This window comes from Panthera tigris, chromosome A3, assembly GCF_018350195.1.
Source record: "Panthera tigris isolate Pti1 chromosome A3, P.tigris_Pti1_mat1.1, whole genome shotgun sequence".
NCBI lineage: Eukaryota > Metazoa > Chordata > Mammalia > Carnivora > Felidae > Panthera > Panthera tigris.
Window position 1 is genome coordinate 305,737 of NC_056662.1, and position 138,106 is coordinate 443,842.

Genomic DNA, 138,106 nt, shown 5'->3' on the forward strand with positions numbered 1-138,106 from the left:
GACAGAACAGCTGTCTCAGGCAGAACCACAGCCTGTCCCCCCTCCCTGGCCTGGGCGGCTCCAGCCCTGGGTCAGGTTTCCCACCGTTCCCCCTCCTGGCTCCACCTACCTGCTTCCCCGAGGGTCAGAAAAGGGAAGTCCCCACCCCCAGCTCCCGCTGAGTCAGGCTGGCCAGGAACAGACCCTGGTGGCCTAGCTCCTGGCGGGAAGTTCTAGCAGCCCTGCCTGGCACAAGCCACAGCTCCCACGCCCAGGACTCAGCTGGGCCCTGGAGGGACCTGGGCCGGGGTGTTGAACCTTCCCCGGCAAGCAGCCCAGGGGAGGAGGGTCAGGGAGGGTGGGGCTGGGGGCAGGTTAGGGGCACCCTCTCCCTCTCAGGTCATCCCCTGGACACCCTTGGGAACACAACACACACACACACACACACACACACACAACTAGACAACTAGTCACATAGCCTACCAAGAGATACATCGGGGCCAAGGCTCTGCTCACTCATATGCCCGATCCCAACGAGGCCATGCTGGGCAGGCAAGGATGGACCTAAGTCACCCTCCACTTGGCCGGACAAACGCTCTCAACGACCCAAGGGTGTCAGCCCACATTCTACCAAACCTGCATAGGTTTTCTGGCAGCTAAGTCAGTGGTTTTAGTACATTCCCAGGACTGGGCGGCCACCACGCCTCTCATTTCAGTGTTTTCCCGCCTCTTCAAAAAGAAACCCTCACTTGTTAGCAGTGACTCCCCAGCCCCCAGGGAAACATCACCTACTTTCCGTGTCTGTGGGTCTGCCTGTTCTGGACATTTCACATAAATGGGATCGCACAAGAAGTGGGTTTGAGGCTGGCTTTGTTCACTGAGCATCAGCTTTCCCGGGTTCTCCCGTGTTGCCGCGTGTGAACCTCATTCCTTTGTAAGGCGGAGTACTACTCCACCGTCTGACCCGACCACGTTGTATCTGTTCACCCACCGGTGGACACTTAGATTGTTTCCACCCGCTGCGATTGCGAATAATGCCGCAGTGAACGCTGGTGTACCAAGGTTTTGCGTGGCGTGCATTTTCATTAAAATTACACAGGTTTATATCTCAAATGACCATCCGAGCAAGTAGGTTCAGCATGTTAGAGCCACGTATCCCAAGGCTCAGCCCTCCACCCAGCCACCCCCACTCCTGCCCCAGGCTGCGGAGGGGCCCCAGGGACCAGGTGTGTGGGAACTCCTGGCCCCGGACCTGGAGAGACGGAGAGACGGCGGTGTGAACGCCGAGGCTCCTCCTCCTCTCGGGCTCCCTCCTCACCTCCAGCCTCACGCGGAAGCCAGGCAGGGTGCAATGGGGCGGGCTCAGCACCGTAGGGGCTCCCCGTCCACCACCATGTTTCCTACGACCCCACGACCCCACTTGGCCCCCACGACCCAGTCCTGTCTCCGCGATCCTGCCTCCTGCCCGGCGACCCTGTCCCCGACCCTCATTCCCCAACCTGTGCCCCACGACCCAACCCTGTGCGCCGTGGCCCCGCCCCATGCCCCATGCCCCCGCCCCGTATCCCACGCTCCTGCCAGCCTGCGCACCCGAGAAAACAGGAAGGGGCGCGCAGCGGCGGCGCAGGGAGGAAATGCAGGAAGCGGCCGCCGGGTGCGGCGCTTATCTTGGGCCACAGCCGGGACCCCTGGCCTCACGCCCCGGCACAGGCCCGGCAGGGGACGCAGGGCGCGACCGGAGGACAGGGCCCGCTCACCTGGCGGGGAGCCCCGGCCACCTCACCCCCAAGATACGAAGGTCACAACTGGGCTGTGGAGGGAGGCAACGAGGCCAGTGACAGGATTTGACTGAGCCAGGCTGTGGCCATCCACAGATGTGAGCAGAAGTCCCGTTAAGACACAGCCCACGGGCACCTGCGTGGCCCAGTGGAAAGAGCATGCGTCTCTTAATCCCAAGGCTGTGAGTTTGAGCCCCATGTTTGGGTGCAGAGATTACTAAAAAAATAAATGTAAACACACACACCGCACAGAGGTGACCCAGGGGCCAGTATCCAACCCCAGGATGGCCCTCCACCACAATACATGCCCCTCAAGGTCCTGACCTCCCCCCCCCCCACCGCAAAAAAAGGGCTCACTTCCCCTAGCAAGTGTGGGATCCCTGCCGGTTCTTCAGGAGGGAGGCTGTGGACGTGGGGGTTAGTTGGGGTTGGGGGGATGGTGGTTGTTGTTTGCTCCTGTGTTTACGAAGCTGGGTCTTTTCCTAGGGAGGAGACAGGATGGGGACTGTCCCTGAGAGCCCCCCAGGGTCCTGCAGGCCCCTGGCAGGGACAATGGGCTGCAGCACCTGGCACCGCCCCCCCACCCCCCGGAGTATGTGCTTTGCTTCCTGGACTGGGGGCCCTTGTTTGTTTCCACACCAACCACAGATGGATCAGGCAGCCTCCTTGCACACCTGCAGGTTGGGGGACCCCACACTCAGGCTCACATGCAAAGGCCAAGTGCCAGGCGGGGCCAGCGCACCCCTCAGGTCTGGGTGCAGGTGTTTCCTCCCAGGCTGAGTGTGGCCCCATGCCTTCTCAGCACCCAGCGCCAGATGCAGGGGCTGGCTAACTCACATCCTGTCCCACAGCCGTGGCTCCATGAGCACCGGAGCTGCATCTGTCCAGGGTCCGGGCATGGCAGGCACACGTCTTTCCCACTACCTCCCTTTGCTCAATCAGGCCGCACCGGTAAGGGAGGGGTCATGGAGGGCGGTGCTGGGCAGGGCACAGGCGATCCGTAGTAGCCCTCGGAAGGATCAGCACACTGGGCTGGTATGGCCCCGCCCCCGCCTGCAAAGCAGCAGAGGTGGGAAGAGGGGGTGGGGAGAGAGGAGTGTGTGTGTGTGTGGGGGGGGGGGGTGGGAAACACACAAGTGGCAAAGTCGGGATTAACTTTTTGGTTTTCAAATCCAGAGACCAGTTTGCCAGTCGCCCATGTTCCAGATGTTCTTTCAAAGGCTCCCAGTCTGGGAAGGCCGTGGGACACAGGCTACCCTTCAAAGTCAGCCTGCCCCCCCTTCTTCTGGTGCTGCACATGGGGGGTCTGGCTCCCTGGTTTCAGGAAGTTACACAACCCTGGCCAGTGCCCTGCGGCCCCATCTACCACCCTGGCACAGCCCCTCCTTCTGGGACCCAGCCCCCACCTCCCTGGAAGCAGTTGAGAAGGCTCGTGTATGGGACAGGACACCACTGGGTACAGGACCCAACCCAACCATGCATGTGCCCCAGAAACAACGTTTTCTGCAGGGGAAGAACCAGGCTCAGGCGACACGCCCCAGACCTCGGCAAGGAGGGCAGTGCCTCATGCAGGACAGGCCAAAGGCTCTGTCCCTGCTTGAGCACCCCATCTTCACTGGTTCTGGTCCGTTCCAGCCAGCAGTTCCTGCGCAAGCCACAGAAGAGGTCCTGGTGCTGAACACAAAAGCGAACATCTTGGGTTCCGAGCAGCGGATCCCTAGCTCTCCCTCTGGTCTGTCTTGGCTGGTCACTGTGGCTGTACACCTGTCCCCAGACCAGGTCTGGTTGGGCTATCCCCATGCTGGACAAGTGAACTTCGTCCCAGAAGCCAGAAGCCCCACTTGCTGCCATCCTATGTGAGGAAAGACTCGACAGTGTGTTGAATGGTGGCCCCAAGAACGAGATGCCCACCTCCCAGAACCCGGGAGTGGGATTCTTATTTAGAAAAAGGGTCTTGGCAGATAGGACTGAGGATCTTGAGATGAGATCAGCCTGGCTTATCCAGGGGCCCTAAGCCCAGGGCAAAGATCCTTGTAAAAAAGAGAAAGCCACGTGAAGCAGCAGCAGGCTGGAGCAACGTGGCCCCAGAGCACCTGGAGCCTCCGGACGCTGCAAGCAGCCAGGATGGGTTTGTCCTGGAGGGAGGTCAGCCCTACAACACCTTGATTTCAAGCCCGTGATCATGATCTTGGACTTCTGATCTCCAGAACCGTGGGGAAAGAAACTTCTATTGTGTTAAGCCGCATGGCTTGTGATCATTTGTTACAGCAGTCGTAGGAAACCCATACAGATGGTGTCTGAGATATGGGGACGAGGGCCCAGGTCCCTGTGCCCAGAATGCTGGCCTGCCATCAGCGTGTTGGCAGAGGCAGGACCCGGAAAGATGTGCAGGGCCTCCGCCCAGCGTGGAAGCCACTCATTCTGTCTGAGGTCTGAAGAGAAGGGGCAGCGGGCAGACAGGGTGCAGTGGGGTCTCATACCAAAGAGCAACTTCGGTTCTGCTGGCCCAGGCCACAGGCCTCCTCCAGTCCCTGACTCAACGTGCTGAATTTGCCAGGAAGGACCAGAGTGAGACTCCAGGAGGGCCACCCGCAAGTGGGGAGCTCTTCCAGGCAGGGGGAGGGCAAGACACACATGCACAGACACACCCCCCCGCACGCACAGGAGCGTACACGCACAGCTGTGTGCACATTCTCACGGGCAACCCCTCAGCACACCTGCGCGCGTGCTCACACACACGTACACACTACCAGATGGGCTCTGACAGGAGCGTCCAGGGAGGAAGAATGGGGTCAGAGTACAAGAGCACCTTGCCCATTCGCGTGGTCATGGGCCAGGACTCAGGGATTGTGTCCCTAGGACGCTGAGGCCTGTGCTCCCCCTCCTACCTGCCCCCTCCACCCAGGACAGCCTGACTGCTCTCCACTGCAGGAAGGGGGTGCTGACAGATGGGTGGAATGGCCCACCACACTGCAGGCGGTCCCCGCATCGCCACAACAGGGCCCCCAGGGCAGCTGCGCACTGTGGCCCACGCACAGGGCACACACGGGGTGTAGCCACGCTCAAGGCCTGGGTCTCACCCCAGCCCTCACGCTTCCTGGCCGTGCCTCAGTCTCATCTACAAAACAGGGACAACAGGCCCTGCTGCACACGTACAGCGGGGTGCTGGGCCAGGGTCTGGTTCTCATTCTGTGCTAATGCTCACTGCCCCACCATGAAGGCCTTTCTGTATCCCCTCCCTGTCTGTTCCGCCAGGGTACCCCAGAGGCGAGGCCTGCTCTGGGGTCTCCTTGGTCCATCCACCTGTCAGAAAGGAGTACGTGAGGTGGAGCCCAACAGGCATCCTTGTTGGCCAGGCTCTCTGCGGACTGTACTTCCACTCCTCCACAGACTAGGATTGGGGAGGGGGGGGTCACAGACACCTGGCTATCTCTGCAGCTGTGGGCAGGGGAGTTCAGGATCAGGACCCTCTCCCTGCCAAGCAAACATACGGTCCCAGAGCACAAGACAGCGGATCCCTGACCAGCCTGTCCAGGCCCACAGAGGGGGCCGTGGCCACCCCTCCCAGGGCCGCAGGAAATGGCCTGGCCCCACTTGCAGCCAGGGCCAGCGACTCTGGCTTCCCTTCAGGCCCGTTTCCTTTATCCGGTTGTTTTGCTCTGAGTTCACAAAGCTCAGCCTTCCCTTCCCCTCCATTTCCACCCCTTCCCCCATTCCAGAGAGGAGCAGGACGGAAACCGGACATTTCAGGGCCCGATAGAGCCCCTCCCCATCCACCCCCCAAGCCTAGGGGAGTCCCATCCAGCGTCCCCACTCGCCCCCTGCTGCCTGAGGCTGGGAGCGCAGCTGGAAGGGGGAGGGGTGGGGTGGGGGCCGGCCTCGTCCAGGTGTGGCGGGTAGTCCTGGTTCCCCTACCAAGCGGCCTGTTGCCCCCAGCGCCCGCTCCTGGCCCAGGCCCAGATCCAGCGGTGGTGGGCCCCACCCCAGCAGGCGAAGAGACCAGACCGCAGCCCCAGCAGTTTATTGAGTCCTGGCTAGGTGCCTGGAGCATGTCCAGGGCCATGACAAGGAGGGGCCTGGGCCCAGCAGTAAGCCAACAAGAGGGAGAGGAGGCACCAAATGAAGCTCGTTCCCAGGCCCCTCGGCCCCGATGGCTCTTCTCTGGCCTGCGCAGGGCGCGCTAGGAGTCCTCGGAGGCTGCTGCACGCAGCGCGAAGAGCTTCTCCCAGCAGGTGGCGACGGCGTCCAGGACTCGCAGGAGGAGCCGCCTGCGGCTGCGGCTGCGGCTGCGGCTGCGGCTGCGGCTGCGGCTGCGGCGACTCCGAGGAGGGTGCCTCTTGGGCCACCGGCTCCTCCTCCGCTGTCAGGGGCAGAAAGGTCAGCGAGTGACCACGGTCTCTGCGCCCTCCCCTCCCCCTCCCAGATGGGGACACCGCGGGACGGTGGGAGGCTCAGGGGACCTGTGGAAGGGGAGGGACCCGGGTCTGGCCCCACACACCTGGCGCATCATCCAGCAGTGGCGCCGCATCACTGCTTCGGTGCGCAGGGCTACAGTCCACGCGGCTTTCTCCAGTGCCCCGCGGCGGTGGCCCCGGGCCACCACCCTGCGCAGGGTCCGACCCAGGGACGCAATGGACAGCAGGATATCGTGCTCCTGGGGAAGGAAGGGAGGAAACTGGGGGCTGGGGAGAGAGCTCAGCGGGGAGGCCCCGGAGGGGAACAGAGTGAGTCTCCCCCCATACCTTCTGGGCGCCGCAGGAAGCTCCCACCCGTTCCCGATCCCGCCATCCGAGGACTGCAGCTCCAGTCAGGTTTTTCTGGATGAAATGGAGGTGTCGGGAGCCTGGCCCGACCTGCCTCACAGCAGCCTGCAGGTCCTCAAAGATGACCACGCGGTAGTGGCGGAGCACGTCAGGGATGCTGCAGGTGCGGAGCCCTGCCTGACCCGGTGCGAGCCCCAGCAGAGCCAGCAGGAGCGCCCAGAGTGCAGGCTTGGGAGGCACCTGGAAGGGACACGGGGTCAGGGTGGGGTGCCCGGGCCCGCAGAGGAGACCTTCCCTACAGCAACCCCTCAGGCGGTTTGCTTTGGACGGCCCCCTACCACAGCCACCAGGGACTCTCTGAACTACAGTAGAAAATGAAAGGTCACTGCGCCATTCAGCACCCAAGCATGGGTCTAGCAGGACAAATCCCTTCCTGTTTCAAGTCTGAGGGAAGGACAGTAGGCCTGCGAACCAGACAGCTCAATGCTTGATGCATAGATTGGCGGGCTGGAGGATGGCCAGGGGTGAGGGTGAGGGTGGGGGGGAGGTGGGCTGGGAAGGCAGGCCCACTGAGCCCTGAGGGGCCAAGAGGGAGACAGAGGGCTCCAGAGCAGGAACACCTGGTGCTCTGTGTGCATGGGAACTAGGGGCTCACAAGACTGGAGGGCAGGGCTGACCCCTAGGTCCAGGGGTCCAGCGGGAAACACTACCTGCCGGTATGGCTACACCCCTGGCTATCCCCTAACTCAGCCCCACACCTCCCAGACATCAGTCCCCACCAGACAGCCAGGCTCTCTCCTCCTGATGAGCACCCCCTGATCCCCAGAACGTTGCTCACCTCTGGGTCCCCGGAGCAGGGGCAGAACTGACCCACCCCCACAGCCATGGGAAGTGGGGTGCCCTTGCACCTCCAGCCCAACCAGGACAGGGGTGAGGGCTCAGAGCTCAAGGCCACACCCCTCTGAGGAGGGGGGGAAGTCTTGGGGAATCCCCCAGAGGCAAGGGAGAAAGGGGCCACATTGTGCCCCACCAGGCATCCCTTTCACGAGCCTCCCCCTCCAGAAGGGGCTGGCTTGGGGAGAAACCCACCACCACCCTCCCCCTAGAAGCCCAAACATCAAAGAGAAAGACCGGCTAGTTCCCAAACAGCGACTGGAAAATTAATCATGTGAACCCAGCGAGACGCAGGACTCGACTCGGCTTCCCAGCCCTGGGAGGGGAGCCTGACCAAGCTGGAGACCTGGGGTGCAGCGCTGGCAGGAGGAGTGGGTGCCTTTAGCTGTGGCCCCTCCTCAAATCTGCCCCCAGGCATGCTGGGGGTGGGGTCAGAGGTCACAGCAAGAACAAGAGCTGTGGCTGTGGAGAGCCGTCCACACGGGGGAGATTGGCTGCCCAGCTCTAGGAAGGCCTGCCTGTCCCCCACCCCAGCCAGTGAGAACCGAGCAGCCCTGGCACCGCCAGGCAGACCCCCTCCCTTCTCCCCCCCACCCTACCCCCCCACCCCCACTGCCGGAAGAACAGGCAAGAGCACCCAGGGCCAGGCCTGCCAGGCCCTCCAGGCCAAGGTGACGGGAACCAAGGGAGGTTTCCCAGTAGGGGACAGACGCTCAAGCAGCCTCCCCTGCACTACGCTCGGTCCCAAACCCTCGGCCAGAGTGAGCCCCCTCCCCAGTGGCCCCACGCTGCTCACCATGGGCCTCTGAGGGTGAGGCCCTCCCTCACTCCTGCCAGTGGGCCTTGCACATGATCCCGGGTCCTCAGGTAGGGAGTGTGGCTGCCACTCCAAGTCCTGCTCCAAGCCTGGCCAACAGGGCTTCCCAGGACAGGACACAGCAGGGAAGGCTGGCGGCAGGCAGACAAGGCTTTTGAAGTTGGCTCCTCTGAGCAGAGGAGGGAGGGAGTGGGAGGGAGGCCCCACAACCCCAGCCCTACCCCCTCCCTCTCCCCACCTCCTATCCAATTGCTTCTTCAATTAACCTGACCCTGGAGCCCGGCAGCTGCGGGCTCTCTTCCCATCCAGCGGGTCTTGGATCGAGCCATTGGCCCAAGAAGGTCTGTACTGTCGAGGGGGGGGTGGGGTGTCCAGCGAGCACTGCTGGGCCCGCTGGGGTAGGGGAGCCAGAAGAGGCCAGGGGCCTGTCTGCACCCTCCACTGGGGCCTTCCTCAGCGGTCAGCAGGTGCTGCCTCTCCCAGGAACCCGGCTGCCAGCAGAACCAGGTGAGTTGGACCTAACTCGCCACAGCCACCAGCCCCCACACCCTGATGTCCTGGGGGGGGGGGGGGTCCTGCCCCAGCTGGTCCTGGCGAGGGGCTTCCCAGGCTTCTCCTACTGCTCATCCCTCCTGGGCCGAGGGGGTCTTTCGCTGGGGGAGGTCACGGCCACTCGCCCAAACAGGCTCTCAACCCTGCAAGCACCGCCTCAGAACAAGGGCAGTGTGCAGAACCCGACTTGCCTTGAGCTGGAGCTCAAGAAATCCCAGCTGGAGACAAGCTGAGGTACATCTGTCCCAGGGAGAAAAGCCGTTTAACCACCTCAAAGCAAACAACCCCCACGCAAAGGAGGAGATATCCACACTGGATGATCCAGGTGCTCTGGAACATTCCAAGGGCTCTGCAGAAGGCCGCACCCGACACCGAGTTCAGAAATGTGTCCAGGAGAAGCCACATCCAACTCAGAGCACAGAAGGCTGCCAGCAGCCCCTGTGACTACAGCCAAGTCACCGTTGCTCCCTGGGCCTTGGTTTCTAGGTCTGTACAGGAATAGGCTGGCTTTCAAGCTCCTAAAACTCCAGGAGTATCTCTTCGATGTGATAAGTGTACCAGGCCGGATCCCTCCCGCCTCCTCCATGAGACAGAAGGAAACCCCAAAGACCCTGTGAACCTCCCTGCTCTGCTCCTCGGGCCTGGCCCACCTCAAGTGAGAAGCAGCATTTCCAGATTCACAGTCTGGGAGTAGGATCCAGGCCACGGGGGTGGTCCCTCCCCTGCTCTGGGATGGCAGTGTCCTTGTGGCTCCCAGAACATCAGAGGCGGACCCAGCAGGGCCTGACTCTCTAGGCACAGCTGCCCGTGCCTCAGGTGCTGACATCGAGGCATGTGTTCCCCAACCTTGGCTGCCTTGAGGGGGCTGAGCCGTGGGTCAGCGACTGATCCCCACAACAGTCTCCTCATCGGTGTCACCAGGAACCAAGAGGCACCAAGCAGCCTGTCTGGAATCTTCTCTAACATGAGCGTGTGGTGGGGCGCCTGGGTGGCTCGGTCGGTCAGGCGTCCGACTTCGGCTCAGGTCATGATCTCACGGTCCGCGAGTTCGAGCCCCGCGTCAGGCTCTGGGCTGATGGCTCGGAGCCTGGAGCCTGTTTCAGATTCTGTGTCTCCCTCTCTCTCTGCCCCTCCCCTGTTCATGCTCTGTCTCTCTCTGTCTCAAAAATAAATAAATGTTAAAAAAAAAAATTAAAAAAAACAAACCAACATGAGCGTGTGGGAACGGCTGCCAGCTACTCCCCTCGTCACCATATGTAACAAGTAGCATCTCCTCTCCTTGGCCCACAGCCTCTGGACAACCCATGACCTCTGGCCAGATGTCTGCAGCCATGGCTGACACACCCCTCCGAAGAGAATCTGCTGGTTTCCAGTTGAACACACACACACAGGGGTCCAAAGTATGAGGAAGCCCGTTATCCTCACACAGCATAAACAGTGCAAATACGCTAAGTCTCCCAGGTTATGCATTTTTCAATCCAGAGATGAGGACTTACAGGTGCTTTAGAACAAAATTGATTATACATTATTGATTATAAAAATAATGCCATGAGCAAATATGAGAAAAGCTCTTACCGGTAACATTTCTTTCCGACACACACCCAAGGGGCCTCCCCGTGAGCCCCTAGCAACATACTTGGGAGCCACTTTAGGAAGTTGGGCCCGCTGCCTGCACTCGCGCAGGACGGTCACTCACCCTGGCAGGCAGACCTGGGAGATGCCCGGGGGAGCCCCAGCTGTTCCCAGAATGTGCACCGCCCCCCCCTTCCCACAGAATCTCAGGGGGTCCCACGGCTTCCCCTGCAGGGTTCAGGCTGTCTCCAAGAGCCCTAGTGAGCCCAGGACGCGGCCTGAGAGCACACGGGGGCAGCCAAAGCACCTACGGGAAGGCAGGGGAGAATGGCGCAGACAAAACCAGCAGGTCACCAACCCCGACGGGCTACCTGGAAAACCTTTAATTAAAGAGCAGGATGGGTGGCTCAGGGCCCCTTCCACCCCCTTGTCACTACCACACGCTCCTCTACGCGCTGTCCCGAGGGCCGCCCCCTACAGGCACCGGAGGGTCAGAAGGTGTTCTTGATGTGGGCTGCCACCAGCACTAGGATCTCCCCAATCTTCCTCTGCCAGTTGGCGATGTCCTTGGACACGGCACACCACAGCTCCCCGTGCCGTGGCTCCGCGTTCTCACAGCGCCTCCTCACCTCCTCCCGCTGCTCCTGGGCAAGGACCACAGGGCACTTGAGACGGGGCTCCTCCCAGGCTGCCCCTCACACGCGCCCCACCACGCTCGCCCGGCCCCACGGCCCTGGGCCTGGAGGGCAGGGGGGCACAAGTGGTGTCTGAGGTGCCCCGCTGCAGCGCTGATGGCACGCAGGTGCTGAGCCCAGCCGAGGCCAAGTGTGTGCCTCACACGAGTACCCCGAGCAGCTTCCCAGACCCCATGGGGCACGGCTTCCACTTCCCATGGGGTCTCCAGGACAGCTGCGACAACACTAAGCATTGTGTGTGTGTGGGGGGGGGGGGGGTGCTGCTGCCCAGGCCCCCCCAGGCTCATGTCCAGTAGGACAGAACTCGCCCAGGCAGGACAATCATCAGGGCTTGAATCCCATCCCCATTTCTACTGTGACCCCACGCCCCAGTCACCAACCAACTCATCAGAGATGCTAACAGACCACTTAAAATCACCCAAACATCTACATTTCAGGTTAAGAGGCTAAAGGCTGTAACGAGAAAGCAGACGCAGAAGCAAATACCGTCAGGAGGGACCCCTGTGCCTCTCCCCTCCACCCACCCACTGCCCAGAGGTGGGGGTGGAGAGCAGCAGGCAGCCGCAGCAGCACCTCACCTCTGTGCCATGCTGCAGCTCAAACTTGTAGAAGAACGCCCAGGCGTCCCCCAGGTCCGAGTCGATCTTCACCGTGCGGTGGAACCACTCCCTGGCCTTGGTGATCTTCCGCTCACTCCAGAACAGCCTGTCCGCAAGCGTAAGTTCAGGGACCCAGCGTAAGTGGCCACGTCCGACGCTGCCTGAGGGGTGGTGGGGAGCCAGCTCTGGCAACATCAGGTCGATCCTCTCTCTGGCGAGCCCCTGAGCTCCCAACAGGAGAGCTGAGGAATGGGGCCTGGCTACCTGGGTATCGCTCCCACCACTAACCTGCAACTGTCCTTCAAGGGTCTAATCAGGCTGTTTCTTAAAAGAGTCCACACAGAGCAAGAATTTCAAACTCCTTTAAGTTATTAGTTTCCTCTGGGTAAAATACAGAAGATGAAAGGAAACTTTACAAAAAGTTAAGACTTTGATTAGGGAAAGTTCAGTGAAGTCAGCTCCTCAATAGATTCCTTCTGGAGCATCTGCCCCACGATGCAGTCCCTGGCAAGGGACCCAGCCAGCACAGACAAGCTGGGCCTCGGCTCAGCACCAGAACTGTGCTGAGCAGTGCCCACAGCAGACACAGACACCTGCAAACCAGGCCCACGCTGGAAGCTTCAAGCGAGGACACCAGAAACCCACTGAAGGACCTGTGCGCGCCCTCCCCCACACGTCAGGGAAGGCGGAAGGCAAGAGGGGGGAAGGACACTGGGGCAGCACTCTTTGACAGCTGAGACCCTGCGTGGCTTCCACCATCCGCCCAGTCCCAGTGTCCTCTGTGGCCACAGGCACAAAAGCAGACCGCCACACCACTGACACGCCATTCAGGGCGGCTGTGTGGGCTGGTCTCAGTTACAAAACGGAGTAATTTCATGCTCTGATAGCTTGATTGTTTTTTAAGCCCTGCGGTACTCTTAATTGCTGGGTGTTAGATAAACTATGACTTAAAGAGCACAAACTCAGATAGCAGGTTCACAGGACACCAACCTGGGAACAGCAAGGAGTGACTTATTTGCTTTAGCAAAGCCTTTTATGAGGTTTTACGGCCGCCCTATCAGAGCATCAAACAGAGCAGCCCTTCTGGGAGGCGGAAGCCCAGGGCAGAAGGGGGCCCCGGGCAGGCCCAAGCCGGGCCTCAGGAGTCGGAGGGAAGCCTCCACGTGCAGCGTCCTCAGCCTCAAAGCAGCTGGAGGGGAGGTGCCCGGGAGGACCTGAGGAAGTGGGGCCGACACCACCTGTGCATGCCTCAGGATGGGCCAGACTCCCGCTTGGGCAGCAACAGCACGCAGGGGCTCCTGGGCACATATGCCACCTCCGCAAGGGGAGGCCTGAGCAGCAGTCCCGGGAGCCCAGCCAAGGCTCCTTCTGATGCCCCCCACTGCAAATGCAGTCACCTCCCGGCCTCCTCTGAGCATACGCAGCCCCCACCCTGCTCGCAGGCCCCCCACGCGTCGGCCGTAACCTCACTTAATCTTGCCGAGGCCCCGAACTCCCTCCCACACCTCCCACACCGCGGGCCACCCCAGGGAGCCTCTGACCCAGCACCCAACGTATGAGCTGATGGTGTGAGGTCACTCGCTGACCTCCTGTTGCCCTTGAGACCATGCAACCCAAAGGAAAGATGGTCTCTGGCATGGCCATCTCCACACCTGCAGGCACGCTGATTGGGCCTGACTGATGGACCCTGGATTATCCCCAAGGTCACCAAGGTGAAAGTGTCTGCTTTCTCACACTAACACGAGAAAAATAATTTCCTTGCTTATAGCCCTTTGAGCCGAAGGAGTCTTGCTTACTAAATTCCATGTGGACCAATGTCAGCAAGTTTGTCTCTGTCTTTTGACGTAGGACACGTGTATGTGTAAACCAAGAAGTGCCCAGACTGAGAGCAGTCCCGTCAGAAGGAGCCCAGGACAGAGGGAAGGAGGGCGGGGCTCAGAGGAAGCAGCCTATCTGTGGGTCAGGGGCAGTGCAGACCATTGGGACAGCACCTATCCGCATGGCCTCTGCCTGGAGATGTGCCTGCCTTGGGTCAAAGCAGAAGTGCTTCATTGTGGAATGCTGGTGGACAAGGACCCTAAGAGATCCCATCAGGTCCCGAAGGGTCAGCAACTTCACAAGGGCCCCTCACTCACTTGGCCACAGCCAGGAGCACGTGGGGGTCGTGCTCACACTTCTTCAGGGCGTCGACACTCTTGGTCTTCCTCTGGGGCCTTGCCTCAAGAAAAATGGCTTCAGACCACAGGACACCTAAAATTCAGACACATGGATGCCACAACTCAGACCCCCACCTCTGCTTTCAGACACGGCCCATCCATGCATAGGCTGCCCCGAGACGGGCCTGCCAACATTCTAACCCGGGGTGGCCTCAGACCACGGCTACGGCCTCCCACATGTCTGGGGGAGAGCCACAAAGGCTGCACTGACCACCTGCCCCACAGCAGCTCTGATGGCACAGGCCAGACAAAGTTCTGGCAGTGATTAGGTAGGCAGTACCCAAAACCTTCAAGGTTCGCTCCCACTGACTCCATAATTTCATATCTAAGGATTTACCACAACAAAAAAATCAGAAATACTAATAAAGATTCAAATTGACCAATAGGTGCGTCGTAGATTTCTGGTATATATCTACACAGGCACTTTCAACTTTAAAACAAGTCCCGGGGTGCCCAGGCAGCTCAGTCGGTTAAGCGTCCGACTCTTGATTTCAGCTCAGGTCGTGATCTCACGATTTGTGGGTTCAAGCCCTACGTCGGGCTCTGCAATGACAGTGTGGAGCCTGCCTGAGATTCTCTCTCTCCCTCTTGCTCTCTGCCCCTCCCCCACTTGCTTGCGCGCGCTCTCTCTCTCTCTCTCTCTCTCTTTCAAAATAAAACAAGGGACAACACTAAACACACAGGACTTGGGTTTTGTGCAGGAACACAAGTTCACAAGTTATGACAATACAAATAAGTCAAAAGTGACTTAAAGGTGAGTTTTAATATCCTTTTTTTTTTTTTTTTTACCCCAAATCTGTTCACAGTGCATGTATGTTTAAATGCAAAGTAAGATAACAGAAGTTAAGTTTCAGAAAAAAAGTAATGGTAGTGAACCAGAACACGAAGTCAAACCCACAACAACTGGGACTGGGGATTTAGTTCAAATGTCTGAAAGATCAGGTGCAGCTGAAACTCCGACAAACAAAACACTTTAATAGGGTGTCTGAACCCCGAGACCCACTCCCCCAGGAACTGCTGCTGCCTGGCAAGTCTGGGAAGCCGGGAAGTCCCTTACCGGAGTTGGGGCACTCCTGGAGCGCCTTGGCCATGAGCGTGTTGGCGATGTTCTTCAGCCCTGCGCGGTACTCCAGCCTGACAGACTCCAACCTCAGGAGAGAGGCCCAAAGGACAAGTCAGACCCCATCCACCGAAGCCCACTGGCAAGCCTAACAGTTCTCGAAGCTCCTGGGAAGCCACCGTGGCCAGAGCCACCTGCCCTGCCAAGCAGAGCTCGTCCACCAGAGACGCAAGGCACTCGTGCCCACCCCGCCATCAGGCCTGCCAGCAGCCACCCCAGCCGAGGCCCGGACCCTGACATCATGTAGGCACAAGCAGACATGGAGGGCGAGGCCATGCTGGTGCTCCCAGGATGGCTGGGCACCACAGCAGCGGCATCCAGGACCTGCCCAACTCTCTGGGGTCTCCTTTGGCAACAGCTACACTGCAGCCCTGCGACGCTGTTTCCTACAGACAGAATGCCATCCTCTCCTGACAACTTCCTGTTCACCCTTAAAGCCCTGTCCAGATGCCACCTCCGCTGTGGGATGCACTTCCTCGGCCTCATCCATCCCTGATCCCCCATCGTTAGCTCCTGGCTCCCCTGGGCGCCTTCTACTAGAGCACAAATGAAACTGCACCCCACTATGTGCAGGCCTGCTTGTAAATGGAGCCCACCCGAGCTGGACCCTCCCAAGACAGGGACTGTGCTTCCTCCCAGCCAGCACCTGCCATCCTTCTCACGGAGCCTGAGCTGGAAACGCTGCACAAATGAGTCTGCACGAGCGACTGAGGGAGCACAGCCCCTCTGAGGGGCGAGCCCGGCTCGCCGGGACTCACCACAGGCCGGGGTTCTTCGGGTTCTTCAGGCGAGACTTCTCCAAAATGGCCCGAGCGCGGGTCAGCTGCCCAACCTTCTCCTCCAGCCGAGAAAGCAAAAGCCATAGAGGGGTGGAGTGGGGACATTTTTTCAACTGCAGCAACAAAGAAGAGAGGGATTGGCTGGTGTCAGGGAGGGGCTGTGACAGCTGTGGCAGGCTCCTGGGCCGGGAGTCAGGGATACCTGTGTCCACAGCCACCTGCCCATTTCAGGTCTGGGTGTGGGGTTTCACGTGCACGGCAGTGCTGTGCACAAGCGTATGTTTACTACGTGGCTGTGCACACATGCATGCGTGTGGGGCGCACACACGGCCGCCTGTACGTTAACTGTGCTATAACCCGCACTTGACTGAATGTGGTGCACACAGCTCTGTAGAAGGAAAAACACGGGTCTGAGTGAAGGGACCAGGGTCTGGCCCTGCCAGCACGCTACCAGCTGGGGCCCAAGTGAGTCACTGCCCGCTGGGCCTCCAATTCCTGAGCAAGGCGAGGCGTAAGGACACCCTGAGGCCAGGCGTCCAGTCTACAAGAGTCAGCTCGTAGCTGCGGCCAGGGGCACCGGCTCACCCCCTGGCTGTAGGCTTCCCGAGCCTTCTCCACCAACTCCTCCTGCTCCTCGATCTGCCCCTTCATCATCCACAGCTTAGGGAAGTCCTCATAGTGCTTCAGGGCCTCCTCACACAGCTCCTGGGCAGCCACGATGTTCCCCAGCACCCACTCCAGCTTCACAGACTTCATGAACACCTGCAAGACAACCAGACACGCTGTTAAGCAGCCCCTGCTCCCGCCCTGACCACCTGTCTGGACGGCACGGCGACGTCTAGCACTGTGCCCTGGAAGGACGGCGCCTTCACAATACACGCTTTGCACTACGGCTCCCCTTATATGCCACTCATCCTGCTGTGTTTTATGGACCTCTGTAAGCTGTTTCACATCCTTTGGAACAAGGTGGGCGTCGAAAACCGCAAATACGGGGCGCCTGGGTGGCTTAGTCGGTTGAGCATCCGACTTTGACTCAGGTCATGATCTCACAGCTCATGGGTTCGAGCCCCGCGTTGGGCTCTGTGCTGACAGCTCGGAGCCTGGAGCCCGCTTCCGATTCTGTGCCTCCCTCTCTGTCCCAACCCACTCGCGTTCTGTCTCGGTCTCTCTCAAAAATAAATGAACATTAAAAACACAAATACACCTCGCAGTCAAGTATGAACCAATAAGCCAAGAGTACCACAGCTTTAGGTGGTACCTCGCACCCTCCGGACACCACAGGCCCCAGGGACCCAGTATGGCCCCAACGCCCCGCTCACCCGGGCGGTGGGTGCGCTGCTCCGCGCCTTGGCCAGTAGCCGCCGGGCACGCTCGTACTCATTGTTCTCGGATTCCAGCTTCACAGCAGCCAGCCAGATCTCCTCGCTGTTGGGGTTGGCCTGGAGGGAGAGATGGGATCAGAACAAAGTGGCCAGGGCTAGATTATACTTAATCAAGAGCAGCTAGCCTGGGCACCAGGCCGGGCCTCACTCTGCTGCAGGGCAGTCTGATTCCAGAGCTAACAGATGACAGAGCAGGGTCCGGCCCAAGAGTGCTGACCCACCTGAAAACAAGCCAGCCCATTTTCTAGGCACTCAGGCAACACCACCAGCAGCTGGAGAGCCGTCTTCTCCAGGACCCACCCTGAGCTGCAGCCAGGGGCACCGGCTCACCTCCCGGTTGCAGGCTTCCCTGAGTGGCCTCTCAAAGCCGGAACGGCTCGCTCACGTTCTACCCATGTGGATCTGCCATACCCAACCCTGTTCCCAAGCCTGGTGACAAGGGCCTGGCCATCTCGGTGTGTCTGTGTGAGCAGGAAAGAATGATGCCCAGGGCATCGCTGATGGCGTGGAAGGCTCCCAAGGGCTAGGACTGGGCCACGTACCAGCCAGAATCCAGCAGACACACGGGTGCTACACTCGCGGCCTTCTGAAAGCACACTCGCCTGGCTGCATCACAGACCTCATCAACAGCCCCAGAGTGACCAGCAGGGAAAGGAGAGGGCACCTGGAGGGTGGTGCTGGGGACTGGCAGCAGTGCCCAGGCAGATGGCGGGAGAATGCTGTGATGGCTCAGACAGAAGGAGCGTCCTGAACATGTGACTGTCCTCCAACGGACAGGAAAAAGCAAAAGGCCAGATACCAGCCAGGCTCCTCTCATGGCATTTACTCAGGGAAGGACAAACTTAATTACGCTAGTCAGGGTTACAACACACTGATGTTTACACAGCACTCGACAGTTTATAAACATGGCTGCTACGAGCACTGAATAACATGAGAAGTGTTGAATCGCTGTACTGCACACTTCCCAAAACTAACATAACACCGTGGGGGGGGCACCTGGGGGGCTCAGTTGGTTACGTGTCCGACTTTGGTTCAGGTCATGGTCTCGCGGTTTGTGGGTCTGAGCCCCACGTTGGGCTCTGTGCTGACAGCTCGGAGCCTGGAGCCTGCTTTGGATCCTGTGTCTCCCCCTCTCTCTGCCCCTCCTACGCTAATGCTCTGTCTCTCTCTGTCTCTCAATAATAAATAAACATTTTAAAAAACCAAAAAACCAAAAACCAAAAACACCGTGGGTTAGCTCTGCTGGAACGAAAGTTAAAACACATTAAGCATGCTAACTGCTAACCCCACGCCGCCCGGGTCATGACACCAGCCCAAAGAAGCCTGGCTAGGTGTAGCCGTCTGAATGTAATCCCAACCACCTAAGGGCCCAGCAGCACCAGGAGGCCCACGAGTGGCCTCTGTGCGCATCCTGTGTTCAGAGTACAGGGACGGAACAATCCAATTCTCACATGTGCTCTCCTGTGAGAAATGGCTGTATCTGGCTACTGCTCCACTCACCTGGGGAATGTCGCCTGCTTGTCCCGTGCTCTGTGTTCTGCAATATTTGGCCCATGGTTACACTGAATGGCCATGACCAAGAGGCAGGTCTGCCAGCTGGCCATTCTCCTACTCTTGGGCCCCCTCAGGACCCCAGCTGCCCGTAGAGCAGCCGAGTCTGGTGCGTCAGGACCAACTCACTTCTCCTCTCTTAGGTCAGCTCCCGTCGATGAGCAGGGGGAGGGCTCAAGGGCACATGCACGCTGCAGCCCTCGGGCCTCGACAGGCACTGAGGTGGGGGTTCAAGTGCACACGCCCCCTGGCAGCCCAGCGGACCCCTCAACCCACCTGGAAGGCCAGAGCCAGGATGCTCCTTGCCGCAGGCACATCCCCCGCCAGCCACTTGGACTTGGCGCCCATAAGCCACAGCACCTCCGCTTTGGGGCAATGGGCCACAGCCCTCTGCAGGAGTGCCTCCAAGGACTCCCTGAAAGACAGAGGGCCACAGTCACCACCAGAGCATGCAGGGTGCTCACAGCATCAGCCTGGGTGCTGAAAAGACAGTTACTGCTCCAAAGTTCGGTGCTATAAATGATTTACCAAATTTTACGATGGGGAGAGTGTGGGGAAATCTTTTCTCTTCATAAAGGTTCTAAAATCAACTACCGAGGAGGGTGCTACAAAGCATGCATTGTTAAACAGCTAAGCCTGATGGAGGAACTTCTCAAGGGACCCTTTCATAGCCATGGGTCCTGAGGGGAGTGACAACTTCACAGTCTGGGTGACAGGAGAGCTCTTTTCATCTTTAACCACAGATCTGCTGATAAAGATTATGACCCAGAATCTGTTCTCTGGCATCCAAAGAAACGGTCTTATTGGAAGAAACTTATTTTGGCCACTACCGAGCAAGAATACCGCCAGCCTGGGTATCAGGCGGGAAGCCCCCAACCCTCAGGCGGCCACCACCCCTGTTGCACCGCCTGGCACACAAGCTCTCTGGGCCTCGGCAGCAAGACGAAGGACTCACTCTGTGTGGAGAGAAGCCCAAGAGAGTCTGCAGCATGCTTCCCAGATGACACCAGAGCCAGGACCCCAGACCCTGAGCCCCTCGTGCCATTCCATGCCACGAGTCAGCCGGACAGGAAGGGTGCCAGAGCCGGGGAGGGGGCTGCCCCACGCCCAGGGCCCAAGAGGAGCAGTGCCAGTGAGGCACGTCCACAGACCACACCCAGCAGGAGAGGCCCTGCTCCGGACTTGGGACTGTCACGGGTGAACTTGTACAGGGTGAGCCGGCACGGTCATCTCAAAGCAGCCTCAGATGAGTCCACTCCAAAACACTAAACCAGATGGTGAGAGTGGGGAGGAGACAAAAGCCTCAGCAACACACATGGGAAGACACCCTGACCAGACTGAGATTCAACAATGCCGGGAAAGGAAAGAGAAAGGGGCTGGATGCTCCCAGCAAAAGCCCTGTGGAATGAGCAAGGCCTGTCCCCCCGCCCCAGCACGGGAAGGAGCAGCAGAGAGCCTGGGTGGAGAGTGCACAACATGAGGCTGCTACCCTGGAGAGGCACCCCTTGAACACCCGAAATTGCAACACCTAATTCAATCAGCAGTTACAGCCAATAAGGCAGACCCAAAAGGTTTTTTCAATTAAAGAATACAATTAGAGAAAATTGTCAAGGACCTCCTCAGAGCACAAAAACTAGCCGAAACCCAAAGTCAGCAGAGCTTAAATGAAAACCATGCCTGCCTGGGCCCAGATGCCGCACCGCCCACACTGCTAAATCCAGTGCTGGCACAGACGTGGAGCTTTAGAGCCCTGCCTCGCCCCAGGCACCCTTGGGCCACCAGGCGTCTGCCAACGCAGCTGTAGGCACTTCTGCAGAAATGCCCTCAGCGTCTCAGTTTCTCAACTATAAAAGAGTGATAATCCTATCTGGTACAGAAGGAGCCATAAAGACAGATCTCAAAGTCTCAAGTGCAGTAGAAGATTCTGTCCCTCATTGCAGAGGACTGGATCTCAAGTAGAGGTCCTTGCCCACCTATGGGGAGGGGAGGTTTCAACTCAGCTCTGCCCAACCTGGAGTCAGAAGGCCAATGGGCACACGGAGTGGAGAGCGCCACCAGGCACCCGGGGCCCAAGCACATACCTGGTGCCATGGTTCTTCTCGAAGTACGCGGCTCTCAGCCACACACTCTTCTTGCTGGGGAACACTTGCAGGGCGTAGGCATAGATAGCTCGCGCACACTCCAGGGCATTGTGGGCCACACACTAGAGCAGAAAGATAAGGGTGAGAGTGGGCAGCCCAGCCCTGGCCTCAGAGCAGGAGGCACGACGGCCCGTCTGCTCAGAACCACACCGTGGGAAACACGCCCCGGGAGAGCGAAACCCCCGGAGGATGGGGAGTGAAACACACGGGGCCCGGCATGGGGCTGTCTGCCAGCCCGCATACACAGCAGGAGCTGGTGCAGGGGAACAGCAGCCGCCAGCCGCAGGGGAGAGCTGACCACACACCACACACGCTGGTTCCTCTCTGAACTCGGGGTTAAGTGTATGTTCTCCCTTATAAAAGCCATGCTCGTTAGAAACCTGTAAAACACAGAGGAGCACAAAGAGAAAGAAAGCATCTATCCACCTGAATGGCTGTGAACGGGTGTGGGCTCTGATGCGGGGAACAGAAAAACTCTGGCATCTGAGACCGCGGCGATGGCCGCACAACACCATGAGTGTGCTAGACACCATGGAATCACACGCTTCCAAGTGGCAAGAAAGGCAAGCTTTATGATATGTGTATTTTACCACAATAAAAAATGTAGCTTACGGGGCACCTGGGTGGCTCAGTTGGTTAAGCATCCGACTCTTGAGTTTGGCTCAGATCATGATCTCACAGGTTCGTGAGATCGAGTCCCATGTTCAGGCTCCACACTCACAGTGTGAAGCCCGCTTGGGGTTCTCTCTCTCCACCCCTCCCTCACAGACAGAGAACACTGTCTCTCAAAGAGAAATAAACTTGAAAGAAAGAAAGAAAGAAAGAAAGAAAGAAAGAAAGAAAGAAAGAAAGAAAGAAAGAAAGAAAGAAAGAAAGAAAAAAAAGAAAGAGAAACAGTTTTCCTTTTTTTTTTTTTAAATGTTTTATTTATTTTTGAGAGAGAGAGAGAGGGGGAGAGAGAAAGCTAGGGAGGGGCACAGAGAGAGGGAGACACAGAATCTGAAGCAGGCTCCAGGCTCTGAGCTGTCAGCACAGAGCCTGACGCGGGACTTGAACTCACGAATCGTGAGATCATGACCTGAGCCAAAGTTAGACGCTGAACTGACTGAGCCACCCAGGTGCCCTAGCTTTCCTTTAAAAAAAAAAAAAAAAAAAAATGCAGCTTAAAAAAGAGAAAGGAAGAACCCATCCACTCAAACAGAACTTCCATAAACACTTGCTGCTACTTTCTCTGGATGTTTTTTTTTCCTTATTGAAGAATGACTTTAGGGGGGCCTGGGTGGCTCAGTCAGTTAGGCATCCGACTTCGGCTCAGGTCATGATCTCATGGTTCGTGGGTTTGAGCCCCGCGTCAGGCTCTGTGCTGACAGCTTGGAGCCTGGAGCCTGCTTTGGAATCTGTGTCTCCCTCTCTCTCTGCCCCTTCCCCACTCATGCTCTGTCTCTCTCTCTCTCTCTCTCTCGCTCTCAAACATAAATAAGCATTGAAAAAAAAAAAAAAGACAGAAAGAATGACTTTATTCGCTGGTTGGAATCAAGCAACACAAGAAAGCCAGTCGCTCTGTGGAAGCCATCTCTTGAGAAGGTCACGAGCCAGGGACGCTCACTGGAACGGGCTAACCCAGGGGAAAGGTCAGTGCCCCCCATACTCAACACCAGATGCTCGCGGACCACCTGAGAAACGAGCCGCCCTAAACACTCTGCACACGCAGGAAGCGTTCTCATACCAAGAAAGGGTTTTGTATTCTGAGGTAAGTGAAAAGCCACTAGGAACTGTGTCGGAAACAAAAGTTTTGCAGCAACGATCATCAAAATGTCACGGGTGGAACCAGCCAGGCACCTCACAGAGCCAGCCAAGGCCACTTCCCAGACTGACAGCTGCATTCTCCAAGAGAACGGCTATAAGCCTCCTGTTGCACAAAGACCACCATGTGGAAATGGGTGTGGAGTTAAAAAACAGGGATGCAGCTTCGACCTCCTTGTTCAGACTGGGTTCCTTCTTGGTCACGTGGCCTCAATCTGACTCAAGCACCACAGAAACCAAGAAGGGCCCCGCCTCGGGCGTGTCCTGACCAGTAGTGACTGAAAAAGTGACAGAAGATGTCAAGTGAGGATTAGACCCCATACAAACTGGTCTGTACTCTTTGTGACTTTTGACCAAGGTCCTGGAGGCCGGTTACAAAGACTTTCGGGCATCCGTGGCCGCACTGGATCAAGTGACAGCCCACCAGGGGTCTCAGGTGTGGGTGAGCCAGGCAGGGCCCCGTGGGGTGGGAGTATTACGAAAACACTTCACTCTTCTCAGCACAGAGACTTGAGCTCTTACTCCATAATTGCACAGCTTTGTGAAAGACAGCCGTGTTGTTCTACTACACGTGCAAGAGACAATAAAAAAGAAAAAGAAAATCTGAAATGGTTCGTGGGCTTCTGCTCCCACAATCTGTCATCCATAGGGCAAGGTCTATCCCCCCTCCACTCCTCCCCTCGCCAGGCCTCCTATGCTGTCAAAGCAATAAGGAAAATAAAATGAAGTGAAGTGTTTAACTCCATATGCAGAATAAAAAGGGGCTCGACAACAAAAAACTAGGATTCTTTGGCATATTTGGGAATTTCCTTTCGATACAGACACTGAGCATATTTGTTACTCTTTATACTTCTTTGTGTCTTAAATGTTACATAATGAAAAGCTTTTAACAACCATCACGGTTGGCCTGTGTCTCGACTCGCCTAAAGAACCAAGGTATATTCGGTGTGCACTAGACCATCGGCAGGCCACAGGCCCCTGGAAGTGCATGGCATGGCCAGCACCTGTGCCCTGGGTCATAGCACATGTGGCGCTCCAGAGGTTATGTGAGCTCCACACCGGTGATGCCATCAGGGGCTATAATCTCCCAGAATGGAGTAGGGATCCTTGGCCTCTCCTAACAGAAAGAAACAAATACCCACGTGAATAAGGGAAAGGTCATTACTGTAGAATTCCAACTAATAAACTCTAATAAAATACAGAAGAAACGGTGTTGAGAAAAGCACTATTTGGCACCTGGGGGGCTTAGTCAGTTAGGTGTCCGACTTCGGCTCAGGTCATGATCTCACAGTTCGTGAGTTCGAGCCCCACGTTGGGCTCTGTGAGGACACTTCAGAGCCTGGAGCCTGCTTTGAATTCTGTCTCCTGGTCTCTCTGCCACTCTCCCATTCATGCTCTGACTCTCTCTCTCAAAAATAGAAAAGAAGGAAGGAAGGAAGGAAGGAAGGAAGGAAGGAAGGAAGGAAGGAAGGAAGGAAGGAAGGAAGAAAGGCAGGCAGGCACTATTTGGCAAATACCATAGTAACTGATACAGGACAAAAACATCATGAATGGGCCTGCAAACTAGTAGGTCAAAGTTTGGCAAGAAACAGGATGTTTAATCTCAGAGTGCCTCCCCACAAGGCACTTATTAATTAGAAAGGAGAAAAAGAGTAACCTTCCAGTGGAGAAGCCTGATGGATGCCACTTGAGCTGCTCAGAGTTGAACGGGCACAGGCACCTACCAACACAACCTGCCAGGACACAACATCCCACAAAGATGCAGAACCCCAACCCCAATGTGGGGGCACATCATGAAGACCCAAATCAGGGGGCCACAAAGTCAATCAGGGGGCCAGAAGTCAGACTCCTGAAAAACGACGACAGACCAAAGCCCTCTCTAGACTATCAGGGCCACGGAAACCTGAGGCTGTGACCGGGGGCGGCCGCTGCACCAGAACCAGCTGTGTTTTTCCTTCCTGTGAAAGGGACACTTAGGGAGGCAACTGGTGGAATCTGGCCTGCAAATTACATAATGGCACTGTGTCAACATTATTTCCTCATTTTGATAGCTATGTTGTGACTGTGTAAGAAAACATCGTCTTTTAAAGAAACGCTGCAGTACTTGGAGGAAAGGGGCCGTGACCTCTGCAATTTACTCGCAAATATTCAGAAGAAACAGTAAGGGGTGTGTGTGCATGTGTGTGCACGTGTGAGTGGAATGGGAAAGGCAAATGTGGTGAAACGGTCAAATTCGGAGGAATCTGGGTGAAGGGCATATAAGAAGCTTTCATACAGTTTGCAACATCTGTAAATCTAAAATTATTTCAAAATAAGCTAAAAAAAAAAAAAAAAAAAAAAGAGAGCCACCTTTAAGGCACTGAATACCTAAAATACATACTGATTTTTTGACCCCCATTCTCTCTTCTCTGGAAGCCTATTCCAAGGAAATAATTTCAAAGTAGGCAAAAGCTTCGTATACAAAATGCCTTCTGAAGTGCAAGTTATAAAAGAACCCAGGGGGTAGATGTGGGGAGGTAAAAAACAGCTGAGAGAGCTCTGTAGGCTCCCACTCTGCTGGCTCCTGGTCCACAGCACATAGTCAGCCCACACAGAGCACAGAGCACTGCAGATCAGGAGGTCTGCAAGGAGTGGCTCTCCAGGTAAACCTGGGTGAGGAGAAATCTGTACTCCTGACAGCTACAACTATGTTTAAGAAAGTCAGCAGATCAGGGGCCCCTGGGTGGCTCTGACTCTTGAAAATCTTGACCTCGGCTCAGGTCATGATCTTGCAAGTTTGTGGGTTCGAGCCCCACGTCGGGCTCTGTGATGACAGCATGGAGCCTGCCTGGGATTCTCTCTCCTCTCTCTCTGACCCTCCAGCTCACGCACGCTCTCTCTCAAAATAAATAATACATTTTAAAAAATCAGCAGATCAAGAAGACTTTCACATCTGCAGCTAGTTCCCCACAGGTGCTTCAGGCCCACGTAGCCGGACTTACACTGTCAGCATCTTCCATCCAGGTGTGCTTCCGATCTTCCTCCTCGATCCCAATGCCAATCACGGCACGCATGACGGCCTGGCAGGTGGCCACACTCCCAGCCTTGTCACACTCCTCAGCATCCTGCAAGAGGGACACAAAACTATAGTCCAGAGCTGCAGGTGCCTGACAGGGGCACGCTACGCCCACATGAAGAGGACGGACAGCCCCTGCACCGCAGGTCGGTGCACACACAAGGCGCCGATGCCCATCGAGCCCTCCTGCAGCCCACCCGGCGAGGTAACCCTCCTTTCCACCCAGCAGATGAATGCTTGACAAATACCTAAGGACTTAACAAGGCTGCATCTATGCACTCCCAAGCACTGCACAAGCAGCTCTGTGTGCACAGCACTGTGGGAGGCAGCTCAGTGGCCACACGAGGCTCTGCGTGGAACACACTTCCAAAGTAGTAAGAACCAAGACAAGCTCACAAACATTTGCATCTGTTGGTCTAGAACTCAGGATTCAAAATGGACAAAAGGAAGAAACACTCTAACTGGATCCCAGGGCCTTGCAGGCCACAGCAAGAGCTCTGGGTTTTACTGCTGTGGGGCAGGCAGACACCAGAGGTTTTTTAAACTAGAGGAGGAGTCCCATAATCAGTCTCATTTTAAAAGGACAGCCCTAACCACTGTGTGGACCATTAGCAGGGAAACACAACAGGACACACTGCCATGTCTGGGGGAAGCTGCGGTCTGGCCAAGGACTGCCACAACTAGGTGACAAGGTGCACCCGGACCAGGGACAGACGGCAAGACAGGCCACCCGGACCAGGGACAGACGGCAAGGCAGGCCACCCGGACCAGGGAGAGATGGGAAGGTAGGCTCAAACTGCTTGCCAGACGAGAGATATTAGAAAAAGGAGTCAGCAGTGACTCACGAGGCATAAATGGTGGTGCTTCATACTGAGGTGAGCAAGGCTGAGGACTAGCACATTTTGTGGGCAAACCAGGAGATGCATCCTGGACACATCAGGCCCTGGTACTGTCCCATGTCACTGGGGGACGCAGGGCAGCAGGGGTGCAATCCAGGATGTGGGGAGCACCCAGAGCAGAGTCCACATTTGGGGGTTCCTGTCCTGTAAGTGCCATTCTTGCTTGGCAATGTGGTGAGACGAGACCCTCACAGAAGCACAGACAAGTCTCAGAAAGGGGCTGAGGGCCAAACCACCAAGCGATTTAGAAGAGAGGAGAGGGGCACCTGGGTGGCTCAGTCGGTTAAGCGGCCGACTTCGGCTTAGGTCATGATCTCGCGGTCCGTGAGTTCGGGCCCCGCGTCGGGCTCTGTGCTGACAGCTCAGAGCCTGGAGCCTGTTTCCGATTCTGTGTCTCCCTCTCGCTGACCCTCCCCTGTTCATGCTCTGTCTCTCTCTGTCTCAAAAATAAATAAAACGTTAAAAAAAAAATTTTTTTTTTAATAAAAAAAAAATAGAGGAGAGAAGGAGAACCAGCAAAGGAGGGGAAATGGCAGCAGCAGGACGAAAGGAAAAGCATGTGAGTACATGCAGACACGGTTCGAGGGCATGGCTGGTGGAGCCAGGCCTGTCGCAGAGGCTCCTGAGGTGTCCAGCAGGGCCCGGGGTCAGGGCTGGGACTGGGTTCCACAAAGAACGGGAAGTAGGAAGTAAGAAGGCAAGGAGAAAACCCGTTCGGCAGAGTCTGGTGCTCAGTAAATGGTGACTTTGCTCAGAGGGCAAAACCCCTCAGCCGTAGCACTCTTTGCAGGATACCACAAAGACATGTTTTATATGCTAGCCTTAAAAAGACCAGGCAAGACTCGTGTGCTTTCAGATCCCTTCAGATCCCTTCATCACATTCAAATAGAAGCAAATAGCAGCAAAACACAAATTTTGAGGAAAGCTTATTTTTTAATTTTAAATGTTTACTTATTTTTGAGAGAGAAAAAGCATGAGCAGGGGAGGGGCAGAGGGGTGGACGGGAGAGAGAGGACCCCAAGCAGGCTCCAAGCTGCCAGCACAGAGCCCAACACGGGGCTCGAACACACAAACTGTGAGATCATGACCTGAGCTGAAATCAAGAGTCTGATGCTTAACCGACTGAGCCACCCAGGTGCCCCAAATTTTGAGGAAAATTTTAAAAACTTCTAGCTCGTGCTGTGTATTTCTATGCACAAAGCCAGTGTCTTAATGGAGGGTTTACAGGAAGCTGGTCTGAGAACCAGCAAGGAGACAGGACACCTACCACCCCCCTCCTGCAGTAACCCTTCCTGACAAGATGGAAACACAGGCTGGCAGAAGAAACGGGACTCACTGTGGCCAAGCCAGTGTGCCCCAAAAGGGGGGCTAGGAATGGTAATTGACGTGCGTGGGCATTTCCGGGGGCACAGGGCGCTCGCCTCCACTCTGTGCAAAACGGGGCTCCAGGGAGACCGAGAAGGCAGAGAGCTGGAGCAGGTAAGGCCTGCCAGGTGCACAGTCAGCCTCCAAAAAGCCCTCAGAGAACCAGAGAAGCTGCTGACTGAGCCGGAGCCCCCCTGCCCCCGCTCCTGAGACAACGAGAAATCCAGACAACACCTGTGAAGCAGCCGTTGTCAAGACACTGGACACGGGTAACAAAGGGCTGTGAGGACTGAGACGCAGAAGCAGTCAAGGGGAGCCCCATGTTAGCCCAGCTCATCGCCTGGAGAGTTCCAGGCCGCAGAAAAGGGAGGGGGACCCAGGTGGGAATGCTGGAGGAGGCGGTGCTGAGCCCTAGAAGATGAAGAAGCATACAGTACACAGGATCAAGCACAAGAGAAGAAAAGTGCAGTGGAGAGACAACCCTGGCGATGTGCTCTGCAGAGAGCCACCTGGGGGTCTTCACTGAGCACCAAACAAAGCATGAGTGTTTGAAAAGAACCATCCACAATGGTTCGAGCACTCCTCAGAGCTCACATGGGGCCAGGAACAGTGCCTCTTTCCATGGCCAGACTGGAAACCCCCAAGAGACACAGGTCACTGGGCACAGTGCACAGAGAGGTCTCACCTCCACAGGGGGATTAGCCCTGAACTGTCCCAAACCCACTACTGCTGGGGTCCAACCTAGCAAAGCACTGAAGCAAGGTCCAAAGGACCAAAGCACCAGCTGGTCCCGTAGGAAAGCCTAGAGGATGTGCAGGAATGCAAAACTGCCCAGCACCCAGCAAGGGAAATTCACGGTATCTGGCAACAAGTTGAACATTACCAGCCATGCAAAGAAATAAGAATATGCAACTTGTAATGAGAGGATTAACAAATCTATCAAAATTAATCCCAGATGGACAAAGACATCAGAGTTAGGAGACAAGGGCACTAAAACAATCGTTATATTGAGTCTGTGTGTCCAAAATAGCAGCACAAGGGTGTCTGGGTGGCTCTGTCGGTTGACCATCCAACTCTTGATTTCAGGTCAGATCATGATCAAGCCCTGCACTGGGCTCTGCACTGAATGTGGAGCCTGCTTGGGATTCTCTCTCTCCCTCTCTGCCCCTCCTCCACTCGTATATACACTCTCTCTTAAAAAAAAAAACCGGTTGTACAGATGTGAAAGACATTTTTTAAAAGACCAAAATTAAATTCACAGAAATGAAAACTACAAGATCTGAAGTGGAAAATCCCCTAGATGAGATAAACAGCAGATCAGATGTTACAGAACAAACTTTGAGGACAAAGCCATACAAGTGATCCAAAAAGAAATGGAAAGAAAAGAAGAAAAGCTCTTTAAAATATAACTAAGGCACCAATGAGCTACAGAGCTAACACCACACTCCACAGGAAAACCTAGATACTTCCCCCTAAGATCAGGAGGAAGACAAAGATGTTGGTTCTCCCCACTTCTAGTCAACATTTCACTAGAGGTTCTAATCAGGGCAATTAGACAAGAAGTAAAAGGTATCCAGAAGGGGGAAGAAAAAAGAAGTAAAATCGTATAAGCAGATGGCATGATCTAGCATACCGAAAACCCTACAGAACCCATTAAATCTATTACAATTTAATAAATGATTTCAGCAAGGTCACACAAGCTCAATATTCAGAAGTCTACTGTATTTCTATACACAAATAATGAACCACCTGAAAATGACACGAAAATTCCACTTACAATAGCATCAAAAATAACAACATATTTGGAATAAAACGAAAGAAGTGCAATACTAGTACACTGACATTGCTGAAAAAGCTGAAGACCTAAATAAATGGAAAGACAGCCCATGTTCATGGGTCAGAAGACTTAATACTGTCAGGATGCCAACAGTCCCCAAGGCAATCTGCAGGTCCCATGACATCCCTATCAAAATCCCAGCTGGTCCAAGTTTCTTTTATTTTTAAAAAAAATTTTTTTTAATGTTTTTATTTATTTTTGAGAGAGAGAGAGAGACAGAGCATGAGCAGGGGAGGGGCAGAGAGAGAGGGAGACTCAGAATCCGAAGCAGGCTCCAGGCTCCGAGCTGTCAGCACAGAGCCCGACACGGGGCTCTAACTCACGGACTGCGAGATCATGATCTGAGCTAAAGTCAGACGCTTAACCGACTGAGCCACCCAGGCGCCCCCCAAGTTTCTCTTTTGCAGGAACTGACAAGCTGATCCTAAAATTCATATGGAAACACAAAGAATCAAGCACACCTAAAAGAATCTTGTAGACGACAAAGGTCACTTCCTGATTTCAAAGCTTTCTACAAAGCTACAGCCATCCGAATACCACAGTGCTAGCATAAAGACATACAGTCCAAGGACTAGGACTGAGTTCAGAAATAAACTCTTACACCGATGACAACTGGCCATGCACGTGGAGAATGAAGTTAAAGCCTTCCCTCACACCACACCCAAAAACGAACTCAAATGGATCATAAATATAAACGTAAGAGCTACAACAGGGGCACCTGGATGGCTCAGTCGGTTAAGCATCCGACTTCAGCTTAGGTCACAGCTTCTAAGTTTGAGCCCCACATCAGGCTCTGTGAGGAGAGTTCAGAGCCTGGAGTCTGCTTCAGATTCTGGGTCTCCCTCTCTCTCTGTCCCTCCCCCTCCCCCGCTCACGTGCGCGCGCACGCTCTCTCAAAAATAAATAAACGTTAAAAAAAATTTAAGTCATTAATTGTTTTAAAAAGAAAGAGAAGATAATATGTATGAAGAAACAAAGATAAAGATGACAAATGCCTTATGGGAAATAACACACAAGAGAAGACAGTAAAGTTGTACCTTGAAAGTACTGCGGAACAAGACTGTCAACCTAAATTCTATACCAAGGGAAAACAGCTTTCAAAAACAGATCAAATACAGTTTCCAGACACGTAAAAACTGGAAGAATTTACATAAGAAACTGTTACAGCCCTTCAGGCAGAAGGAAGAAGACACAAGTTGGAAACGTGGGTCTCCATGGGTCTCCACAAAGGAACGAGGCATCGAAAAGTAACAACGTGGCTAAAAACACCAAGGAAATAAAGGGGCTGAATCTCAACGGTTGAATTTTAGAGGGACATGTGAGACCTTGCAGCCAGGATTTAAAAAAAAAAAAAAAAAAAAAAAAAAAAAAAAAAAAATGCCCAAACACAGAGAGGCCACATGGCATGACACCCACACAGGGCAGAGGTACTGATCAAGAGGGGATCCCTGGGAACAGGGCAGCACGCCCCTCGAGGCCACCTCCTCAGGAGGGGAGAGGCCCCCGGGCGGACAACTGGAGCTATAAGCCGACCTGCGGCAGCAGGAACACAAGAAGGAGGCGGCGGGAGGCCTGAGGCCACCTTCCCAGCTTGTAATGCCAAGGGCAGTAGGCGAAACAAGAGGGCCGCCTGCATAGGGCCCTTGGTGGGGAGCAGATGGGGGTAAAGAAGCACTCCCCGCCCCAGGCTGACTCCGCTACAGGCAGGGCCCCCAGGAGACGGGGAGTCCTGGCCCAGAGAGCTCACGTGGTGAAAGTGGAAGGCAGGAGACGTCGCCCACCCTGGAAGCTGGGTCAGAAGATCTTCAGAGACTTCACCAGCCCCAGGCCTACCGTTCTCTTTAGATCGTATTATTTCTCCTCGAAAAGTGGTACTACTCACTAGTGTCCGTGTGCAGAAAGTTCTTCAGGGTATCCAACCCACAGGTGTCCTCAGGGTGTCAACTCTATAAAAACTAAGGAAAAGCCACACATGTCTGCTTTCCTGCCAGCGTCACGACCCTCAGTTAGCATCCACCAGCCCCTACCCTATGAGAGACTCCAACGTGTTTTTTTTTTTTAAGTTTATTTATTTATTTTGAGAGAGAGAAAAAGCACATGCAAGCGGGAGAGGGGCAAGGTGGGGGCAGAGAGAGAGAGAGAGAGAGAGAGAGAGAGAGAGAGAATCCCAAACAGGCTCCACAGTTTCACCACAGAGCCCGAGGCAGGGCTTGAACTCACGAACCATGAGATCATGACCTGAGCAGAAACCAAGAGTCAGACCTTGGTTTGACTGACTAAGCCACCCAGGCACCCCCCAACATGCATTTTTATTTTTTTTTTAATGTTTATTTATTTTTTAATTTTTTTTTTTTTTTAATGTTTATTTTTGAGACAGAGAGAGACAGAGCGTGAACGGGGGAGGGTCAGAGAGAGGGAGACACAGAATCTGAAACAGGCTTCAGGCTCTGAGCTGTCAGCACAGAGCCCGACGCGGGGCTCGAACTCACGGACCGTGAGATCATGACCTGAGCCGAAGTCGGCCGCTTAACCGACTGAGCCACCCAGGCGCCCCAATGTTTATTTATTTTTGAAAGAGAGAGAAAGCAGGGGAGGGGCAGAGAGAGAGGGGTTCAGAGGATCCGATACAGGCTCTAAGCTGTCAGCACAGAGCCCGACGCGGGGCTCGAACTCACAAACCATGAGATCATGACCTGAGCCACCTAGACGCCCCCCAACGTACATGTTTAAAGCAGACACCGAGACACAGCTGCTTACGGAGGAGAGTCCTACCTGCTGACCTCACCTGGATCCATTGTTCGCGGTTGATCTCCACACCGTTAGCCCGCAGCGAGGTGATGGCTCGGTCAATGATCTTCTCCACCATCTGCGTGTTGCCATTGGCTTCCTCCAGCTTGGCAGCCGTGATCCAGATGTGCCGGTCTGTAGGGATGTTCTCCCGGGCCTTATTTAAGACCTTGCGGGCATTTTCGTAGGTCTCCAGCCTTGCCAGAGCAAGCCAGAGCTGTGGGGAGACAACACCAGCAAACAAGAGGACAGCATTCAGTGCAACCCGCCAGGTCAAACGTTGAGCCAACCTTAACAGGCCGCAGCACTTGCATAAACTTCTTTCTAACAGCTCTCAAGGATCCTTTAAACAGGGCCCATGAACATATACAGCAACATTTTTCACCTGATCTGATTAACCGTGCAGTTCTGCTTCTGACTTATTTAGTGACTCTGGTGAACACGAGAAGTTGACAGATTCTCAGTCAAACATTTCAAACACCAGTTAAATGTACACACTGTGCCAGACTCATTCCAGGTGTGGCACAGAAGATGAGCAGGACGCGACTGCGGACTTCACAAAGGACACCCGGGTGTTCAGCCTTCTGGGGTTCTCACATCCTGGCTGTTCATTCTGCAGCATTTCATCACCAAAGATGTGTATGGGCTCTATTTACTTTTACATAAATGAAGATTAATTTTGCTTGGAGAATTTCACAATACCCCTTAGGATAATTAAGGACATGTTGGATATCATAAAACCGACACTAAAAATCACTGCACAGAATGCTGTGAACCAGAATGTTTGAAACTAAAGAAACCCAACTAGTTTGAGGCAACGGACCTCTCATGCTGGGCTGAGAGAAAGACGCCATTAGTATTTTCTACCACCCTCCACTGTGCAGGACCCATTTACAAACTCTGAGCTGAAATAGAAGGACAGGCCCTTGCAAAAGAGTGCTCAAAACAGATTCCATTCTGCACTTCCACTAGGAGCACGAGTGACCACGGCCAGGCTGGCCATTCTGCCCAGCAGCCGCGTTACGAGGTGGCCTCGTATGATTTCACCCTGCCTTACGGCCCCAGAGATCACAGCCCCATGCTCAGCTGACGCCGCACTTGGACTCGGGCAGAGTCTGCCAGACTCACCTCCACGCTGGTGGGGCAGCACTCCACAGCTCGGCTGAGCATGATTCTAGCATCTTCAGGCTCTTCCAGTTCAACGGCCGCCTTCCACAAGCGAACCGAGTTTGGAACATGTTCAAGGGCTGAGAAAGGTCAGACAAGAAATCGGGTCACAGAAAAGCAGAAGCAGAAGCAGGATGCTTGTGTCACCAAGAGCGCTGCCACCAGCAGGGCCAAAAGATCCCTCCCTTGGTGGCCAGGATCGCGGAGCAGCCCTTTATGTGGGTCCTCTCGAGTCTGGGGCAGATACAGCCAAGCCCAGGGCAGAACATCTTCAATCACAAGCAAGACCAGGACACAGCAGACAACTGAGGGAGGCACAGGGAGCTGTGTGCCATCTCTGCTCCCACTCAGGCCTGAAAACCAACGTTAAGAACCACAAGAAGGCAATCACCCACGTGTGAAGGGCTGGCCGGGAGGGTTGCACGTGAGTGAGTGTGCAGAAACCGGGGGAAAGAAAAGAGAAGTGGCCCTGGGATACACATCTCCCCAGGCTGGTGTGCATCTGAGGGCCGGCTGGGTGTGGGCTCCTTCTTGGCCCCTGAGGAGCGCTGTGCGCTGACGCAGACAGACTGGTTCTGCAGCAGGTGGGCTCCTTTGGTGGCCCACGGCAGCCAGCATATGGAGTGACATCGGAGAAGGGGGACGGACTCCCAGAAGAGGCTACAGCTTTGTGCAGTCCAGAAACTTCCAAACCTCTGTTTAAGCAACAGAACCCTTTCTTCATACACAATTTACCAAAAAGTCCAAAACAGAAGGCAGACCAACACAGAGCCCTGCAGCGTGAGTACTAGGGGAGGGCGAGGCCAGGCCTTCCGGGAGGCCCCCCGCAGGGGTGGGCTGATGGAGAACAGCACGGCTCAGGTCACTGGCCAGGAAAGCACAGCACTTCTGAGGCAGCTCTCTGATTTCATCTGAAATCAGGGCACAGACTGGGGCCTTCTGGGGGCACCCGGATGAAGCCAGGTTTCATCACCAGCAGATGAATTGGCAGGCCTCCCTGCCAATGGAGCTGAGCCTCCCTCACCAGCAGAAGCAATTGGCAGGCCTCCTCTTCAGGGGACGTGCCGCCCCCACCCAATCCACGGGGCTGCGTACCAGCGCCACGGAGCAGGATCACAGAGGGCCATTCGGAGTTCACGGAATCCCTCCCAAGGGTGGCCTGACGATGCCCACTGCTGAGCTGAGCTCCCTCACCCGGAACCATTCCCTAGCCAGCCCCTGGATTGGGCCAACACCCTGGACCCATTCCATCGGCAACGGCAGGGACTGGTTCTCTCTGGGTTGGAAGTGCCTTCCTGACTACAGAGCCCTTCCAGCACCACACATCCACCGCGTACTCAAGAAACCGATTTCACAGAGAAAAACGTGCAGCAAAGGGCTCAGACCGCGGGATCCCTTGGCCTTACCACATCCCCATCATTTGCAGCAAAGGCCTAGCAGAACAATGGGACACTGGTGAGCATTTCGAACATGGCTGGGAGAAACACCCCGAAGCCACAGGCCTCAACATCATGGGATGCAACCGCCTACACGGGTGCTTCTCACGCAGCCAAAACGCACAGGTCCAGGAAGAAGCAGTGACATCCAAGCAGCTCCCCAGACTACAGGTCCCAACCCACTGGGAAAGCGTGGTTCCCACCTGTGGACTCTGCAGGAAGCCTCAGAGCCACAGCTCTACCACAGTGAAAGAGGAGCCCTCTGAGGCCACTGCACCAGCCCTGGCTGGAGAGGCGAACTCTCACCCCCAAGGGGAGACTGAGTGGCACTGTGTACTGCGGAAGGACCACCCGTGACCAGAGCCCAGAGAGCGCTGAGGCCTGGCTTAGGGTTTCCACTTCCAAAGTCAGTTAATGGAAGCGTGGCAGCCCAAGAAAGCCAGACCGCTGAGGACCTAGCCACTTCGGGAGTTCACAGTTCGAGTCCCCGGTCCAGGAAAGGACCCTGACCAGGTAAGGTGCTAGCAGAGGGCACAGCAGTGGAGGAAGAAAGTCCTATCCTCCAGCCAAGGGACCAGCCAGAAACACGAGGACACGCAAGTACACCCCTGCAGGCACACGTTAGCTACTTTGCCCCTGCTTCCCTTCTCCGCATTACACTGCAGATCAGTGGAAGTAAACTTCATCATTCAGTCTCTAGCATCTGGAACTTTCCAGTGGGACTGAACTCACAAGGTCGTTACCTTCCCCAAGAGATGGGTACGACGCCCAGGGCTGGTGTGTGTCCACTTTTTGGGAAGACAGTGGGAACTCCTCCACCGCTGTCTCGTCAGCAGCCCGGAGGACTAAAGCTAAAGCCAGCTGCTGCTGGCCGGTTCGGCTCTTGCCAGAGCTCTTCCCAGAGGCCAGCTACCATGTTGAGAGGCTGCAGCCAGCCGGTATACAAGGGGCAGCCCAGGTAGGAAAAGAGCAGTCCGGAATAGACATGCCCGCAAGCAGAAGATGGGATCACACAGAGGCCAACATGATCTCCAGCCGTGGCCCTGCAGGGAGGACACTCAGGTGCCATCCCTCTGCTCACAGTGACCCGACAGTGACGGCCACTGGAGGCTGCCATGATTTATGCACCAAAATATACGGTTTCAGGCTAAAATAACTCCACTTTTATGACTGTATTAATCGCAGAGTAACATAGACCTTCACGTCTATCATAGTGAGCCGAGTTGACAGGAGGCAGCCAATAGCCTAGCCTCAGGCCCACATGTTGCCCTTATACAGACAAGGACACCAGCTCAAAGGTCTAATACCTCGCTCAAGGTCACTCAGGTGTCAGACTAGCATTCCAAGTTCAAATCCTCCCAACAACGGACTAAGAGGTCAGCTGCATTCAGCTGAGACCCAGAGCTCCCATGCCAGCAACTGAGGGCTGGAGAGGTGTCCTAAGTCACTGATGGAAGTAGCTGTCACCTTGATTCTCACCAAGAGCTAACTGAAGCAGCACCCAGCTCTGCCCCAGGCATCTGAAAAAAGAATGCTGTTCTTGGAAATACTCTGAGGCCAGGGGCAGGCCAGGACCAAGAGCAGGGATTAGGGGCAGAGGCCAGCTTGGGGACTCCATGTTCTTTCTACCTTAGCACAGCTCTCTGAGAGAAGCAGAGGCAGGAGAGCCGTTGCTCTAGAGATCCAGCACAGCTCGGAAAAGCCATCAGTCAACACTGCTCTGCAGGCCCCACCTCCATGCCTGCTCCCCTCTCCAAATCTGAAGCCAGATGGAAATGAATCCAGGTAATGTGGTGGTGAAAAAGGAGTGGCCACAAAGACATTCTGACCATTCATCATGAGTTGTGGCAGGCGAGATTCAGTAGAGCTTTCCTAAATAAATAATGCTAATTACCCACAGTTTAATATGTTTGTCATTAAAGAACTAATTTTCTGGCTAAAAAAAGACAAGCTAATTTCTATAAACCAAGACAGGTGCTAACTTTCTGCTCCTGGCCTCATTTTAAAAGACTGGCTGAGGACTTAACGGGTCATAGGGCTGCAATCAGGAACCAGACCCAAGAGAGGAAAACACGCATGAACACACACAGGCACAAGGGGGACTCTGCCCGGCCTCAATCAAACACAGAGAACAAACAGTCAGAAACTGTGTGAGAACACTCGCATGGCCTGAGGTCACACACCTCTTAACATCTCATTCAAACACCCACCTTAAAAACAAGGGCTGGGAACCTCTCACCGAACACTGCCCTCAATTCTACAAAACATACCTCGTTTTCCCCACACCACCAATTCAAGTAGAGTTATGCCACTGACACAGGTTTACTCCAGACCAGCCCTCTCATGCGCATCTGCTCCGGAACAGAGACCAGAAGCAGCATCCATTTCACAGGCTGTGCAGGGAGAAACGCTGCTCTCAACGCGAGCTCTGCAACAACGACAGTTCACCACACAGGCTCCATCTGGGCAGTGACTCCTGGGTGGGGACAGCCTCCTCGCCATACAAACCATTCACTGTGACAGGAGCCGATGGCACAAGCCACCCTGCTTGAAGCACCAGGCGAGAAGACAGGTGCTATCCCGTGACCCAGCAAGGGTTTCGTGAGACGGGAAGGACCCCATTAACACACAGCTCTGCTGTTACCACCCAGTTGGTCCAGCCTTAAAACCATGACACGCTACCTGCCACAGCGTCAGGCTCCTGCCAGTGGAGAAGATGGGCACCCCAAAGCCTGCTCTGGGCTGGCCCGGCTTGCCCCCCACAGACACCGCCACATCAAGCCCTAAGAAGCAGGTTCCGAATGAGCACTGTTCCTACAGATGGGAAAACCTGGGCCACAGCGTGACTGCTTACCGTGCTCGAGGTCACACAACGGGAAAAGGCAGGTGTGGGATATAAACCCGAGTGCCTCATCCAGAGTGGAAACTACCCCCCGATCCAAGAGGCTCCAAGAGCAGAGGCAACCCAGCCCAGAAAAAGGCCTGAAAACATCACCCATTCCCTAACCGCTTCCACCAAAAGCCTGAGCAAAGCAGTGAAGAGTCTGTTCTCCGAGTGAGAACACGGGCACCAGGAGTGGAGAAGGTGGCGCCTGCCTCACGTGGGTCACAGCCCCAGATGCATCCGCTGGTGACGGCAGCCCCAGGGAGGCTCACCTTTGCGAAGAACCCGCTTCTTGGCGCGAATGTCTGTTTCCAGCTCCGCTGCTCTGATGTAAATCCTGACAGACTGAGGGAGGTGACGGACAGCTTGGGCCACCACAGCTTTGGCCGTGTCCCCAGGCTGCAGCCTGGCTGCTTCTAGCCAGACATCTTCACTCTGTGAGGCAAAACAAAACAACAGAAATGTCCGTGCAGGCAGTAAGCTGAGGCAGAGCAGCAGGCGACCCCGAAAGCCTCGGGAACAGGAGGGGCTGGGCTCATCAGACCCATGGCCCCAGGTTTTACAATCAAACCTAAGTCCGTCAGCTTGGCCTCAAACACGCCTGCACCGGGGGCCCCGTAATGCCAACGCTTGGGAATGTCGCTACAGCACCTCTGTGTCCAAGTCAGGGAAACACACAACACTACGAGAGACAAACAGTCTGCCCTTTGGGATGATGAGTCAATCGACAGACGAAATGGAGACGTATCAGCATGTGGCTGTGGGATTGCCTGGGAAGTTCTAATTTATGCCTGATGTCCTGTGTTAAGGGTTCAGAGAGGGTATCTTTCACTGCCAAGGGCACCCCATCTGCACAATAAATGTATGGTGCATTAGAGGGTCTCAAAGGACTTTTTAAAGCTTGTCTAGTCTCCCCACCTTTCAAAAAAGTACTGGACTAGTCTCCTAAGAGTGAGAATTAATCTTTATGTCTCTTATATTAGGTGGAGTGGAAAAGCTGACCAATTTAGCTGTCTGGTTAAGGTTATCCTGCCATTAAACTAACCGTAGATGAGCCTTAAACTCTAAGTGAAAATAAGCAGGAAAAAGCCCTTTCACACTTTTTGCCTCCTCCCCCTGGCCTGTCCAGCTGTGTGGAGTCTCGACACCAAGAGGCAGGCAGGTTCATTCTACCTCAAGTCTACCTCTCACAGACGCCCCGTGTGCTACAGACACTGAGGGTCCCTCCGCGGCTGGCATCGTGCAGCCTTCCAGGAAAACCCTAACCCGAGCCTTACCTTGGGGCACATCTCCGTCCCCTTCATAATGAGGTTTCGTGCTACTTGCAGCTTCCCGGTGACTTCTTCCAGGCGGGCGGATGCAATCCAGGCTGGTGGGTGGTGAGGGTTTGTCTCCCGCACAGACTTGAGGAGCAGCCGTGCCTTCTTGATGTCACTGCAAGGGTCGGAAGGCACACGGGGTCAGGCCACCACATTGCCGAGGGGATGCCCAGGCCCAGAACGAAGACGCCAGTGCAGGAACTGTCAAATCTGATGTCCCAAGGGGCAAAACCCGCTCAAAGCTCTGACCAGCACCCTTCTGAGACGGCTGCGGAGCACCCGTGCAAACAGGCTGTAAGACCTCTCCAGGCGCCAGGCAGGCACTGAGCTCGAGGGTCCTCGTGTGGGACACAGTTAGCAAGGTGCCTTCTAGTTCAGCATGCCCACCAATTTTGAATATTATTTGTAACATATTTCATATCCACAACATACGTAACCGTACAGATAAAAATCAACCTATTTCACCACACGTTTTTTAGAATGTCCATGTCCTATTTTGGCTGCATACTTTTCAAATAAAATCCAAAACACTCTAGGCAACCTGAGTCCCACTCCTTCCCACCAGTTCCACAGAGCACTCACTTGATGTCCCCTCCGTGGGTCGGAATCATGGAGTTTAAATCCGTCAGATAGCCTTTGGGGTCAACCACAGTCTGCCCACTCACTGAGTCAGACACCTGCAAGGCAGGACAAGTCAAACAGGAACTGGAGGGGAGTCAAAGACGCCAAAACAAAGTACCCAGAAGCCCCAGGACCCCTCCCACAATCCTGACCACCAGTGAATACGGACACTATAAAGGTAGAAAAACAACACTAACTCAAAACAACAGTTTGTGATGATCACACACATATATATAAAACAGAGTTATTAAAAAAAAAAAAAAATCATAAAAGCCCCAGGGGGAAAAAATCTAGCTAAACATAAGGTCTACCTATGAATGAGTAAAACCTAGAAATTATAAAGTAAAAAGATTATTTCAATAACTTTCTTTAAATTAGCAAATAGCAGTTCATTATACAATTCTCTCTGTGAACCTTAAAATTACCATGATAAACAGTAACAACAACAACAACAACAAAAAAAAGAAATGTGGACAGAGGGTCCTAAGTGAATTCAGCAAGACAAGAGAAAGAGGAAAGTGGTCTAGACTGGAATGGAAAAGATAAGGCTCTGTTTGCAGATGACTGTGTATGTAGAAAATCCAAAGAATCAACATAAAAATTCCCAGACTTAATAAGCAATTATAGCAAGGGTATAGGATACAAGGTTGCATACAAAAGTCAATCACTTTCCCATATATCAGCAGTGAACAAAAGGAATCTGAAATTAAAAACAAAGTATCGGGTGCCTGGGTGGCTCAGTCTATTAAGCTTCTGACTTTGGCTCTCATGGTTCCTGAGCTCCAGCGCTGCTTGGGGTGAGCACGAGCCTCGCTTCAGGTGAGCCCCACTTCTCTCTCTTTCTCTCTGCCCCTCACTCACTTGTGCCCTCTCTCTCTCTCTCTCTCAAAAAAAAAAAAAAATGCTAAAAATAATTTTTTTTAATTCCAAAAAAAAAAAAAAACCAAAAAAGTATCATCTACTCTCCATGTTCCTGAAAAAAAGACTTAATATCATTAAGATATCAGTTCTTCCCACCTTGATCTATAGATTCAATGCAATCCCAATCAAAATCCCAACCAGTTATTCCATGAGTATCAACACATTGATTCTAATGCTTATGTAGAAAGACAAAGGCCTGCAGTGGCCAACACAATATTGAAGCAGAAGAAAGAGGTCAGAGGGCTGATACTACCCAACTTTCAGACTCACTGCAAAGCCACAGTAACCAAGACAGTGTGTACTGTCGAAAAAATGGACAAATGGATCAGTGGTAGAGAACAGGGCCCAGGGGGCTAGTTCAGTCCGTAGAGCATGGCACTCTTGATCTCAGGGTTGTTGAGTTCAAGCCACATGTCGGGTGTGGAGCTTACTTTGGGGCGGGGGTGGGGGGCGAGCACAGAGCCCAGAAATACAGTCAACTGATCTTTGACAGAGGAGCAAAGGCAACATAATGGAGCAAGAACAGTCTCCTCAACAAATGGCACTAAACCCACTGGACATCCACATGCAAAGAAATGAATCTAGACACAGACTCTATACCCCTCACGAAAATTAATTCAAAATGGAATACAAACCTAAATATAAAACACGAAACTATAAAACTCTTACATGGTAGCATAGGAGAAAATGTAGATGATCTGGGGTTTGGTGAGGACTTTTTAGACACAACACCAAAGGCACCATCCATGAAAGCACTGATAAATTAGACTTCATTATATTAAAAAATTTCTGTCTGTGAAAGGCATTGTCTGGCACAAAAACAGACACTCAGATCAATGGAACAGAATAGAGAACCCAGAAATGGACCCACAAACGTATGGCCAACTGATCTTTGGCAAAGCAGGAAAGAATATCCAACGGAATAAAGACAGTCTCTTCAGCAAGTGGTGCTGGGAAAACTGGACAGCGACATGCAGAAGAATGAACCTGGACCATTTTCTTACACCAGACACAAAAATAAACTCAAAATGGATGAAAGACCCAAACGTAAGACAGGAAGCCATCAAAATCCTCGAGGAGAAAGCAGGCAAAAACCTCTTTGATCTTGGCTGCAGCAACTTCTTACTCAACACGTCTCTGGAGGCAAGGGAAACAAAAGCAAAAATGAACTACTGGGACCTCATCAAAATAAAAAGCTTCTGCACAGCGAAGGAAACAATCAGTAAAACTAAACGGCAACCGAAGGAATGGGAGAAGATATTTGCAAATGACATATCAGATAAAGAGTTAGTATCCAAAATCTATAAAGAACTTATCAAACTCAACACCCAAAACACAAATAATCCAGTGGAGAAATGGGCAAAAGACATGAACAGACACTTCTCCAAAGAAGACATCCAGATGGCCAATGGACACATGAGAAGATGCTCAACGTCATTTATCATCAGGGAAATACAAATCAAAACCGCAATGAGATACCACCTCACCCCTGTCAGAATGACTAACATTAACAACTCAGGCAACAACAGATGTTGGTGAGGATGCGGAGAAAGGGGATCTCTCTTGCACTGCTGGTGGGAATGCAAGCTGGTGCAGCCACTCTAGAAAACAGTGTGGTGGTTCCTCAAAAAATAAAAAACAGAACTACCCTACGACCCAGCAATTGCACTGCTAGGTATTTATCCAAGGGATGCAGCTGTGCTATTTTGAAGGGACAATGCACCCTAATGTTTATAGCAGCACTATTGACAACAGCCCAAGTATGGAAAGAGCCCAAATGTCCATCAATGGATGAATGGATAAAGCCATGGTGTATATATGCAATGGAGTATTACTCAGCAATCAAAAAGAATGAAACCTTGCCATTCGCAACTACGTGGATAGAACTGGAGGGTATTATGCTAAGCGAAATCAGTCAGAGAAAGACAAAAATCGTATGACTTCACTCACATGAGGACTTTAAGAGAAAAAACAGATGAACATAAGGGAGGAAAACAAAAATAATATAGAAACAGGGAGGGGGACAAAACAGAAGAGACTCACAAATATGGAGAACAAACTGAGGGTTACTGGAGGGGGTGTGGGAGGGGGGATGGGCTAAATGGGTCAGGGGCACTAAGGAATCTACTCCTGAAATCATTGTTGCACTAGATGCTAACTAACTTGGATGTAAATTTTAAAAATAAATTTAATAAAAAGGCATTGTCAAGGGAATAAAAAAACAAGCCGCAGACTGGGAACAAATACTCAAAAAGACAAATCTGATAAAGGACGTGTATCCAAAACATAGAAAGAGCAATTGAAACTCAATAGTCTGAAAAGAATCCAATTAAAAACTGGGCCAAAGACCCTAACAGACCCTTCACCAAAGATACACAGATGACAAATATAAATATGAAAAGATGCTCCACATCATATGTCACCAGAGAAATGCAAATGAAAACAAGATACTGCTACACACCTCTTAGAACGAGCAATTTCCAGAACACTGACACCACACGCCGGTGAGGGTGTGGGGCGGCGGGAGCTCTCATTCGTTGCCGGCGGGCATGCCAAACGGTGCAGCCACTTTGGGAGACAGTTCGTTGGTCTCTTACAAAACTAAACATATTCTTACCATATAATCCAATAGTCACAGTCTTTGGTATTTACCCAGAGTTAAAAAATTACACGTGCACACACACAAAACTGCACACGAACGTTTACAGCAGCTTTATTCAAAACTGCCAAAACTGGGACGCCTGGGTGGCTCAGTCAGTTAAGCGGCCGACTTCGGCTCAGGTCATGATCTCGCAGTCCGTGAGTTCTAGCCCCGCGTCGGGCTCTGTGCTGACAGCTCAGAGCCTGGAGCCTGCTTCAGATTCTGTGTCTCCCTCTCTCTGACCCTCCCCTGTTCATGCTGTGTCTCTCCCTGTCTCAAAAATAAACGTTGAAAAAAAATAAAACAAAAAAAACAAACAAAACAAAACAAAAAAAACTGCCAAAACTTAGACGCAATCAAGATGTCCTTCAGTAGATGATGGATAAAATAGGTCCAGAAAACGAGCAGTGCTCAGTGACAGAAAGAAATGAGCTGTGAAGCCATGAAAGGACATAAAGAAGCACACTTGAAATTAATGTAACATTGTGTGTCAGCCACACTTAAATTAAAAGCATTTTTTAAAAAGAAATAGCCACTAAGCATGCAAAAAGATGCCAAATCTTATTACAATTAAAGCTAACGTGAGGGGTGCCTGGGTCGCTTGGTGGCTCAGTCGGTGCGATGCCCGACACTGGCTCAGGTCATGACCTCACATGAGTCAAGCCCCACATCAAGCTTGCTGCTGTCAGCGTAGAGCCCGCTTCAGATCTTCTGTCCCCCTCCCTCTGCCCCTCCCCCGCTTGTACTCTCACTCCCAAAAATAAACAAAACATCAAAAAAATGTTTTTAAGCTAATGTGAATTTAAAAAAAATAACAGAAAGGACACGGAAGAAATTTAAATGCGTGTTACTAACTGAAAGAAGCCAATCTGAGAAAGCTACACACTGAATGGTTCCAACCATATGGCATTCTGGAAAAGGCAGAACTATGAAGACAGTAAAAAGTTCAGTGATTGCTACAGGTGGAGAGGCAGGGAGGAATGAGCTGGCAGAGCTTATCAGGGGAATTTTTAAATCTCTTAAAAGGCAGTGAACCTCTTTTTAGTGATATAATAACTGACCCTTGAACAACATGGCTGAATTACATGGGTCTACAAGGATTTTCTTCAATACAGGATAATACTGTAAATGTATTTTCTCTTACGACTTTCTAAATAATGTTTTTTCTTGAGCTCCCTTTATCGTGAGGATACAGTTCATGATACATACAATGTAGAAAATAGGCGTTAATCAACAGTTAGTGATCAGTAAGGCTTCCAGTCAACAACAGGCTTTAGCAGTTAAGTTTCTGGGGAGTAAAAAGTTACACACGGATTTCCAATTGAGCAGGGAGTCACTGCCTCTAACCCTTGCGTTGTTCAAGAGTCAACTATGCAATGGTGGATACACGTTATTATACATTTGTCCGAATCCATAAAACGCACAACACCAAGAGTGAACCCTAATACCAACTACAGGTTTGGATGATGATTTGTAAATGCAGGTTCATTAACTTTAAAGACTGGCCCGCTCAGATGGGAATGCTGGCAATAGAAGAGGCTACGCACGTGTGGCGGCAGAGGGTATATGGGAAATCTGTCTTTTTCTCGCAACTCCGGTGTGAAATCTAAAACTGCTCTTGAAAAAAAACGGGCAGCTCGTCCTCGGTGCTGTCGCTCCCCGGCATCATGGCCGCCTTCAGACCTCAGGTGAAGCACAGCACCGTCAGAAAGGGAACCAAGAAGTTCATCCAGCACCAGTCAGACCCATATGTCAAATTAAACTCAACTGGCAGAAACCCAGAGGCACGGAAAATAGAGTGCACGGAAGGTTCAAGGGCCAGATCCTGATGGCCAGCACCGGTTACAGGAGCAACAAGAAAACAAAGCACACGCTCCCCAGTGGCTTCCGGAAGTTCCTCGTCCACGATGTCAAGGAGCTTGAAGCCTTGCTGATGTGCAACAGGTCTTACTATGCAGAGACCGCTCACAGGGTCCCTCCAGGAACCACAAAACCACTGTGGAAAGCGCAGCCCCGCCGGCCATGAGACTCACCAATCTCAAGCCAGGCTGTGCAGCAAACAAAATGAACAGACAGGTTATGTGCACGTTGTATTTGTGTCAATAAAACCATAACACCAAAAAAATGGGTAAAGGACTTGAGTAGACTTTTCTCCAAGGAAAAGACATGAGAAGACATTTCTCCACATGGAAAGACACTCAACGTTCATCAGGGAAACACAAATGAAAACCACAGCGACGAGACAGTACTCCACACCTGTTACGACGGCTATTACCAGGATATCCGAAAATATCAAACGTCCAGGATGGGGAGAAACTGCAACCCTTAGGCAGAGCTGCTCAAAGAAGTAAACAAAGAGTCACCACATGATCCACCAACCCACTTCTGGGTTTACACCCAAAGGAACTCGGAAGCAGGGACTCAAACCGCTACCTGCACACCCGTGTCCGCAGCAGCACGGGTCACAATGGCCGAAAGGTGGAAGCGACCCACGCGTCTGTCGAAAGAACAGACAAGATGGGATCTATACATACACACGACGGAGTGTTTTTCAGCTTGAAAAAGAAAAGAGGTACCGACACACGCCACAGTTGGGATGAGCCTTGAGAACGTCACTCTAATGGAAATAAAGCCAGTCACAAAAGGACAGATGCTGTGCGAATCCACTCACGTGAGGGTACGTGCAAGAGTCAAGTCAAATTCGTAGAGACAGAAAGAAAAGAAGTTAATAGGGGCTGGAGGCGGAAACTGGGAAATTAGCATCGATGCGGACAGAGCTTCAGTTTGGGAAGATGAAGAAGTTCTGGAGTCGGGCGGCAGTGACAGTCACGTAACAACATGAACGCACTCAACACCACTGTCTGTACACTTAAGTATGGGGGCGCCTGGGGGGCTCAGTCGGTTCAGCGTCCGACTTCGGCTCGGGTCATGATCTCACAGTTTGTGGGTTCGAGTCCCACCTCGGGCTCTGTGCTGACGGCTCGGAGCCTGGAGCCTGCTTCGGATTCTGCGCCTCCCTCTCTCTCTGCCCCTCCCCTGCTCACTCTGTCTCTCTCTCCTTCAAAAATAAACATTAAGAGAAATCATTAAAATGGTAGGTTTTATCACATATATTTTACCACAAAAAAGTTACCATAAAGGATTTTTAAGAAATTACTCTGCATTCCATAAAAAACCCTAGAAGAGAAACAACTCCTGAAGACGCACACAACAGGGATGATGACTTACGTCAGAGCAGTGTCGAGACAAGAGGGAAACGGACAAAGCAGGCGCCAGAAGCAGCGCTGACGGCACTGCTGGGACAGGAGACGCGCGGGAGAAGATGCCGCCACGCCACCGGCAAGAACGGAAGCGAGACGGAGGCTGGCTGGCCGCAGGGGGTTTGCCTCTCCAGTCGGAGTCGGAGACGGAGACGGTGACCACAGAGGCGATGCGTGCCCCGCCCCCAGCCGGCGCAGCCAGCCTCTGCTCACAAAAGCTCTGCCTCTGCTGTGTGTGCCGGAGAGACGGCTTAGCACTTAGGTGAAAAAAACCCGCAAGTCCATTTTAAAGATACACACACAAGCTCACCAAAGCGTGGTTTGTAACAGCAAAAAAATAATAATAATAATGAAACCCCACAAAGTCCCTCAAAGATTCAATCACGATACCCATAAACAGTGAACTACTTCCCAATTTATGAAGTATAGAGTAGGTACACATCCAGGAACATAAAAACGTGTAATTTTTTAGATCTGTAAGCTGATTTGTATTGTAAAATACTTGCTCACCGGGAAAAGCTCAAGTACAGTAAAAGTTCCCTGAAAACCTGAAAGTTTCTCGCTGCATCAAACAGTCACGGTTGAGATGTTCACTACACTGTTTTGCCACTTCTAGTCACAGCCCACGTCATCCACTGGTGGTGTGAGGGTGTAGGCCCGGACGCCTCCCAAGAATGTGCAGGTGCTTCCGTGTGAGGCTGCACCATGGAAGGTCATACATGCAACACAGGCAGTCGAGCACGTGAGGGTTCTTCCCACATCGTGCATTCTTGTGAATTTACAGTCCTTTCTATCATGCAAAAGTTTATCGTTGGTACGTCATCAAATTGGAAATCTTTCTCTTCGTGGTTTCCGATGTGCATGTCGTAATTAGAAAGGTTTTTGCACCTCACCTGGGTTTTCTAGAGCACTGACAAATTTACTCAAGCGCAGGCAGAAAATATGCACATTTAACTTTTTTTATTGAAGCAGAATTACCATACGAAGTATAACAGGTGTATAATGCTGAGTCGACAACTCCATACGTCACCCGGGGCTCACCACGATGCGGTCACCCACCGTACAACGCTGCCTCGACTTTCCTGACGATTCCCTACGCTGTACTTTTCATCACGGTGACTTGTTTTACAATAGGAGGTTTGTACCTCTTAAGCTCCATTTATCTATTTCACCTACCCTCCCTCCTCCCTCTGGCGACCACCAGTTTGTTCTCTGTATCGAAGAGTCCATTTTTTGGTTGGTTGTTTTTTCAATTCCACGTATAAATGAGATCATCTGGCATTTGTCTTTTTCTGTCTGACTTACTGCTTTTAGCACAGTATCTTCTGAGCCCACCCACGTTGCTGTAAATGACCAGCTCTCCCTCTTTAGTACGGCTGAGTGATACTCCACTGCGGATGTACACCCACACTTAATTTCTGCATAAAGGTGGAAGGACCGAGCCGCACTGACAGAGAGCGCGCAGCTTGACATGAGTGCCTTCGTTCGGTCTGTCAGGCAGCCCTCTGTCACCTGCGACCACCCTCAGCTCCCCGAGAGGGAACAGGAGCGCCGCGCGGCCCCGGCCTCTGCCGCTGACCGCACCACACCTGTGCATGCCCTGTAGGCAGACGCACAGGCCGCCTGGACGCAGGGTCCTGCCAGGACACTACATCGTCACAGGTCTGCGTATCCTGTGACAAAGCACTTCAAAATATGCACTTTTCACTAACATATGTTAGTTTGACCATCAGAAAGCAATTTCTACATCGTAGGAAGATGCCACGCGACACAGACTCACCTGGCTCAGCCTCATGTCCATCAAAGTATTCCTCGCTTGGCCGATCTTCCTCATGTCCAGCTCACCTGTGCCAGGTGTCATCAATCCAGGTGTCATTCCACCTGGGTATGGGGTGTTCAGTCCACCTGGATAGGGTGTGTTAAGACCTCCAAATTGCTGGGGGAGGAGGGGGAGAGGACAAAAAACACTGGGTTGCATTTTCACGCACAAGAATCCCATCACCCTGAAATCTTTCCAGGGGAGCCTGATACACATGCAGCTGTACAGACTCAGCCACAGTTCAGCTTCTGAACCACAGAAGCACTTACTCTAACACCACCCATGGCTCCCACTACTGATCTCTCTAACGAGGCTAAAGACCTAGTCGCCTTCTTTTCAGATGCTCACAGTTTGTCGAGGATCCACTGAAGTATGGTTCTCTCCAGTCTGTAAATGTTTGGCGAAGAAACTGTCGGGAACGGGAGTCAGCTTCTCATAGCGCGGGTTCCGCTGGCGTTTGTTTCTGGCATCACCAACCTCGGGAATGCTCAGCCACTCTTCTTCTGTGACTTCTGCCAACTTCCTCTGGAGACATTCGACCCCCGAAAAACGTGAATTCTCTGGTAGACTTTCATGTGCACATGAAAAACTATGTTCTCCCTGACCCCTGGTCCCCAAATCATCATGGTTTAGAAAGAATTTTGATGCAGAGATTATCTACTTCACTCAGAAAATTCAATGTCTTGGATCTACTCTATTTCACTCAAATGTAAATTGTTCTGTCAAAGCCCAGAGGACTGTGTGGAGAACCTTATGCACAAACAGAATTAAAGTTACTAAGAAAATAAGCTCACAAGTCCCATTTTTTTCAGCAGAGGGAGAAAGAACTTTTTCTTTGCACACATATACATAAAATTAAACACTAAAGCAGGGACCTTCTCCTATCACATGAATTTAATAAAGAGCAAGCTGGGGCACCTGGGTGGCTCAGTCAGTTGCACACTCAACTCTCGATTTTGGCTCAGGTCACGATCCCATGGTTATGGGATGGAGCCCCGTGTCGGACTCCTCACTGAGCACAGAGCCTGCTTAGGATTTTCTCTCCCCCTTTCTCTCCCCCTCGCCTGCTCATGCTCACTCGCACTCTTTCAAAATAAATAAGTAAATATTTAAAAAGATAAAAAATTAAAAAAGAGCAAAGTTAGTAAAGTCTCATCAATCCTACCCCATTCTCTGCTGGGTAACTTAGATGCATGAGAAAGTGCACGCCATCCATCCACTTACTTTCAGATCTGAGAATTGTTGTTGGATTTTGGGCCGTTCCATTCGGTACTTCTCAATTTCTTCTTTCTCTCTTTGCTCCCTAGGAAGTAAAATGTGTGCATCCATTAGAAATACTCGACATCAGGGCACCTGGGTGGCTCAGTTGGTTAAGCATCCTACTCTTGATTTCAGCTCAGGTCATGATCCCAGGATCATGAGATTGAGGCCTGCATAAGGCTCTGTGCTGGGTATGGAGTCTGATTAAGATTCTCTCTCTCCCTCTCCCTCTGCCCCTTCCCCCACGTTCGCACATGCACACTCTCTCTCAAAAAAAGAGAAATACTGGACGTCAATTCTGAAACGAAATCATTTTATTATTCTTCATTAAGTCACCAAAAGAATGATTATACACACTCAGCAGCTAAATCAAATATACTTTAAAGTATCAATGGATACGTCCATAATTATATTGACTCAATTATTTACCAAATGAAAACAGGCAGAAATTCACTAAAATAAAAGTAAGTTGGGGGTGCCTGGATGATTCGGTTAAGCATCCAACTCTTGATTTCAGCTCAGGTCATGATCCCATGCGTGGCTCATGAGATCCAACCCCACGTCAGGCTTTGCACTGACAGCACAAAGCCTGCTTAGGATTCTCTCTCTCTCTCTCTCTCTCTCTCTCTCTCTCACTGTCCCTCCCCCATGAGCTCAAGTGCACATGCTCTCTCCCCGCTCTCTCAAAATAAATAAACTTAAAAAAAAGGGGCAGGGGGCAGGTTATCTTACCCTGATAAAAATACTTGCATTTGAATATGAGTGCATTTACACCCTTAAAATCCTACAAAATCCCAAAGGTAGATCCATCCTATGAAAACCGAACCACTGTCCTGGTTGCTCACCTGACTCTCAGCCTGGCACTGCTTCCCTCCCTTCCGAGCAGTCAGTGCACCTCTAAAGACAGCTTTCTGCTCCATGTGCCAGAACTAATGGGCTGTCTCATCAATCCATGCAACTGGCCTTCAGGGACAGAGAGCTACCGGGTTCTGGTGGTCTAGGACCAGGTCTAGGCACTGAGAAGAAATCTACGGGTTACTGTAACAAAGCATCGACCAAGTTAAACAAGAGTTAATGGGACCCACGTAACTAATACTTCCTAACATTGAGATTTACGTTTTCTTCATAAGGTAAAGAGGAAAACACCAGGCACGGGAATGTGCTATGACAAATGACGCGCTTGGAAAAGACGAGCACCTCCCCATAAGCTGGAGACGGTTAGTCCTCATGGCTCCTAATGAGAAGCAACACACATAGGGGAGAAGCTGCCCCTATCAGCTCTTCTGGTCAAACTCGTTTTACCTGATTTTAATGCAGCCTCAGGATCCAATTCCCACTCCACAGGGAATACTGTGAGCAGGTTAAGGACACCCGAGGAGATGGGCAGCCACTCCATAACTCACGCCCTGCCACCAAACAACTGATCTCTTCAAAAAGCCAATGGCACAAAAACTTTAAAAAGGCAGGGTAAAGGGACAGACTTAAGAGACAGGAAATGAGGAGTGGTTTTGATTGTATCTTGGTTTGGAAAAGAGCAGTTCTACTATGTTCTGGAGACCAGCAGAAAAATATGCAGGTGCCTGGGTGGCTCAGTTAGTTAAGCGTCCGACTTCAGCTCAGCTCAAGATCTCACAGTTGTTGAGTTTGAGCCCCGTGTCAGGCTCTGTGCTTGCGGACAGCTTGGAGCCTGGAGCCTGCTTCGGATTCTGTGTCCCTCCCTCTCTCTGCCCCTCCCCTGCTCACACTCTTGTCTCTATCAAAAATAAATAAACACTGGGGCGCCTGGGTGGCTCAGTCGGTTGAGCATCTGACTTTAGCTCAGGTAATGGTCTCGCAATTTGTGGGTTTGAGCCCCGCATCGGGCTCTGTGCTAACAAACAGCTCAGAGCCTGCAGCCTGCTTCAGATTCTGTCTGTCTGTCTGTCTCTCTCCCCCCCCCCCGCTCTTCTGCTCATGCTCTCCCTCTGACTCTCAAAAATGAATAAATGTTAAAAATAATAAGTAAATGAATAAACATTAAAAAACTTTTTTCTTAAGAAAATACAGATATGGACTGGCTGTCAGGTAGTCATTGGAATAAAGCTTTAGGGTTCATGCTGCTGGGGCAATAAAGGTGCTGCACCAGTGCAGAGGATAAACTGACCCTGACACGACCCAGCAAAGACCACCAGCAGATGTGGGAGAAGCGGATGTACAAGCTGTGTAGCCAGGGCTGAGACTACATGAGGGCATCCGGTCAGCTGCACTGTCCCACTGGTTTGTATCGTAAAAAGTACTCCTTTTAAGTTTTAAAAGTCAAGCATTTTTCCGAAACCACTTAATGAGATGACTTTCTACACGTATCCATGTCCCCCAGTTTTTTAAGTGAATTCTAGAAGACTGAAATTCAACCTTCTTTAATGTGCAAAACCACACATACTTAATTACTAGAGGTATACAAAATAATGCACGTCTATGTAATAACAAATAACAAGCGTTACAAAAAGCCCTGAGCAACTGTATTTCGCCCTTCCAAAATGAAAACTCTACACACATTATGGGAAGTTACTAAACTGCATGTGTAAGAAGCAAGGTTAACTACCACTTTCTGGACTTATGACTAAATATAACCCTTTTATCTATACTTGGTCTCACTGTCCCAATATTCTATAATGAAAACACATTCTTTCAGTAGTAAAAAAAAAATTACAGCTTTTTTTTTTTTTTTTTAACATTTATTTTTTTTGAGACAGAGAGAGACAGAGCATGAACGGGGGAGGATCAGAGAGAGGGAGACACAGAATCTGAAACAGGCTTCAGGCTCTGAGCTGTCAGCACAGAGCCCGATGCGGGGCTTGAACTCACGGACCGCGAGATCATGACCTGAGCTGAAGTCGGCCGCTTAACCGACTGAGCCACCCAGGCGCCCCACAGCTTTCTTATTTGTAACTTGTTTCATTTTTAAAATTTGTTTTACAAATCATAAAAAACTTATAAAACAATATAACTTATTATGGTTTAAAAGATTATGCGTTCACTTTGTTTTAATTTCCCCAGAAACAAGGTCGGGGAATTCAGAAAGCTGCCATATCAAATGGAGACTGAAGTAACATCAACGAACAGATTTGCTAAACCAAAGTTCAGGGCAAGACACCCACCTGAGAACCCACAGAGAAACCACACCTTCTCTTGAACAGGCCCCCAAGGACAGAGTGCACCTGCTCCCTCCAGGCTCACCGTCACCTACCCCACCAGCCCAGCCCGACTCTCCACAGTCCCAATGCAGTCCCAGCGCTGTCGTGTGGACCAAGATTCTCAAGCCACAGCCTCTGCCTACAAGGACTTACATATTCATCTGTCATCTTCAGCTAACTTCCAAATTACTTAATAAATATCAACTAACATCACTACACCCCTCTCAAAGGCAGTAATCCTGACGTGTGATCAAAACAATCCCTCAAATTCTGTAGATTTCTGGAAAACAATAGAGTTCTTAAGCTCTCCACTCCAGTCCCCAGCCCTAAGACTACGCTCCAACAGCCTGGCACTTATCCAAGTGTGGCTGCCATAAATTAAGATCCAGGTGGCCTCAGAGCTGAGCAGACACGTGCATTGCCCTTGCAACTTTTCTCCACATCTGAAGTAAGTCAAAGCAAATATCTCTTTTAAAGTTAGGTAAATACAGGGGCACCTGACTGGCTCAATCACTGAGCATATGACTCCTGATTTTGGGTGTGAGTTCAAACCCCACGGGTAGAGAGATTAGTGCCTGGGTGGCTAGTCGGTTAAGCATCCAACTTCAGCTCAGGTCATGATCTCACAGTTTGTGGGCTCCAGCTGTGCTGACAGCAGGGAGCCTGGAGCCTGCTTTGGATTCTGTGTCTCCCTCTCTGCCCTTCCTCCACTTGCACTCTCTCTCTCTCTCTCTCAAAAATAAACAAACGTCAAAAAATAAATACAATACAATCTTAATGCAGCACCTGGGAGGCTCAGTTGGTGGAGCGTCCAACTTTGGCTCAGGTCATAATCTCACGGTTCATGGGTCCGAGCCCTGCATTGGGCTCTGCTCTTGACCGTTCAGAGCCTGCCAGGGATTCTCTCTCCCCCCTCTCTCTGTCATTCTCCCAATTCACGCATGCACATTCTATCTCTCAAAATAAATAAACTATTAAAATAAATAAATAGAATTAAAAGCAAGAGAAAGAAAAAAGGAAGGAGAAAGAGAGTTGGGTAAATACAGCGTAAAGGGCAGAAATTTACATTACCTCCTTTCTTTTCTTCTCTCATCCATCCTTTTATCCAGAGCGGCATAAATAGCATCCGCTTCCTCGTCATCTTTTTCGTAGGGCCCACTGGAGAAGAGGCTCCCAGCATAACCGTTAAACTAAGGACACAACAACATACTTAGAGGGTCAGCTTCACCCACAACACAATCCCCACAAGCAGAAACAGAGAACACCTCTAGCTGTAAAACGTTTGTTAAACAATTTTTCTCAATCCGACAATCCCAAACTGAGGGAAAATAAAGTCTGTCATCTGTACCGCTCACAAGTATCATGGGCATGAAAGATAAAGGAGCTACCCAGATGGGAAGGGACCAAGAGACACAGCCAGTGCAGTGCAGAGTCCTGGACTGGGTGCACCAGAAAAAGACACCAGGGGAAAACGGATGGAACGCAAATGAGGCCTACGGGTTAGGCACACAGCCAACAGTGTTGTGTCAATGTTAGTTTCCTGGTTTCAATAAATGTACTAAGGTCACATGAGATGAGGAGAAGCTAGTGAAGGCATTTTCCACGCGATTTTTGCAAGTTCCCTGGAAGTTTAAAATCATTTCAGAATTGGGGCGCCTGGGTGGCTCAGTCGGTTGAGCGTCCGACTTCAGCTCAGGTCATGATCTCGCGGTCTGTGGGTTCGAGCCCCATGTCGGGCTCTGTGCCGACAGCTCGGAGGCTGGAGCCTGCTTCGGATTCTGTGTCTCCCTCTCTCTCTGCCCCTCCCCTGCTCACGCCCTCTCTCTCTCTCTCTCTCTCAAAAATGAATAAACGTTAAAAAAAAATTTTTTTTAATCATTTCAGAATTGAAATTTTTAAAATCTTTTCCTCTGAGTAAAAATGCCACCTGTTAGAACACACATGAAGAAAACCTCAACTGGCCAAATACTAACTAACTAAGAGAGTATGCACTGAAACAAAATAGAGAATCATCACCGATTCCACCTGGAATTTTAATTATTAAAAACAAGCCAAGACAAAACCCCAGGGCTAGTACATCTCTTCTGAAGAGACAACAGTGCACGTATCTTTGTCTGTCCTGCTCCCTTCCTGCCCTCTGCTGAAGGTACCCTGGGCACAGCAGAGGTGCTAGCTGTACTGGCCTCTCTGAGCCCGTCGCCAGAGATGCCAAGGGCACACGGGGTCAAGAAGCTGGTCGGCCCTTCTGGGGACTGGCTGGGAGCGCGCCACAAGTCACCTCATCGTAGTTGGTGTCATTCAGATCCTCATCGTCATCATCCGCAGCTTGGCTTTTCTTCATCTGGTCCCCGACGGTCCTCTTGCCCGGGGGCGCGTGGCGGTCATCCACAGGGTCATTTGCGTCCCGGGCGGGCCCAATGTCTGACCGGGTGGTGAAGCCAGTGGCACTGCAGGAGACCCCAAGACACCCATTTATCCAGGCGAACTTGTTCCTTTGTTCTCCCTCCAGAGTCCCCGCTTAATAACCCCTCTTTTTCTCACATCTCTGGGAAGGCACCAAAGCGCCAGGCAGTAAGGAACCAAGCACGCTGTGCTCGCCAACGTTACTAGTCTGTTCTCTTCGGGACAGAAAGCTTCTGACCTACCCTGAGGAGGTTACCAAGGCCCCACATTCTCCTTGAGAGACTCACCAGAGCATCAGACCTCCCTCTGCCCAGGTTCCCACCTCCCATTTCCAATAACCTGCTGATCGCGTCCCCCACACATCCAAGCAGGCCCTCAACCCCAACGTGACCCAACCAGAATTCCTTTTCTGTGCTTATCCTGCAGCCGCCCTGGGGTGTTTCCAAGTACCAGGCGGGCACCAGACCACTGGCCTCACCTCCGTGCCCTCTTCTCCATCCCATCAGTACCAAGTTCTACTGAGTCTACCTCTGAAACCCCTCCTCCCCAAACCTTGACTCCCATCACAGCCGGGAACCAACTTCGCTACCCCTGCCTCTAGCCTTCTCGTTTCAGCGCAGTCTGACCATGGCGCTCTGACGGCTCTGTCTCTCCTACAGGAACTCTGGCCCCTCCACCTCTGCACCTTCCACCCAACAGACCCCTTGAGAGTCCCTCAGCTTCCTCCACACCAGGCCTTTTTTCTTCACCACCCAACACACAGCGTCAGTCACACACATTTCTACATCCCTAAATCCCAATCTTCTACCAAATAGGGCTCAAATGCTACCACTCGATAGAGCATTCAGGGACCCAAGAGTTCCAAATCTGTTCCTTTTTAGGGGCACCTGCATGGCTCAGTGGTTAAGCATCGACTCTTTTTTTTTTTTTAATGTTTATTTATATTTGAGAGAGAACAGAGTGTGAGCAGGGAAGGGGCAGAGAGAGAGGGAGACACAGAATCCGAAGCAGGCTCCAGGCTCTGGGCTGTCAGCACAGAACCCGACATGGGGCTCGAACCCACGAACCGTGAGATCGTGACGTGAGCCGAAGTTGGACACTCAACTGACTGAGCCCCCCAGGCATCCCTGCGTTGACTGCTGATCACAGTCTGTGAGTTCAATCAAGCCCCACATCCAATGCCTCACTGACAGCGTGGAGACTACTTGGGACTCTCTCCCTCCCTCTCCTTCTGCCCTTCCCCTCATGTACATGCGCACTCTCTCTCTGTCTCTGTCTCTCTCAAAACAAATAAAGTTTAGGGAAAAAAGGCTTAAAAAACGAATCTGTTCCTCTTTATATATTTAGTAATGCAAAGACCTCACCTCTCCTGGTAGGTCTTCTGAAGATGATGCCAGTGAGACTTGTGTGTTCCCCACTCCAACCTTAACCCCCCACAGGGCAACCTGATAGCTTCCCTAAACAAATGAATAACCAAACAAATAGAATGATGATGACTGCTCATTTTTTCAACCTCTTGTGACAGTAATCCGTGTGACAGGCGCGGGAGACCCAGTCACAAGCCTCACAGATGCCCTGCCTGCCTGAGCTGAGAGTTCCAACACCCAGTGTATGACGACCAACACCACGGGGAAAGAAGGGGGCACTGGGAGCCGCCACACAGAGGAATCTGGCCGGGAAAGGACCACTTATGCTTTCGACAAGGGTGTGGGGTCTGCCTGGCCTAGGGAGAGTAGCCGCGGTGTTCCTACGACCCGTCAAAGATTCCCGTAGTCCTCACTGCAGACCCGCTCACAGATCATCTTACAGATCCAAACACGGGCTCACCCCCAACGCATGGTCAAAGCCCAAGCCTCGCGTCGTCTAGGGAGCAAGCAGAAGTGGTCCTCAGCTCTGGTCCACCCCAAAGCATCATTCTTCTACATGGATTAAACCAAGCCCAGGGACGTCTTGCAAACAGTGTGGCCACAGATCCTAATCTGTCATCCCTCTCGAGAAATCTTCCCCGTCGCCAAGCTCCCCAAATCCGACTGATTCCCGAGGAGAAGCGTCGGGTAGTGAGGACGGTCTTGTCCGGGCCCGGGCCGGCCCCCAGCCCCTCTTCCCCAAGCGCGCGCGGCCCGCTCTGCTCGCCGGGCCCCGGGGCCCGCGCCGCCGACTCCCTCGCCTCAAGCGCCGCGGCTCGCCCCCAGCCTTACCCCCGGCCCAGCCCCGGCACATAGCCGAGAGGAGCGGGCATGCCCAAGAACGGCTTCTTCTTCTTGTTCATGGCGCCGGTGACGACCACCGCCGGAGAGGAAGAGGGGACGGAGGCCGCGACCGCAGGCAAAAGACCACAGACGTCCCAGGATCCTCAGCAGGAAGAGCTCCCGGGCCCTGCGTCACCCGCGCCCCGGAAGCAAAGGTCGCCGGCCGCACGAAGCCCCGCCCACTCCCCCCCCCATTCCTCGGGCGGAAGTTCCTGAAAACCGACTTCCGGCACCGGCGAAGGGGCGGGGATGTGGCAGGCGCACGCGCGGGGCGCCTGATAGTGGGGAGGCGTGCGAACCGCCCAGCTGGAGACCTCCTGGAGCGACATCATCCTGGAAAAAAACCTGCAGGACCTCAAAACAGCCTGGGGCATCTTTACTTACTGCGTGCTTTCGACGCATTTCCGAGGAGACCTGCCTGCATGAGCGGGACCCATGGTCCCCTCCCCGAGTCCGCCTGACCGCCGGGGACCGCTCATAATCAGGCCTAGCCATTCACCTTTCCCTTCAGAATCGTCCTGGCCCTGGGGCAGGCCTTAACACATCTGAGCGGGGCTGCACCTGACTAGTTGTGGACAGCTTGTGTGCGGTGTATGTGTCCTGATCGTGGGCATACCTGTCTGCTCGTGCCCCAGGGTGCAGGCTGCTGTTCTAGTTCTCAGCGCTCAGGTTCCCCGGGCTCCAGTTCAGGCACCGGTCCCTGTACAGGCTCCACTCCCACCCCCACCACACCTTGAACATGGCAGTGAGGGCAGAAGTGCAGCCCCTACAGGGCCAATTGGCGAAAATAAGTAAAGGCAGTAGATATGTTGGGAACAATTAGGTATGTGGGCATGCGTGGCCACAGCATGTGGATGAATTCGGTGCAGATCTCTACTTGCGTGTGTTGGTGGACATGGGTACCAGTCAGATCACCTGTGCTCGTGTTTCAGGTGGACATACATGACGACTCTGCATACATTTCTGTATCTCCGCGTGTACCTTTGCTCATTCTGTGAGACATCCTCCAGCAGCCCACATACACCTGGGGAGAGTGCTCAGACTTGGCAGAGCAAGCGAAACTCAGTGGGTAGCCTCTGGACAGGGCAGCCCCCAGCCCACCCTAGCACTTCTCAGTGGGGTCCTGGAACAAACACATCCCTCCTGCCTCCTGCAGCCTCCTTGGAGCTTCTCTCTCCTCCCCATTCCCAGCCAACCCCCTTTTGGTGCCACATCCTGAGCACTGAGTCAGATTCTGGGGCTACAGAGGGAAGGGGAGAGACCCTGGCTGTCTTCCTGGAGTTCACATTGTGGTGGGGGTTAAGAGAGGGTCTAGGGAAGCAAGTGCCCATTGGAGGAGAGATCTCTGGATAGGTGTGGAGAATGCGTAAATAAAGGAGTGAGTCGGTAATCTGAGGTAGGAGAACGAAGGGAAGTGGTTGCAAGGCATCGGTCTGGCCTTTGACCTGGGCTCCGGTGGACAGAAGATCCCGGGAGCAGGTAGGAAACTCCCCTCCTACCCCTTCCTTCCCCGCGCGAAAGATCGCATCTTTATTTCCCTGCCTCAGAAGCCCCTTCAGACGTCTGGATCCCGTTATAGGTGCACAGAATCACTGTTCCTCGAAAGCCATGCCCAGGTGCGTAAGGTCGTCCCTTACCCTGGCAGACACCCTTTGCATACGCAGACCTGCGCGCCGCCGACACACCTCGGAGCTCCCGGAGCGCGCCCAGCACTCAGGGCTCAGAGGCAGGTGCCTCGCCGCGCAGACTCGCCGGGCGCGGGGACCGGCTCGGGCGCGGGGCTGGCTGGGGCGGGGCAGCGGCGCGCGTTCCCCGCCGGCCACACGGGCCGCCTTGCGCCCGGCGAGGGGCGTGTGCACGGGCCCGGGATCCTTGGGCCCCATGTTCACGGAGCTAAGGACCAAGCTGAGCCCCCCGCGAGGCCGCGCCGGGGCTGTGCGCGCCGGCTTCGGGGAGCGCCGGGATGTGGACGGTGAGCAGGGCTTCGGGGATATCGCAGATTGGGGGCTCGAGGACCGAGAGGAACGGGGGCGGGAACTGGCAGACTCCAAGTGGCGGCTTGGCGCGGACTGGGGGGCGCGTCCTGGCCCAGCGGGGTCTCCGGTGTCTTTGTCCTGAGCTGGGGCGGCGGGGCGGGTAGCCTCAGGCCTCGGGGATCAGCGCACCCTTGGCTGGGAGGAGGTTATGGGCTGGGGCTCCTGTCCTCAGGCTCGCACCATCCTGCGGTCACCTTTTCCGTCGCGCGAGCTCCCCTTCCTTCCCCAGCTCTTGCAGTGGGGCCGAGAGGGAGCCGAGGCCACAGTCGGGCTTGGGCGCCCCCGCCCCATTTTATGCTGGAATTCTGACGTTGGGGCTAAGAGGGAGGGACGGAACGACGGGCAGACGGACGGAAAGATGGAGATCCCTCCTGGTGCTGGGCAGGAAATGGGCGGGGCTCGGCTGTACCCTGACAGGTGCAGCGCGCTCGGTGGCGTCCGACTGGTTCGCCCGGAGCTTAGCTCTGGGGCCCCGGCCCTGCACGGCTCCGCTCCCGAGGCCCTGAGACGCGAGGCCGAGCGGCACAGGCACCTGTGTCCTGCAAGGTTTATTAATCTTTTTCCACGATACTAGAAGCCACAACGGGGCAGCCACACCACACCTGGACCTCAATTTTAGAGTCACCTGGTGTCATCCAATTCCAGAACGTTGTAAGAATGAAGGGGGGATGTTAAGTCGGAGGAATCTTAAGGGGTAGAAGGAGGGGAAGTAATGGGTTTTCCCCGATACCGAGACCTCTTGGGCACATCGCCAAACCCTGCCCTCAGTTGTGGCTGCGAGGTTGTGTCCATGGGAGGCAGGGTCTCTCATTCGACTGCTGAGAGCCAGTGGGGCAAGCGCCCTGGCCAAGAACCTGATTCTGCCTGCTGAATTGGGGCCTGGATGCTGTAAAGATGAGGGGACCCCTGGGCCCTATATCTCCCTAGGGTTCTGTTGACTTGTGGATACCACACAGAGCCTTTGTCCACCCACCCACCCATCCATCCATCCATCCATTCATTAATCCACAGTATTTCTGGGCACCTCCTTTGTGCCCAGACCTGTGCAAGGTGTTGGGAGGAGCTCATCGGGGTGTCTGCCCTCCCATGACCTATGTCAGCAACAAGCCCAGAAATGAGAGTGAAACTGAAACTTCAAGAGTAAAATGAAGTCTGTGTGGGGAATAGAGGGTGCAAGGTGTCACTGGGCCCTCTGAGCATACGGCTGGACCCTGCACAACTGTGCTGAGCAGCCCATGCCCTCTGGAAGCCCACTACCCCCAGGAGCTGTCCTGAGCCAAGGGCTCTGCGGCAGGTGGAGGAGAGCAATCCTGGTTGTTGGCTGACCCAGAGTTCATTCAGGCCTCTTGTTGGTGGGTCAGCAGATGAGCAGAGCACAACAGGGCAGGAGCCAAGTCTCAGATGCTAGGTATGGCTGCAGAGACTGGGTGCCCTCACTGGTGAGGGGCAGGCAGCATACTCAGGGGGTTCCCACCATGCAGGCTCTCCCAGGACATAGGGGCCATTGCTCCCTCACAAGCAGGTCCTGTCTGTGTGCCCCACTCTGGTTCAGCACGTGTCAGCCCAAGGCAAGGGTAAGATCAGGCCTGACTCAGGATAGCCCCTCGCCAGGCTATAAGTCTTAGGCTCCCTGGTGGGCACATTTCCTCTCTAATCTAGGCACAGTCCTGTTCCCCAGAGTATGAACTGTGTACTCAGAAAAGGAAAGGTGTTTCTAGGTCGTCATCCTTGGGCCGGGTGGGTGCTCAAGACAGCTCTTGTGCACTTCCTTTCTGCCTTTGGGGGGTGGGGAACCTCTAACTGGGAAGGTGGCTCTCTGTGTTGGGAGGGAAGATGGGTTGGGCAGGGAGCTGGTTTGCAGAGAGAGGGTCCTCTGGCCCTGTCCCTGACCACTCTGACCAGGCACCCGTGCTCTACAGCCACGGCACACTTCAGCTTCTGCCGAACCCTCCTGGATCACACAGTGTCCACTGAGAGCATCCCTTGTCACCTGCCTCGGACGCCAGGCACCAGCCTCACGTGGCACGACTCCCGTAGCCAGAGGGCCGCTGGCGGCCGGCCAGTCAAGCTCCTGCAGCAGCCTGGCACAGAGGCCCCCCAGGTACCCACCCAGCGTACCCACCTCAGCCCCTGCCCTCCCCATCAGCTCACTCCACCTGCTACCCATCTCCCCTGCAGGGCCGGCTATACTCCGACCACTATGGTCTGTACCACACAAGTCCCTCACTGGGTGGCCTGACGAGGCCTGTGGTTCTGTGGAGTCAGCAGGACGTCTGCAAGTGGCTCAAGAAGCACTGTCCCCACAACTACCTCGTCTACGTGGAGGCCTTCTCCCAGCACGCCATCACAGGTACCCTCAGTTGCTGGGGGTGTGAGGGGCATAAGGATCCCCTGGAGAGCCCCCCTCAGCCTGCCTCAGTTTCTTTTGCTATCATTTCTTCCTGTCTTCTGTTTCCTTCTAGTCAACCTCTCCTTCTGGGTTTGTCTCTTTGCAGAATCTGCCATTGCCTCCCCAGCGCATTTCTATCTTTTTCTGGCTTTTCTCTGCCCCGGCTCTGTCCGTCCTTGCCTTTCCTCTGCCTGTCCCCCTCTTTCCTCTCCTTATTTCTCTGTCTCTGCCTCTCTTTCTCTTTAAGTCTATGTCCCCCTCTTCTCCCCCCCGCTTCTGCCTTGGCTCTTAATGCTCCTTGCGTGTTGACCTTGGCTTGACCCCTCCTCCCCTCTCTCCCAGGCCGGGCGCTGCTGAGGCTGAATGGGGAGAAACTGCAGCGGATGGGGCTGGCACAGGAGGCGCAGCGGCAGGAGGTGCTGCAGCAGGTGCTGCGCCTGCAGGTGCGCGAGGAGGGGCGGAGCCTGCAGCTGCTGAGCCAAGGTCAGTGGGAGGAGCCAGGGGGGCCTGAGAGTCTTGGGGGCGTGGGGGGGGCAGGGGGAGAGGCTGGGCCATGGGGCCAAGAGGAGGGTGGGTGAGTTGACCTCAGGGGGGCGGCTGTAGGACGCTGGTAAGGGCCATCCTGTGCCTGGCAGAGTGGAAGACGCCAGAGATCTCCACCCCTCCTCACCCCTACCCACCCCGTAGCCTCCTTTGGAAACATGTCCTAGCTGCTGCCTGAGGCTTGAACCCCAGACCCCAGCACTGTGACCGGAGCCTGTGGCAAGGATGACGCATAGCTGGCACACAGCCCCTCTTGGACCCTGCAGGAGGCCCCAGGGGCTGAGCCCAGCCCGATGGACAGGTGGGACCAGGGTTGCCATCTCTGGCTGTGCATTCTGGGCCGTTGAGCAGGTGCGGGCTGCTTGGGTGTGGCCCTTCCTTGCAGGACCTGAGCCCAAATGCACCCTCTGGTGCTGCTGGCAGCGTGTGGGGCAGCTACTTGGAGCCAGAGCAGGGTCTGGTTATCCCCCTAGACTCCCGGGGAGTCCGTTTATTTATATTCCCTTCACCCACACTGATGTCTGTGCCCCTGTTGCCTGCTGAATCACGCTTCCTTTGGGCATCCTGCCCTCCCCCAGGGCAAGAGTTCTGTCTGTCTGCCCATTTGTCCAGTTCTACACCCTCACCCAGCATCTAGAGGACAGGCGGAATAAGCTGTGGAAGCTCCCTCTGGCGAGTGCCCTCCCCTGCCCCACCCAGATAATCAGCAGCAGCCGCATCCCCAGGCACACCATGCCAAGTGCGTGCCCTCGTGATTTCTGAAACCCTCGCCACGCCCCCATCTGTTCCCAGGAACTGTGGCAAGAGAGGTCTGGGGGTTGCTCAGGCGCCCAAGACCTAACCCAGCACTATGAGCACCCTATGACGGGGATCAGGCCCAGCTGTCTCCTGGCCTTGGGTTTGGGTGTCCCCCCTCCTCCCACGGTTGCGGAGGCTGCCTCTGAGGGACAGTTGTGGGCATGTATTCTCACTGCTCCTCTCCCAAGAAAATCTGAATTCACACAAGAGACTGTCCTGAGGGCTGTGCCCCCGACCCCTGCCCACCAGAGATCCAGCCAGCACCTGAGCAACCACTCTGTGAGCCAGAGGGCCCAAGGTTTGTGATTGGTGCTGCCCAGCAGAGGGACAGTGAGGGCAGTCCTGGTAGCCCCCACCTTCTTGTTCCTCTGCCTGCCCACTCCCCTAGGGAGCCCTGAAAATCTCAGGGATTGAGGCTGAGCCTCCAGCCTCCTCTCTGTGCCCCAAGCCAGCCTCCAGATGGGAAGTGGCTTGTTGCAGGTCCCCAGTGGGATTTGGATAACTGGCCTGGTGCCCCCTATCCCACCGGCCCCAGTAGGAAGCCCCCTCGTCCTTTCTGGCCACCCTGATTGCCACAGCCCGCCTTGTGCCATCACAACGTTGTCTTCTCCAGGGGGCCCTTCCTATCACTGCCGCAGTCTTCTCCCTCCTTTGTCTTGCCCCCCACCCTGCCATGCTTGTCTTGTCTTCTTTGTTTTGCGCTTTTTTATATTCTGACAAAGACCAGAAATAAACCTGGTTCTCAACTGCCCCAGTGTGGTGTTTGGCTCAGGCCAACTGGGTGTTTGAGAGTGGGAAGAGTCCTGGATGGAGGGCCCCTGGCTGTGGGAGGAGGCAGTGCCCGGTGCCCAGTTCAGGTGTCTCCACAGGGCCACTAGGGGGCAGTGGTGTCGCATCTTGACAGCACACCTGTTTACCCCAGGGACGGGTGGGGAATCCTGGGCTCAGCCCTGTGGACTGCAGCCAGATGCACGGACACAGGTGAGTTACTTTCCTGGGGCCTCCATGACGAATGACAGCTGGGAAGCTTAACACAACAGAAACTGATTTCATCACAGTAATGCAGGCTACCAGTCTGAAAACCAGCAGGACCACAGTCCCTCCCGGAGCACAGGATAGAACCCTTCCTCACCTCTCCCAGCTTCTCACGGCTGCTGCGGGGATCCCTGGGCACATCACTCCCATCTCAGCCCGTCGTGGTCAAATCACCTTCTGTGTCATATCTTCCTCTTACAAGGAAACTTGTCGCTGGATTTAAGGGCCACCTGGATAATCCCAGATGATCTTCTCACCTCAAGACCCTTAACTTAAGATCTGCAAAGACCTTTTCTCCAAATAAGGCCCCATTCGTGGGTTCCAGGGATTTGACATGGCAATCTTTGGAGGGCCCCCATTAAGCCCCTGACACAGGGTAATGCCCTAACATAGGAAACACATGGGTCACAACAACACCCTGACACATGTGCCCACACAGCAACCAGACACATGGTAATGCAGAGGCAGAAACTGACCACGGGAGTCTGGAGACACAGAGACAGTGATGCTGGTTTCCAGATGCACACTACACCGTGATACACAGTGACCCCCTAACAGAAACACAGGGGGCACAGGACACACAATGCCCTGACATCCAGACATTCTATAGCCTGGAGACACATCTGCTAAGATACAGATTTCCCTCCACACACGCACACACACACACCTTCCAACTAGTCACCTGGATACTAACATACAGATAGTATGGGACACGTAGACATAACCCTGACATCAGACGTCTACACAGGAGACTGCCCGGCACACGTGGTCACTAAGGCACACACCTATCAACAGACGTGGACGTGCTCCATGCGTGGACATACAGACTTAACACGGGGAAAGATGAGAAACCTGGCTGGGTCTCACTCACTGACCCCTCCCCCAACCCTGGATGTCCTGTCCCCAGCGTGGGCACGGTCAACGAGGGAAGGACATTTCCTCTTCCTCCTGGGGCCACATGGACCTTTCTCTGGCTCTGATTTCCAAGGGAAGTTCTAACCCAATGAACGCTCCAAAGAGGGCCCCTACCCCTCTCTCTGGCGGCACTTTGTGCCAGCCATTAGAGAAGCAGGTCTCAAGAGTCCCCATGAGGAGAGGCAGACCCTAAGCTGACCGTGTCTTTTGTGCCCTGCCCTGAATCTATCGCAGGGTAGACAGAAGGGTGGCGTGGGGGGAGGTGCCGGGGGTGGGAAAGGCTTCAGGGAAGGAGGTGTGTCTTGTAACTCTGTTTCCCAACTAGCACCTCTTCCCCTGCTTTATTCACTCCCAAATCCTGGTAGGGATGGTACCCCATTACCCCCGGCCCTGATACCAGTGTCCCCTGGGTTCTGGGGCACGGCAGAGCAAGGCACTGGCCCTGGCCACCCCCACCCGAAGCAGACAGAGGCTGGTCCAGTGGTCAGTAACCCCACAGAGCCCATGGCCTCAAACTGCTCCCCCAGCACTGTTAGCAGCCAGGCGGTCCCCTGACTGTGGCCACAGGCAGAGGTGGGCACAGGGCCGGTTGGAAGAGATCCAGATCCTGCTTTGCAGGCCCCAGTCTCCCAGGGGCCAGGAGTTCAGGCTCCCAGAGGACGGTGGTCTCCATTGCTGCACCTTCCCAGGGCCAACACCTAGAGGCATCTGGTCGCTTCAATCCGCGTACATTGGGATCGGGGCAGTTCCCAGCGTCCCGATGGTGCCTCAGTTTACCCCACTGCCTGAAAAAACGCCTCTTGCCCTACGGGCGGCATAACGGGCCACTTTGCACTGGAGCCCCAGCGGATGGAGGCGACGGACCCAGGAGCCGGGAGAGGGGGCCGGGCCGATGGGCCCCCTCCCCCCCAACCCGTTCCTCCCCGTCGCGGAGCGGCTGCAGGAATACCGCGAGAGTTCGCCCCCTCCCCCCCTACAGTAAAACTGTCAAAGGTGGGAGGGGCGGGAGCGCGCATGTGCGCAGCGCGGCGCGCAGCCTGCGCCGCCCGGACCCCGCGCCCCGCGCCCCGCGCCCCGGCCCCGGCCCCCCGCCTCGGCCGCCGTCCCGCAGGGCGCCGCAGGTAAGCACCCGGCCGCGCCCTGGGCCGGACCCCGGGGCAGCCCTCGCTCGGCCGCGTCCCCGACCCTGACCCCGCACGCAGGTCGTCGGGGGGGGGAACCGGGCCCGGAGCCCCCGCCCGCCGCCCCCCGCCGCGCCCCGACCCCCCCCACCCCGCCCCGCGCCGCGCCCCGCGCCCCGCGCCGGCGCCGCGCTCCTGTCTCCTCCTTCTCCAGAAAAAGTCGCCATTTTGGTTCACTGCCTTCGCCCCCCCCTCCCCCCCTGCACCCGCGATCGGCCCTTTCGGGGCCAGGCCGGGGCCCCGCACCCCGGCTGCAGGTGACAGGTGTGTGGCGAGGCCAGTCTCCAGGTGTAGGTTTCCTGGCCGGGTTCATCCGCGCGCCCGGCCTGTGCCGAGGTCCCCCCGCCAGCGTTGCTTGTGGCGCCCCCTCCCCCCTGCGAGGGTCCCACCTTTGCCACCCTGCTGGGTCCTCGGACAGGGTGGAATCTCTTTTCCTCCTGTTGTTCTAGTCACAGGTCGTGGATGGAAGGAGGGTGTCTGCCCCCTAGGCCAGCCCTGGCCCCAGGCCCCCCAACTCTGAGTTCTCCGCCCAAGCCGGAGAGATTGCAAAGTGGGTTCTTGGTAGGCACCAACATCCCAGGCTGGTGGAATCATCATGGCGTTGGGATGACTGATGCTGGCATGTCTCCTTTGGAAGTTTTGGTGTGAAGACTTCAGAGAAGTTTGTTTAGGCCCGTGTAGACCCGAACCTCCCCCTGGGCCCTGGATATGGGCACCCCCTTGGTAATGAGCAGTGATTGTCCTTACCAGAGACCTCAGTCTCTGGACCCCCTCTAGGCCCTGCAGTCCCTCCCCGCTTCCTCTGATGTAAGTTCATTAGGAACTGCCAGAGGAGGGGCTGCCTGCCCACACAACACCCCCCCCCCCACCCTTCCTGTGGCCTTAGGTGTCCCTGTAGGAGGATCCTGTAGGGCTGAGCTCAAGAGTCCCTCCCCAGAGCTCTCAGGGTCTGGAGTCCCCCAGCAGAACAGGCCCAGGATGTCCAGCCTCAGGCAGCGGGGTAATCCCTGTGGCCGATGGCCTGGCAGTTTCTGGAGTGGCACTGGTGGACCTGTAGGTGGGGGGGACAGATAGGCTTTTGAGGGTGGAGGTGGAGAGGAGGTCAGCCAGGTAGAGGGTGGCTGAGGGATTCCTGCTGGAGACAAGGCTGAGAAGAAAGTCAGGTAGAATGGTTCAGCTGGCATGGGGACTAGAAACAGGTGCTCCTGGGATCCTCAGTCCTTGATCTGCCCCCCCCCTCCTCGCCAGGGGAATTTATTCAGTTGAGTAGGCTAGGGGCCTGCAGTGCCCATCTTGGCCATCTTTCATCTGTGTCCTGGAGAGAAGGGTCCAGGGGTGCATGTCCAGGTGGGGTGGCATTGCCTTCGGTCTGACTGGGGCTGTGGAGTAAGGTGTCCCAAGGTGCTGGGCCAGAGCAGCTTGTGAGCTAGCAGCCATATTAGTGTCATAATTGGCCCCTGGGAGGGATGCTGTTGGTCTCTTTCTTCCTGAACGCTCCACCTCTTCAGGGGCTGCCCCCAGCTCAGTACCAGGTACGATTCATGGCACGTTTTAGGACTGTGTGTCTGGGGACAAAGGAAGTCTATGAGAGCTGATGAGGGTTTCAGGACAGTTAGGTGCTTCCAAGATGATTGTGTCTCCTGGATAATCTGGGGAGACCTCAGATGGGGAGCCCCTCCCCTAAACCAGAAGCCTCCATCACCTACCATACATGCACAGGTGGGCAGGCTCTCCTCCCCTGAGCCGGAGAGGGGCCTGTCTGGGGGCAGGGTTTAAGAGTAGTCCGTTCAAGTCCTGAGTCGGGCCCGGTGAGCCTCACAGGTTTGTCTACTTGCTCTGCAGAAATGACCGATCCCTTCTGTGTTGGAGGAGGCCGCCGGCTCCCCGGATCCACCAAGAGTGGACCTGGGAAGGATGGAGGCCGGAACGAAGTCCGACTTCCTGTGCTGCATGACCCACCAAAATTGGGTAAGAGGGATCAGGCCAAGGTCAACTCCAGGTGACCACAGGCAGCTGCTACTGGTTGTGGGACTCCTTTTCAGCTCCCAGCTCCCCCAGTAGTCTAGTTCCTGGGTGCTCAGCTGGGCCGCCTGGGCCCCTGGATTCTTGTCCTAGGCTGACTACAGTCACAGTCTCCCACTCCCCATGCTTCGCTGTGGGGGAAGTGGGGCTTCCTCCAGGCCTGAGCAGCCCCCTGGGTGGCAGGTGAGGCTGTGGGGAATGCAGCTTCCAAGCCTTGGCATATCATGTGTTGCAGGGATGCCGGTGGTCCGGGGCGGGCAGACAGTGCCCAGCCAGGGCCCACTCTGCTTTGACCCGGGAAGTCCAGCCAGTGATAGGACGGAAGGGAAGAAAAAGGGGCGTCCGAAAGCCGAGAACCAGGCCCTCCGAGACATTCCTGTGAGCTCCCTGAAGGCTGGGGTGGGACTCATGCTGGGGTCTGCTTGTCAAGGCCACCACCCTGCCTTTGCTTCCTTTTCACACACCAGCCCCAAGCCCTCAGCTTGCGTCAGAGGTCGCTCCGTGCTTTCTGGCTTCACGGTGCGCCCTGGGACCCAGTGGGTCACGTTTGTGGGGTTCCTAGAACAGGTCAAGTACACCGTCGCTGCTTGGGGTGGCCTGAATCTTGCTGCAGTTCTGAGGTTGAAGGGCTCCTCGAGCCTGTCTGCCCTGCGGGCCTGGGGAGGAGACTGAGGCTGGGCATGGGTTGGGTTGGCAGAGACTTGGCTGGCTGAGGGGTCAGCAGCCTCACCTTTTCCATGTCCAGCTCTCCCTGATGAACCAGTGGAAAGATGAATTCAAGGCGCACTCAAGGGTGAAGTGTCCAAACTCAGGGTGCTGGCTGGAGTTCCCCAGCATCTACGGGCTCAAGTACCATTACCAGCGGTGCCAAGGGGTAAGGGGCTGTGGGGCAGGGAAATAGAGGCCTGGGGCCCGCCCTGCCCCACCTGTCTGCTCAGGGTGTGTCTGGGCAGAGGCCTGGGCTGCCATCCCATGCCTGCCCTCTCCACCCAGGGTGCCATCTCAGAAAGGCTGACCTTTCCCTGCCCCTTCTGTGAGGCTGCATTCACTTCCAAGACCCAGCTGGAGAAGCACCGGATTTGGAACCACATGGACCGACCCCTGCCTGCCCCTAAGCCTGGGCCGGTCAGCCGGCCGGTCACTATCAGCCGGCCCGTTGGGGTCAGCAAGCCCATTGGAGTGAGCAAACCCGTCACTGTTGGCAAACCCGTGGGTGTCAGCAAACCCATCGGCATCAGCAAGCCAGTGACGGTCAGCAGGCCTGTGCCGGTCACCAAGCCAGTGACGGTCAGCAGACCTGTGCCGGTCACCAAGGCTATCACGGTCAGCAGGCCTGTGCCGGTCACCAAACCCATACCGGTCACCAAGTCCGTGCCGGTCACCAAACCCGTGCCGGTCACCAAGGGAGTGAGTCTCAACAAGCCAGTGCCAGTCACCAAGTCCGTGCCGGTGACCAAACCAGTGACCATCAACAAACCGGTGCCGATGACAAAACTTGTGACAGTTACGAAACCCATGCCAGTCACGAAGCCGGTGACGGTCAGCAGGCCCATTGTGGTCAGTAAGCCAGTGACGGTCAGCAGGCCCATTGCCATCAGCAGACACACACCACCTTGCAAAATGGTGCTGCTGACCAAGTCTGAGAACAAAACTCCTCGAGCCACAGGGAGGAGCAGTGGTAAGAAAAGGTACGGGGTCTCCTTCCAGGTTGGAGGTGGTAACAGGGTCAGAAGTGGGCCCTCCTGCCCCTCACCTGCCTGCTCCCTGCAGGGCTGCGGACAGCCTGGATGCATGCCCCATCCTGCCAAAGCAGGCGAGGCCGGAGAATGGGGAGTATGGCCCATCCACCACGGGCCACACCTCGGCCTTCCAGCTGAGCACAGACCCCGGCAGCAGCCCCCTTTCTCTGGGCAGCAGGCCCTTGGGGAGCAAGGAGGCACCGAGGGCCACAGGCCCTGTGTCCCCACCTGAGGAGGGAGCGGAGCGCACAAAGCACAGTAAGACGAGAGGGGGGAGGCAGTGGCTGGGGTGGGGGTAACGGTCTGTTGGCCCAGGCCTCCCGACGGTTATTTGACCAGAAACCCTGGGCCCTGTTTTCTCTCCCCCGAGTCAGGAAGGAAACAGAAGACACCCAAGAAGTTTACAGGGAGCAGCCGTCCATCTCAGGGACCTTCGGACTCAAAGGTGAGGCCCTAGCCAGTACAACATCTGGGGCTCGACACGTGCACAAGTGTGCCTGCACCCTTGGCTCACACCTGCCCCACCCTGTATGTGCACACAGGCCTGGCCAAGGCAGAGGACAAATCCCGCATGCACCGTGCCAAGAAGCAGGAGGGGCCGGGCCCCGAGGATGTGCGCAAGAAGGTGCTGGCTCCTGCTAGCACGGTCAGCAAGGACGTGCCGGCCCCCACGGCCCACCCAGCTCCAGGTGGGGGGGCTGCCATGTGCAGGGCCCAGGACAGATCTCAACTCTGGGGCGGATCCTGGACCACAGGGACTGGGGGCTGAGTGTGGACCGTGGGTCCTGTGCTTGGCATCCAGGGCGTCCGGGAGCCCCCACCAGCCCCTGAGGCCCTGGCCCTGCCCTACAGGTGGCCCTGAGGAGCAGTGGCAGCGGGCCATCCATGAACGGGGGGAGGCTGTCTGCCCCACCTGCAATGTGGTCACCCGAAAGACCCTCGTGGGGCTTAAGAAGCACATGGAGGTGTGTCAGAAGGTAAGGCTGCCCGGGGTCCCAGGCGGGGAAGTGCCCAGACTCAGCTTCTCACGACAGGGGCATGTCTGCAGCTGCAGGATGCTCTCAAGTGCCAGCACTGCCGGAAACAGTTCAAGTCCAAGGCCGGCCTCAACTACCACACCATGGCGGAGCACAGCGCCAAGGTACGCCCTGACCCACCAGCCGCTAGCCTCCTAGTCCATCTCACCCCACCCCACCCTGCCTGCCCTGCCCACTGACCTCTCGTCCCCACGTGGCAGCAGAACTTACTGGTTCCCATGCCTGACCTTGGACACCTGTGGTCCTGACCCCTGGGCTGGGGCAGGGGCCCTGTGGTGGTGGGGATATTAAGGCTGGGCCTGCCCCCCAGCCCTCTGACGCCGAGGCCTCGGAGGGGAGTGAGCAGGAGGAGCGGGAGCGGCTGCGCAAGGTGCTGAAGCAGATGGGGAGGCTGCGCTGCCCCCAGGAGGTCAGTGGGATGGGGGGGGCGGGGCGCACTGCGCGGGGCGCTGGGCGTGGGGTGGGACACAGCCCCTTGCTGGCCACTTACCCGACTCTGACCCCAGGGCTGCGGGGCCGCCTTCTCCAGCCTCATGGGCTACCAGTACCACCAGCGACGCTGCGGAAAGCCTCCCTGTGAAGTGGACAGCCCCTCCTTTCCCTGCACCCACTGTGGAAAGACCTACCGCTCCAAGGCCGGACACGATTACCACATGCGCTCGGAGCACACAGCCCCAGTGAGCAGCCTGTGGCCTGGGTCCTCTTGCCCCTGGGGTACCAAGCATGTGTGTCGCGTGCCATCTGCTGCGTGTGCTCCCCCTTCCCTTTCTGGGGGCCACGTGCATGGGGCCTAGCAAGCCTGGGACCCCCGAGTGCCCGTGTTCGCTGCCTGGGGCACGTACCTCTGTCTCTCTGCGCCCCGTGCCACTTGGTCCCTGTTGCTCACCCTGTCTTCCTGCTCTGCAGCCGCCTGAGGAGCCTGAGGACAAGCCCCCCGAAACTGAGGACCTCTTGGGTGTGGAGCGGACCCCCAGCGGCCGCATCCGCCGCACGTCAGCCCAGGTTGCCGTGTTCCACCTGCAAGAGATTGCAGAGGACGAACTGGCTCGAGACTGGACCAAGCGGCGGGTGAAGGATGACTTAGTACCTGAGACTGCCCGGGTGAGCTGCCGCTGGGCCCCCGGCTCCCGTCCCCGAACAGGGTGTGACCTAGCTTGGGGTCCCCTGCAGCGGCCCCGCCCCTGTGACTTGGCCCATTTGCTGGCCTTCCAGGTTCACATCTGCCATCTGTGGGGGGCACAGTCAGGTCCTTGGAGCAGGTGGGCTCGGCTCTGGCCTGGCATTCAGTAGCCTCCCATTAACACAGGCCCCCTGGGCTCACCCTGGTGCTCACCTGCTTTTACAGCTCAACTATACTCGGCCAGGCCTCCCCACACTTAACCCCCAGTTGTTGGAGGCGTGGAAGAATGAAGTCAAGGAGAAAGGCCACGTCAACTGCCCCAATGACGTGAGTTGGGGCAGACTGGTGGGTGGGTGTGGGGACCCTGGGGCTGAGAAATAAAGAGCCCAGGTGTGGCCCTGGGTAGGAGGTCTCCAAGTGATCAGCCAACCTGTGATCCCTGCAGGGTCCTTAGATGGAGCCCCATAATCTCAGCTTTAGAGGTCTAGCCTGCCCATATCCCAGGACCCCTGGGGTCAAGCCCCCCACTTACCCCAGAGGCCCCATAATCCCTCAGCCAGGGGTACACGTGTGTCTGTGTGGGGACATCTGCTGGGAGACCCTCCCCCACTGTTGTCTCCTGTCCCCAGTGCTGTGAAGCCATCTACTCCAGTGTGTCCGGCCTTAAGGCCCACCTCGCCAGCTGCAGCAAGGTCAGTCCCCTGGCCCTTTCCCGTGGTGGGGTAGGTGCTCTGCACTCCCAGCCAACCCTTAGGGGCTCCGGCATGTTGGGTGTGTGACCCCACCCCGGTGGGGCAGGGACTGGCCAGTGCCCGATGGCCAGCCCAGCCCAGGACACTTCAGCATTCTCCAACCCTATCCATGAGTCCATTGGCCCAAGTTGTTCTGCCCACAGGGGCTTCTCGTCTGTGTGGGTGTAAGCGGGCACAGTGGACCTGGGCTTGGAGTGAGGGGCCTTAGGCCAAGGCTGCAGCCCTTCCCCGAGGCACCTTCCTCTGCCCATCCTCTGCTTATCCCTTACCTCCCCTGCAGCGGGGGCAGCTCAGAGGTCCTGCCACACAGAAGCCTTGATGGGTCCCTAAGCTCACCCATTGAGCACCCAACAAGATGAGCTGTAGTTGCTGCCCCGACCCTATAGCCACACAGGTGCGGGAAGAGGGCCGGGGTTCCCTGCTTAGATCTGGTGCTTCTGGTATTCCAAGGGGTGGGGGTGGGGTCCAATATCTGGGGGCTGGCCTGCCTGATGCCTTGCAGGGAGACCACCTGGTGGGAAAGTACTGCTGTCTGCTGTGTCCAAAGGAGTTCAGCTCTGAGAGTGGCGTCAAGTATCACATCCTCAAGACCCATGCAGAGGTGGGATGGGCTGAGACACCTGCTGAGCCTGCAGCAGATGGGCCGGCCCCAGGCAGGGGACTGGGCCAGGGCGGGAATGGGGGGGTAATAGCTTGTGTGGCCTTTGAGCAAGCAGCCAAGGTTGAGAAATCTGGTGGTTTCAAAAAAAAAAAAAAAAACAACAACAAGAAAAGGAAAGAAGAAATCTGGTGGGGTTGTTTCAAAGTGGCTTCTGGCTTCCCTGGAGGCCGGGAGGAGCTTGGGCACCACTCCCCCGCACTCTGAGCAGGAGGCACCATAGCGCAGCGGCCTGCCTGGCCCCAGTGCCTAGCATCCTCCTGCCTCGGGGTCTACATTGCGGGCTTTTTCTTTCCAGAACTGGTTCCGTACTTCGGCTGACCCACTTCCCAAACACAGGAGCCAGGACTCACTGGCACCCAAGAAGGAAGAGAAGAAGAGTCTGGCAGGTGGGAAGAAGCGAGGCCGAAAGCCCAAGGAGCGGACCCCTGAGGAGCCCGCACCCAAGATGCCCCCACGTCGAGACGACTGGCCCCCAGGAGGCAGAGACAAAGGGGCCCGGGGCTCCGCTGGCCGGAAGGTGGGAGCCAGCAAAGCTCCTGAGAAGTGAGCAGAGTGGCTGGCAGGTGGGTGGGGCCTGGTCCCCACACTGGACACCAAGCCCACTCTGTTGAGGGTGGGGGTAGCTAGCTCCAGGACCTCCTGCCCTCCAGTTCTCCACCCCCCACCCCTGCCTATTCATCTGTCCAGCGGAGGCAGCCAGTCCCTCTCTCCTTCCTGACGGCCCTTCCCGTGTGCAGGCTGCACAGGGCACACCTGGGCTGGTTCTCTGGGGGGAGGCCTGTGGCAGCAACGGAAGTGCAATAGCTTGGAGGGACATTTATGGGCCTGGTGGAGTCTGGGGCCCTGGATGGGCAGGAAGAGGGTCTGTGGCTTAGGCCTCAGCGCCACGGGGTAGAGCAAGGCAGGCAGATGGCCTTCACCATGCAAGCTCCCGGCCCCGTCTGCTTTCTCAGGCCCAAGGCTTGGGGGTCCTCGGTGACCCATGGTTCTGGGCTGATGAGGGCACCTGAGCAGCCTCACCTTTCTACCCAACACTGGACCCCAGCACCCCCAGCTACCTCCCAGGACAGACCCTGAGTCTGACTGCTACCATGCTGACCAGACAGCCGCCCTACCGTGGCCTCCCTCGTCCTTCCACATTTGGCTCCTCTGCTTCTGTTCTCTACCTCTCCAGGCCCACCCTCCCCTGCCTGTGTGACCCCTGCTGTGCTCGGGCCCCTGCCCCACTGGCCCCTGTCCGTCACAGTGGGTGGAGGTGGCCCTGTTCGTGGGCTCTCCTGCCATCCTGTCTTCATGGGTGCTCCCTGCCTGGGGCAGGGGGAGGGTTCTGCTCTCACCTGCAGGGCTGCCGGAGCGGGGGCGGGGGGGGGCGGGGGGGGGTGAAGGGGTCACATGGAGCATAGCTTTGCCTCCAATCTCCAGCTTTGCTAACACCACTGCTCTAGGTTGGGGCAGCCCAGTGGGTCAGGGATGGGCCAGTCTGGGCTGGGGCCCACAGGCATGTGGGGCATGGAACTGGGGCCCAGCTCTGAGGAGTAATCCCTGTGGGAATCAGCCTTCTGTCTGCTGGTCTGGGTTGGCCTGTGGCTAAGCTCCCATGGGAGTCCCCTTCCGCCCCCCCCCCCCTTTTTTTTTTACCTGCCCTTTTGTTTCTGGTTGTGTGGTCTTTCGATATGAGAGCTGAAGGCCAGGAGGGGGCTTGGCCAAGGTCACGTTGTGTTGGTGGCAGCTCTGTGCTGGCCCTTTTGGGACTCAGAGCGTGGCTGGGTCTGCAGGTTGACCAGGGTTCAGGCTGGAGTCCAGGGCACCCACAGGAGGTGGCCAAACCGCCTCTGGCCTCCTCCCTGGGCCCCACTTTCCAGCTTCGGCAGTGTAGGGAGGAGGAAGGTACTCAGAGCCACTGGGTTTGGACAGAGGTTATTTCCCACTGGGGGGTAGAGGGTGGGCTGAGGGCTCGGCCTTGCCGATCCTGGATGATGTGAATTTTGATATTTGCCCGTGTGCGTGTATCTCCTGGGTGTAGTGGATGCCAGTCTTGTTGCTGTGACAAGTAACAACCTTTTTTTTATTCTGTTTTTTATACAAAAACAACAATCCGACATTTTGGTGCTAAGGGTTTCCTGGTGCCGACAGTGGATCTAGGGGCTGAGGGGGTGTCTCTCCCCTGCTCAGGGAGGCGGTGCTGACCGGGCACCTCTCTGCCCCTCAGCTCCCGTCCTCATCTAGTCACAGGAGAGGAGGGGCCCTAAGCCAGGCTTGGCTCTCCTGGCCCTGCGGTAGGGAGACAGATTCCAGGGGGGCTAGGGGGCTGGTCGTGCTGCCCGTCTCCAGTTTCCTTCTTTTGGCCAAAAGGCTCTTGGGCAACCCCGGCCTGTGTGCTAGGGAGGGGGTGTAGAGACCTGGACTGCCCCCACTCACACACACCTTGATTTGATCGAAGACTGGAGGCATGGACGGATGGATGTGATCCAGTGTCAAACACGAAGGGAGGGCAGTGTGGGCAGAAAGACTTTTCTGTGTTCCTGGGTATCACTATGGTAATACAGCTGGTGGAGGCAGAGGTGGGGTCAGGCAGCCACTGTTGGGGGGGGGGAGGGCGCAGCCTTGGGCAGGGAGGGGATGCAGGTGCTGGCAGGAGCCCCAGGTGCATTTGTCTTTGTCACCAATGGCTGGAGGAGGTTGGACCTCAACACCTCTGCTGGGGACGGCCGCCCGCCCCAGCCTCTCAGGTACTTGGCCCTTGGGGAACGGGGGGCTGGTTTTTTGCTGGGGGGTGAGTTTCCAGGTCACCCCCTGAAGTCCACAGTTGGTCCCTGGTTTGGGAACCCTGCCTAGATGTGTGGGAAGAGGTGGGGTCCTGGATAACTTGATGTTTAGCACTTTAACCCCCTTCTTTGTCTTTAAAGTGGGTGTGGGGGGCTGCTGCCAAAAGTGACTATTGGGTCGGACCCCTCTCTCCCTTCTTCCCTTTCTGCTTCCCATGTTCTGGCGAGTGGCAGTGGCGAGCTGGTGGGCAGAGCCCTCCTCGAAAGTGGGCAGAGCCCTGGGCGGCTCAGCGGGATCCGCCCACCTCCCACTCTGGTGGGAATCCAGCCAGGTAACCGCCTGGCCTTGATTGACACCTTCAGTGAGAGGGACTGGAGTGGCAGACCCCCAGGGCATGGTGGGCGTGAACCCTGCCCAAGACCCAAGCCCAGGGCACAATGCCAGGTCCCTTTCTGAAGATCTACCTCTGGCCCAGCCCACCCACCCTTGCCCTGAGAACAGGAACGGCCCGACTGAAGGGGCTGACACTTCACACAAAAATAGGATGCACTTTATTTGCTTGTGCAAAGGCAGTTGAGGGTGTATCCTGGTGTGAGGTGATCAGTGGCCCTCCCAGCGGTAGCCCCCCTCCTGTCCCTCTGGTTCAGAAGGGAGAGAATGGGTGCACCCTGACCCACGGGGGCAGGGCTGTCCCGGTGTGTCCAGTTCGATGGGCCCCAGGTGGCTTACCCTGGAGGCCTGGGGTTCGCGGGCGGGGGCGGGGAGGGGGGGGGGGGCGCCGGCCAGTACCTCTGGCCTGGCAGCCACACATCCTGTGCTTTGGGTTTCTTGGTTTGGGTTTTTTAATGCCAGTTCTCCGTACATAAGTGCATTTCGGAAGAGAGGTTCCAGCTATCACTTGTAACCGTATATATACATATATATTCTATCTACAAAGTGTTTATTTGCAAGATGTTTTGACGGTGAGCTCGGGCCCTGCCCGCCTTGTGACCATCTGTCCCCGGTCCTCGTCCCCGCCTCCCGGCCCCATGTGGCGCGGGGGTGGGCCATCAACTGTATGTATTAAATATGACTGTATCAAATAAATGTTTATTGATTTTTTTCCAGGGGCTTTGTGCTGCTGAGTTTGTGGTAAAACTCGGGGTGGGATCTTTCCCCGCAGACGACGCCCGTCCGCCCGCTCGCGGCGGGTGAGGCCGGACTACGAGTCCCGGCACGCACAGCCGCACGGCCTTGTGGGACTTGTAGTCCGCACGGCGCGCCAGCGAGCGTGCGGCGCAAAGCCCCGAACTACGACTCCCGGCGGCCAGCCCCGGAGACGCGGCCCGCGGAGAGGCCTCAGAGTTCCATGGCGGCGCCCCCAGCCTCTGCTGACGCGCCCCGCTTGCCTCCGCCGCCCGCTGCGGCGGGAGACGGGCCCGACCGGCCGGCGGAGAGGAGCGAGGCCTCGTGCGAGGACCGGTAGGCGCGCCCCGCCGAGCACGGGCTGGGGGCCGCGCACGCCCTCTCGCGTCCGCCGTGTGAGCCGGAGCCCGCGGTGCGGTGGGGCGTCGGCCTGCGGGCAGGGCGACCTCGACGGGCTGGGTCTGGACACGCGGGGGGGGCCCCGGCCGCGGTGGGAGGTTCCTCCGGGCCTGGCGGGGCCGGCGGCGCTGAGCCCGGAGGTGAGACCGTGTCCGCCCCGCCGCTCCTCGATGGCCGGCGGCACCGGGTTCATGGGCAGGGCCTGCCGGGCGCCCAGTCCGAGGTTCTGCGGATAAAGCGGATTCTGCACGTAGCTGGCGTGGACTTTGTTGTCTGTCCCGAGGGGACGGCGAGGACCCCCGGGCTGGAGCATCTGAGGTGGTCGGTGTGTTCTGGAATCCGCCGGAACTCAGGCTCTGCTCCACCTAAGAGGCCAGGGTTCGTGAGTCTGGGGTGGATCGTGGCTGCTGCCTTCCGCCTGCCCCACCTGTTGTGCCGTGCCGCCAGGCTCTGGGGAGGCTTTGCAAGAGTTGAAGTTGGAAGGGTAGAGCGGGGGCAGGGCCATTTTGTCACCCTGACTGGGGAGATGGAAGAGGCCAAGAGGAAATGGGCTCCTACTGAGCTCCTGGGGCCAGGCCCACCAGGGGGCGGTGGCTGAGCCGCGATCCGGAGCAGCCCCCTGCACTTCCGGGTCTAAACTGTCGCTTCAGGAAGGCTCTGCGAGGGCCGCAGGTTGTGGGGGTCCAAGGAAACCACGGTTCCAGCCCGGGCATCTCATCTCGGGACTTGGGTGATCTCTCCAAGGCAGAAATGCTGTGTGCCTGGATTCCTCCAGAATGGTCTGGGTGCCAGGGCAACCTCTTTCTTGGAGGGAGGAGAGGGGCGGCGGGGGGGGGGGGGGGAGGGGTAAGGGATGAGGCGAGGCTGCCCGGCGATGACAGCTCTCCTTCAGGAGCCGCCAGATCGCAGGAGGCTGCCCAGGCCCTGAGGAGCATTGTGTGTCCTTCCCATCTCACACCTGCCCAGCAAAAAGTGACTATATGCCTGGCACAGGACTTGAGTCTGTGACACCTGCTTGTTCCAAAGAATCTTTGAGGTAGCCCAAGATCAGAGAGGATAAAGCTAGGTAAGCCCTTGAGAAAAGCACTCCCTGAGAACACAGATAGGTGGCAGCTGCAGTCAGGGCCCCATCCTGCGTGCAGAATCATGTAGTGGGCTTGGGTGCCCCCCCCCCCCCCCATGATGTCCAGGGAAGCGTAGGTCGTAGGAAGAGAGCCAGGACCTGGGAGCCGTAAGTGGAGACTCCAGCGCGCTTTCTCCAGAGGCCCATGGGGTCTACCCTGGAACTGCCTCTGGACTTCACGGTTGTCCCTTGATGCTGGCTGGTGTCCTGAGGGCTGTTCCTCTGTGCTGCCCCCACAGTCCCTGCACACCCCCCAAGGGCCCCGGAGCTGGGTCTGGTTGGCATTTTAGGTGTATGTGCCAGTGCCCCTGAGCTAAGGCTCTCCCCGACCACCCTTCCAGCTTCTTCCACGTCATTGTGGACACATTGGTATGGTTTGTCCACTTTGCCCTTGTGTTTTATCTGCTTGCCCCTCTAGAGGGTTAGCTCCATGAGGACAGAGACTCCAACTCCCTTAGCACTGGACATGCTGATGGGTAAATGAGAATGGTGGTGATAACAGTGAACCCCTGGGGCTGTCTCCTGGTGCGGGCCGGGTGGAGGTGGGTTTGCAGCTATGGGAATGGAGGGAGGCTGGCTGGACCCGCCCAGAGCAGCAGGAACAAGGGACTTCTGCAGGGAGGTTTCCAGGGTAATGGGGTAGGGGCTGTGCAAGTCTCTGGAGCCTGTTTTTGGCTCCTTTAAGGCTGCAGCCCCCCAGTGTTCTACCTGCCCTGAGAATAATCCCCTGACACCTCTGTCTCTGAGCAGTCTGGGGTCCACTGGGGCCTGGCTCCTCCCTCCTCCATCCAGCCTCATTTGACTCATCCGGCAAACTTCCTAAACCTGGACAGGGTGTCAGGCACCAGTGAAGGCCCTGGTGCTGCATGCCCCGACTCTGCAGCCCTGTCCAGGACAGCTCCAGCCTCCCAAGTGTGGGCCAGCCCCTGCCTGCTTGTCCAGGCCAGGGAGCAGGAGGGGGAAGCTCTTGTGGGCAAAGTTGGACAGTTCAGTTCTGCCTCCAAGTGCCTCTGGACAGGGAGACAGACACACCCTTGTTACCTGGGCGGCCAGGAGCGGCCCCTCTTCAGGTGTGTGAGCCCCATCTGGAATCTTCTCTTCCCTGAGCCTCCGTGTTGTTAGAAGCCAGCAGGAAAGCTGGAAAGGAGGCTGAGGACCTAGGGATGCAGACCGGTTCACACACTGCAGTAAAGATCTTTTGGCTGGCCCACCCTTGCTGAAGCTGGGGCTGAACCCATTCTTTCTCCTGCTGCCAGGCTAGAGAATGACTGTTTCCCCTGGCTGAACACACAGCACTGGGTGGCCTTGGGGGATGAACTGGAGCCTACCCCTGGAGGGGGTGGGGCAGGTGGATAGAGTTTCAGGTTTGTTTAGGCCTCTAGAAGGCACCTTGGGGCCAAGAGTGTCGGCGCAGCATTGACAGTCAGCAAGACTTGGCCAGGAGAGACCTCAGATTTCCCTGTTCTGTAGGGGTGTAGGAGAGGATTGGTTTTACAGTCCCGAGCAGGCCTGGGGTCTGGAGTTTTTTCCATGGTGTACTAGGAGGGGTGCACTGTGGTCCTCAGCAAGCACTGGGCCGGCAGCGCACCAGCCGGTGCACAGGCCAGGGCAGGCCTGAGGTCTGCCAGGGCCACAGGACACTGTTCTTTTCAGCAGGGTCAGTGCTATTAATATCGGGAAAGTGCACAGCCCCCAGCCGGGTGATCCTCTTAATGCCCGTGGCCTCAGCCTCTGAGGCCGGCAGTGAGTGCCGTTCCTTCCACACGGGAGGCTCTTCGGACCCAACCCCAGCTCCTCACCCGCAGCACTTCCTGCCCACACATGGAGGGACAGTTCAGGCGTCTCCTGAGCTGTCCGAGGGGGCCACTGTGGGTCTAAGTGGCCCTGTGGAGATGCTCCTGCAGACACCTGGGATCACCCTGCTGTCCACTGTCCCCTGTGTCCCAGCCATGAGCAGCCCCCCAGCTTACCCTGGCATCAGGATCTCGGGATGCTGGGCCCTCGGAGCAGAAGGCAGGTGAGTGGCAGGCCTGTTGTCCCCCGCGGCTGTAGTGAGGCAACTGCCTTTGCAGTGTCTTGGCCGCTGGCAGCCCCATGTAGCGTGTGTCCGATCGACGTAGGGAAACAGGCCGGGTAGGTGCTCGCGAGGGGCCAGGCAGGGCTGGCCGCCAGCAGGGTCTGGTTTTGCTTGGGGCTGCCTGTTACAGGCGAGTCTCTGTTGTGGCTCATAATCCTTTGGTTTGAGATTAGCTTTTGTCACTGCAGCCAGAAGCACCCCGACCATCTGTTGACTGAGAAATGAGATCTTTTGTGCGATGTTCCCATTTCCAAGGTCGCGTCGCTGAGAAAATGGGGTGCGGCTTGCTCTGAGGTCACAGCGCGGCTTTGTCCCTGATTCCCAGAGAGAGACGGGGCTTTGGAGAAGGCAGTGCAGCTGGAGTTGGCTGCAGACCCAGCCTGATGCCTTCCCGGCCCATCACACGCCCTAGATGGGGCGGCGCCCTAGACGGGGCGGGTTTCTGGCAAAGCTCTCTCTGCCCTACTTTCAGCTCTTCCTGGCGCACGGGTACTCTTCCCTGGAATGGTCCCAGGCTGTTGGCAGCATGAGCCTCAGAAGTTGTCAGTGGTGGTGGCCGTCATTACCTCAGTAGTACAATGAACACTCACAAACAGGGACTCTGAGTTTCCTGCTGGAGAGGCCAGGCCACTGCGCTGGGGTGAGAAGCAGGGGACGGGAGCGATGCCAGCCCCAGGCCTACGCTGCCCCGAGGCGGTCCTGCGTGGGCATGCTCAGCACGAGCGCACAAGAGTGCGTTCTTTGAGATGGGGAGGACTTCCTCCATTGCAAGTCAGGTTTTCCACATTGGAGTGTGCTCGCAGAAGGCACGGGGCTGGACTTTGTTCTCTGCCCACCGTCACCCCCAGGGCCACCGCAGGGCTGGCTCCACTCTCCCGAATGGGCCATCTGTCATCTCCAGAGCGAGCGGCGGGCCGCCTGCTTGGGAGGGCAACACATTGGTGAGCCGTGGGGGCCGTGTGCTCAGTGTGGTTAGACGAATACGTCCGGGGTTAGATCACACGGCACTGCCCTCTGCCCAGGTCCTGGAGATACTGCTGCTTGGTGCATGCTTTCCCCACCCCCTCACCGTGTCCCTCTCTGGTTTGACTGAATGGGCGTGTGGACGGCACTGCTGGGGTGGCTCCATGCTGGGCAGAATCCCCCACGTGCTTGCTGTTGGGTGACAGTGCCTAGGGCTGTCCTCGCTCCAGATTGCTGTCTCCAGAGCCACAGATGTGACACTGAGCACACAGACAGGCTAATCACCTCCAGCGGTGGCTCCTTGTGCTGTCCTGGCAAGGAGCAGCGGCAGTCCTGTGCTGTCTGTCCCCCAGGATGCGGCCACGTGTCTCCTGTCATGTGGTGGGTGGTTTCTTGCTGCTGAAGTTGTCCTCTCAACACACCAGTAGGCTCCCGAGCACTACCTGTCACGCCTTTGGCTTCAGCTAATTCCTCCCACCCCCAACACGTGTGCACCCCACCTTCCCGGCTCTTGCAGGCTGTTCCAGAGGCAGGAAGGCACTGTCACGGGCCTGGGTGAGCTGGCAGCACCCTTGCCGGGGCATGGGTCTGCGGCCCGGTTCCAGGCACCCCGCGGCCCGGCACTGCTGGCTGTAGGGGTGGCAGCAGACTTCACAGACCGTAGCCCTCTCTGTGCGCCCCATTTTGTTCACGCACCCTTAAATGAAGGCGTGTGCAGGCGGGCGGTTTTATGTAAATATATAAATGAGTTCGTGTCTCATGGCACTGGACTTTCTCACCTAGCCATACTTCCACGACGCCTTCCCTGTCTCTGTTCATCCCCGGCTCTCCTGCTAGTACTGTGAGCAGCACTCATCACCAGGGTCCTGGACCAGGGGTGGACAGGCAGTGCTGCAGAAAGCGTTCCGCAGGGACCGACTTGCCCAGCACGTCACATGGTTCCCTGCCCTGTCTTCCCACCCGCCGGGGGCTCTGCCCAGATTGTCAGTAGTTGTGCTGGGCCATGACCTGCCTTGAAGCCTCGGGAGCAGGTCAGCAAGGTGATGCTTTGGCCAGCCCAGTCTCTCTCTTATGTGGTGGCCAGAAATGCCTTCTCCCTGGGCTTGTCCTGGCCTTGCAGCCATCTTTACACCAGGCTTTTGTGTCCAAGCCTCTCAGCACAGACTCTGAGCAGGCATCAGGCAGACACTGCCTCCCAGCTGGGCCACTCAGCCAAATTGAATGTCCCTGGAGCTGCCGCTCTTGGGATTTGAGGCCTTGGGCCAGGAGTCACACCGTACCCCTTCTGAAATGACAGAGACATCAGCATGTCCCTTCGGCACTAGGGGTACAGCATGGGCAGGACAGAACACAGATGCCGTCCGTGCCTTCCCTGGATTGAGTTTTCCAGCTCGTAGCCCCTGGGGGCCGCTGCCTTCTGCCCGGAGTTTGCAGCGTGCTGGAGGGCAAGAAGCAAGGGCTTCCCTGTAGGCCTCCCAGTGCAGGGCCTTCCTCCTGCACCCATCCACTCTGCCGCCCTGCCCAGCTTTCCCGTCAGCGGCTTCCTTCCCCGGAGCCCCTCTCCCTGTGTACCCTACGGGGTGGCAGGGATCAGATCATATAAAACAAGAGGACTGCCCAGAGAGTGTCCTGGGAGGAAACATAGTCCTTCACGGGGTCTTGACTGCCATTGGTGTGCCCCTCTCATCTCCTGAAAGGACAGGGGCCCTATGGAGCCAGCCGGTGCCCAGCCTGCGAGGAAAGAGGAGCCAGGCCCAAGGTGGCGGTCCTCATTGCCCTGTGTTTGCTGTCCCTCCGAACTTGTGTGGGCAGTGGCGGTCCGAGGCCCAGAGCCCTGTGGATGGGCTGCGGGTGGTTTTTTGTGTCTGCCCCAATTGAGTCTGCCCCCCCCCCCCCGCGCCGTGCCCGTGTGCCTGCACGGGGGGCTGCGCCCCACGGCGGCCACGCCAGGCCCGACACAGGACGGCAGAGGCGAGCGTGTACTCCTTCTCTGCAGCAGCAATGCGGAGTCCTTGGACAGGCTCCTCCCGGCTGTGGGCACCAGGCGCTCGCCCCGGAAGCGCACCACCAGCCAGTGCAAGTCTGAGCCGCCCCTGCTGCGCACCAGCAAGCGCACCATCTACACAGCCGGGCGGCCGCCCTGGTACAACGAGCATGGCACGCAGTCCAAGGAGGCCTTCGCCATCGGTGAGCAAGGCCCGCGGCGGGAGGGGGAGGTCAGGCAGGACCTGTCATCGAGCACCTGAGCAGCAGCTCCACTGATGTCAGCAGCCTCGTGCCCCTCGGTTGTGTCAGGGAACCCATCTGGGAGGATGGCTGGGCGGCCCTTGCTCAGGGTCACTCTGCCCCTTCCCGCAGGCCTGGGAGGTGGCAGCGCCTCCGGGAAGACAACTGTGGCCAGGATGATCATCGAGGCCCTGGACGTGCCCTGGGTGGTCTTGCTGTCCATGGACTCCTTCTACAAGGTGAGGAGCACTCCCGCACATGCAGGCCATGTCCTCAGAGGGGCCTGGAGCCCCCGCCCCGGCCCCGGCCCCGGCCCCGGGCATGGCGGGGAGGGGCGCACAGAGCCCCTGCCTGCTCCCCCTACAGGTGCTCACCACGCAGCAGCAGGAGCAGGCTGCCCGCAACGACTTCAACTTTGACCATCCAGACGCCTTTGACTTTGACCTCATTGTGTCCACCCTCAAGAAGCTGAAGCAGGGCAAGAGTGTCAAGGTTCCCGTGTACGACTTCACCACCCACAGCCGGAAGAAAGACTGGGTAGGCCCGCCGGGCGCGGCCTGTGCCTATCCTCCTGGGCGCACGGTGGGCACAGAGGGTGAACCACTGCACGATTCCTTTGCAGAAAACGCTCTATGGTGCAAACGTCATCATCTTCGAGGGCATCATGGCCTTTGCTGACAAGACACTGCTGGAGGTGAGAGTGGGGCTCGAGGCTGACGGCCGGGGACGCCCACCCCGGCTCAGCTCTCTGCCCCCCCGTGGTTCTAACCTCAAACCTGCCTCCTCCAAGCAGGCCAAGCCACTGGCTCTGACAGGTGCATGGCCACCTGTCCCGTCCTTGTGGTGCAGTCACTGGGTGTTGGGTGAGGAATGGCTACTCTGTGGGGAGCCAGTCAGGACGTTGGGTCAAGCAGACCCGCCACTCCCACAGAGAGACTGGAAATGCCCTTGGTGGGGGAAGCAGCCTGAGGAGGGGCTCCCTTCCAGGTGGGGGTGCAAGCCCTGGGCCGGGGCCTCTACTGTGTTTTCTTTCTCTTCTGATCCTTACTCACCCTCTTCATGTCTGTGTTTCCTTTGCTGTTCTTTGGGGCTCATGCAGGCACTGAGGTCAGAGTGACCTTGGGGTGGTGGGTGCAGGTTTGCGTGTGTGCACGTGCGTGCTCTTGCCTGGGATGGAGGCGGGCCCTTGTGTCTGTGCCGTCTGCGTGGTGCACCCCTGACCCCTGGCAGGCGTGCACAGCCGCATCCATCCCGCCAGGCCATGCTGTGCGGGGCTCCCTCTCCTGCCCCTGCTGAGGCCCATCGGGGGAGGCCTGTGCTCACAGCCAGCTGTGCTGTGCTCCTGGTTCCTTGTAGTTCTGAGGCCAGCGAGTTTGGGCTGAGCTCAGGGAACTCCGCTGCCCACCGTACAGCAGTGCCCAGCCCCACATCCGCCCATTCTAGGCCAGACCTGAACTCACCAAGCCCAAGAACCATGGTGGGGGATGTGGTGGGGAGGGAACAAGTCCCCAGTCCCCTGGTGTGTGTGAGGGCATGTAGATAGCGGACGACCCACGGTCGTGGTGCCGGCTCCACCTGCCTCGGGAACCAGTACCCATCCAGTGGCCTTTGGCTGAAGCCCTTGGTGGACAGCGCCCCCGCGCAACGTGTACATGCCCCCACAGCCACGCACACTGCCAGCCAGAGGTACCAGCCAGACCCTCAAGGTGCCCCAAGGTCGGCGCACAGCCCAGAGATCTTTGCAGGAACTGGTCCCGATGTCGCCCACACTGGCTCTGCCGGTGGCACGCCCCGCTCAGCAGCCGGCTCTCCCCATCCAGCTCCTGGACATGAAGATCTTTGTGGACACAGACTCTGACATCCGCCTTGTGCGACGGCTGCGCCGGGACATCAGCGAGCGAGGCCGAGACATTGAGGGCGTCATCAAGCAGTACAACAAGTTCGTCAAACCTGCCTTCGACCAGTACATCCAGCCCACCATGCGTGTGGCAGACATCGTGGTGCCCTGGGGTGAGCCTGCAGACCCACCTGCCCTGGGGATGTGGGCAGAGGAGGCCTTGGTTGCCCGTGTCACCCTCCTGACCTGTCCTGTCCCGTCCCAGGGAGCGGGAACACAGTGGCCATCGACTTGATCGTGCAGCACATGCACAGCCAGCTGGAGGAGGTGAGTCAGCTGGGCCAGGTTCCCAGCTACCTGCAGCCCGCCCGGCCCCACTCCCTGCCTCCCTGCAGCCACCATCCACAGCCACCTGCTCTGCAGCCCCCGTGTATTTACTGTCCCCTGCCACGTTCTGGCCCTCCAGTGTCCCAGGCCTGCTCGGTCAGCCTTGCTGCCCACCAGCCCCCGGCCCTTTGTGCTGGCCAGAGGCAGCTGGGTTCCCTGAGGAAGCGTGGAGTGTACAGGTGCCTTCTGGTGTTTCTGGCCTGAGCTGGGCCTTGAGTGGAAGGGTGCACTCCTGTTCTTCCCAAAGCTTCCAGGGACCGTTGGGTGTCAGTGCTGGGTGCTGTGTCCCGAACACTCCAGGAGGGGTGCCCCAACCTGAAGTTACATGCGCCGGGCTGGCTAAGGGCACTGCCCACCGCTCTGGGCAGGCTCCGTAATGGGGTGCTGGAAGTCTGAGGAATGAGGAACAGAGCCCCAGGAGTCCTGGCTCTTACTGCCCAGTCCAGAGGGTGCCCAGGTCATAGGCCGTAACAGCTGGTTCCCTCCCATGGTTGGCAGCTGCCTCGGATGATCCGTTGGTGGGGCTGTGGCAGGTCCGTTCCTGGGTGGGGGTGGCCCAGCTGGCCAGGGTGCACGGTGGCGAGGGGCTGTGCTGTCCGGTGACTGCGAGGTGAGCAGTGCTACCATCACTGACGTGCCACCCCATTCCCTTGTGTCTCCCTGTGTTGCTGCCGCAGCGTGAGCTCAGTGTCAGGTAAGACTTCCTACACCTGTCTGCACAGACGGAGGCATTTCCAACATCCACAGGCAGCTCAGAATTTGGGTTGTCACCTGGGCAGGCGGGAGGGTCCTCTCCTGTCATGCCCACCCTTGGGCAGCCCTGCCCCAGGCACGGAAGGGACAGTGTGGTGGCCCCCACACTGCTTTTGCCTGTCCTTGTTGGCAGATGAGGAAACTAAGGCACAGAGATGTTAAGGAACTCGCCCAAGGTCACACAGAGCCCTGACTCTGCCCTGGTCAGACCTCTCTGGAGGCCTCTCCCTAGCATGGGGCTGGTTGCATGGGGTCTGACGCCAGAGGGCACAGCTGTGCTGAGCCAGCCCTGTTGGGTGCCCCCCAGGTCAGTGGCTACAGGCCTGCCCCTCAGAAGCTAGAGGGAGGGCCTGGGTTTATACCTCCTTTGCCTGATCTGAGGGTCCGGTCTGGATTCCCACAGATGGTGGTGAGGCCTCAGCCCCCTGGCCCCCTGCCCATCTGGCCCTGGAGAGAGAGAGAGCCAGGAGCTCTGAATGCACCAGGGCCCCAAGGGAGCAGAGGAAGCACCTACCCCACACAGTGCTCAGCATGAATGAATGAATGAATGAATGAATGAATGACCTGCCTGTAGCCCAGGCTTTCTGTGGGATCGGGAAGCACCAGGAGAGCCCCCGGTTCACAACTGGGAGCCCCAGCTGCTGCGTTGGGAATGCCTCCAGGGCCAGTCACTGGCCCCTCCAGTGTCCTGCCCTCGCTTGAATCACTGCTTGGCTCTCCTCCAGACCAGGGCACCTGCAGGGATTGTCCTGTCAGGCCCTCTGGAAGCCTCTGTTGTGAGAATACAGTTCCTGGGGTTTCAGACTTGAGAAAACACCCAAATGCTGCTGCCGGCCAGTTCCCCTTCTCTGGCCAGCCACGGAAGTGGTGGCTGGTGGCCGCTTGCCTCTGTCAGCCCCAGGAAGTGTTGCTGGTGGGCGGTCGGCGGGGACAGGCAGGCAGGCAGGCCTCTGGGCGGGGGCCGTGCCTCGCAGAGCAAAGCCTCCAGGGGTCCCCCAGTCGCCCGCCACCTGCCTCTCTCTCTCAGGCCAGCTAGCCGGAGGCTGCAGGGGCTGCCCGCGCTCCCTTGCTAAATGCTCTTTTTCTCTTTGTTCTTTTCCTCTTTGTAAACCCTTGGGTTTCCTGCCCTGTTCCCTCCCCGAACGTACTCTTCACCTGGCGAGCAGAGGAAGCTGCGCTGGGATATGTGAGGACAGAGTGCGCTCTGGTTGTGCTGCTGCTGGTGCTGTGCGCTGCTGGGGGAGGGGGGCTGCTGTCCCCGCCCCTGCTCCGCCCTCCCCCGGCTCTGCCCCGCCCCGTCTGCTCTGCTCCGCCCTCCCCCAGCTCCGCTCTCTGCTCCGCTCTCCCCCGCCCCCTCTGCTCTGCTCCGCCCTCCCCCCGCTCTGCCCCGCCCCCTGCCCTCTGCTCCGCCCTCCCCCAGCTCTGCCCTCTGCTCCGCCCCCTCTGCTCTGCTCCGCCCTCCCCCAGCTCTGCCCTCTGCCCCGCCCCCTCTGCTCCGTCCTGCCCCACCCCCTCTGTTCCCCCCTTCCCCCCCTCCTCTCCCCGCTCCAGGCCTGGTGCAGCAGGGGTGGCCCTGAGCTAGATTTGCTCCTGTTTTCTGAGAGGGTGGTGCATCACCTGGAGGGAAGGGTCAGGGTGAAGTTTGGCCCTGAAGCTCAGTTGTTGCCCAGAGAGACATGTTCTGGGGTTGGGGACCAGTCGCCCTTCCTGGGGGCTGAGACTCCTTCTCCCTCCCGCTGCCTGGTCCCCTTTCGCTTTCTCCCGAGCAAGGCCCGGAGGGGACTGGGGCTGGGAGGGGAGGCTGACACCGTAGCCCCTCGCTTTCCCACCTGAAGATCAGCTGCTCTGCCTTCGCCTGGCGGGCGTATCTCGGGGGTGGGGCCCTCCCTCCAGGTCGGCCACAGGGAGGCGGCGGCCCCCACTCTGCACGCCCCACTGTCCCCCTCACATCTGCCCCACACACAGTGTCGGAGCGGGAGGATGGGGCGCCAGGAGGAGACACCCCTTCTTGAGTCCCCCAATTGGCTTGTGTTTCCAGGGCCGCACTGGCCTCGGCGCACCAGTGCCACCCTCTGCCTCAGACGCTGAGTGTCCTCGAGAGCACGCCGCAGGTGCGAGGCATGCACACCATCATCAGGTGAGAGCCCTTCTGTAGGACGAGGTGGCCCCTGGCGGCCCACCCCTTTGCTTAACGCCACCGGCCCACAGGGACAAGGAGACCAGCCGTGACGAATTCATCTTCTACTCCAAGCGGTTGATGCGGCTGCTCATTGAGCATGCGCTCTCCTTCCTGCCCTTCCAGGTGCGGGGCGGGGTGGGGACCGGCGGGGGGGGGGGGGGGGGCGGGGGAGCGGGATGTGGGCGGCCCCTCGTGCTCACGAGCGCCCCCACCCCCTCTGTGCGCAGGACTGCGTCGTGCAGACCCCGCAGGGGCAGGACTACGCGGGCAAGTGCTATGCGGGGAAGCAGGTACCGGCGGGGCCGCAGCCGGGGGGGCGAGACTGGGGCAGCCGGGGAGGCGAGGCGGGAGGTCCGGCCAGCTCAACGCCCCCCACCCCCGGGCCCCCAGATCACTGGCGTGTCCATCCTGCGGGCCGGTGAGACGATGGAGCCCGCGCTGCGGGCCGTGTGCAAAGACGTGCGCATAGGCACTATCCTCATCCAGACCAACCAGCTCACTGGGGAGCCCGAGGTGCGGGGCCGGAAGGAGCCTGGAGGGCAGGGGCCAAGGGGCGCAGGGAGCCTGGAGGGCACGGGGCGGGGCGGGGGGGGGGGAGGCGGTGGTAATCCGGGGCGGGGAGAGTCCGGAGGGCAGCCCTGGCTTTGTGCCGGCTCTGACTCCGGCTCCGACTCCGGCTCCTCGCAGCTCCACTACCTGCGGCTGCCCAAGGACATTAGTGACGACCATGTCATCCTGATGGACTGCACCGTGTCCACGGGCGCTGCAGCCATGATGGCCGTGCGGGTGCTCTTGGTGAGTGGGTTGGAGGGGGCCGCCGGCCGCAGGGCTGGCTTGGAATTCACCGGCCCCGTACCGTGCAGGACCACGACGTGCCGGAGGACAAGATCTTCTTGCTGTCGCTGCTCATGGCGGAGATGGGTGTTCACTCGGTGGCGTATGCTTTCCCGCAAGTGAGGATCCTCACCACAGCTGTGGACAAGCGCGTCAATGACCTCTTCCGCATCATCCCTGGCATCGGTGAGGCGGCGCAGGGCCGGTCAGCGGTGCTGGGGGGTGGGGGGGGGGGGCGGGGCTGGCGGCTGGAATCCCCGCCACGAGGGCCTGCTTCCTTCCCCAGGGAACTTCGGTGACCGCTACTTCGGGACCGACGCTGTTCCTGACGGCAGTGATGAGGAAGAGTGGCCTCCACGAGCGAGCCTGAGCGAGCCTGAGCGAGCCTGAGCCCTCCTGCCCTCGCCCCCACCCAGCCTCTTCCCGCCTCGCGTGGCCTTGCTTACGGAGATGTCGTAACTTATTTCAGTCTAAAGAAAGACGTTACCGCTGCAACTCACTCTGTACGTTTTATAAAATAAAGTTCAGGGAAACGAAGCCGTGACTGATGGGTGAGGGGCACCTGAGTGCTGCCCTGCCTGGGACCGAGGTGCAGAGCCACCACGGAGAGGAAGAGTCCAGGGGCCTGGCCTTCTCCACAGCACAACAGGCACCCCCGGTCTCGCGCTGGGCTTTCCCGGCGATCCGGGCTCAGTGCCGGATTTAGGAGGGCACAGCTCCTGGCTCTGCTAGACGGGCCCCTGGGTGGCCGCCTGGACCTGGGGCTCTGGGTCTCAAGAGACAGCGTCCGCAGCCGCCTCCCACCCCCACCATGTGTTCGTAGTACCGGGGAGCGGGGCGGAAATCAGCATGTGGGCGGCGGTAGGAGGGAGTGACGAGTGGATCCCAGCCACTGACAAGAGCCCCAAGTTGCAGCAGAGATGGCGGGGCCTCAGCGGCCGGCCGTGCTGTGTGGGGCCAGAAACCCACCTCCGGCCCTGCCTTCGTTGCCGCCGGGCTCGAGGGTGCGTGGGCTTCTCTCGCTCCCCTCCAGACGGTGGGTCTGTGGCAGGCCGGCCTGGGTGTGGGTGTGTGGGACGCAGATGCTTGGGCTGCTGGGGGTGGGCTGCCAGGCACCCCCAGCCTTCCTCCCCCTCTTTCTTCCAGGGCTGGCTCTTGCCGCTTTCCTGCCTTCCTGATCTCCTTGGTTTCCCCCCCCCCCCCCCCACAAAGACCATGTCATGGAAAAGCTTGTGGGGGCGTGGACAGGAAGTCACTGGGTGGGGGCCAGGCCAAGGGCAGGCAGATAAAGGCAGGAGGCTGTCCGAGGGGTGGCCAGGCACCAGGGACAGAGCACGGGCATGGGGCCCAGAGGTCAGCAGGAGGGGCTTCTGCCCAAGCTGGTGAGTAGACCCCTCTCCCCATGTTCTGGGGCCCCCGCTCACCCATTCTAACATCCTTGTGCTGTGTGCTGGAACCTGGCCTGGCCCTGCTTAGGAGGTACCCTGGGACGGTGAGGCTGAGAACGTGCCATTCGGTCACACCGGGTCTTTCCAGAACAGAAATAGGGCAAACCGTTAATGAGGGTCCAGGCAGAGGCTAGGTTATTCCTCGGAGGGCCCCCCAGAGTCCAGCTAGGGGCTGACCAGCTCCCAGAGAATAACTCGAACCCACACACGTACACCCACGTATCAACACCACGCACACACATCAGCACACAGCAAATCCACAGGCACGTGTGCGTGTGCACAACGCAGCTGGAAGGAAAGGGCCCAGTTGCCCCTGCCCAACTCAGCCAGCCCCTGGGGGAGGACGAGTTCCTCCCGCTTCTTGAGGGTCAGTGGGGGCCTAGGGCAGAATCGGGAGACGGGAAGCCTGAACCAGAGGACCTGCCCCCTCAGGCTGTGGTCCCTTCGTCCAAGGCAACTTGGGGAAGCTAGGCCGTGGGCTTGGGGGGGGGGGGGGGCGGTTCTTGAGCCCATCTCCTGCTGGGTCCTGTTGGGGGCAGGGAGTAGAAGTAGGTCACCTTGCAAATGGCGCTGGGGGAGGGTCTTCAGGCTGCCAGAGAAAGGAGGGGACAATTCCTCTGGGCCTTGGGGCCTCTCAGTCCCAGAGATAGGACCAGAATCCAAGGTCCAAGACTTTTCTGGGAACCACAATCAACACAGCTTCTGGGCACATCGGGGGGGTTCCAGTTGGGGCAGAAGGCGTGGGTGAGGCCCTCCAGGGATGGATGAGCCCATCCCCAGGACACTCTCCGGTGGCCCTCATGCTGCCTTTCCGGGCATCTGGGCTCCTCCGGGCCCAGCAGAAGCTGAGGGGTGGGGGTGGGGGGGCAGGTGCCTGGGGGAGAAGTTGAGGAGAGCTGGGAAGACGGGGCTACAGCCGGGAGCCCATCCCACGCTGGTCCAGACGCTCCCATGACATGGTGGGTGTCCTTCACCAGCTGCCCCCGGGCGGTGCCTCCAGGACTGTCCAACCTGAGAATGGTGTCTCCGGGGTCCATCTCAGGTTCGTCAGCCCGTGAGGTGCCACCCCTTTGCCAGCAGCGGCTGCCACAAGGCGAGGAGCGATGCCCCCGGGGCCTGGCCGGAAGGGAAGCTTGGGGAGCCCCAGACCGGCATTAGGCACATCTGGTGGGCACGCTCAGTCGGGCAAGTCAGCCAGGCTGTCAGCAGTGGAGTCTGGGGGCTGCTACGGGCCTGGGGCAAGACTCCACCCCTCACGGGGCCTCAGCTGCCCCCCGCCCCGCCCCGCCCCCCACCGAACCGCAAGGTGCCCGGATTCCTGGCCGGGCTCGCTCGGGCTCCGCAGCCCGGAGCCGTGGGTTTGCTCTGAGCAGGACGGGAGGGAGCGGCAGATTCAGAGGCGCGAAGGGGCCCGGCGGGGGTTAGCGGGTGGGTTTTTAGCTGGCCTCGGGTAGAAGGGCAAGAATGGGGTGATTCGCACATGGGGTTCACGAGGACCCACCTCTTTGACCGCCACAGGACGGGGCCAGAGGAGGGGCTGAGCTGGGAGCGGTATCGGCCTCAGCGGCGACACGCCCGGGGTCGGCGCGCCGGTGGGTGTGGGCCTGGCTCCCGGCGCGGGTCCTCAGGCTCATCTCTCTGGTCACCGACCGGCCTCCGGGGGGCCGAGGATTGGCCCGCCGTCACGTGGCGGGGGTGGGGCTAGCGCTGGCCCCGCCCCCTCCGAGCCTCCCGCGCCCCCGCTGCGCCCCCGGGCCCCGGCGCCAGCGGAGCCGCCGAGCGAGCGTGGGGAGCCGGCCCGCGCGGCACCGCGCACCCGGACGGAGAGGGGCTGGGGTGGGGGGGCCGGTGAGCGGAGTCCGCGGAGAAACGGTAGGAGCGGGGGTCCCTCTGCGGCAGGAGAGAGCCCGGCGTCCGGGGCTGCGAGCGGCCGTGCGCTCGCCGGGTGGGGCCGCGCCGGGGACCCCTCCAGACCCGGACGCCCCGGTTCCCCCGTGTCCTGCCCGCGGCCCGTGGCCGCTCGAGCTGCTCTCGCGGAGTCGCTGCCGCGGTCTTCCTGAGCGGGAGTGAGTCCCCCCCCGCCCCCGGCCTGGCCCTCGGTGCCCCGGGTCCCCAGACCCCTGCCCCCGCCGCGGGGGGCCACGTCCCGCCACTTCCCGGTCGCCCCCTCCCGCTTCTTCCCCGCTTCCAGTGGTGACGGTGACCGGCGCAGTCCACGGGCTTCCGGATGGGTGCCCAGCCACGGCCCGCTGGCCGTGCGTGCACCTGCTCCCGGCAGCCCGGCTTCGGTCAGCAGCGAAAAACCGAAAAGCCACGTCCTCAGCTAGCAAGGCCGTCGACCACTTGTGGTTAGTTCTAGGATGCAGGCCATACAGCAGCTGAAGCAAACAAACCAAACCTACGTGGAGCCACGATGGGGTTTTCAAAACACCTGCACTGAAGGAAGACGCATGCTGAGAACAGCATGCTACAGTTGAGGCAAAATTTGAGAGGTCGATAAAATCATGAATGAAATCGGCTTTATGGCTGCTGACATCAGTGGGCAGGGTTAGAACCACAGGCAGAAGTAGACTGAAATTCTGGTGGCCACGGCTGGAAGGGGGACGCGGGGCTGGGGAGCGAGGTACAGGGCTTCACCGTCAGCTTTCCTTTTATGGAAAATCTAAATCAAACGGCTTCAAATTTATGTCCAGAAGGAGGGTCTGTTTCAAGGTGTTTGTTAAATTACTTTTAGCATTTCTATGCTGCTTAATTTTTTTCCTAGTATTTCTGCTTTGCTCTAAGACCAAGGGAACAGACGACCCAGTACCCTGACCCAAGGGGGGGGGTCCCAGGTGTGAGGGACAGTCACTGGAAGGGTATGGAAGGGGACACTTGTGGCCGGGACTGGGTGGTCACACCCACGGGCCTCCTGGCTCAGGGTGGCCTCTCCCACCTAAAGCCAAGGCCCCTGGGCCACCCGCCCCACTGTGTGGGCCGGACACGAACCCCCCAGGGACACACGTGCCCTGAGGCAGAGACCTCAATCTCCGAGATGAGGAAAGAGAGGCACAGTAGTAGTTGGAGTGGGGCCGGAAACCCCATGCTGCGACCTGCACACAGTCCAGGGGTGCCTGACGGGGCCCGGGCCACACGCTGTTCTTGTCTGTCTGCCACCAAGGCGGTGTGGTGTGTGTGGGGGTGAAACTCTGAACCCCGTGGAGCCGTGACGGCTGGAGGACCAGATGGGGGTTGGGGTGGAGGGTGGCCTTGCTGAGGAGACACCAGGATGCAGTGCCGGGTCACCACTGGCTCAGACACGACCCAGGAGGGAGGCACAGCAGCGTCCAGGCACGAGGACCCGAGTGCACTCCACGGTGATGCCCTGGGTGGACGGGCACTGGGGTGACCTGGCCGGAACCGGGGGTGGGGGGACACAGCACAGGCCCAGGGGACAGCGGGGGGTGGCCAGCCTGCCCCAGGTGCCCCCAGAGTCACCCTTTGCCTACCTTGTGCTACCCGCTGAGGGTTCGGGCCCAGGCCCGGCGTGCTGTTCTGGACTCCTGCAGCCCACCCCGTCCTGCCAGGCCGTTCTGTGATCTGCCGTCTGCGTGGGGGACAGGGGCGGTTCCAGGCTGAGGCGGTAGGAGTTACCAAGTCAGCCAGGTGGGAGTGAGGGGACAGTGGAAGCACGGGCTCTCGGCCAGCGGCTTGCTGGGACATGTCCCAGGAGGGCCGCAGAAGCCACAGTCCAAGCCGCCCTGGGCTTACGGGACCCTCTCTTCACCCTATTTGTGGTATTTAGAAAATGGAGGTGAAAAACAGAACCAAGGAGGGGCTTCTGTCCACACGTGGGCCAGGCAGGTGGGAGTGAGGTCCCTGCCCCCCGGTGCAAGACCCCCCCAAAAGAGGATGCCGCAGGGATCCTTAAATAAAACACACGCCTGCTTTGCGGTGAAAACATTTATTTTACAACAGTTATCTTTATTTTAAGGTCAACATTCAGACATACGAAATGGAGATCATCACGGGACCCATCCTAACCCTCCAGCCTGGCCCTCAAGGGTGCACGTGGGAGCCGGGGTCAGGGGCACCTGCCCACCTCTGTGGGTTCCAGCAACAGGACAAACCGGCGCATGGACGGCTGTTTCCATGCATTTGTATTTAGTATTTAAAAACAATGTATATATACACGTGTCTATTCCAGAGTGAACTGCCTTCCCTCTCTTAGCCTGAAACATTGTCCCATTTCCTAGGGAAACAAAATCTGCGAAAGGTACTGCCTGTGGACCCTGAGCCCAGCCCCTTCCTGGAGGGTGGCCCCGTGTGGCCCCTGCTCCTTCCCAGTGGACCCCTCCCAAAGCAGACCTGTGGGCAGGAGACAGCATCCCCTCTAGAATGCATTTGTCACGGGCTGTATCCTATGCTTAGAAAACTGGTTTTAATGTTTCGAGGGAGGGAAGATTTCCAGCCACCTGGAGGTCCCAAAGGGTCACTCACTGGAGTGTCAGGTGAGCACGAAGGGTGGGCCCCCAGAGACGGGGGTGGCACTGGGGGACGGTCCACCACGGTAGCCCTGGCACCCTACCTGGCCGTTCACACAAACCCTAGGGACACAAGCGGGTCGGTGTTCACTTCTGCGCACCCGGCGAAGGAGCCTACCTGCCTCCAAGACCCTGCTCTTGACCCAACTCACCAGGAAACCCAAGGCCGTTTTGGGGCCAGCTTTTATTGTACTTGTTGCCGCTGGACAGCAGCAGTCACGCCTGCCGCGGGATATATACATATTCACATATGTACACACACACACACACACACACCCACTGCCCACACCTATAGCACAGACGACGCCAGCCGTGCTCGTAAGGACAGTAAAAACGTAGCTTTCGCCAATTCCACAGGAGGGTTCACAACCAAAGTAACAAAAACAAACAGGGCGGTCCTGTGTCACACGGGCTCACAGATCAGCGTGTTGAGAAAGGAATGAGGTCGCTCCTCCCACACCCACACCCTCACGTCCGTCCCTCTGGTGGGATCTGCCGAGAGCCGGGGGAGGCCGGGCAGGGCCCCACCCCCCCGGTGGGAGCCCGCGTGCAGGCGCCCACCCCACCTGCCGGTGGCGTCACCCCAGCGTCTCCCAGATGGCCAGCGGGCACTCCTCCAGCAGGAGCTCACCCGACGGCCCCCCCTGCCGTCAGAACTCGTGGGAACAGGCCTTTCCTGGAGCAGGAGCCTCGTGGCCACGCCTGGTGGTCAAGGGTGTGGAAACGCCACCTGCTCTAACCCCAGCACACTCTGGCTTCTCCAGTGGGTCCCCATGGGTGCCAAACCACGCCGACTGACCAGGGAACTAGGAAAGCTCACACGCCGAGCGGTCCTATCTAAAGCAGTTTGAAAACAGAACAAAGCCAAAGGAAGACAAGAGAAAGGAAAGAAGACCACATCACGGGGCAGGAACAGAACACAAACACCAGCAGCCACCATCAGACGCCCCGCGAGTCTCCTGCGTGTTTCCTGCCATCCTGAAGCGGTCGCTGCTGCCAGGCCCCTGAGGGCATCTGGGCAAGCCCTACGCTTTGTGGAACAGGACGGGCTCCAGCCCGCACTGGCCCGGCGCGCTCTGGCCACACATGGCCTTGGCTCGAGGGGGGTGGGTGTGTGGGGGAGGGAAGCGGGGGAGGTAAGTGGAGGGGGGAAGCGGGCGGTGGGGGGGAAGGGGACGGCACGGGGGTTGTAGGGAGGGAAGAGGGAGGGGGAGGGGAGAGGGGGACGGGGGGGGGCCCCCCCTCCACGGGAAGGGAAGCGGGGGTGGGGTGGGGGTGTCCTAGAGCCAGGAGCTCTCACAGCTGCGCAGCAGGCAGACAGTCGCCCCCATGTGGCCAGTGAACAGGGTGCCCCTCCAGACTCAGCAAGTGCACAGCAGGGAAACACACAGAACACTCCAGAAAAAGGGAACACGCCCAGGGCTGACAGTGAGCACAGCCGGGGGCTCTCATTCAGAATCGCCAAGTCAGGGCCAGGCAGGGAGAATCCCAGGCCCCTGGGCAATCGTCACCGTCCCCACTGCCACGATTCACTTCAACTACACACATTCTTCAAAGGACTGGTCGGACAAACTTCCTGCCCGGCCCCTCTTGCAACACCCACCCGCCCCCCCCCCCCGGCCCCCAGGACAGCGTCCCGTCCTGTGGCTGGAGGACACTTGGCGAGGGGCTCCCCAGACGCATGCAGTGGCCCCGGGGTTTTTTGAGCACAGAGGTGCGTGGTCCCCTGCAGGTCCCAGCAGCAGAGGGGGAGGCTTTCTACCTTAAGTCCAGGCTTTGAAGTTAGTTCTTGGCCATTCTGGGGGAAAAACAACTCCCAAAGGTATTTCCAGAACGTCACAAAGGCCGACCACAGTCTGCCTCTCAGGCTCCATCTCGCTGCCGTGTTGGGACTGGCAGAGAACAGCTCCGTGGTCTTACCTCCTCCCTGGTCCCAGAGCCGGCAATGGAGGTCAGATTTTAGCGAATTATTTCTAATTTAAAATCACAGTGCATACTTTCTCTCTCGTTGGACGTCTTCACAATCATTTTAATGGACAAAAAACAACAAAGTGGGATCAAACACCTGCCCAGGGGCCCGGTACTGGCTCCGCCCTCACACGGCTGCTCTCCGCTTTCTGTCCTCACACTGCTATCCCTCCAGCCACTTCCTGGCCAACAGCAAGAACCTGCTCTCCTCGAGGCCCCGGGTGGCAGACAAGCGAGGGCCCCGCGGGCGGAGGCGGCAGGCGTCAGGAGCGCGACCCGGGACGTCTGAGCCGGCTGAGCCGGCGGCGTCCTCGTCCTTCACTGCAGATCCAGGACGCATCCCGCAGCAGCCAAGCCCACGTGGGCCCCGCGGGTCTCCACCGGCCAGTGCAGGCCCAGCAGGGAGCCACGGCACCTCTGGCGCTGCTGGGGGTGTGGGGCAACTCTCAACTCTGGGCCGGCACGGGCACATCATAACCCACGTCTCCTCAGTCCCCGCGGCAGGGGCGTCACCCACAAGTTCTGGGGCACAGACAAGACTGACTTCCAGCTCCACAAAAGGTGCTGCTCAACACAGCGGTGAGAGGAGGATCCCACAGTCCGGCTGCTGCCTCACCAGCCAAGGGCACCAGGTGCACCTTCGGTCCGGGTGCTGCCTCCTCTGGGAACCTGATGTCTCTAGCGCCGCCTGACCCATCCACGGCGGCCGAAGGGATCGGGCGAAGGAAGGAGGGGAGGAGCTCTGGGAAGCGCAGAGAAGAGGGCTGCGCTCACCACTGTGCTTCCCAGAGCCGCTCGGCCCTGCTCCGCCAGCAACCTGGGCCTGGACGGTCAGCCCCTCTGACGACAAACTGGCTCGCCACCACCACCTGTGGTTCTTCCAGGTCCAGAAAGCCCACCGGGAGGCCCGGACGGGCCTGAAGGAATGTGGAGGGTGACCCGAGGGGAGGGCAGGTGGCTGGAATGTGGCCGGGGCACAAGAGTGGGAGTGCGGAAGAACCACGTCCCACAGCCTGGCCAGGGACCGCGTGCCACGGGGTCCCGGGCCGCATCCGGGCAGAAAACGCGATCCGGGGGTCAGCAGAGCCCGCGACACGTTCCACGACAAACTCGCCCAAAGGAAAACCCAGCCACGAGGCCAAGCCACCAAGGCAAACGGCCCCGCACAAACCCACAGCACGAAAAGGCCACCAGCGCTGGGCGGAGGGAGGACGTGCCCAGCTCCTCCCAGGCAACGAACGCGTCCAGGGGCTCTGGCTGTGACCACACGGCTGGCGAGCACAGGACAGGGACTGGACCTCACAGCTGCCGCCGGCCAGAACCCGCCTCTGGCCGCCACCAACACAGGGGAAGGAGCCACCCTTCCGGCCCCAGCCTGCCCGGCTGGGAGACCCTACGCAGCAGCCACGGCCGGTGCGGCCACTCGTGAGCCCCGAGACTGCTTCGGCGTCTGGTTCACGCGGCCACACCGCGGCGCGCCCACAACACAGACACACACGGAACGTGGCCCCAGACATGCTATTAAAAAAGGAGAGAACAGAAGAGGACCGTAGCTACACTGCTTTAAATACTGCATGCGACGCACTTCACGTGTTGGGGGGCGACGGGCGGGCGGGCACAGAGGTGGGAAGGGCCCCGGCGGGCTGGCGGCTGCTCCTCCTCCGTGGCCAGGGCAGCCCCCTCCCCATCTCTGCGGCTACAGTTCATGATTCTAAGGGTGAAGTGGCCGGGTGCTGGGCTATCCTCTATCACAGCGGCTCCGGAACTTAGTTGAACCCGTCGGTGTGGTAGCTGGGGTGGGAGTCGGCCGTGAGCTGGGTGGTCTCTGTGGCGGACGCTGGCTGGATGACAATCGGCGTGTCTGCGGCCTCTGAAAAGCAAGCACGTGCGTGTTCATCGTGTGAGGGCGGAGCCTCGCCACCGGGCCTCCCGAGCGCACGTGTGACCCCCAACGACACCGTCCTCGTGACAAAGCTCCGTCGCCTGGCCGCTCCACCAGGGTCACAGGTCGGAGGGGAGAGGCTACCTGCGCACCTCCACCCAACGCAACCTTCCTCCGTCGCCTCAGGTCACCGCCAGCCCTCGGTCCCTCCCCACCTGCTGGGTCCCGTGGAACTTCGGCCGCTTCAGATCGCGGGTGGGGACAGCCCTCTGCGTCTGCTTTTACCTCAAGTGTCCACGTTCACACCTCAACAGTCCCAGCGACCACCACAAACACTCCGGCACCGTGTCAGTGCCCTCCTGTTTGACAAGACAGGTCGACACGGCTCAGGGCCCGGCCCGGCCCGCCCCGCCCCGCTCAGCGGCCCTCGGCGGCCACTCACCCCGCTCGTCCGACTGCAGCTGTGCCTCCAGGTCCTCGGGGGACACGTAGAAGCCGGCGTCCTCGCCCGCGGGCGCCCTGGGCTTGCACCTCCCGCAGCAGCAGTTGAAGCAGCAGCAGAGGCAGCAGCAGCAGTAGCAGCAGGTGAGGAGGCCGCACACGACAAACAGCGCCTGCGCGGGTGGACGACAGGGGGCGCTGGCCACGCGGCCTCCGGGACCCCGGCCACGCGGCCTCCGGGACCCCCACCCTGCGGCCAGCCGGAGGCCGCTCCGGGGGGCGTGTCAGGCCCAGACGCCCTTCGCAGCCCTTCACGGCCCGGGGAGCGGGGACACTGAGAGACCGAGCTCTGTAAGCTTCTGGAAAGGGAGCCTCCGGGGGGGGGGTGGGGGGGGGGCCTACGGGGCTGACTGGCCACCACCACGGCGCCTGGTGGCCGGGGCCGTCACACCCTCGGGCCTTCACGGGACACGGGTTGTGAGTCAAGTGAGGAAAAGGACAAGCGTTCAAAACAGAACCACCGGACAAAATGTCAAAAGTTTCTCAAGTCAGATTTCAAACACGTCCTCCCCCACGACGACAAAAACATGCGTCCAAAACGCGCTGGAAAAGCTCCCTGGCGAGGCCGGTCTCTGTAGGAACTTACTCGTCAGAGAACGTCCGCTCGGTGTCGGGCTCGCTCTGTGCCCTCTCGGCCCGTTGCACACAGGCAAGCGAGCCGGCCACGTCCGCACGGGACGAGGAGAAAGGCTGCCCCACACCCGGGAACCGGGGCCCCTGAGCAGAGCCCCTGGACCGAACGGTCTGACTGTGTGCGCCCGGACCCCCCGCCCCCCGCCCATTCCGCTCACCTTGGCCCACCAGCTGGAGAGCACAAAGTAGGTGTTCACGTTCTCCTCTCCAAACTGCTCGGCCACGTAGAGCCCCAGCGACCCGTACTTGTCGTAGATGTTTCTTTTTGTGGCGTCCGTCAGGATGGCGTGGGCGTTGTTGATCTCCTTGAACTTGTCTGCCGCCTCCGGGTTATCGGGGTTCTTGTCAGGGTGGTATTTCAAGGCAAGTTTTCTGCAAATCGAAACCATTTCTTTGTCCCTTATTTCACACACACCCATCACAGGGCCCCGTGGAGGACACATTCATGCATCACCGCGGCACTTTCCGCCTCTCCAGAGTACCAGACTATCAGATCCGGAGAAATCTCTGCAAACTGCCCGGCCCTGGCCCTGACCCTGACCCGGCCCCAGAGAAGAGGGTCCTGGGGTGAGGCTAACCCTGAGGGAGTGGCCGCAGGCACAGCCTGCGAGGGGGTTGGGGGAGGGAGGGCTCTTCCAACAGCTCCAAGGCAAACCCACTGCCGACCTCTAGTGTCCCAGCAGGCTAACTGCTCAGGTGCCCCATGAAGTGACTGCACGCGAGGGGAGCACAACATGGGCCTGCTTTCCGTGCTCACGCATCACACGCGTGAGGAACACAAGAGACAACTAGCTGAGGGTGCGGACTCGTGGGGGGTTTGCCTCCTATGGCCTACTCCGTGCAGCTGTGTGTAAGTTCCACTGGGACCGCCACAGGGAGGGGACTACTGTCACCGCGCGGAGAAGAGCAAATCATTGAGCATTCTAAAGCCCCGGCTACGGAGCAGGCTCAGACCTGCTTCCCTCCGGACCTGGCTGCTCCAGGGCAGACCGTCTGTATCACCCACAAAGTGTTACTTTGTTGTTGCCGAGAAAATATCAGTTGAGAGCTGTAGGCTACAACGTGTGGTGGAACCATCGCCAGCTTGACACGGGGTCAGCTCAGCCAGGGACAAACACTGGTTTCGGTAAATGCAAGTCAAACCCCACGAGGTACGAGGTCCTCCCCGCGTGTGGCCTCTCACCGATAGGACTTTTTAATGTCATCTGAGGTTGCATTCTTGTCCAGCCCCAGAACATGGTAGAGTGATTCCCCAGAGGTAGAGAGTGAGCGCTGTCTCTGGTCTGCCATGGTAGGCTAATCTATAAGAAAAATGCAAAGAAAACATCAAAAAGTATAGAGATTCCAAGCACAGCGCTGACACACTTTATTCCAGATGACTGTTCTAGGCAAAACATCATAACACTGCTAGTAGGGGCCAGGAGGTCCACAGACACAACACATCCAACTATGACATAAAGGGGTGTGAGGAGTGGGGCCAGAGGCAAAGTTAAAGTTGGTGATTGTGCCTGTGAAGGCGAGAACACGGCCACACCACAGAGACTGTGCAGGATTACATGTGTTTATTGTAATCTCCAGAGCAACCTCTAAATAAAGAAATGCAAAGGATAGCTATAAAGGCTAAAAGAAAAAGGGAGATGGGGCAGCTGGGTGGCTCAGTCAGTTAAGCGTCCGATTTCGGCTCAGGTCATGATCTTGCACTTTGTGGTTCGAGCCCCGCGATGGGCTCTGTGCTGACAGCTCGGAGCCGCTCTGGAGCCTGCTTCGGATTCTGTGTCTCCTCCTCTCTCTGCCCCTCCCCTGCTCATGCTCTGTCTCTCTCTCTCAATAATAAATAAACGTTAAAAAAAAAAAAAAAGAAAGAAAAAGGGAAATGAACTCTTTAGACTAAGAACTCCAATAAAAAGAAGAGACTGTCTCGAGGCGCCTGGGTGGCTCAGTCGCTTAAATGTCCAACTTTGGCTCAGGTCATGATCTCATGGTTCACGGGTTCAAGCCCCATGAGCTGTCAGCACAGAGCCTGGAGTCTGCTTCGGATTCTGTCTCCCTTTCTGCCCCTTCCCTACTCACACTCTCTCTGTCTCTCTCAGAAATGAATACACATTTAAAAAAAAAAAAAAAAAAAAAAAAAAAAGATTGTCTCAATCCCTATCAAAATAACACCAGCATTCTTCACAAACCTAGAACAAACAATCCTAAAATTTGTATGGAACCTGAAAAGTCCCTGAACAGCCAAAGCAATCCTGAAAAAGAAAACCAAAGATGGAGGCATCACAATCCCAGACTTGAAGATGTGTTACAAAGCTGTAATCAACAACACGGTATGGTAGTGGCATAAAAACAGACATTCAGATCAATGGAACAGACTAGAGAACCCAGAAATGGACCCACAAACGTATGGTCAACTGATCTTTGACAAAGCAGGAAAGAATATCCAATGCAATAAAGACAGTCTCTTCAGCAAGTGGTGCTGGGAAAACTGGACAGCGACATGCAGAAGAATGAACCTGGACCACTTTCTTACACGAGACACAAAAATAAACTCAAAGTGGATGAAGGACCTAAATGTAAGACAGGAAGCCATCAAAACCCTAGAGGAGAAAGGAGGCAAAAACCTCTTTGACCTTGGCCGCAGCAACTTCTTACTCAACACGTCTCCGGAGGCAAGGGAAACAAAAGCAAAAATGAACTACTGGGACCTCATCAAGATAAAAAGCTTCTGCACAGCAAAGGAAACAATCAGCAAAACTAAATGGCAACCGACAGAATGGGAGAAGATTTTTGCAAACGACATATCAGATAAAGGGTTAGTATCCAAAATCTATAAAGAACGTATCAAACTCAACACCCAAAACACAAATAATCCAGTGAAGAAATGGGCAAAAGACATGAATAGACACTTCTCCAAAGAAGACATCCAGATGGCCGACACATGAAAAAATGCTCAACATCACTCATCATCCAGGAAATACAAATCAAAACCACACTGAGATACCCCCTCACACTGGTCAGAATGGTTAACATTAACAACTCAGACAACAACAGATGTTGGCGAGGATGTAGATAAAGAGGAACCCTCTTGCACTGCTGGTGGGAATGCAAACTGATGCAGCCATTCTGGAAAACAGTGTGTAGGTTCCTCAAAAAATTAAAAACAGAACTACCCTACGACCCAGCAACTGCACTACTAGATATTTATCTAAGGGATACAGCTATGCTGTTTTGAAGGGGCACAAGCACCCCAATGTTTATAGCAGCACTATCGACAATAGCCAAAGTATGGAAATAGCCTAAATGTCCATTGACTGATGAATGGATAAAGAAAACGTGGTATATACATACAGTGGGATATTACTCAGAGATCAAAAAGAATGAAATCTTGCCGTTTGCAACAACGTGGATGGAACTAGAGTATATTATGCTAATAAGCAAAATTAGAGAAGACAAATATCATATGACTTTACTCAAGTGGAATTTGGAATTTAAGAAACACAACAGATGAACACAAGGGAAGGAAAAATAACATAAAAACAGAGGGGGAGAAAAATAAGAGACTCTTAAATATGGAGAATAAACTGAGGGTTGCTGGAGGGGGTTGTGGGTGGTGGGATGGGCTAAATGGGCAAGGGGCATTAGGGAGGACACTTGTTGGGATGAGCACTGGGTGTTATATGTAAGTGATGAATCACTAAATTCTACTCCTGAAATCATTATTACACCATATGCTACTAACTTGGAAGTAAATTTAAAAATAAAAAAAAAGGGAGAGACTGTCAGAATGGATAAAACACAATGGGACTCTTGGGTGGCTCAGTCAGTTAAGCATCCGACTTCAGCTCAGGTCATGATCTCATAGTTCATGAGACTGAGCCCCACGTCAGGCTCTGTGCTGACAGTGTGGAGTCTGCTTGGGATTCTCTCTCCCTCTCCCCAACTTGCATGCACACGTCTTCTCTCTCAAAATAAATGAATGTTAAAAACAACAGAGTGTCAAAATACATCAAACAAGTACTGACAGAATTAAAAGGAGAAAGAGACAACCCACTGCTATAAAAATCTCAGCACCCCTCTCTCAGACACAGACAGAACAAACAACAACAACAAAGTAAAAACAGATGACCTGAAGAACACTACTGACCACCATCACCTAAATGACACTTATGTGACCCTCAACATCTATAAACACACAGAAAAGAAAAAAAAATCACCAATATACCACATGCTGGGCTCTAAAACAAATTTCAATAAATTTAAATCATGCAAAGTGTGCTCCCCGAGCTTAGCAGAATTAAGTTAGAAACTCAACACTAAGACCTCTGAGAAAACCTCAAGTATTTAACATCACCCAACACACTTCTAAACTAACATGCAGCTCAAAGAAATCATAATAACAGAACATATTTTGAACTAAATAATAAAATGTAACATGTGAGCCAAAACCTAAGATTCAGGCTTGTAACGCTGGAAGCAAGCAGAGCAGACCCAAGGGAAATGGAAGGAAGGAAATATTAAAGAGCAGAAACCAACAGAATAAAAAACAGATAAGTGATAGAAAAATTTAGCAAAGATGAAAGTTGGCTCTTTGAAAACAATAAAATTAATAAACAACTGGCCAGACAAAAAAAAAACAACAGAAATCAGTAACACGAGGAAGGAAAAAAAGAGGGGTCATCACTACAGACCCTACAGGCACAAAAAAGATGGTAAGATTATAGACAACTTTATGCCAATAATTAGATGAAACGGACAAGTACCTTGAAAAATACAATTTACTAAAATTAACACAGGATGAAACAGAAAAATCTGAGTAGTCCTAAAAACATTAACAAAATTGAATCGGTAATAGAAAATCTTCCCACAAACAAAATTCCAGGCCCTGATGATTTTTCTAACAAATATTCAAGGAAGGAATGACATTAATCTTAGATAAACTTTTTCAAAAACAGAGGAAGAGGGATCTGCTCTTTACGTGTCTTAACCAGCATGACCTCACAGACATTACCAAAAAATCCCTCATAAACACAGATGCAAAAATCCTTAACAGAGTATTAGCAAATAGAATCTAATCAAGTAGAAATTATCCCAAGAATGCAAGCCTGATTTAACTTTCCAAAGAAACCAATGTAATCTACTACATTATAGAATAAATGAGACAAACCACATGATCATCCCAAGAGATTCAATCAAAGCATATGGCAAAGTTCAATACCAATTTATGATTTTAAAAATTCTCAGGAGATATTGGGAATAGAAGGAAACTTCCTCAGTCTGATAAAGGACATCTGACCAAAAGCCTACAGCTGATATGCTTAGGAGTGGGTTTCCCCTTAAGACCAGAATGTGACAAGGACGCCTGCTCTCACCAATTCTATTCAACATTGTCATAGGACCCTGAACACTGCAACAGGAAAAAAAGAAAAAGACCTAAAACTGTCCCTATTCACAGATGACTTGGTTGTTTATATAGAAAATCCTAAGGAATCCACAAAAAACAAACAAAACAAACAGAAAACCAACCAACCAACCAACAACTGAGAAGTGAAGTTAGCAAGATCACAGGATACTAATATGATATTTAAAACAACCATACTTTTGAGAGCAGTAAGCAATTGGAAAATATTATTATGTTCAAGTTTCATTTACGACAGCATCCAAAACGCTAAATTTTTTTAGGAGTCAGATTTAACAGAAGAAATACAGGACCCTTATGTTGAAAATCACACATTGCCTAGAGAAACCAAAGATTTTAAAAAATACAGATTTATAATGTTCATGCATCAGAAGAGTCAATACTGTTAAGATGCCAATCCTCTCCAAATTGATCTACAGATACAATACAATCTTAACTCTAATCCTAGCAGGCTCATTTGATAGAAATTGAGAAACCTATTTAAAAATTTGTATGGAAAAGCAAAGGGCATAGATTAGCCACAGCAACACTGACATACAGATGGTCAACAGCACATGAAAAGATGTTCGTCGCTGTCATTCAGAAATGCAAAATAAAATGAGATACTACTACATTTCTACTAGAACGGCTTGCATTAAAAAGATGAGCCGTATTGGGGCACCTGGGTGGCTCAGTCGGTTAGCGTCTTACTTCATCTCAGCTCCGTGATCTTACAGTTAGTTCGTGAGTTCGAGCCCCAGTCCCTCTGCTATCAGTGCAGACCCCGCTTGGGATCTTCTGTCCCCACCCCCTCTCTGCCTCTCCTCCACCTGCACTCTCTCTCTCTCTCTCAAAAATAAACAAACATTTAAGGGGCTCCTGGGTGGCTCAGTCGGTTAAGCGTCTGACTTCGGCTCAGGTCATGATTTCACGGTTTGTGAGTTTGAACCCCCGGTCAGGCTCTGTGCTGACAGCTCAGAGCCTGGAGCCCGCTTCGGATTCTGTGTCTCCCTCTCTTTCTGCTCCTCCCCCATTCATGCTCTGTCTCTCTCTCTCTCTCTCTCCTTCAAAAATAAATTTAAAAAAATTAAAAAAAAATTTTTTTAAATAAATAAGCATAAAAAAAAAAAAAAAAGATGAGCCGTATCAAGTAAGTTGGCAAGGATGTGAAGTAACATGAACTCTGCTGAAGACGTAAAACACCACAACCCCTTCAGAACCCTTCAGAAAACAGCTTGGTAGTGCCTTAAGAAGTCAAACACACACTTATCACACGACCCAGCCACTCCACTGCTGGGTACGGTCTTACACATGCAAGATGAAAACGCAGGTCTACACCAAGACTTACACACCAATGGTCACAGCGGCTTTATTCCTGACAGCCAACATCTGGAAACAACCCAATGTCCATCGGTAGGTGAATGGATCAACAGAAAGGGGTCTGTCCGTAGAGTGGACTACTGCTCAGCACGAAGGGAATGGCCCACAACCACCCTTAAAGCATGCTGCTGAGTGAAAGGGGTGAGACCTAACAGACAACGTAGGAGTCCCTTATATGAAACCCTGGTAAATGCAAAGTACGCGAGGTTGCGTGAACACAGAGGCAGAGCGAGAGGTCGATTACAAGGACTCCAGGAAACACTGGAAAATTACCTGGCACACACTTGCCACAGGACCCAGCAGGTCTGCTCCTGGCTGATTTATGCAAAAGAAAAGGAAACACTGTTCACATAAAAACCTACACACAACATTCAGAGCAGTTTTACTCCTAACAGCCCCAAACCAGAATTAGTCCAGATGTCCTTCAACTGAATGGTTAAAAAACTGGGATGTGAATACACCACGTAATAAATACTACTTGGCAAACGAAAACAAAATAACTGCCGTGAGAAGCTGGATGAGCCTCCCAGGAATGCCACTGAACACACAAAGCCGATCCCAAAAGGCTACACAGTGTATGACTGTACTTACAGAACATTTTTGAAATGATACGACGTCAGAAATGGAAGGCAGATGGGCGGGTGCCAAGGGGTCAAGGATGGGAGGGGTGAGTACGAAGGCCAACGCGGGGATGGCCGGTGGCACTGAGACCTCCAGTATTTTGAGTCTAGCGGTGCAAACACAAACCTATGCAGGCGAAAACACTGAACAGAGGTCACCGTGCACACAAATGAGTAAAAGTGAAGATGGGAAATCTGAGTGAGACTGGTAGATCGTATCAACATCAGTATCCTGGTGATGATCTAAAACTACAGCTTGGAGGGGCACCTGGGTGGCTCAGTTGGTTGAGTGTCCTTCGACTCGGGTCATGATCTCACAGTTTGCGGGTCTGAGCCCCATGTTGGAATCTGTGCTGACAGCTCAGAGCCCGGAGCCTGTTTCGGATTCTGTGTCTCCTCCTCTCTCTGTCCCTCCCCCACTTTCTCTCACAAAAGCAAATAAAACATTTAAAAATTAAAACAAAACAAAACACTCATATTTTGGCAAAATATCACCACTGGTAAAAACCAGGCAACGTGTTGGGGCGCCTGAGCGGCTCGGTCGGTCAAGTGTCCGACCAGCTCAGGTCATGATCTCGCGGTTCGTGGGTTCGAGTCCTGAGTCGGGCTGTGTGCTGACAGCTCAGAGCCTGGAGGCTGCTTCGGGGTCTGTGTCTTCCTCTCTCTCTGCCCCTCCCCCACTTGCGCTCTGTCTCTGTCTCTCAAAAATAAAACGTTTAAAAAAATTAAAGAAAATATCTAACATTTAAAAAAAAGGGGGGGGGGAGCTTTCCAATCTCCCTACTCTGCCTCTGTGATAGGAGTAAGATGGGTCTAGGCAGCTCCCAGTGCCATCAAACACCTGCAACCCTGGCCTGAGATCAACCATCTGAAAAATAAAGGGATGGACATAATTTTTAAACTCAATACTGATTTAATAATCTGTATGTGTGGGGCACCTGGGTGGCTCAGTCAAACCTCCGACTCTGGGTTGCAGCTCAGGTCACGATCTCATGGTTTCGTGAGTTCGAGCCCCACATCGGGCTCTGCACTGACAGTGTGGAGCCTGCCTGGGATTCTCTCTCTCCCTCTCTCTGCCCCTCCCCACTTGTGATGTCTCTAAAAATAAGTAAACTTAAAATAAATAAATAAACGTTCTCTCTCAAAAATAAACAAACATTAAAAAAATAATAAAGAATACATCAATGTAAGAGTCTGGGAAAAGTACTGCTCCTGCCTTCTACATGGAACTGTCTGGGGAGGACACACTTGAACAGAATGAGGAACCTGGGACAGGAGAGTGGGGTCATCTGGGCCTGTGGCGGGAGAAGTGACAGCAGGAGACACAAGACAGCTCCCACACCCCCCACCCTCCTGTGGGCACCTAATTACCACACCTAATGCAAAGGTTAACGCTCACAACAGACAGGAGGGGGGTGCAGGGGTGGACGGCCCCCATGTGCCAGGTTCCTCGACTCCCTCCAGTGGCCGCCGTGAGCACCCACCGGGCTGGGTTCCTGGAGCGTGGCAGCCCCCAGGGGTCAGGCTTCCCCTCCCCTCACCAGGCAGGCTCTGTGGCAGTGGTATCACAGATGTGGAGACAGAAGTATAGACGGGTGAAGTCAGGATCTGAACCCAAACCGAGGGCACCACGCCCTGGCCTATGGACACCAGTTAAACCACCTCGCCCCTAGGCCCAGGGGATGATGGGTGGTGTGCCGCTAAGGGCGGAAAAGAAAACAAGTCTCACCGCCAAGAGAGAGATCGTGGGTTCTGGAATCAGGATGTGAGGGTTCTAAGCCCAGCTCCGAAAGTTTCCAGCTGTGTGGCCTCAGGCAAATCACTGCAGTTCTCTCACCCGTAGACCTCAGCAGACCAGGTTCGCAAGGAGCCGAGAGATCCGCCAGGAGCAGGGGTCTTTACTGATGCTCATGGAGCAGCACTCTCGGCATCCGAGTCGGAGCCAGCGCTGCCTCGCCTCGTGAGGCCGCGTCGCAAGTGCCAGAGCACCGTCAAACCCAACTAGTGCCCCTAAGTAACTTCTGTGCTTTTTATTCTCGGGGACCCAACGCCTATTAAGTAGTCGGCCCCTAAACCCCATTAAGTAACAGTTTCTGCCTGCTCTCTAAAAATAGCTCTGGGCATACCTCCTTCACACTGTACTTTTCTCTTAAACACATGAAGGTTTTTGGCAACCTTGTATCAAGCAAGTCTCCTTTCCAACAGCATTAGCTCATTCTGTTTCTGTCACATTTTGATAACTCGTGCAATATTTCAAACCTTTTATTGTTACTGTATTTGTTGCAGTGACCTCTGATCAGTGATTCTGACTCAAATGCTCAGATGATGGTTGGCATTTTTTGGCAATAAGGTATTTTAAAATTGAGGCTTGTACTTTTTTTTTTTTTTTTTTACACACACATAAGGCTACTGCACACTCCCCAGCCGATGGTTTAACGTAAATGGAACGTTTATAGGCACTGGGAGACCAAAACATTCATTTGACTGGCTCTATTGTGATACTTGCTTTACTGCGGTTTATCTGGAACCAAGCCCTCCACAGGAGATATGCTCGTATGCCTACAACATCTAGAAGCAGTCAGCTACTTAATCTGATGGAAGACAGTACCCTGTGAAACTTTCACATTTTAAATTATGATTGAAAACTCAGTATTATTTAAAACTCAGTATGTATGCCAGATATCACTAATATTACTGCACTGAATGTCAAAATTTCCTAGTCTCAGACAGAACCGCCTTAAGAAAGATCAATAAAATAATCTAAAATTAATTTTCCTAATTTCAGTGGGTTGCCAGTAACTACATCCAAACTCCCCCCCCCCCCCCCACCGCCAACCCATGAAGGCACGTGCATATACATGAGCAAGCAGGGGAAGGGCAGAGAGAGAGAATCCCAAGCAGGCTCTGCTCTGTCAACACTGGACTCAATCCCACAGCTTGTGACATCACGATCTGAGCTGAAATCAAGAGTCAGACACCCAACTGACTGAGCCACCCACGTGCCCCTAAAAACTAAGTTATTAAGCATCCTGAGTCATTTGTGACTGGCAGCTTTCTCCCTCATAATTGGAGTAGCACAAATCTGTAATATACAGCATCAGAATGTTAGCGGGACAACTATCTGAACACTCCTGACCCAATAATGTTATGATCAGGCAAGCTCTCCACAGACAGAGGCACAGACTAATGTTCACATGGACATGAGAACTTCTGGAACAAGAAGCTTCTAGAAAAAATGATCTGTTGAAAAACCCAGCCAGTGAAAACACAAACCAAAAGGCAGCAGTCAAAAATGGAAACCAGGGGTAACGGGTCTGTGGGCAGGTGCTGAACCCACGGAAATCCTAGAACAAGACTAAAGAGCACCGGGAGCTGTGGTAACAAATCTGATGGATACAAACATCGCAAACCTGCAAGGACACAGGCGACAAGTGGGGGGAGGGGGGTGCAGACAAGGGTGGGGTTTGCCTGCACTGAGGGATGCTAATTTCATCAGCACCACCTTGATTTTTCTATGTCAAATTCAAGGAAAAGTGCAACAATGCTTTTATGTAAAAGACATGCAAACATCTTTAGAAGGTAAGCATCTGATTGTTTTTGGGAAAAACTAGGAACCAGAGGTTAACGGACATTTTCTTGGCTGTGTAACATTCATCCATATCTTTTTTTTTTTTAACACTTATTTATGTATTTTTTTTTTTTACATTTTTACTTTATTTATTTTTGATAGAGAGAGAGAGAGAGAGAGAGAGAGAGAGAGAGAGCGCGCGCACAAGCGGGGGATGGGCAGAGAGAAAAGGAGACACAGAATCCGAAGCAGGCTCCAGGCTCTGAGCTGTCAGCACAGAGCCTGACGCGGGGCCCGAACTCACAAACCGTGAGATCATGACCTGAGCCAAAGTCAGACGCTCGACCGACTGAGCTACCCAGGCGCCCCTTCTTTATGTATTTTAAGAGAGCAAGCACAAGTGGGGGAGGGGCAGAGACAGAATCCCAAGCAGGCTCCACACTGTCAACGCAGAGCCCAATGCGGGGCTCAATCCCACAAACTGTGAGATCATGACCTGAGCCAAAATCGAGTTGGGTGGACACTCAACCAACTGAGCTGCCCAGGTGCCCAACATTCATCCATTTCTATACCATGGCTTGATTTTTTTAAGTCATTATGCTCTTCTGTATTGTTTGAACTTTTAATACAGTTATAAAGTTATCACTTATAAAATCTACTAAGTTGTCCTTCTCAGAACATCAGCTGCTGCAAGACCTCTTCTAAAAGTGCATCCGGGGGCACCTGGGGGCTCAGTCAGTTGAGCGTCTGACTTTGGCTCAGGTCATGATCTCATAGCTTGTGAGTTCGAGCCCCGCGTCGGACTCTGTGCTGACAGCTCAGGGCCTGGAGCCTGCTTCGGATTCCGTGTCCCCCCCTCTCTCTGCCCCACCCCTGCTTATGCTCTGTCTCTCTCTGTCTTTCAAAATGAATAAACATGGGGTGCCTGGGTGGCTCAGTCGGTTGAGCATCCGACTTCGGCTCAGGTCATGATCTCACAGCTCATGAGTTCGAGTCCCGTGTTGGGCTCCGTGTTGACAGTTCAGGGCCTGGAGCCTGCTTCGGATTCTGTGTCTCCCTCTCTCTCTGCCCCTTCCCTGCTCACATTCTGTCTCTCTCTCTCACACAAATAAATACACATTACAAAATTTTTTTAAAGCGCTTCCGGATACATGACTGCCCTTCCCAGAAGGTGCTTTTTTAATGAGTCGCCTCCAGGACAGCTTTACTTAGCATGTTCGGTGTGCTGGGCTGTCAGGGGTACTGAGAAGCCCAGTCTACCTGGCCAGTGATGCCCCTGTAACCAGGGGTCTGGAGCTCATCCCCATGGGCTAAACTTCCCTCTTGCAACCAGGAAGTCTCCAACAAGCAGTACTGCAGAAAGAGAAAGCTGTTCTTTTGTGGGCAAGTCTGTCTGTTTTGGCCACAGCTGATGGAAGGCACCCAGACAAGGGGTCCAGTCACCCAGGGTCTAGCTGACCCCAGGAACCAGCAAACATCCTCACGTGGACCCCCTCCCGATACAATTTCAAGCCCCTGGCAGTTTTCTGGCATCACAAACGAGAGTTGGAAACTAACCTCCTTTATGTCATAATGGTATGGCCAGCAGCTCTGACCTAACGTAACTGTGTCGAAGCCAAGTGCCCGCATCGGCAAGGGGTGGGCTGGCTGCGGGACAGTCCGCACAGACCCTACCCTAGCTTTACTTTGGTGTTGGTCTTCCAAGGGTTACTCGCCTTGGAGCAGGCATCGGCCAGCTTTTTTTAAGGGCAGGATAGTAAACATTTTGGTCTTGTGGGCCAGTCTCCATCATTGGGTCCCCAGTTTTTAGCTCTGCCTTTGAAGCCGGAAAGCACACTGTGTGAAAGAATGGGCACAGGGGTGCTCCAATAAAACCTGATTTAATTACAGAAGCAGGTGCAAGCCCTGCCTTCGAAGTCACATAATGGGTCTCTTGTGACTTATTTAAGGGAAATTAGGTCCTGCAGATGGCCCCTTATGTTTATATACTGTGGACAAGTGTAGGTTTAGTTATGGTCACACTTTTTTCAGTCCTCAAAAGTAACCGTGCACAAATACAAAACAAAGATAGAGGTACAAACTTAGGTGACTTAAAGAAGAAATGTTTTGAGGGGCACCTGGGTGGCTCAGTCGGTTGAGTGCCCGACTTCGGCTCAGGTCATGATCTCACGGTGAGTTCGAGCCCCATGTCAGGCTCTGTGCTGACAGCTCAGAGCCTGGAGCCTGCTTCAGATTCTGTCTTCCTCTCTCTCTGTCCCTCCACTGCTCGTGCTCTCTCTCTGTCTCTCCCAAAAATAAATATTTTAAAAAAATGTTTAAAAGAAGGTGATGGACACCTGGGTGGCTCAGTCGGTTGAGCATCCGACTTTGGCTTAGGTCATGATCTCACGGTCTGTGAGTTTGAGCCCCACGTTGGGCTCTGTGCTGCCTGGAGCCTGCTTTGGATCCTGTGTCTCTCTCTCTCTCTGCCCCTCCTCTGCTCATGCTCTGTCTCTGTCTCAGAAATAAATAAACATAAAAAAAAAAAAAAAAAAAAAAAAAGAAATGTCTCGAATATGCATTTTCAATCAATATGGAAGAATTCAAAGAAGTTGGTTGCAACATAAAGCAACTGGAGGCCAGACAGCAGCAAGGGCACCCTCTTGTCCCATAAAAACGGCTGGAAAAGCCATGTGAGAGGCGAAGGCATTTTTAACAGAAACCATCCAAGAAAGATCAAAGCTGTCCCTTGTCCGTTCATTCTTCTTACTTCATTAATGATTTATTTACGGTTTTTCTCTGGCAATGAAACTGTAAAGGTACTACACAACAAATGGGAAAACTTAAACCAGAAGACAAATCCAAAAATCAGAAAACAAATGCCACTTACTGCAAAGAAGTGCAGCGGCTGCTGTATCTGAGGAGGACCCGTGGGAGGACTGTGCCCTGACACTTCACAGTCGGGTCTCCCAGGCTCCCTAACACCGCCTGGCACATCCAGGGCACTCGACACGTGGGTGGCCAGAGGTTCTTCAAACAACCTTCGACTGGAGACCTCGGCAGCCCATGCATGACCCTCCAACCGCGTATCCTCAACATATTTTATGGGTTTTTTTCCAACTGGAATTTTCATTAAATTTAAGTTATCATGTAACATGGAACAACTACCCTTACAATACTTCATACCAAAGAACACAGAAACAAGATCCCCCACTTTGCACGTTTCTCCAACGCTAAGAGGAAGGTCTGCTGAGTGCATCAAACACACAAGTGTTCTTGAACAAGGCGCCCCACCAGCCTCCCTATGACTACGATGGCAAGGTGTGGCGGCATGAGGGCAGGGCAGCACCAGACCAGATGGATAAAGACCCTGCCACGAGCCCCGCTGGGCTCCAATGCCTGTAACTTCACTCACAAAACACAGCATTCATCATTCTCCATGATCACTTATCTGAAAAATATTTACTGAGTCCTTCTTCCACATGCCAGGCATTGGGAATACTATGATAAACAGGAAATACAATCTGAGAGTGGGGAGTGAGTTTAGTGAAGCAGGACACTCGAAATCAGTGAACACAGGTCCCCAGTAATACAGTTTACGGGAACAGGCAAAAAAAACCAGCTTATGTTTTAAGATTATTCTGGCTGCAGGGTATAAAATTAATATAAAGAAGATCCTGCTGAGGCACCTTATAGTCACCGTGCTGCAAAAGCTAAAGATCGGGAGAAAATCTTGTACACTGAGAAAATGGACATATTACATAGGAACAATCATCTGAATTACGTGCTTCTCATCAGAGAGAATGGGAACCAGAAGGCAGTGAGCACACCTTTAAAGGGCTAAAACAGAAAACCCATCCAACCAGAATTCTATCTGCAGCAAAAAACACCCCTCCAAAACAAAGGTGAAATAAAGACATTTTCAGAAACACAAAGAAGGAAAGAAACCAAGAGAAAGACTTAACTTATAATGAATGCCAAAGAGTCACTTAGGCCAAAGGGAAATGGTATCAGAAACGAGCACTTTCAGGAAGGAATGGAGCCTTTGGTAAGTATCTGGGTAAAAGATGATTTACTTCGAGACAGAGAGTGCGCACAGCAAGTGGAGGAGGGGCAGGGAGGGAGAGAGAGAATCCCAAGCAGGCTGTGTGCTGCTAGGGCACAGCTGAACGTGGGGCCATCACGACCTGAGCCCAAGTTGGACGCTTAGCCGACTGAGTCACCCAGGCGCCCCTCCTCTCCGCTTTTCACAAATATATATGAGGGGCGCCTGGGTGGCTGTGTCGGCTAAGCGTCCGACTTCGGCCTCAGGTCGGGATCTTGAGGTTCACGGGCTCGGGCCCCGCGTCGGGCTCTGTGCTGTCGGCTCGGAGCCTGGAGCCCGCTTCAGATTCTGTGTCTCCCTCTCTCTCTGCCCCTCCCCCGCTCGCACTCTGTCTCGCTGTCTCTCAAAAGTAAATAAAGAATTAAAAAAAATTAAAAAGTATATATATATATATATATATATATATATATATATATATATATATGAAAGGTGAAAGCGAAAAAACATCGATCCTGACTTTCAGAGTTTATAAAGTCTGACATCCTCACACACAGGGTCCATCTGGGAAAGGAGGAGGACGGAGGGTTGCACCTGCCTGACGTCAGAGTTCCTCCATCGCATGTGAACTGTTACGTTAGCTTTAAGAAGAGTGAACACAAACGGCCGGCAACAAAGGACTATTCTATAGGGACATGACTCATCAATAAAAAAGGGTAATATACTGACACAAGCAGTAAAACAGATAAACCTCAGGGCGCTTGGGTGGCTCAGTTGGTTAAGCATCCAACCAGTGCAGGTCACGATCTCACAGTTGGTGAGTTCGAGCCCCCTGTCGGCCCTCTGCTGTCAGCACAGGGCCCGCCTCAGACCCTGTCTCCCTCTCTCTCTGCCCCCTCCCCAGCTCACACACTCTCTCAAAAATAAACATAAACAAAAAACAAAAAACCTCACACATATTATGTAAGACAAGCTAGATACAAAATGATTCCATTTACAAAAAGATTAAGAATATGAAAAACAATCTGTTGTGATATAAACCAGGAAAGTGATTATGGACAGTAAAAGGAACCTTCTAGGATGACAGAGATACTCTATCACTTAATTGGGATAGTGATTTCACAATTGTATATATACACCAAAACTCCCTGAAATCTACTAACATCTATGCATTTCGCTGTATGTCAATTTCACCTGTGTTTAGAAAAGCAAGGCTATTTGTTCCCAAAGCAAATTACATAAGAAAATCAAAACGGAACATAAAACTCTCCAATCATCTAGAACAGGCTGCCTATCTTACAAACAGACTCTCATCTGGACACCATCACACCCCCACCCTTTCCCCCATGTCTATCAGCTACTCTTAACACAGACTGTAACCACAAACCCTAAAAATACTGTCTGTCCCTTTAAGAAAAAAAAGGAGCTGCCACGAATATTACTCAAATTGGTATATATTTTGAGTCAGAAGATGAAATAGATGCTTTCCAAGCATAAAAACGATTAAATTTAAATTTGTACACCACTTCACACACATTTCAAAAGTTCACGTTCTGGTTAGAAAGTAAACATTGCCAGGCAACAGGCACTCTTTTTTTTTTTTTAATGTTTATTTTTTTTTTTTGAGAGAGAGAGAGAGAGAGAGAGAGAGAGAGAGAGACAGAACACGAGCAGGGGAGGGGCAGAGAGAAAAGGAGACACAGAATCCGAAGCAGGCTCCAGGCCCTGAGCTGTCAGCACAGAGCCCGACACGGGGGCTCGAACTCACAAACCGCGAGATCATGACCTGAGCCGAAGTCGGATGCTTACTGACTGAGCCACCCCGGCACTCCCAGGCAACGCACACTCTTGAAAGTTCCATGCTCAACCGGAACAGTCTTATAACTAAAACACAAACTGTAAATGAAAGGACCTTATTTCACTTAGTGTCCGTGATATTGGGAAATGCATCAGGAAGGTATTGGCAAACAGAAAAGTTGTGGAAGGCCAAATATGAGAGAACAGTTAAGGGGAGAAGGAAATAATGAAGTTTTGTGGGTTCCTTTTTTTTTGTTTTTAAATATTTATTTATTTTTCAGAGACAGAGAGAGAGAGAGAGAGAGACAGAGTGTAAGCAGGGGAGGGGCAGAGGGAGAGGGAGACAGAATCTGAAGCAGGCTCCAGGCCCTAAGCTGTCAGCACAGAGCCCGACGTGGGGCTCAAACTCACGAAGCGTGGGATCATGACCTGAGCCAAAGTCGGACGCTTAACTGACTGAGCTACCCAGGTGCCCCAGTGGTTTCCTTTTTTAAAAGTGTATTTATTTATTCTGAGAGAGAGAACCTGTGGGGAGGAGGGGCAGAGAGAGGGGGGGGGAGAGAGAGTTCCAAGCAGGTTCCACACTGTCAGCCCAGAGCCTGACTTGGGTTTCGATCCCACAAGCCACAAGTCATGAGACCACGACCTCAGCCAAAACTAAGAGTTGGACACTTAACCAACTGAACCACCCAGGAGCCCCTTGTGGCTTTTTAAATTAAATTCAACTTTTGAAAAAAGGTATTGTCTTAATACTTCACTTACCTTATTTTCTATAAAGAGAAGGCATACTTTAACGATTAGAAGAAACAAACACCTGGAGCGAGCAGGCAGGCAGCCCTACGCTCAAGACCACGAGCAGACCCCATGGAAGAGTCATGGGGACCCAACCTTGAGATCCAGGGACGGCGCAGCCCTGTTGACTGGGTGAACAGTCTTCAACCGTGTCCAAGCCTTTCAGATGTCTTTCTACTTCCTGCGGGCGACGACGGCGACGACGTGGGAGTTCACCGCCTGCTGTCTGCAGCAGCTGCGCCCCGGCTGGTTTCCCCTAACCCCGTTCTAAGTAATGTCAAGGCATTCCTGAGACCCACCCTCAACGGCGGGAGAGCAGCCCCGCCTACTGCAACTACACGGCTGTGATTCGTTAGCTGCCACCAGAGGTCTGCTCCCCGTCTTCACTCCAGGAGGGTTAAACTACCATCTTCAGGCTGGATCTTTTCCAGTAACATCATGCCTTTGAAAACAAAGGGACGTGTTTTGCCAATCCGTGGCGCACCCCGGCTTGTGCTGCTAGATGGGACACAAGGAAGGACCGGGCAGACAAGAAGGCACACTCATGTGAGCAGGAACGACGAGCTCTAAGATGGTCAGAGATCACCAGGCACAGAGGCAGGAATCCGGTAAAGAGGGAGGCTTTGCTGGAAGACACGTGCTCTGCCCTCCCCCACTGCTGCAAGGGCGTCTGTGATGCGCAGCTCTGTTCCCCGACCCCCCAAGAGCAGCAACATCAAATCCCGGCCCCCTGGCCTGCCTTTCGAGGCCCTTTTGGCCACAGCCCCGCCCACCACCAGCATCTTCCCACCACGGCGTCCACTCGGCCTCGGGGCCTGACCGGCAGACCTACCTGCTCGAAGGCAGACCCACTGACCACCGGGGCTCTCTAACCACCCTGCCCGCCCCCTTCTCTGCGGAGAGATCCTGCTGGGACCCCTGAGCCCTGTGGACACACCTCTTCCTGGCCCCTGCTCCACACACACACAGCAGAGCCGTCCTGAGCCGTGGGCACGTGTCTGTGTTCACTCGTTCAGCTAAGGCTGACGGAGCACGAGTGACACGCCGTGCTCTGCTCTCAAAGCTGGGCATTTATCAGTGGAAAAATAAATGAAAGAGACAAAAATCCCTGTCCTCGTGGGCCATGTCTCTGCTTCTCAGAAGACTCAGCGGCCTTCAGGGAAAAGAGCTGAGTATCGGGACCCCTGCATTTCCGGACGCAGTCGCAGCACAGAGCACGTGGTTTGTAAAGAGCTGCGGCTGAGTCCAGCCTACTGCTGGGGGGAGACTCAGCACAGGCCGGCTCTGGGTGTGAAAGAACAGACGTGAAAACGTCTTAAATGGAACGCTATTTCTGTGCTAATTATTTTTATGTAACATTTGACAGACAGAATGGGGTGTGTGTGTGTGTGTGTGTGTGTGTGTGTGTTATAATGCATTGTGATAAACACCATGATCCCATCCTTCAAATTAAAAATCTGAAGATTTCAAGGGCGCCTGCAGGCTCAGTCAGTTGAGTGTCTGACTAGCTCAGGTCATGATCTCACGGTTCGTGGGTTCGAGCCCTGCGTTGGGCTCTGTGCTGACAGCTTGGAGCCTGCTTCGGATTCCATGTCTCCCTCTCTGCCCCTCCCCCATTCATGCTCTGCCTCTCTCTCTCTCTCAAAAATAAGTAAATATGAAAAATAAATAAGAATGTGAAGATTGCCAATAACCTTGTGCTCTCCCCGTATACATTACCCTGAATTAATGTTTATTATTCCCTTGCTTTAAAATATTACCTTGCATTTCTCCCTAAACATTATTTAGTTTTAGTTTTTTGAACCTAAAAAAATAGTCGAACATTCTCTTGGTTTCAGCTCATGATCTCATGGTCCCTGAGATCAAGCTGGGCTCTACCGTGACACTGCGGAGTCTGCTTCGGATTCTGTCTCCCTCTCTCTCTGCCCCTCCCCTGCTCATGCTCTCTCTCTGTAACAAAAATAAAAACAAAAAAAAATTTAAAAAAAACCTCAGAGAACATTAAAAAAAGGTCAGCTTTACTATGCTCATTTAAAAAATAAAAGAGGGGGCGCCTGGGTGGCTCAGTCGGTTAAGCGTCCGACTTCGGCTCAGGTCACGATCTCACGGTCCGTGAGTTCGAGCCCCGCGTCGGGCTCTGGGCTGACGGCCCAGAGCCTGGAGCCTGCTTCTGGTTCTGTGTCTCCCTCTCTCTCTGCCCCTCCCCCGTTCATGCTCTGTCTCTCTCTGTCTCAAAAATAAATAAACGTTAAAAAAAAAAAATTAAAAAATAAATAAATAAATAAATAAATAAATAAATAAAAAATAAAAAATAAAAAATAAAAGAGAAGGGGCGCCTGGGTGGCGCAGTCGGTTAAGCGTCCGACTTCAGCCGGGTCACGATCTCGCGGTCCGTGAGTTCGAGCCCCGCGTCGGGCTCTGGGCTGATGGCTCGGAGCCTGGAGCCTGTTTCCGATTCTGTGTCTCCCTCTCTCTCTCTGCCCCTCCCCCGTTCATGCTCTGTCTCTCTCTGTCCCAAAAAAATAAATAAAAAACGTTGAAAAAAAATTTAAAAAATAAAAGAGAAGAAAAAAATCTGGGTTTGTATTTTACATTTTGTTTGTAATTTACTTTTCCACTTAGTCATTTTCATTGCAGTTTACACAAGTATCATCAGTCTTTGACAGACTGGCAATTAAAGAAAATCTGGTCCTTCGCCACAAACCGTAGGAAGAGCCTGGGCGGACGCCTGGAAGGCGAGCTTCTGGCTCCGGAGAACTGGCAGCGTCTTTGTGGGGGCGCTACCTGCGACCAGGGGTCGGCAGCAATCAGCACCGCCCCCTGCCCCCGACACAGTCATGGGCACTGCCAGACTTCCCAGTTTGCACCAGGGGGCAGAAAGGCGCCTTTCTCGGTGTGGACCGCTCACAGGGCAGTGTTTGGGGTTCGGGGGCTGCCCCCTGGCAGGGCGGCTGCACAGTGCCCCAGGGGCTGCACCAGTTGTGGCCTCCAGCACACCAACCCTTTACTGGTTATAAATGCTACAAAGGTTCCTAGTTCCTAGTTCCTTTTCATTTATTACCATGTCTATTGATGAACACTAGTGCTTACATTTTTTTAAAAATTTTAAGTTTACTTATTTCTTTTGGGGGAAAAGAGACAGCGAGGGAGAGAGAGAACAAGCAGGGAGGAGCAGAGAGAGAGGGAAATAGAGACTCCCAAGCAGGCTCCACGCTCCTGGCCCAGAGCCTGATGTGGGGCTCGAACTCAAGAACCGAGAGATCATGACCTGAGCTGACACCAAGAGTCGGCCACTTAACCAACTGAGCCCCCAGGAGCCCCTCTTACATTTTTCTACTGTGCTAAAAACCATGAAATTTTTTTACCAACTTACTCAACTCTATGCACACTGTTGTGCAACCAATCTCACAACTTCTTAATTATGTAACTGAATGTATCAAATCTTTGCAAAATGATGATCTCTTTGTTTCCCTTTTCTTTTTTGCTTTTGTTCAAAGTCCATCTCAACCCCAAGGCCAAAAGTAAAGTCTCCTATATTTTCTTCTAAAGACTTCACCCACAGGTAATCTGCTTCATCTGGAGTTAACATGGGCATGAGACAAAGGCCAACTTCAAAGGTCTCAGTCACACCCAGAGTCCCAAGTCCCAGGAGCACCCCCCCCCCCCGCCACACCTCCTCAGTTTGTTTCCTGCACCCACCAAGCCCAGGCTCTACAGCCTGTCTCAGCAGTGTCACTCAGCACAGACATGAAGCAGCATGAAGGCCAACCAAGGGCTCTGTTCTCACTGTCTCTGGGAAGACTGCTCCAAGATACAGAGGCCTCTATGGCTGCCATGCATCTCACTGTCCAGCCTTCCTACACACTGTGGGTCAAATAAGGAATGTGGCTGGACAGGCAGTCTCAAGAGCCACTGTCTGGCCAGGGGTAGGAGGACAAAGTACCCAAAGGAAAGTTCCAGGCCACAAAGATAATACACCAAATGATGGGAACTGAAAATTTAGAATCCAAGAAAAAGTTGGGGGTGGGGGGAGCCTGTTTGCAACCTTGAGGGGAGAGGGGCCCTACTCTAGAAAGAAAATGTAATCAGAGAACAGGACCCTGGCTCTACAATAAACAGGGTTTTCACAGACAGATACAATGTAACCATTCCATGGATTTCAACAATAAACTTACCCACAGCAACTTTGGTTACAAGACACAATGTAAATTTCTCTGCCTTGCCAGCAGTGAAGGTAAACTGAAGACAGAAGTTGGAGGAAAAGGAGAAGGGAAGGAACAGACGCCGACTGCCTCAAGTGAAAGAGAGGTCGCTGAAGGAGCAGGACAAAGACACAGGAGTAAGTGCACAAGGGCTACCGAGAATGGCGGTTCCACTGGGACAGGTGGACAGAGGTTCTGCTGTTCTGCCTCAGGCACTCTGCACCCAACCCCACGGAAGAGACCCTGCTAAAAACAAAAATACTAAAACATGAGATACAACTGGTGTTCCAAAGACCAGGAATTTTCATCTATGGTCTGCGATGAACCTGGTAATAATCTAGTACCAAAGAACATTCAAGAAGCAGGTGGATCTAAAGCTCCAGCCTCGAGCCAGGGAGGGCCAGTACTCCCAGCGCTGGGACAGACTCAGAACACAGGGAGAGGCTCAGAAAACTGATCTGAAGGTTTAACTCTGAATCTGTTACCTATTCTGAAAGGAAAAAATCTGTACACTACAAAAGAAATTAGCACCAATTAACTCCACTTATATACTGGAAGAAATTCTAAGCAAGAGTCAACAAATGTGGAAAACACAAAAGAAATGATGCCAAATGTGACAGTCTTCTGTTATATTTATTCCTAACTTAAAATGAATTTCAAGGTAGGGCGAGCCACTCTTGAACTCAGGGTCGTGAGTTCGAGCCCCAGGTTAGGCATAGAGCCTACTAAAAAAATAAAATAATTTCCTTTTCCTTTCCTTTTTTTTTTTTTTTTTTTAAACACTTATTCGTTTTTGAGAGACGGAGCATGAGCAGGGAAGGGGCAGAGAGTGAAGGAGACACAGAATCCGAAGCAGGCTCCAGGCTCTGAGCAAGATATCAGCACAAAATCTGGCGTGGGGCTCGAACCCACAAACCATGAGATCATGACCTGAGCCGAAGTTGGACGCTTAACCAACTGAGCCACCCAGGTGTCCCCAAAATAAAATAATTTTCAAATATAAAGAATTCTTTTAGTCACTGGAAATATAGGAACTCCACAAAAGATGTGAAGAATAAAAAGCAACAATGATGCCGAGCCTTAAAACAAAGAAAATAAAAAGTAAAATGAGTCCCTTCTTTAAAGCCAACTTCCCCACCAAGCCTCAGAGCGTAAGAGAAGGGAGGGGCCCAGCCCAATCCAAGGCACGGAAAGAACACTGTTTTCCATACAGCAAGCACTGCCCTTGGTCACAGAGAGAGTGTCTGCGTCCTCCTGCACCACAGAGCGGACATTCTGCTCTCCTGAGCTCCAACACGGGAAACAAGACTGATGGCAGCAGGTTGCAACAGACAGACACCTGAGGGAGAGCAGAGACGACTCGCCCCAGGGCCACACCCTTGAGCAGAATCCTGGGTTTCCCAAACCGGGAAACTATTCCTGCAAGAAGAGGGTGTGGTGGCCGAGAGCAAGGCTAGTGCTGAAGCCCTTCTGAGTTATGAACTGAGCAGCTGCCCCGGGTTCTGGCACAACATTCAGTAAATGCTGAATTAATTTTATCAGTAGTAACTATGTCCAGAAACCAAATAAGGATTTGCTTAGTTAGGTGATGCTTAGAACAGAACTCAAAAGGAAAAGGAACTCAAAAGGAAAACTTCTGATCAGAAGTTGAGCAGAATCACAATAAATATGTTCAACTGTGAGGAGACTAAAAAATGAAAGAATGAATAGGAACTGAACGTTCTCAAAACTTTACTCATGAGAAGGAGGTTACCTGTGAATCAACCTGGAGAGAACCTGTCCTCTAACAAATGCCTACCACATCCTGCAGGCGCCTGCCCCTTCTGACCTCGCCCTCCCTCCTGCCCGCTCATCCTCTGAGGTGCAAGCAGCACAGGGAAATGGATCTGGGCAACGCAAAATGAGGCCCTGGAATAGGACACCGGTGCGGCACCAACAGCTTCCAACCCCTCTGTGTACAGGGAGCTTAAAACAAGCTAGAGCCCCTGCCCCCAGAACGTGACGGGCAAGTACGAGTGACATTTCCATTCTCAGCACTGGAGCTGATAGGCGCTCCTCTGTGCACCATGCCAGAGAAGGTTCTAGGACAGAACCATTACTATGACCAAAAGTTTCCAGAAAACCTTAATATATCCCCAAATCTGAACATAAAACTAGACACTGGAAGACAAAGTATTTCTCATGAAGTAATGAGCATCAGGGATTTTGGTAGTAGGTGTTTTAGCCTCACAACACCTAAAATCTCAGGGTACTGACGTCACAGTCAACCTACGCAGGCACCAGGCTCTCTGCAGACCAGGCCTAAGGGTCCACAGGCAGAGCAGGAGAACCCGGAGCTACTCTGTACCACGGCAGAGAGGGACCCTCATGAATGCCTACCAGGAAGAGTTTTCTAAAGCCCAGTGGGTGAGAGTTCATAAAACGCGACAGACAAGGCCCAGTATCTTCTGTGTCTCCACGAGGAACACATCCCCAAATGCACCTGCTGGAAACGGCATGACTTCCCTGCACCGATTCCCACTGCCCAACGTGAAAGTCCCCTGTGGATATGGCCAGCCTCTGATGAAGTAAGATGGACGTGGCTTCACAGTGACCCCCTCCTGCAGCCACGACCAGAAGCAAACGATCCCACTGACTCTAGAATGAAAACAAGCACACACTGCTGCTAAGTCAACGGTAAGAGATGCCTGATGTCAGAGGCAGTGTCACCTCCAAACAGGAGCTGGGTACAGTGGGGGAGAACTCGCGATCACGGCTGTAGCCGGACCAACGTGCCACTCCAGTCTAGGGAGTACTACCACGTGCAGGCATCGAGGGGCACACGTGCCTGGACACCACCAGATGCTCCTAAGAAGTCTGCTGGACAGGCACCGGGTCCACTGGGTGGCGTGAGGGCAGCTGTGAAGTCACCTGCCTGGGCTGGAACCTGCCTCAGCTACTCATGAGCTCAGTAACCCGGGCAACTTCCTAAACATCCCCACGTCCCCTCTGTCCAACGGGAATGGAAACAGTCTAGCATCGTACGTCTGTGAGCCAGCTCACGTGCTTACAGCAGTGCCTGGTACACAATAAATATCAGTTATTACTATTATGATCTCCAATCTACAGATGAGGAGACCGAGGCTCAGAAGTACCGCATCATCCACTCAGGTCACTCTGGCAGGGGCCAGTGGGGTTGTCATCCAAAAGCAAGTCTGACTCCCAAGTCTCAGTAACTGTTTTCTGTTTTTAATTTTTTAAAAAGCGTATGTATTTATTTTCAGAGAGTGAGCACAAGCAGGGCAGGAGCAGAGAGAGAGAAGAGAATCCCAAGCAGGCTCTGTCAGCACAGAGCCTGATGTGGGGCTGGAACCCACAAATCGCAAGATCCTGACCTGAACAGAAGGCAGATGCTTAACTGACTGAGCCCCAGGCTTCCAACTCTCAGTAACTGTTTCACAAACAGGAGCAATCTGTTCCTACCCTAAGCACAAGTAGCTTGTTTTCTTATACATTAAGCCTCATCTGAATAAGATACTACATTAAAACCCTTTACAGTAGTTAAAAATAAACCCAAACACACACAGACGAAGTTCACAACGCGGGATGAGAGCCGCGCTGCTCACAGCGTTCCAGACTCACGGCTTTTGCACACTAACGCGAACTATTGTTACATGCATTGGAGAGGTAAGAGGAGTTTTCTTTTTCCATCTTAAACTTAAAAAAAATTCACACCTTATTAATTTGCCTTGTCATTTGTCTTTTAAAAACATAGCATCTAATTAGGTAAGGCTGTACACAGCTGTTTGCTGTTCACAGAAACAAATTCTGCACCCGACCCCTGTCGACGGGGTGAGCTGTCCCTCAGCTGGATGGTCACTCTAGGAGAGGCCAGGACAACGACCACAGGCCCGTTCCAGGGTGCAGCATGTAGGTCTGATGAATGGACAGGCTTACCCATATCTGCCTCACAACATGCTGGGACTCTGTGACCGGTTTAAGACATGCCACAGGGGCTCCTGGGTGGCTCAGTCCGTTGGGCGTCCGACTCTTGATTCAGGCTCAGGTCATGATCTCACAGTTCATGAGACTGAGCCCCTACGCGGGGACCACAGAGCCTGCTTGTGATTGTTTCTCTCCCTCCCTCTCTGCCCCTCCCCCATGCACACATGCGCTCTCTCTCTCTCTCTCAAAAATAAATAAATAAACTTACAAGGAAGAGAGGGGCACCTCGGTGGCTCAGTCGGTTGAGTGTCCCATTCCGGCTCAGGTCGTGATCTCATGGTTCGTGGGTTCGAGCCTTACACAGAGCTCTGTGCTGACAGCTCGGAGCCTGGAGCCTGCTTCCGATTCTGTCTCTCTCTCTCTCTCTGCCCCTCCCCCGCTCATGCTCAGTCTCTCTCTCTCAAAAATAAACATTAAAATAAACAAACAAATAAATGAAGGAAATTTAAAAATAAGACAAAATTCCTTTTAAAAAAGACTGAACACCTAAAATGTGGCACAAGTAAACGGTGCGAATCAGACGCTACAGCACAGTCAAGAGTTACGCCCACGCCACCAATACCTGTTTGCACTGCAATCTGCTGGCCTTGGTGAGGACGAGATGAGGCTAGTAGCTGGCTGGACAGACTGACCCAGCTGGCTGTCAAGACAGGGTGCTCAGAGGATGTTACAGTTACCCTTTCCACGGATACATTTTTATGAAAGAAGCCGGGAGGCAGAGGACTCCAGGGTGGGGCACACACACCAGGAAGAAGGGTGCTGCTGGCAGCACTCAGTTAGGGTCACCCCAACGGGCACGATGATGCAACAGGGAACAGCACTTTAAGAGGGGTAAATTCTGTCTGCTGTCATTCTAACACCTGGTGGCATTACTGGTGCTTATTCTTTTCGATGCCACACCTTTACACTAGAGAAAGTATGTAACTGTCAATTTCCTCATCTCTAAAACTGGATAACAGCTACGATGCAAAGCTGTCCTGGGAATTAAGCTGATGCACATTATGTAAACTGGCCTGTTCCCAACTGCAGTTAGGACCGTTTCAGAGGGTTTGCTACTGGGGGGCAGGGGGAGGGGGTCCTCTAAGTGCATTCCATGAGAAACCATACTGTTTCAAACGGGGGGTGACTGCTCGGACAAGTTAAGAAATACTTCCTAGACAACTGTCATTCTTAAACTGTAGACCTTCTGGTTTCGTCTCAAAACAAAACTGGACCATGAGATCACATTTAAAAATTCTGAACTTTAAAAAAAAAAAAAAATTCTGAACTTTAGATTTAGATGTGAGGAGTCTCATCATTCAAAGTATAAGATAAATTCATCCAGCAAAAATCTCTACCCACAACTTCTTTTTAAGTTAAAAAACATATGTTGGTTGGTTTCATGTACTTTTAAAAGTTTTTTCTTTTAATGTTTTATTAAACTTTAAGAGAGAGAGAATGTGAGCAGTGGAGGGGCAGAGACAGAGACAGACAGACAGACACAGAATCCGAAGCAGGCTCCAGGCTCTGAGCTGTCAGCACAAAGCCTGACATGGGGCTCGAACCCACAAACTTTGACATCATGACCTGAGCCCAAGTCAGACGCTTGACCGACTGAGCCACCCAGGTGCCCCTAAAAATTCTTTCATAACTGAAGTCATTTTATTTATAACTAAATTCTTTTTTTTTTTTTTTTAATGTTTTTATTTATTTTTGCGACAAAGAGAGAGCATGAGCAGGGGAGGGGCAGAGAGAGAGGGAGACACAGAATTGGAAGCAGGCTCCAGGCTCTGAGCTGTCAGCACAGAGCCTGATGCGGGGCTCGAACCCACAGACTGTGAGATCATGACCTGAGCTGAAGTCGGACACTTAACCGACTGAGCCACCCAGGCGCCCCTAAATTCTTTTTTTTAAATATATTTATTTATTTTGAGAGAGAGAGAACATGAGTAGAGGAGGGGCAGAGAGAGGGAGAGAGAAACCCAAGCAGGCCCTGCGCTGTCAGTGCAGAGCCCAACGGGGGGCTTGATCTCACAAACCATGATCATGACCTGAGCCGAAATCAAGAGTTGGGTGCTTAACTGACAGAATCACCCTGGAACCCCTATAACTAAATTCTTATCACACCAAAATTTATTGCAACTGGCCAAAAAACAATAACAAAAACACCAAAACACTGATTGTTATTATCAAACCCTATAGCAGTAGCTAAATGAGCACCAAAATATAAAATGTTAAAATCCCATGTGAGCGAAGAGGAAAAGACACACATTGCCACAGAGAATATAAACTTCATACTCTGTGGCAAAAATTACAGAGTCTGTACTGTTTGACCTAGAAAATTTTCATTATTTATCTAGAGAAACCCTCTCACAAAAGACTCTCCTATTTAATAAGAAAAATTCAGTGGGACTGCCTAGGTAAGAATCAAACATTTGCTATGCTGCTAATCCCTTCCAATAATAGATGGGGGGAAAAACAGTGAGACAGTGATACATGCTCGTTCTGCAGAGCCCAGCCACTCCTGCCCAGCACCTTCCTCTACATTCTACTGGGACTGTCTGAGGCAGGACCCATGATCTTGGGCCCCCAACCCCCGAACCAACGCAAGGTTACAAGACGCCAGAGATTCAGGTGCTGTTGGTTTCACTGCACCACATGTCTACTCCACCCAGCGAGGACAGGGCTGACAGTGCTCTCTAAGAAAGGGGACGGCCACCCCAGAGATAGCCAGGGTGGGGCACAGCTGACAGGGCGGCCGGTCAGCGTTCCAATCATCTGACTCCTAGGGCTGCAGTTTTATAACCAACTGGCACAGAATTCCTCAGGACGCAGCAGTGGAGACTCCACTCCATCTCGTAAACCACCGTATTTGCTGCTGATACAAGTTCAATGCAGAAAAATTAAAAGGATAATAAAATTACACACAGCCGAGGATGACAAGTGAGGTTCACTCACACTTACACATTCAAGAGACATTCACTGATCCCTCACAATATATCACACAATTTAAAAACATTAGTTGGGTTTCTGCCACAGGACTAAGTTTGGTTTTTTTTGAAGTTATTTGTTTATTTTGAGAACAAGAGTGCAGGGGAGGGGCAGAGAATGAGGGAGAGACAGACAATCTCAAGCAGGCTCTGCACTGTCAGCACAGAACCCGAAGTGGGGCTCGAGCCCACGAACCATGAGATCACTACCTGAGCTGAGCTCAAGAGTTGGACGTTTAACCGACTGAGCCACCTAGGTGCCCCCAGAACTAAGCTTTAAAAACCATTTTTAGGGGCGTCTGGGTGGCACAACGGGTTAAGTGACCAACCCTTGATCTCAGCTCAGGTCATGATCTTGCAGTTTGTGAGTTCAAGCCCTGCAGTCAGGCTCTGTGCGGATGGTGCTGAGCCTGCCTGGGATTCTGTCTCTCCTCTCCGCCCCTCCCCTGCTTATGCATGCTTCCTCTCTCTCAAAATAAAGAAAGAAAACAATTTTTATTTCACCTGGATGGCTCAGTCCGTTGAGCTTCTGACTCTCGGTTTCGGCTCAGGTCATGGTCTCACAGCTCATGGGTTCGAGCCCCGCTTCAAGAGTTTCAGCCCCGCCTCACGGAGCCTGCTTGGGACTGTGTCTCCCTCTCTCTCGGCACCCCCATGCTCGAGCACACTCTCACTCTCTCTCTCAAAAATAAATAAACGTTTGAAATAAAAAATAGTAAAACCATTTATGTAAGATACATGAACAACGCAGAATAGTTTTCGAATGAAGTGAACTTTTAGTATATACGGATCAGTCCTTAAAAAGAACACTGATTAAGATGGCATTTTCAGGGACATCCCACACCTGGTGCCATCAGACACTTCTCTCTTTAGAGAGTGAGGTGCTGGACCCCATCTCTGCGGTCTCAGCTCTAAGGACGCTCGCTGGCAAGCGTACAAGGCATTCAACAAAACTAGCGCAAACACCAAGCAACGACAGAGTGCGAACCACAGGCCGTTTGCCGATCTAATCCTTAAATCTTCCCAAGCTACCGATGACGGACTCGCTGCTAATCTTCTTCAGGGGATGTCATTATTTGAGGGCTGGCCCTGGTGTCAGGATGGCAAAGGCACAGCGCTGCCCTCTCTGAAATTAGGGTTAGCGTTTTCATAAAACAGGACTGTGAGCATCTTTCAGCACCTTGGTCACTTCTATTTAGGAAGCAGTTGATGAGACACCTTCCACTTATCATCCCGCGTACTCCCCAAACAGGCAGGCAGGGCAGGTACCATTACCCCCATTTTAGGGAGGCCCCTAATCACGCGAGCCCGGTCTTGTCCTTTTCAGGAAGGAAAAGTCTAGCACGGGTTCTGCTGACCCGCAGGAGGGGTGTCTGCAGCCCGAGAATGCTCAGATCTAACTAACCAATCAGAGTGTAAGAGTAAGCCTCGTTTTAGGGTTACCGCAGTTTCAACCGCTATTCAGAGCATCTAGACACTCACGAGGGCACCACTAGAGCTAAGAGCCTCCTCTCCACTTGTGCAAAGGACTGGTCACCAAGCTGGATACCAGTCCCCAGAGGACACAGGGGTCTGTCTCTTTACTGGAAAACGGGACGCTGTTTGCTGACAGCACTGTATACTCCAAACCCCGCCCAGAGTACTTCATAGGAGAGCGAAGGAATGTTCAAGGGTGATTCTGCTGGGTGTCCCACACTCATTTTGTTCTCTGACGTTGGAAGCAAACTCCCATCCTAGATAAAACTCCACCTCATCACAACTGCCTAGCTCCCCTGCAATTCCGTCATTTACTCAACACCTAGTGAGCACCCACTACCCCCCAGGACCAGCATGTGCACCTCATACTCAGGCTCTAAACAGGCACCGTCCAGTAGCCTGTTAGGGGATTCTGCGTGGTGGCGTCAGGTAGGTGGTCATTGCAGCAACTGGGACAAAAGGCCTAAATCAAGTTCTGGGAACAAGTAAGGACTGCAGGGTAGCTCACAACTGCACACAGGGCCACCTCTGCAGGAGGACTCGAGGACAAAGTGGCCAAGACACGACCACCTTAATTAAGAGTACCATCCTCAGAAACACACAAAAATGCACTTACTCTGAGTTAACAGGGGCCTGAGGTGAAGGGCTCCAGAGCCATTTAAGCACAAAGCAGGACTCCGCCTGCTCCTCTCAGTCACACAACGAGACGAGACCCGGGCTTAGGCCTTCAGGAACAGCTCACTTCAAGTAGCTCTCGGAACAATTACTACCTCTCAGCCCAATTAACTAACAGATGTCACCAAGTATTAAGACCAGCATGTGCGGGGCTTGGGGGGGTGGGGAGGGGGAGTAACCAAAGACAGAATTTCTGGAAGCATTATTATCAGTTACAGATCTTCTGACTTTAAATACTTCCCATTTTGAAATAACTTAAGCTAGAAGTTGCAGAAAAGGTTCTCCAGTACCAACTGGCTGTCCTCTCCCAAAGGGCAGGTGGCTCGCCAGCATTCCCTCAGAACCCAGAACCTCTATGTGCTCAGTGCTAACCCACAACGACTTCCAAGCAATAGACGGTGTGCTGCACAGAACTGCTAAGCTCGTCACTATCATTCATTCAACAAATATTTCCTGGGCACATACTGTGTGCCAGCAACAGTTCTTTGCACGGGACAGCCTCCCTGTGGACCTGGTCTTGCAGTAAAACACCGACACAATAAATCCGTTACACAGGACATTAAAATACCTAAGCGCTGAAGAAAAATTAAGGAAAGAAGGGAGACAGGAAACAGGAGGTGGCGAGTTGAAATTCTAGGCAGGGCAGTCAGGGAGGGCCGGGCCGCTCGGAGCACGAGGGGGAGGAAGTGAGTGTTCTGGGCAGACCGGAGGACACAGCAGATGACTTTCCTAAGAGACTAGCAAGAAGGCCGCTGTGGCAGGGGAAGAGTGAGTCGGAAGGCCAGAGGTAGGAGCCTGGTCACAGAGGCGCGGGAGAGGCCCGACAGGCATGCTCCCCAATAAGGGTCGCCTTCCAGCTGAGAAGCCGGTGCCTCGGCGAGCCTGGGTGTCTGCTCACCACACAACCCCTGGGTGCTGTGCTTAGACCGGGCCAAGGGGCCAGGCCGTGGGGGTCCTGAACACACATCTCCCTTAGCGTCCTGCGCGGGTGGACAAAGAGGAACCACGATGACCAGTGGGGGCACAAGGCCATCTGTATCAAACACACAGGTCGGCCACACAGTCGGCCAGCCAGAAGCAGCTCCTGTAGCTCTCGGTTTGGCCATGTGCCACCCGGAGCTGCCCTGAGTCCGAGAACACTGACACAGGGGAAAGGAGAGTTGTGAACACTTGATTATAAGCTTCCCCCGAAACCCTCGAATCCTGGCTTCTGATTTCATCTCCTGTTTAACGGATTACTCCAACCCGAAACTTCGCTTGACATCTAACAAGAAAGAAGCAAATCAATGCACATAAAGTCTTGGAAGCGCCAGCCAGGGCACTGCCTTTAGGCAACCATGTCAATAGCTGGGGCAATGTAGCTGTTTCTGTCATTAAGGTTGTTTTTTTAGACAACTAAGTAAGGACATTCAAACGGAGCACTATTAGGCCAAGAGCAGCAAGTTAAAATGTCCCCTATCAGATCTAACCTGAAAAAAAAAAAAACCAAAAAACAAAAAAACAAAATAAAATTGAAACTCTTGCTTCCTTTTCCTGTATGACACAACTGAATGAATTTTGAGAAACCATCTCCTAGGCGCACGAAAGAGAGCTCGCAGTCCAGCACTCGACACAAACAAGTCAGACCCTGACCGGATGAGTTCCGAATACTGTCTCCTTCAGAGTACAATACAAAGCACTTCGCAAAATAACGTCTTCATAAAACTGATAAAAACGTTTTATTATTATTACTTTTACAAACCAAATGATTTCAACCTAAGAGATTAACTGAGAGCTCGCTCAGGAACACATTTCAATTCCCCCAGCCATAGACATAATGCCCCAGGGACCAGATTACGTGTGGCTCCCTTAGACCAGCGGTTCTCAACCATCTTAGCCACCGCCCCCCCCCCCCCCGCCCTCCTCCGGGAAGGAAAAGACCCTCAGATCAGTCACGGGGACAGTGGGGGCGGAGGAAGGCCGCGCGCTGCCCGCGATCGGGCAGGAGGGGGACCGGCTGCTGAAGCGTCGCACACACCCGAGAGCCCCCACGGGACTGCGGCCCCACCTACCCACCCCCATCTGAGTGCGGGCTGCCCCGAGAGACGCTGCGCCCAGATGTGGTCGTCCCCGACGCCACCGCGGCCCTGCGGCGGCACCCGGGCACCGCTCGGCGCGCACAGACCCCTCGCGTGGCCCCCGACGAGGGCGCGCGCGGGCCCGGGGCCGCGCGGTGGGCGCACCGTTCCGCCGGCTCCTCTTCGCAGGCCGCAGCGCCCACCCGCCCCGCCGCTACGGCGAGCGCTCCCGGGAAGCTCCCTCCCCCGCCGGCCCCCGCCCCGCGCCCTCGGCCCGGAGGGAGGGTCGCCGCCGCTTCCCGCTGCGGGCGCGCCGCCCCTCGCCCCCTGCAGACCCCCGCGCCCCGCGCCGCCTGCCCCGGCCTGACGGGAGGCCCGTGGGGCCCGCCGCGAGCTCACCTGTCCGCCCGCCCGCCCGCCCGCCGTTCCGCGGCTCCGCTCCTCAGCTCCGCGGCGCTGCTGGGCAGCCGGCCGACGCGCTCCTCCTCAGCCGGGGCTGCGTCTCGGGAACCCCGGGGGTCGAGGGTGGGGGAGGCGGCGGCGGCGGCGGCGGCGGCAGGGGCAGCGGCGGCAGAGGGCGCGGGAGCAGCACCGGCACAGGCGGCGGGGGCGCGCACGTCCACGCACGCTCACGCACGCACCCGCACCGGCGCGCGCGCCCCCGGAAGAACGTGGGCTCCGCGGGTCGGAGCGGCGGGCGGGGCAGGCCGCGCACGCGCCCAGAGCTCTAGGCGGAGGCTCCGCCCATGCGGGGCGGAGCCGCAAGGTGACAGCGGCTGCTCCGAAACGCCGTATGCGGGCCGCGCCTCGAGCGACAGCCCAGGGGCGGGGCCCCAAGTGACAGCCCGGGAACGGAAGCCCCGGGAGCTGTGGGCGGAGCCCGCACTGCAGAGCCGGAAGCGCCTACAACCCGGCAGGGGCGGGACCGAGGCGCGCGGGCCGAGCCTCCCGCCAGTGCCCGTGGTGCTCAGGTCCGCGGGTAGGTGAGGCGGTGAAACCTGCGAAAGGGGAGGTGTGCGGACTTGTCTCGCCGCTGACTTCGCTCGTCCAAGAACGGGAGAGGGAGCTGCTAGGAGATGACCCAGAGGCCGACGCCCCCCTTCCTCCGGGCACTGGTTAGGGACTGACATTTGTTCACCCCTGGAGCGCAGAGATGGGACTTCCTTCCTTCCTGCCCAACCAATGAAGTGCCACCACCACTGTCCAGCCACGCCCCCAGAATCGCCTTCAGACAGTGGCGTGGAAAAGCAGGAGAACCAGCGTCCACACACTTCCCTCCCTATACAGGTAGGACTCCTGCTCATCCTATTGGCCACCTGGGAGGGGAGGCCTGCCTGTCACCTTTCCCTGTCACTCCCCGGAACCGTAAGCAGTCCTACCACTTATTCAGTGCTTGCTCTGTGTCTGGTACACTGGCATGTGGCAGTTTTCATTCTAGAAGCCACGCAGACCTTTTCTGGCGTGTGTCCGCCTCACTGCCACTCTTGCGCATTGGCCGTTTTCCATTCAGCGGAGTTGTCTTTTATAAAAGAGAAACCTGATGACATCTAAGGCTTCCTAGAACACTGAGTAAAATCCAGGCTTTGCCAACAAGCTCTGACCCGTCTGCCTCTGCCCTCTTCTTACACCTCTCTGCCATCATGCTGGCTGTGGCTGAGAGCTCAGGAAGCCTCCTGGTAGTCGTTAAATTGTGCAACACGAGGAGGCAGTAAGAAAAGGCTTATGAAAACCAAGAAGCAGAAAGGCCAGATTAATACTGTCTATTGATTCAAGAGGATGAAAGATTCCCGGACAGAATCATAGGAGGAAGGAGGCAGTAAGATGGGCAAGCTGTGTTCAGCCTGTGCCGGAAGCTGCAAGAACGAACGAACCGGGCCTTAGTGAGTCTATCTTTGATACAATAGTTCCACTTTAGGGCCATTCCTCCTAAAAAAAAATGTTCCCAAATATAGAAAAAGGTGTATACTGTTGTTGTAAAATAGCGAAAATGGAAACCTGCCCAACTGTACAAGCAAGCACACTCAGTGGAACAAAACAGCTATTAAAAATGTACACAACAGCTACGAAACAGCGTAGAAGATTCTTGTGATAGTTCCTGAAAGTAAACGAGCAAGATGCATGATATAAAAAGTACATCATTATGAGTATGTCTACAAATAAGCAACCCAACCTGTTCAGAGGAAGTGACAGAAGATGCCGGTCAAATGCCGACAGTGGCTATGGTCAGGCCCTGTGCTTTCCATGCCCTTGAATCACAGGAGGCGGGCCGCGTTATCCTTACCCTGAAACAGGGAACTGAGGCTTCAGGGAAGCAGGTGCTTTGCTGCTCCCCAGCCCCTCCCAGGCATGTCCGTGTCTCTACCTGCCCCACCAGGTGCTCTAAGTCCTCCAAGCTCTCAAAGCTCATCTCACACAAATCTGTTAGAGGAATACCTTGTCTTCCCCAACAGATGGGATCGCAAAGCCCTTGAGAGCTGGGTCCACAACAGATTCACTCTATCCCACAAAGCCTGACAGACTTCCCCACAAAACATTTATTTAATCCGTGAAGACTACATGGAACCCCTTTCCAAAGTCAATTAAGGTAAATGTTGACTTCAGGCAGCGGCGGTGCTTTTCCACCATTCTCCCAGCCCACTGTTGTATTGAGGTCCCACGTGCAGTGTAGACTTCCTACAACTTGGAGTAACTCACTTTCCCCACTGCTACATCTGGAGCAAGCCTGCTCCCTGATCCCAAAGGAAAGTCCGATACTCCCAGTAAAGGCACTTGCCACTGGGAGCGCCCAGGGCAGCGGGGTCGACACATCTGATGCACCAGGGCAGAGCACAAGGAAGGAAAAGCAGGGCACAGAACATCGGGTACCGTCTGAGAGTACACTTTCATATCTGCTTGCCTTTTCGTGAAGAAATGCAGGAGGAAAGTGGTGGGGAGGGCATGGGTGGGGAACCGGAGCCTGTTTGGACTTCTGAATCTTGCAGATTGCCTTAAAACGATGAACTCGCAACAAAGGAGCCCTCAAACTGCCCTGGGTCGCCTCACCAGTGTCCCTGCACACACCCGGAGGCCTCTGGCCCCGCCTCCCCCTGCCACCGCCTCAGTTCACGGAAGCTCCCTTTGCAGTTGATTTGCTCCAGGCCATCGTTTACCTCTGTCCACGTGGTCCCACCCATAGAGGGGGTTGGAAGGATGCCACGGGTGCTCTTACAGCAGCCACAGCCACCTCAGTGGACTTCCTCCACCTGAGGAGACTCAGGAAGAGCCCTGCACCTGACCAAGGGACACACGTGGCTTCCCTGCGCCCCAACAGCTCAGGGGTCACTACAAGTAGATGCGCGCAGGACTCCGGCGGCTCGCACACCAGACCCAGGCCCTTCGGTGGAGCAAACTGTCTTCAGTGCCTGGTTTGCAGGACTCTTGCTTGCTCAGCCTGACCCTGTAACCTGGCTGGGTCCTCCTCACCCTCCACACGTCCCTCCTCAGACGCCCCACAGGCTTGTCACCACGGCACCCTCTCACGGTGCGTCCTGTTTTAACTCACAGGACTGAGGATTTGGGGGTCTGCGTTTGAGCTGGACCTGCTTCCT

General features: G+C 54.8%; 6 protein-coding genes across 15 annotated transcripts; 3 read left to right on the plus strand and 3 right to left on the minus strand.

Annotated features, from left to right (window-relative positions):
* Positions 1-5,707: 5,707 nt before the first annotated feature.
* On the minus strand, positions 5,708-9,826 carry CA3H20orf204 (chromosome A3 C20orf204 homolog). Its single transcript, XM_042979670.1, has 4 exons — positions 8,211-9,826; positions 6,500-6,760; positions 6,256-6,411; positions 5,708-6,117 (listed from the first exon to the last, which is right to left on the minus strand). Exons 1-4 carry the CDS (start codon positions 8,211-8,213, stop codon positions 5,938-5,940), a joined length of 600 nt encoding a protein of 199 aa, XP_042835604.1. The 5' UTR covers positions 8,214-9,826; the 3' UTR covers positions 5,708-5,937.
* Positions 9,827-10,716: 890 nt separating this feature from the next.
* PRPF6 (pre-mRNA processing factor 6) lies at positions 10,717-57,869 on the minus strand. The gene is made up of 21 exons (XM_042979875.1): positions 57,687-57,869; positions 55,364-55,532; positions 54,157-54,275; positions 49,877-49,955; positions 49,001-49,177; positions 48,614-48,769; positions 39,973-40,067; positions 39,349-39,505; positions 38,344-38,506; positions 33,713-33,831; positions 32,583-32,801; positions 25,623-25,745; positions 20,779-20,900; positions 18,974-19,112; positions 17,084-17,203; positions 16,350-16,526; positions 15,744-15,877; positions 14,923-15,014; positions 13,785-13,899; positions 11,629-11,755; positions 10,717-10,999 (listed from the first exon to the last, which is right to left on the minus strand). Exons 1-21 carry the CDS (start codon positions 57,755-57,757, stop codon positions 10,847-10,849), a joined length of 2,826 nt encoding a protein of 941 aa, XP_042835809.1. The 5' UTR covers positions 57,758-57,869; the 3' UTR covers positions 10,717-10,846.
* Positions 57,870-59,545: 1,676 nt separating this feature from the next.
* SAMD10 (sterile alpha motif domain containing 10) lies at positions 59,546-63,819 on the plus strand. The gene is made up of 5 exons (XM_042979673.1): positions 59,546-59,709; positions 61,693-61,874; positions 61,952-62,123; positions 62,505-62,645; positions 62,850-63,819. Exons 1-5 carry the CDS (start codon positions 59,619-59,621, stop codon positions 62,870-62,872), a joined length of 609 nt encoding a protein of 202 aa, XP_042835607.1. The 5' UTR covers positions 59,546-59,618; the 3' UTR covers positions 62,873-63,819.
* A 3,253-nt stretch (positions 63,820-67,072) lies between these two features.
* Positions 67,073-75,310, plus strand: ZNF512B (zinc finger protein 512B). Its single transcript, XM_007087008.3, is given in 18 exon segments — positions 67,073-67,195; positions 68,477-68,602; positions 68,892-69,034; positions 69,402-69,530; positions 69,650-70,344; positions 70,427-70,653; positions 70,770-70,802; positions 70,805-70,840; positions 70,938-71,084; positions 71,248-71,372; positions 71,444-71,536; positions 71,743-71,841; positions 71,939-72,109; positions 72,339-72,533; positions 72,778-72,879; positions 73,182-73,244; positions 73,807-73,905; positions 74,261-75,310. Coding segments are annotated over 17 exon segments (2,733 nt in total). The 5' UTR covers positions 67,073-67,195; positions 68,477-68,478; the 3' UTR covers positions 74,513-75,310.
* A 2,684-nt stretch (positions 75,311-77,994) lies between these two features.
* Positions 77,995-91,190, plus strand: UCKL1 (uridine-cytidine kinase 1 like 1). 7 transcript variants are annotated; one of them, XM_042979881.1, is made up of 15 exons: positions 77,995-78,192; positions 84,418-84,605; positions 84,777-84,883; positions 85,011-85,181; positions 85,267-85,338; positions 86,465-86,654; positions 86,747-86,808; positions 88,788-88,807; positions 89,660-89,758; positions 89,830-89,923; positions 90,028-90,090; positions 90,191-90,313; positions 90,488-90,595; positions 90,664-90,820; positions 90,921-91,190. In XM_042979881.1, the coding sequence occupies exons 1-15, from the start codon at positions 78,080-78,082 to the stop codon at positions 91,022-91,024; spliced, it is 1,671 nt and encodes a 556-aa protein (XP_042835815.1). In that variant the 5' UTR covers positions 77,995-78,079; the 3' UTR covers positions 91,025-91,190. The 7 variants fall into 7 exon arrangements, with proteins under 7 accessions (XP_042835815.1, XP_042835812.1, XP_042835816.1 ...); XM_042979878.1 differs by having other exon boundaries at positions 77,996-78,192; positions 84,415-84,605; XM_042979882.1 differs by lacking the exon at positions 88,788-88,807 and adding an exon at positions 87,546-87,562 and having other exon boundaries at positions 77,996-78,192.
* An 8,887-nt stretch (positions 91,191-100,077) lies between these two features.
* On the minus strand, positions 100,078-119,467 carry DNAJC5 (DnaJ heat shock protein family (Hsp40) member C5). 4 transcript variants are annotated; one of them, XR_006215324.1, is made up of 6 exons: positions 110,708-111,704; positions 102,773-102,890; positions 101,748-101,961; positions 100,898-101,069; positions 100,741-100,814; positions 100,351-100,443 (listed from the first exon to the last, which is right to left on the minus strand). XR_006215324.1 is itself a non-coding variant. In XM_042979886.1 (5 exons), exons 2-5 carry the CDS (start codon positions 102,877-102,879, stop codon positions 100,340-100,342), a joined length of 597 nt encoding a protein of 198 aa, XP_042835820.1. In that variant the 5' UTR covers positions 102,880-102,890; positions 119,456-119,467; the 3' UTR covers positions 100,078-100,339. The 4 variants fall into 4 exon arrangements, 3 of the variants coding, with proteins under 3 accessions (XP_042835820.1, XP_042835818.1, XP_042835819.1); XM_042979886.1 differs by lacking the exons at positions 100,741-100,814; positions 110,708-111,704 and adding an exon at positions 119,456-119,467 and having other exon boundaries at positions 100,078-100,443; XM_042979884.1 differs by lacking the exon at positions 100,741-100,814 and having other exon boundaries at positions 100,078-100,443; positions 110,708-111,703.
* Between the last annotated feature and the right edge of the window lie 18,639 nt (positions 119,468-138,106).

What these genes read in the sequence shown, in the direction of transcription:
- CA3H20orf204 (XM_042979670.1), bottom strand. An exon ending in CTTCCTGCGGCGCCCAGAAG is followed by an intron (nt 6,412 to 6,499) that starts GTATGGGGGGAG and finishes TTCCTTCCCCAG; the next exon opens with GAGCACGATATCCTGCTGTC. An exon ending in ACTGCTGGATGATGCGCCAG is followed by an intron (nt 6,118 to 6,255) that starts GTGTGTGGGGCC and finishes TGCCCCTGACAG; the next exon opens with CGGAGGAGGAGCCGGTGGCC.
- SAMD10 (XM_042979673.1), top strand. Translation starts at nt 59,619, where the DNA reads ATGTTCACGGAGCTAAGGACCAAGCTGAGCCCCCCGCGAGGCCGCGCC. An exon ending in GGAGCGCCGGGATGTGGACG is followed by an intron (nt 59,710 to 61,692) that starts GTGAGCAGGGCT and finishes CGTGCTCTACAG; the next exon opens with CCACGGCACACTTCAGCTTC. An exon ending in CTCCCAGCACGCCATCACAG is followed by an intron (nt 62,124 to 62,504) that starts GTACCCTCAGTT and finishes CCTCTCTCCCAG; the next exon opens with GCCGGGCGCTGCTGAGGCTG.
- DNAJC5 (XM_042979886.1), bottom strand. Translation starts at nt 102,879, where the DNA reads ATGGCAGACCAGAGACAGCGCTCACTCTCTACCTCTGGGGAATCACTC. An exon ending in TCTCCAGCTGGTGGGCCAAG is followed by an intron (nt 101,070 to 101,747) that starts GTGAGCGGAATG and finishes CCACCCGCGCAG; the next exon opens with GCGCTGTTTGTCGTGTGCGG. An exon ending in GCTGCAGTCGGACGAGCGGG is followed by an intron (nt 100,444 to 100,897) that starts GTGAGTGGCCGC and finishes CTTGCTTTTCAG; the next exon opens with AGGCCGCAGACACGCCGATT.
- UCKL1 (XM_042979876.1), top strand. Translation starts at nt 81,091, where the DNA reads ATGCCCGTGGCCTCAGCCTCTGAGGCCGGCAGTGAGTGCCGTTCCTTC. An exon ending in CCATGGACTCCTTCTACAAG is followed by an intron (nt 84,884 to 85,010) that starts GTGAGGAGCACT and finishes CTCCCCCTACAG; the next exon opens with GTGCTCACCACGCAGCAGCA. An exon ending in TCTCCTTCCTGCCCTTCCAG is followed by an intron (nt 89,924 to 90,027) that starts GTGCGGGGCGGG and finishes CTCTGTGCGCAG; the next exon opens with GACTGCGTCGTGCAGACCCC.
- PRPF6 (XM_042979875.1), bottom strand. Translation starts at nt 57,757, where the DNA reads ATGAACAAGAAGAAGAAGCCGTTCTTGGGCATGCCCGCTCCTCTCGGC. An exon ending in GGATGGAAGATGCTGACAGT is followed by an intron (nt 20,901 to 25,622) that starts GTAAGTCCGGCT and finishes TTTCTGCTCTAG; the next exon opens with TGTGTGGCCCACAATGCCCT. An exon ending in GAGAAGAACCATGGCACCAG is followed by an intron (nt 19,113 to 20,778) that starts GTATGTGCTTGG and finishes TCTGTCTTTCAG; the next exon opens with GGAGTCCTTGGAGGCACTCC.